We start from the raw sequence: 121,896 nt of genomic DNA, 5'->3' as shown, positions 1-121,896 counted from the left end.
TTCAGCCTTTCTTGTCTTTTTCATGTTGTTTTTGGCTTGTGATGTTCCCATCATTTTTTAGCTCAAATCCACTTTGTCTTTTCATTATCTCCTGAATTATATTGAATAACTTAGATAACTAATACCTTTTTTATTTATTTCAAATTAAAGACGGAATGGTTGAGGAAAAAGGTCCTACAACAAGACCGAATCAAAGCTATCCAAGAGACGATAGCAGGATTTCTCCGCGACTAAGTGATCAATCCAAACGGCGAGTTTCACTTCAACGGCAACGAAACTCTTATTCCAAACAACGATGATCATTTGTATCTTTTGTAGACATTGGGAGAAAAAACTCTATGTATATATGTGTTACGAATTTTGTACATATAAAACTATATATATATATATATATATATATATATATATATATATATATATATATATATAAAGCTTTTTACATATCTATTTAATTTTTGATGTGGCCTATTCATTTTATTATAGGCAAAGCTTAATTATTAAGCTAAGCCTATAATTTTCATTTATATATGCTTAATATGCGTGTAATATAAATATATTATTGTATCAGCAAAAACATGTATTGAAAAACCTATTATTATATATTATATAAAAACAATAAACAGAACCGAAGAAGTGAACCAAAAAAAAAGAAACCCTGCAACGTGGCAGCCCTGGCAGGACCGTGCTTTAGCCCCGGTTACCCGAACCGGGACTAAAGGGTGGGCCTTTAGTTCCGGAAGGGCAGCACCGACTCGGGAACCGGGGCAACAGGCCCTTCCCGACCGCTGCTAATGCCCGAACGTGTGGCAGTGCCTATTCTACGTCTGAGGCCTGAGGTGCCTCCACGTGAGGGGGAGTGTTGGAATACAAGTGAATTATCCACCTCTCCCCATCAGTTTAAGCTTTTGGGTTGAATTGGAGTGTTTGTTGGGTGCATGTGAAAATAAATTTTTCTATAGACGAGTAACTGAGAACTGGCGAACCGCGTGTTGTGTTGGGTGCCTGTGGAAATAATTTTTTCCACAGGCGGGTAACTGAGAACCGCCAGTGAAAATGTATTTCCACAGGCGGTTCAGTTATGTCAACCGCCTGTAGAGATCTTTTTATAGAAAATACGAAGTTGGTTTTTAAAAATAACAAAAAAAAAATTAAATCCTAGGCGTATTTTTTCACGTAAAATTGCGTGCTGTGCGACTGCTAGGATTTGAACCTGAGACCTCACCGTCGCTCGTAGCCTCCTCTACCACTCCACCCATCACTTGATGTCTATATTAGAGTTTAGTTCCCCACATATTATCCTAAACCGAGCATATATTGATTATTTGAGGCTCTAAACGGATTCCAATGGAAAAACTGTTAACTACAAAGTTTTATAACTTTTGAAGATCTACAACTTTTGTATTGGTAGTTTCTCCATCCGAGGTCATTTATAAAATTTAAATTTTAAATTTGAGAAATTCAAACATAGTTTTCGACGATAAGATGATTTCGAATGAAAAACTTATCAACTACAAAGTTTCATAACTTTTTGAGATCTACAACTTTCATTTTAATGATTTTTCCAAAAGAGGTCATTTGAAAAACTTAAAAAATACAATTTCAAATTATTTCTACATGCGGTTTTCTTAAGAAACCGCCTGTAGAAATATGATTTTCACTGGCGGTTTCTTAGGAGAACCGCCCTTAGAAATAGATGATTTCTACAGGCGGTTTTGTTAAGAAAACCGCATGTGAAAATTGATTTTCAAAAGCGGTTTTTTAGTCGAGCAAGCCGATTTCTTTCTACAAATATTGTTTAATTCAAACCGCTCGTAAAAATTATATTACACCCTAGCGTAGTGCTTCTTTGTACTAGTGCTCTCTCTCTCCGTGTATAAATATCACAATTCTGGTCGCTTCATACACAACAATGCAACTAAATCAAAACACAACGCCCATAGAAACTAAGCATAGAGAAATAGCGCCAACAAATTAAATGGGCCCTTTTCACATCCCCAGTACAAGTGGTCCTCGCAAGTTTTATCACCTTGTGCTCTTCCATGTGCACCCGTTCTGGATCCAACTCTTGTACTTCCTTTCCATCTCCGTCTTGGGTTTCTTGATGCTGAGAGCTCTGCCCATGAAGTCCATCTCCGTCCCTAGGCCCTCGGCTCTCGACCTAGTCTTCACGTCCGTGTCAGCGACGACAGTCTCCAGCATGGTCGCCGTCGAGATGGAATCCTTCTCCAACTCCCAGCTCCTCCTCATGACCCTCCTGATGCTCCTCGGCGGCGAGGTGTTCACAAGCATGCTTGGTCTCCACTTCACCTTCACCAAGTTCATCAAGAAGAGAGAAATACCTCATAGTAATAATAATAGTCTCCATGGTAATATCAATGGACCGGCACCGGCGGCACCTAGTAGCTTAGAGCACGGTCACCGTCGCCGTCCCATGGAGATGGAAGCCCAGGCCGCCGCCGTCCAAATGGAGCTAGCAGGGTTCAACAACGACGACCAACGTGATTTTGCATCCATAGCTAGGCTGCTAATGTTCATCGTGCTTGGCTACCTCTCGGTGGTGCACCTCGCCGGCTACACGCTCATTCTAATCTACCTCAGCGTGGTCGGCAGCGCGAGAGAAGTGCTGGTCGGCAAGAGGATCAGCCTGAGCACCTTCTCCGTCTTCACGGTCGTCTCGACGTTCGCGAACTGTGGCTTCGTGCCAACGAACGAGGGGATGGCGTCCTTCAAGTCCTTCCCGGGCATGCTCCTCCTCGTCATGCCACACATCCTCCTCGGGAACACGCTCTTCCCCGTCTTCCTCAGGCTCTCCATTACAGCGCTCGAGAGGGTCACCAGGAGGGGAGACCTCCGCGAGCTGCTGAGGGACGGAGGACCCGGCGGCGGCGGCGGCGGCGGCGGCGGACCAGCTGCTGCTGCTATAGGCTACGACCACCTGCTGCCCGGAGGCCGCACATGGTGCCTGGCTCTCACCGTGGCGGTGTTCCTGGCGGGGCAGCTGCTGCTCTACTGCGCCATGGAGTGGGGCTCCGATGGGCTTCGAGGGCTCACCGCGTTCCAGAAGCTCGTTGCCGCGCTCTTCATGTCCGTCAACTCCAGGCACTCCGGCGAGATGGTTGTCGACCTCGCCACCGTGTCGTCCGCCATCGTCGTGCTCTATGTGCTCATGATGTAAGTAATACGTACGTACATACATATCGATCGATCTATCAGAAGATCGTCGGTAGTGATACGATAGCAAGTTTTGTGCACTACATTTATTATATTACTTATTACATAATAATATGGCAGGCACTACTATGATGCTATCTAGTTCATGCGTAAGTTGTACATTGTGCTCATGGGTGGTCCACCAACACGTCCAAATATCATTTTTTACCTTATCGTTGTGCCATGCATAACACTGACACATTGATGTTTAAGCTAACAAACATAGAAACTATTATTAGTATTTTTTTTCTTCCTTTAAATAATTTTACTCGAATATGAATATATGCAGGTTCAAAATTTCAGTGAAATTTCTCCGAAATTTTGCGAATTTCGGTGGTGGCCGAAAGAAAAATCTGAAATTTCATTATATACTAATACATGTGCTATATGACTTTAGACTCATATTTTCTATTGTTTATATTGCATATTCGTATATTCAATAGATGTGTAATCATAAATCATACTGATACTTATTTAGATCTAATTTTTTTAAAAGAAAAACATATTTCATGTGCTAATTTCTAAATTTTTTTTTTGCGAAATTTCGACCAAATTTCACAAAATTCAGTAATTTCGGTGGTGGCCGAATTTTTTGCGATACAGAAATTAAAAACCTTATATGCTTATTTCCTCTGCAGGTATCTACCGCCTTACACCACATTTTTACCCATAGCGATGGAAGACCACCAGCAGCAGCAAAATGAGGCACAATCCGACGACAAGAGCAAGAGCAGCAGCAGTATTAGCATCTGGCAGAAGCTGCTCATGTCCCCGCTCTCGTGCCTAACCATCTTCATCGTCGTCATCTGCATCACCGAGCGCCGGCAGATCGCTGACGACCCAATCAACTTCAGCGTCCTCAACATCGTCGTCGAAGTCATCAGGTGTTTATATTACTCCTATGTGATCGCTGGGCTCGATCACACAATGAAGCAACTCAACATGCTGATGCATGCAGTGCGTATGGCAATGTGGGATTCAGCACCGGGTACAGCTGCAGCAGGCAGGTGACGCCCGACGGCAGCTGCAGGGACGCGTGGGTTGGCTTCTCCGGCAAGTGGAGCAGGGAAGGGAAGCTCACGCTCATGGCCGTCATGTTCTACGGCAGGCTCAAGAAGTTCAGCATGCATGGGGGTCAGGCATGGAAGCTAGGCTAAATCAAAGTACTGCTTCGACACTCGATCTGCTCGTTATTATTGTACATTTCTCTATAGATACTAGCAGCTAGATCAACCTGCTCTCCAAGACTAGTACTTGATGTTGGTGTAAGCTTGTGTTAACAGGTGTCAAGATGACGTAGCAGGAGCTGCGGGAGGATTTGAAAGGAGACGTTGGCAGGAACGGTTGGCGAGTGCAGAGTGTGGTCACCACGCGCACGTCGTCGCTCTGTGTGAGCAATTTGTTTTAGCCGACATGTATCTTGTTATTTCAAATTGTGTTGTGTAACCAGGTGTTTCCACTAATGGTATAAGTAGTCAGATGTAATAGGTGTGAGTTAGCGCCTGTGATATATTTGTAATCGTGTGAACATTCAGTTGCCAAGGTGAAAAGGGGAGCCGACACCCTGTCGCCCTCTTGTGTTCATCTGCTGTTCCTCATCCACTATTCATGCATGAATTCAATTGTTAGGCTTAGCCACCATGATAATCGTGTGTGATTGTTGATCCTCTGCTTACATTTGGTATCAGAACCAAACAAATCAGCACGAGGCGTTGCGTTGATCTACCATGGGAGATCGGGGAACCGGAGGCAATGGCGGACGGATCCATTATCCAGCACTCACCTCCACCAACTATACTAGTTGGAGCATCTGAGTCCAGGCAATTATGGAGGATCAGGGCGTATAGGAGGTGGTTGAGCTAGTGGCAGAGTCGTCGGATCAAGGCGGCGGTGGTTGCAGCGAGGAAGGCGAAGGACACAAAGGCATGGGCACATTTGTTGCAGTCCTGCCCGACGATCTGCTAATGCAGGTAGCCAGGAAGAAGACTGGGAAGAAGGTCTGGGAATCACTCAAGGCGAGGTTCGTGGGGGAGGAGCGTGTCAAGGAAGCCAGACTGCAGACGCTGAAGAGTGAATTTGATGCTCTCCACATGAAGAGGAGGAGTCAATCGATGGCTATGCAGGAAAGCTTACGAGCATGTCAGTTTGCTATGCCAATCTTGGTGGTTCATTGGATGATGCAGCATTGGTAAAGAAGTTGTTCGATACCGTTCTAGATCGCTACATCAATGTGATTACGGGGATCGAACAATTCTTTGACCTCAAGAAGATTGCCTTTGACGAGGCGTTTGGAAGGATGAAGGCATTTGAAGAACGCACCAGGCAGGGAGCTAGGAGTGCGAGATCTAACACCGATCAGGTGTTGCTGACTCAAGCTGAGTGGGAGGCGAGGCAGAAGAGATCCGCAAGTGATGGTGGTAGCAGGAGTGGTAGTGGCCGTGGAAGAGGTCTTGGACATAGTGGTGGAAGCAGTGGACGTGGCAATAACTCTGATGGTGGTAAGGAGGGCACGGGGAAGCATGACAAGAGCCACATCAAATGCTACAAGTGCAAGAACTATGGGCATTATGGCAACAGATGTCCTGGGAAGAAAGAAGAAGAGGCACATTACACCAAGAAAGTCAACCTTGAACCAACAGTGTTGCTAGCTAAAACGATGGAATCGGGATAGCAGAAGCATCTATTATCGAAACATGTTCAGTAGCAGACTCTGAATGGTATAGTATTTGAAGGAAGAGCTATGTTTGAATGAAATTCAACTTGATCCAAAACTGCACTTCACTGGTGAAGATACATCTTCTAGTGATGTTTAGGATAATGGGGCCAGCAATCATATGTCAGGTGATCAACATAAGTTCAAAGACATTGACACCACAGTTGCTGGTAAGGTATGTTTTGGTGATGGTTCAGCAGTTGAAATTCATGGTAGTGGTTCCATTTTATTTCAAGGTACTTCAGGTGATCAGTGGTTATTGTTAGATGTCTATTTCATACCAAAACTTAAGAGTAATATGATTAGCTTGGGTCAATTGATTGAAATTGGATATAGAATAGTAATGGATGATGATCTGACTGAAGTAACTAAGAAAAAGACAATGAGAACTATTATGAGCGTACAGAGGTCTGGGAATAGATTGTACAAGATTGAATTAAGAACTGTGGAACCAGTGTCTTTTCTAGCCAAAGTAGCAGATGAGTCTTGGCTTTGGCATGTCAGGCTTGGCCATGTCAACTTTCAGTCAATTAGAATGTTGGTAGAGAAAGAAATGGCAGGGGGGTACCTCTGATTCAACACCCAGATCAAATTTGTCATTCTTGTTTAGCAGCTAAGCAGACTAGAACATCATTTCCTAAATGCTCACACTGGAGGGTAGATGAGCCGCTAGAGTAGATTCATGTTGATTTATGTGGCCCTATTACACCTGAAACTATTGGTGGCAACAAATATTTCATGCTTTTGGTTGATGACTGTACTAGATGGATGTCAGTTTCCATTTTGAAAACTAAAGATCAAGCCTATTCTGCATTTGTGAAGTTTAAAGCAGAAGCAGAAAGTTCTTTGGGGTATAAGATAAAGATGGTGAGGTCTGATAGGGGTGGTGAGTTCTTAGCAGCTGCTTTTAGCGATGTCTGTGAATCTACTAGCATAAAAAGGCAATTCACTGCTCCCTACTCACCACAGTAGAATGGTGTTGTGGAAAGGAGAAACAGAACTGTCATGGAGATGGCTAGATCAATTCTGAAAAGCATGAGTGTGCCTGGGTGTTTCTGGGTAGAAGCAGTAAGGCATTCAGTACATTTACGGAATAGGTTGCCAACAAAAGCTATGGGGTTTAGAACTCCATTTGCGGGATGGTGTGGGAAAAAGCCACAACTTGGGCATTTGAGAGTATTTGGGTGCAGGGCTAATGTGAGACCAGGTGTGCCACATTTGAAAAAGCTAGATGATAGAAGTCCACCAATGGTCTATTTTGGAGTGGAGGATGGAAGTAAGGCTCATAGGCTTTATAATCCAAACACTAAGAAGATAGTTGTTAGCAGAGATGTCATCTTTGAAGAAAATGTTGCATGGAAGTGGGACTCTGAGTTTGGTGAAAAACCAGAATTCACTAAGGAGAAGACTGTGGATGTAGTAGTGCATTCATTCACTGAATATGTTGGTGGTGATGATGAAAACCAACTAGATGATCAATTACAGGATTCAGGGGGAGCTAAAAGTGCAGATGAAGGAATTGGAGCAACTGGTGAAGTGGAAGGTTCAGTTCAGCAGGATTTAGGAGCTCAGTCAGATACTATTGGCAGTACAACAATATAGGCAATTTTAGGTCTAGCTCAGTGTGAGAACATGAATCATGTTGATATGGATTTGGGTGATTCAAGTGACTATGATGAGACACCTTTGAGGTTTAGGAATCTCAATGAGGTGTATCAAGAGACTGTTGAGGTGGAATTAACCTTAGATGATGAAGTGCAAGCACTATTGGCTGTCATGGAGGAACCAAGTAGTTATCAAGATGCAACTGGTGACAGTAACTGGATGGAAGCAATGGAGAGTGAACTCCAATCCATTAACAAGAACAAGACTTGGGAGTTAGTGAAGTTACCAGCTCGTCACAAACCAATTGGACTGAAATGGGTTTTCAAATTGAAGAAAATGCAAAAGGTGAGGTGGTGAAGCATAAGGCAAGATTAGTTGCTAAGGGTTATGTGGAGAAAAAGGGAATTGATTTTGAAGACGTATTTGCACCTGTTGCAAGACTCGATACAGTGAGATTGATTTTAGCACTAGCAGCTAATTGGGGCTAGGAAGTTCACCATCTCGATGTTAAAACTGCTTTTCTCAATGGTGAACTCACTGAAGATGTCTTTGTCAACCTGAGGGGTTTGTGGTGAAAGGGAAAGAGCAGATGGTGTTGAAGCTTAGCAAAGAACTGTACGGCTTGAAACAAGCTCCGAGAGCTTGGAACATAAAACTTGATAGTAGTTTGAAGAAGCTTGGTTTGAGGAAGTGTGAACAGAACCAACACTGTATGTCAGAGGGGCAGGTCAGTCAATGTTGATGGTTGGTGTATATGTGGATGATTTGATTGTTACTGGGGGGAAGATAGGAGACATTATATTGTAGGTTTCAAGAAGTAGATGACTTTAATGTTTGACATGAGTGACTTGGGTAAACTGTCATTCTATCTGGGAATTGAAGTTTAGCAGGTGGAAGACTACATAACAATCAAACAAACTAGATATGCTAAGAAAGTGTTGAGTCAGTTTGGAATGGTTGACTATAATGCAACAAAGTGTCCAATGAGTCTAGAGACTAAACTTGATGCAGGCAAACAGGGGAAGAGAAATGATGCTACACAATACAGGAGAATTATTGGTTTCTTGAGGTACTTGCTTCATACAAGACCTGATCTCTCTTTTTTCTGTTGGATTGGCAAGTAGGTTCATGGAGAAGCCCACTGTCAAGCATCTCAATGCAGTGAAGTAGATACTCAAGTATTTGAAAGGGACTTTGAATTTTGGACTTGTGTATACTCAAGAGATGAAGCAGGAGCTGTTGGTAGGATATACTGACTATGATGTTGGAGGGGATCTTGTGGGAAAAAGAAGCACTAGTGGAGTGTCATTCTATGCCAATGATAGTCTGGTGACTTATAACTCTCACAAGGAGAAGACAGTAGCACTATCCTCATGTGAAGTTGAGTTTATGGCAGTAACAGCAGCAGCTAAGCTGGCCTTGTGGCTTAGGAACTTGTTGGGTGAGCTCACTAGAACTCATTTGAAGGCAGTGTCATTGATGGTGGATAATAACTCAGGTATTGCTCTAATGAAAAATCTAGTTTTCCGTGGTAGAAGCAAACACATTGACATCAAATTTCATTTCATTCGTGAATGTGTGGAGCGGGGACAGATTGTGGTAAAAAGGGTTGGAACTTTGGAGCAGAAGGCTGATGCTCTGACAAAGCCACTTGCAGCAATCAAACTTGCAGTGATGATTCATTTTTGTGGTGCGCGCGAGCTAGGTGAACCTCAAGCTTAAGGGGGAGATTGTTGGTGTAAGCTTGTGTTCACAGGTGTCAAGATGACATAGCAGGAGCTAATGTGGCAAGGAGAGCAGGAGGATTTGAAAGGAGATGTTGGCAAGAACGGTTGGCGGGTGTAGAGCATGGTCACCGCGCACACGTCATGACTCTACATGAGTAGTTTGTTTTAGCTGACATGTATCCTGTTGTTAATTCAAATTTGTGTTGTGTAACCAGGTTTTCAACTACTGGTATAAGTAGTCAGATCTAATAGGTGTGAGTTAGTGCCTGTGATACATTTGTAATCGTGTGAACATTCAGTTGCCAAAGTGAAAGGGGGAGGCGACACCCTGTCGCCCTCTTGTGTTCATCTGTTGTTCATCGTCCACTGTTCATGCATGAATTCAATTGTTAGGCTTAGCCACTATGATAATCATGTGTGATTGTTGATCCTCTGCTTACAGTTGAACTCGGTTGGAATCAAATCATATGACAAATCCATCTGCAAGAAGTTTGGATGTATTTTACTTACTTAACGATCACATCAATGAGTCTACATGTAATTAATGTGAACCCTAAACACAAACAAAAGTTGTTTTCCTCCTCAAACTTGCAAACCAACGCTGCTTAACTACGTGCCTAGAAAACCATCTTATCTAGGTGAGCGAACAAGCAAGAGGGAGAAGAACACCAGAGATACAGGAGGAGCTCGAGGACGATGAGAGGTCGCTCACATCTCTGTTAACTTAATTTGCCATTGATCTTGCCTCGTTCAGGGCCAGTCTTATACAACTATAGTCTCCAGCATAAACTCTTTGTGGCACGCACCATTACATGTGTCTCTCTCTCTCATGAAAACACGCTCCGACTACTAGTATGCTTGGATTATGCCTTCTTCACAGGACTAGTAAGGTAAGGTAGAAAAATGCCAAAACCTATAACTTTTGTCACAGAGATGAGACAATTCAACACTTTCTTTGATTGTGGATTCGTTCTTGCACAGTTTGGTCCAAAATTGGATAAATTTGGTTTTGATCTAAACTGCTGTAGTAATTGGTTTGATTCTTCTGTTGGTCATGCAATAGATGAAGCCGGATATTTATCCCTTTATCCAAAAAAACTCAGATCGTTTCTAGTTTACCTAAACCTGCACAAGAGCTCTCTAGTGTATCCACTAGAGATTGCAATGGAGCATTGAGGTGCATCCAGTGAGCTCCCGATCCTCTAGACAGTGCTCCAGATTCTCCGAGTGATACAACACAAAAACCACCAGAGAAAAGAAGCAATGGCCAGCAACAACTATGTGTAGTAGGGTCCACCAAATTTCTTCAGTGTGGTCAATGAAGAATCCCAATGCATCCTACCAAGGCAACCCTTGTTTTCAACGGCTAGTTGAGCTGGTTGGGGCTATATATGACTCCATAACTGGGCATTTATTAGAGGGTCTTAGAGCTTAAGGCCAGTTTTAATGGAGAGTTTCATGTCCTAGTTTTCAACACATCTGATTTTGGAAACAATACATAAGAGTTTCATGGCACTACAAACTTTTGACCCTTTTGCCACGCGTTTTTAATGCAATGACGTGATTTGGTTGCAATAGGCCGTGCTCTCACAACCGATTACATTTTTGGTTGCGATAGCTGGGCTTTTTGCCACGTAAATTGTTTTGTGGTTCTAAGTCTGAAGATCGTTGCAATAAGTCTTCTTTTTTGCCACGATTGGATGTGCGTTGTGTTGAATATTAGTGGGGTTGCAATACTTAGACCATATTGCTACGCTTTATTTGATGGTGGCGAAGGCACGGCTATGTTGCAACCTATCGCTTGCGTTGCAAATAGATTATACATATTGCAACGCTTTAGTTGATGGTGGCGAATACACGTCTATTGTGCAACGTATCTCTTGCGTTGCAAAAAAATTATACATATTAATTAGTTTCAAAAAAAAGATTATACATATTGCAACGCTGCGACTACATCGTTGCAACACGTAGGATTTGAACTTGGGACCTTCAACTTCATAGCAAACGTTTTCACCACTACACCATGCATGCATCTGTGTATATTTTTGACAAAAAGGTGTTCAAAACCTCTATAAAGCCCGTTTAGATATTGAAACCGGATCTAACTAATATCGTTTCATGATGAGAGATCGATCATGTCTTTCTAGAGCGCGTCGTCCCTGTCCTTGCGCGACTCTAGCGGCGGCGTCTCCGTCCCTGGGTGAGTGTAGCGGTGGTGTCTCCTTCCCATCGCTGGCGGCTGGCCGGCTTCCCCTGCAGGCACAGTGCTCAGGCCCCTTCTCCCTTACAGCACTCAGCCATTGTCGAAGACGTCTCTGACTTTCCTCGCTGGCCATCTTCAGTCCTTCCACGGCCAGTCGTCTGTCCATCATCGATCAACAAGAGAGGGTTCATGTATGTATATGGTTTACACATTATTGCATTGATCCATTACATGGTTGGCATAGTTTATAGCGTTGTAAGATAATATTAACCAAAGTTGAGAAGTTTAGGTTTATTTCTATATGCTAGATACCATGTATATATAGATTTTTTCTGTTTTTGTATATTTGTAGGTTAATGTGTTAATAGATTGAAATAATGCATTGCAGGTATTAAGTCGATCTTGTGATATTTTGAAGATATAATGGCCTCCGATCGTGATTGGAGTTGGATGTTGTTGCCTCGATCATCAGCTGAGTGGCAACAAGGAGTCGAGAAATTTCTTGATACTATTTTTGTTGGCAACTATGCATCAGAAACTGCATCATGTCCTTGCTCAAGGTGTCGTGAGGTCGTCTACAAAACAAGATTCCAGATACACATGGACTTGTTGACTAAAGGGTTCAATGAGGATTTTGTGAAAGAAAAGAATAATGCTACATGTCGGAATGAAGATAGTGATCTGGATGTAGTCACAGAAAATGATGCATCATCTGCCAACAATTTGTTGTCTGCCTTAATTAGGGGTGCTTCCAGTGGTAATAACAATGAAGAGCCAGATGAGAGTGCAAAGAAATTTTTTGCTTTGTTGAAAGAAGCTCAGGAAAAGTTGGCTCCAGGTTCCTCGCTCACCAAGTTATCTTTCATGGTCAGATTGTTTCAGCTTAAGTGCATGAATGGACGGAGTAACCGTTCTATAGAGCAAGCACTTGAACTAATATCAGATGCGCTCCCCCTAGGACATTGTATACCATCAACTCTAAAGAGAGGACAAAAGATGATTCATGACCTTGGCCTCACATACATTAAGATTGATGCTTGTATATGAATGACTGTGTATTATTTCGTGGAGCATTTGCTTGTATGATGCATGCGTATTTTTTTTATTCATACTATTCTCATGTGTACAACTAATTGTCCTGAACATATGTTTCAAATTTACATGTAAACAGTTGACATGGAACTTCACCAACATTGTTAGTAATGATGAAAAAAAAGAAAAATATGGAACATTGCTATGGAGAGGTAAAAAGGGTGGCGAGCGAACTTGAGTGCCACATATAGGGCTTATAATAATTATAGAGATAGAATGAGAAATAAGCCTGAAGAACTACAGCTTGTCGAGTGGCACTACTTGCAGCTGTATTTTGGATCTGATAAATTCAAGGTTTGTACAATTCCAATCTAGTTTGGAAAACCAACTCTATCAACCAAGGTTACATTGATACATACCACTTGTATTTTTGTAGAAACTTAGCAGCCAGAACTCTTCCAACCGCCAAAAGCAGAAAACCCAGCATCTGATGGGTTCTAAAAACTTCTCACAGTGTAGCTATGAGCAGGTAATATTTATCAATAGCTGACATATGTACAGGTGTCTCTTCTTTACTTGTTTTAATAGTACAGTAATCTGGTTCCTATTTTATGTTGCAATACTTATGTGTTGAATTACATTTTGACATGATAGAGAGACTTAGAGACTGGTGAAGAACCAAGTGATCTTTTACTTTGGAAGAGCACTCACACAAAAGAGGGCAGGTAGTCAAATACCATGTCAGCTGATGTATATGTGAGTATATTTGTTGCCAAGCATTTTTTAACAGTTCAAGGTTGTTTCTAATGCAATTGTAACGTGTACTATTATTTCAATCAGAATAATGCAGCCTTCAAGATCTGTGAGGTAGAGTTAGATCCTGAAAGAGAAGTCTCAACAGCTGAGGAAAACATGATTTTCCAGTCAAGCTACAGAGAAACCACACAAGTAAAAGCATCTAAACTACATGGCCATGGATACATGTCCAAGTATAGAACCCGAACAAAACTTATGAGAGAAAACCTTGAAGTGCACGCCCGTGCAGAAGCTGCGGCCAAAGAGAGGAGCCTTAAGTTTGAAGCACAGGTTGAGAACCTAAAACTACAGCTTGCTCAAGAGGCTGAAGAACGAGAACGGGAGAAGGAAGAAAATAGGAGAAAGATGCAAGAGGAATTGGAGAGTGCTAAAATAGCACTAAGAGAAGAAATGAAGCAAGAGCTTCGAAATATGCTAGCACAGCAAAAAGCAGGGGCTACAAATCAAGTAATATTTCATATACAAATTTCATCCTTTCTACTTATGAAAAAATTAAGATTATGATGCCTACTGTTTTGCCTCAAAAATATTATGTGTAGCATACTGTGGAAAACAATGACGACATACATACAACTCTCACACAAGAGGATGTTGACAATGGTGAACATGCAAATGAAGTGGACAATGCATTACAGCAGGTAATGACATTAATTATAGCACTATGGTTTCTGTTATTTTGATCAATGTACCATAAAGAGTAGATAACTATATTGAGCGATTTAATGTTTGTAGATTGAGCCAGCAAGTGTTGTCACTGTGCAAAGAGATGCAGCTGCGCCTACTATGTCCAGTAAAAAATCTAATGTCGTCCCCAGAAGTTTGTTCTCTGAAAACACTACAAATGTTGGAGTATCGAAGAAATATATCACTCAACAACAGCTGATGAGTAAAACAAGAAATCAAAAAAAATCAGGTAACAACAGTGATCATTGGTCTTGTACAACCTATTGAAGAGAAGAGTATAATCAGTTTTTACCAGCATTGAACATGATTGGTTCTCTTTTCATTGTGACTAATCATGGAATATACAATACAATTGATCTTAGGGGATTATACGCTGCTGTGAACAGATGGTTGGATGTTAGCAATTATTTTTGCAATGTTGTACCCACTGCCTAGTAACAAAAATTGATCTGAGTTCTATTCATCTTACTTGAAAAAAATAAGATTATTGTCCCTTATGCCAAACTACTGTGACAATGAAACTACTAGTGCTACTTTTGTGTTACTATGCAACCTATATGGTGTTGTTGCTACTTGTGTGGCTGCCATGTAAACATACCTGGTGTGGTTCTGATTTGATAATGCATATGCTCAAAAAATTAGGGGAGCAGCAACATGATATGAATCTTGAATCAATAATTATTTTATGTACTATTTTCATTGGATCTTTTTTTTGGTGAAATATAGGGAGCAAATAGGCTGTTAAGAAGGCATAAGTTGTTAGGCTGCTGGGACATCCAATTGGCAGAGGTAAACCTATCTTTGTTCCGTAATATTATGAGTATTCAGATTGGCCATTGTGGTTGTCAATGGTCATGCTTCAGTTGTTTTCTGCTCAAGACAGTTGTGTGAGGAAATAATTGTAGGCTTCCTATCATTAAGATAGACCACTAACTTGAATTAGCATGACCTCTTTCATTGGTTTCTTTTTCTATTCTGCTTGTGTGATGAAATCAGATGATATTAGCCTCAAACATGGGAAATCAGTGTTGTGCTATTCATTGAAATATGACTTAGAATGACTATCATTAGGTTGCTTGCTTCTTGGATGTTCAAGCTTGTTTGTGAGGTCATTACAAACTTACAATGACTACCATTATTTTCTCATTTGAATTATTTATTTACTAAATTCTTCATGCCTTTACATATTGAATAATGTTTCTAATAGCCCAATATTATTCTTGTAGTCAACAGGAGGACAATGAAACAAAGGGAGCCTCATATGCAAGCGAGGACACGGAGTAAAGACCTCATAATTAGTCTTCAGTGCTACATAGATGATAGGGTCTAGTGCTATTGCATATTCAAAAACTAGTGAAATATTTAGTGAATGTACATTGGTCTTTTATTTTACTTACTGTGTTTTGAACTCTAAGTCAATTGAATGATTGGATCTATATAATATATGTGAGTGCAATTGCTTTTGTATTGCTATATCAGTTTTGAAGTAATGATCTATTGAATTGAATGGCACATTGTACTACCAATGCAATATGAGCTACAACAACGAGCAGTCACATGAGAAATTGATCGTTGCAATAAACAATGATCTCTAGCAACAAAAGTTATTCCGTGGTAAAAGATAGTATTGCCACCGTGTAACAACCGGTGCAAGAACGTAGGATCAATAGCAATGAATGGAACTACGTGGCAAAAGATAATATTGCCACGGTGTAACAACCGTTGCAAGAAGGTATGATCAATAGCAATGAATGGAACTCTGTGGCACAAGATTGTATTACCACGGTACAACAACCGTTGTAAGAACGTAGAATCAATAGCAACGAATGACATATGTGGCAACAGAGTATTGCCACAGCAAGGTGAACGTGGCAATAGCAACCTATGCAACGAAAGCCTTGTGTGGCAATATTGACTCTTGCAACGTAGGTGTTCGTGACAAATGACTCTATTGCCACAATAACTATTGTTGCATGTACACCCTCTCGCTACGCCGACAGTCGTGGCAACTTCTTATCTTGCCACGAACACTGTCATTGCGAGACAATCCTATTACCACCCTTGGTTTTGTTGCGACAAACCCTAACACTTGCAACAATAATCTAACATTGGTGGCAATACTTTTTTGCAACGTGTTTTATTGCAACCATGCGCAACGCTCGTGATATGGTGGCAACATGTACTTTTCGCAACCAAATTGTGTCTCTTGCAACATTTTCTTGATGTTGCGCAAGGGTTGAAAGTTTGTAGTGTGGGGATGAAACTCTCTCTGCTCCTATAGAACTCTTATCATCTCTCACTTCATTAATATAGTGCCACATTAGCATATTTAATGTCCATGAAACTCTGATGAAATCATACTGTGACCGGCCTAAGGAAGCTATAGTTTAGTTGAGGCTCAACCATTTGTGTGCTCTACTAGCCACCATATGTGCTTAAGAGAAGATTAGACGGTTGCCTAAACTACTAGGATTAGTGCTTAGGCTTGTTAGAGGTTTTTTTACTGCTTGCTCTAAGTTTACACCTAGTGTTTAGTAAGAGTTGCATACCTCTTTATTACTATTGGTGCTTGTGCACACCAAGTGTTATACTCCTCGAGGGTTATATGTCTTGTGAGACCCTCCAACTGAGTTTTGATTAGGAGTGGCCGTTGGTGGTGTATGAATTATATAAGGCCCACAACATTTTGGTAGAAGCTCATCAAGTGTAGATGACCGAGTGCAATCCAGCAATGACTTTGAGGAGACCCACTTGCACATGGAGAAGGCCCATAAGCTATTCGTATACTTATCTAGAAAATAAAAAATTCGTCCTCATAAACTAGGATCTACTACTAGTTATAGATAATAGGATTACCATTAGACACGTAAGTGCAGCGGAAGCGACTCAATGTAGTCGTACGCATCGTAGCAGTGTCATGTCGTTGCTGGGTTGTCCGGCTGTCCGTCCCTCTCATGCGGTTCGTCCTTGTGCTCTAGATGTAGCACCTCCGAGGTAGCCACATGTATAGGAGAAAGCGTCATGCCTCCGGACTGCTAGGTTCGTGAGGAGAAACAGGCGTAGGCATGGGTGAGCGGTGGCGACTGCCAAAAGGCGTGAATTAACCTAGCCGTGCCCCACCCTCACTTTATATAAGCGTCCCTAATGTGCTTCCGAGTTGGAGGCCCATTAGTAACCCTAAGCCATGTCTAATTCGGGTCCAATCCAAATTAGGCTTCCAGCCCCTTAAGCATGCGACCCTATGGGTTCACACACACATAGACACGGCCTGAGTACTCCTACTTGACCATTAGTTGAAGGTGTGTCAACTCCTATGCATACGCAAAGATCATATGAGACGAATCACCACAAACCATATACTTATTATTCCCTTTCCTCACAATATTTGGTCCAACTCATAGGTGAACACTTAACCCAAGCACGGTCATGCATTTCTTGATCTAATCATTAGAGTGATCTAGTGATATCTCTCTTAATAGAGAAGGGAAAATTCTATCTTGATTGTCTATGTCTCACAACATGTTTTTTGACAAACCCGAAAACCACCTTTATAACTACTCAGTTAGGAAGTAGTATCTCATAGTCCCTAAGTAGGTCGTTTCACATCTTGAACACATGCAACAATCTTAGGTCTAAGGACATAACATACATGATGTGAATAGAGGTAATAACAACATCTCACGTTGGGTCAGTCCAGCCCCATATCATACATATGCCCACATTATTAGTTCGATGTTTCTATGTCTATGACTTGTGAAACTTAGCCATCAACTAATATATGTCCTGATCTAATATTCATGTGTGTCCTCACACGTACTCCAATCAGGGACAACTTTAGAATAACCATACAAGTAAAAGAGTTTCATAAATAATTCACATAATTATCAATCGATGCAAGTTGTCTTTAATGGATATTCAATGAACAGATAATATGTGTGCACCATTCCTAAATTGAGGTCTGCTAGCCCAAAGGTAGGGTTCTGATTGAGATTGGGTGCCAGATTCTCAAAAGGAACTAACTCAATTTGCACATCTTCTACCACTAGGGGTGCCATGTTCTGCAGATTTGGGAATGGTGGCATATCAACCTCATTTTCAGTGTTATCAATTAGGGGAGGCATTTCATTTGAGGAATCTATCAAATCATCCATAACCAACACATGTTCCAGCTGGTCTGGGATTAGAGGGGGCTCTACTAGAATCTGGGCTTGAAGGACTTCCTCTTGTGGCTCAAACTCGTTGTTCTCTATTTCCTCCTCTTGAAGGGGAATTAATTTAGGGATGTTCTCAAATGGGATGTGAGCAGCTTCACCATCCTGGGGCCATGCCTGGAGTCCTAATTGATTAAGAAGACCCTGGTTTGGAACAAACTGATGGACTGCAAGTGCTGGTGGAGGCAAAATATTGATTGGCTGACCAAAACCTTGAAACTGAAAGTTGTTAGGATTGAAATCACCATCATTAGGAGGGAAGTCTTCATCTTGAGGAGCATTGCCCAACATAGCAGCCTGGAAGATTTCACATTGAACACACCAGTTGTTTGATTCAAACTGAGTGCCCTCTGTGAAGACAAAAATCCAAGGAATGTCTTCAAGGCTGGACACTCTGACCCTGACCACAGCTCTAGACATGTGAAACATATCTTCCTACCATATTAGAAGGCGCCCAAAAGAAGAGACAACCTTTTCTAGCAAGGGCTCTGACAACAGGTCAAGATTCAGTCCCAGGAGCATTATCCAAACCTCATGAGTCATTATTGCAGTGCGATTGTTCCATGCTCTGTTATGAGGAGTAAAGAAGATAGAATCGCCATTTGCCATGAGTTGGGGACCCCCTTGAACCAACATATCCCTCTCAAAAACAGAAGCAAGACGAACATATGCTTGACCAAAAGGGCAAGGTTGGATGGAAAGAAAACCAATGTTGCGCTGGTTCAGAAAGACCTCAATCCAGTCTCTGATCATCATGAAATTAATTGGCCCCTATGGAACTGGCAAAAAGTTTGCAATGGCAAGATTGTTGTTCTGTTCTTGAACCTGTCTAGTGACCACACGGCACATCACCGGGCGCCCATTGACCTCCATCCGCTGCACCCCAGGAAGCATGAAAGGAGTTGGATCAACCAGACGAAAAGCCATTCCCGGCTGCGAATTTTCACAATCCATTATTCAAAGTTTCTATTGATCACACATCATAGTCAATCAATGAAAACAAAATAGTAAGATCCACACAATCACATTTTAATAAATGGTATTTACATCTCGCAAAAAAAAATCAACTACCAAGTTCAGAGTTTGGAGACCTATGGCGACCATGGATGAAAAAGGTCAGGATATATCCTGTACTAGCACACATCGTTTTTCACATTTGCATGCTTGAATTTGTAGTTTCGGATAAATCTTAATTTGATACCAAAATTCGAAAACGTAGATGTTATCCTAATCATTTTCTATTTTTTCTGGTTCTTATTTGAGATATTCTATTTTTGAAAAACGGTACACACTGTTTTTGGCCCACTAGAAGTCCAATTCAACTACATAAAGGTGCAATCTTAAAAACTTGTATTGTAGTTTTGGATAAATCTGAATTTGATACCAAAATTCGAAAACGTAGATGTTATCCTAATCATTTTCTATTTTTTCTCGATTTTATTTGAGATATTCTATTTTTGAAATACGGTACATACTGTTTTTGGCCCACAAAAAGTCCAACTCAACTACAGTAAGGTGCAACCTTAAAAACTTGTATTGTAGTTTCGGATAAATCTGGATTTGATACCAAAATTCTAAAACGTAGATGTTCTATTTTTAAAATACGGTACTGTTTTTGCCCCACTAGAAGTCCAACCTTAAAAACTTGTATCTTTTTCATATGATCTTGTAAGGGACATACAACTTTCTAGTTTTGAGTTTTTTTTATTTGAAATTGTTAAAATTCAAAAAAAACTTCAATCATATATTAATCATGTATAAGCGTTTTTCACCTTAAAAGCTCATATCTTTCTTATATGGTGTCAATGTAGATATTTTTTATATGAAAGTTGTAGCAGTTGTTAATTATTATGCACTTAGTTCTACGGATCAGTATTCTATATTAATCTTTTGTATACAGGACGTGTTTGACATAATTTCGCTCGATTTATTTTTTTTAAATTCTTGATATTCTGTAAGTTTGCATTCGTTTTCTATTAAGGTCCTGTTTAGTTCTCCACTCAAAAATTTTTCATCCATCACATCGAATCTTTAGACACATAAATGGAACATTAAATGTAGATAAAAAAATAAACTAATTACACAGTTTGGTTAAAAATCACAATCTTTTAAGTCTAGTTAGTACATTATTAGCCTTAAGTGCTACGGTAACCCACATGTGCTAACGATAGATTAATTATGCTTAATAGATTTGTCTTGCAGTTTCCAGACGAGCTATGTAATTTGTTTTTTTATTAGTTTATAAAAACCCTTCCCGACATCCTTCCGACATATCTGATGTGACATCAAAAGTTTTTTTATCTCTAATCTAAACAGGGCCCAAACGTAGAAGTAGAAAATGGTAGAGGGTTTTCTGACCGTTTTTTCTACTAACGATGACAGCGACACCGATTTACCAGAAAGAAAGAACATCCATGCTAACGACTTGCCGGCAGACGCCACGGCACCTTCCCTATCCAGACCATCTTTCCCTCCTTTCCCCGTGGGTGAATTTTTATTCGCACGCCCACTCTCCTTCCTTTCCGCACCACTAGGCACTAGACGCAGCAGCAGCCTTTGCTCTCCCCTCTCGCTCTCTCTCCACCTCCTCTCCCAAGTCCCAATTCCCACTACGCCGCCGCCGCCGCCGCCTCCTAGCTCCTACTTCCTCTGCGACTCTCCTCGCCCGCTTCCAGCACTTGCACATCAGGAACCTTGACCCCGAGGCGGCGTGGCTGCGCCGAGCCGCCGACTAGCTCAAGCGGCGCCCGCCAGTCACCATGTCCGTCCCCGGCGTCGTCTCCCCGGCTGCCGACCGCTTCTACTGTCCCCCAGCTCGCCGCCACCTCCTGGACAAGCAGCACAAACAACACCCGCCACTAACTGCCTCGGCGGCCGAGGGGCCGGCCAAGCCGCCAACGCCGGAGGAGCTCCGGCGAGACCCTTTCCCGTCGCCGGCTACTGCTGCGACCAACCTCGAGAGCTTCATCGCCTCCACCGCCGTCCGCGTGCCCGCGCGGTGCCCTCCCCGAGTGCGTCCGCCAGCGCGTGCTTGCCTCTCGTCATCTCGTCTTCTCCGTACGTGCTGACGGCTGACGGGTCCGGTTGGGTTGGGCTGTTCTTGTGCGCTTGCAGACGGGCACGCGGGGGTGCCGGGCAGGAGCGCCGTACTACGAGCTCGCGGATCTGTGGGAGGCGTTCGGGGAGTGGAGCGCGTACGGCGCCGGCGTGCCGCTGCTGCTCAATGGCACGGATGGCGTCGTGCAGTACTACGTGCCATTCCTCTCCGCTATCCAGCTCTATGGGTCGCGGCCGCCGCCGTCAAGCAAGAGGTGGTATACAGGCTCACAGCTGTCATTTTTTCTCTTGGAATCTGCGGGTACCTACATTGAATGGGTTGACATTGTGGACCATGACTTCCTCTTTTCTGTCAATATATACTTTGGATATGTTAGGCGAAACGTGTTTGAAGGATTATTGCCATTCTTTTGTATTTGTTCCAGAAACACTGAAATCTACTTTATCTTAAAATCAAAGAAACTAAACTGAACAGCTGCTACTGGTAAAGATTAAAGAAGATCTCGTAATGTTCCATGGTCGTATGGAACTAATGGATGCATGTTATCCTGCACATTGAAATGATTAGGCCAGTCGACGTGCTCTTCTTGAACCAGGATCTGGCTTTTTGTTCTGTAGATATTTCAATTAATTGATGAGCGTCTTGCTTAAATATCTTAGTAATCGTTGCCTTGTATCTTGCGCTGTGCTTGATGTTAAAATCATGTGGTATTACTAGCTTGGATGTTCTCTGCAGTACATTTCGGAAACAAGTCTGAATATTTTCCAAGTGGCTGTAGTTAGTCTTGCTTATGCATATGAACAACTGAACAAAGTACACTTCTTATTCTATAAGCCCTCGTACAGTTGTACTTCTACTGTGGCATGAGCTTCCTGTCTTATGGCATGCATTGGTTTGTGTGACCCAAGTCTCAAGTTAGTCAAGCTAACATTTGGTACCTTTGACTATTTTTGCCTACCATTTGGTTGAGTGCCAAAAGATGTAATGGTAGCTCTCCTCTATGGCTACCTTAGTTGTCAAAGTTCGCCAATGTTAAGGCCACTAAAATTGGCGACCTTGATTTTTATAAAATAAACTAGATCAACATAGGAGGAAGTGGGTGGCTATAAATTAAGAAATTATCACCTAAATTTGTGTCAGTGAGGACTTGAAGTTGGGTGGTCTGGGCTTTACATCCATACCCTCAACCAATTGAGCTAGGCTTAATTCCAATTTTGACTTCAGTTTTGGCATTCAAAAATTTGGATTGTCTACTTTATGACAAATTTTAGTGCAAATCAAACAGCCCATGGGCTTGCTTGTTATAATAAAGCATGGTTAACATTGAACACTCCGTTCCTGCAAATTCTGCATGCTACCATTCATTTGAGGTTGTAATTGCTGCATGGACTATCAAATCATCATTGAGCATTATAGTGACCGTTACATGTTATCAGGGCCGGTCCTGAGTATTTTTGGACCTGGAACGAACCTAAAATTTTGGACCTTTTTATATAAACATGATAATACTACTAGTACTACCTATTGGTAGTATATACACACACATATACAAAACGTTACTAGCTAATAAACCGAAAGCTATACATTCATAAGAAATAGTTTGTAACTTGTATACATATTAAATTACCTCACATTATGTTCATCCATGTCGTTGTCAACATTGTCTTCCATATGGCCTGATCTTCTGGATTAGCATTAGCTAATTCTTCCACAGCAACTATCGCCAATGCATCTGGATTTCTTTAAGTGCTTGTATTACTCTTAAAATATTAATGAAAAGCCCCTCTCTGTGATTCTACCAAATCATCTATTCGCTTTTTCTTCTTTCTTTTATCATTGCTAGAAGGATACATCTCTGTGAGAAACAATTAGTCAATTAGTAACTAAATTTCAGATTCCTACCTGGTGTCTCACTGAACTGCCAAAGCCAGCGAAGCCGAATAGAGATGATGGAAATTGGAATAGGGATTTACGGATCAGCCAATCAGGATCTAGTGACCACGTGAGGGCCCTTGCTGCCGTTGGTGCCTGCTCGCTTTTCTGCTTCTGGATCACTGATGCCCGGATGCTACCAGGCCCCAGGGGCGGACTCAGGATTGGCCAAAGACTAGGGCCATTGCATTAAACATGAGTGCTAATTGTGCTTAGCAATAGAAAAAATATGATTTGTCCACTGCAATTAAGGGCTAAGACTAGGGCCATAGCCCTAGTGGCCCTAGTGTTGGGTCCGCCACTGCCAGGCCCCTCCCCTCGTCACGCACCCACGCACAAAGGAAGGCGGAACGCGCCGCCAGGCCCCTTACAGCCTCACGCGTTGCGCTAATCACAGCCCCACGGGAAACAAGGAGTCGGCAATCTGTATCTGTATTTCCTATTACTTACTAGTACTATACATATACCTGGGGGGGCATCCGATTCTTGGACCTGGGACATCCGTCCATCCCGCCCCCCCCCCCCCCCCCCCCCCCTCAGGGCCAGGCCTGCATGTTATTTACAGCAGCATGGCAGCATGTGATACTAACATTAAACATGCAAAATATTTTTAGGGTAACTTTAGTTATACTTGTTAGGCATCTGAAGGTATCTTTTTGTTGAACAAAATGTACCTTTTCGTTAGAACGGCACCATTTCTTTCTATATATGAAGACCTAGGAATAATTCAAGCAGGAGATCTTATCCAAAGTTGTCCACTTAGCTTTAACCAACAGGTTGTGATTGAACTGATCAGATGAACGATTAATTGGCTGAACTGTTCTGATTGTGGTTCACTAGTGGTGACAGTATTCTTGAAAACCAGAGCATATCAGCATGACTATACTTGCTTGAAAAGAACATGAATCATAGTACCATTCTCCTGGCATCTCACTAACTGACTAGAGATCTGTTTCCAGCAAGTTATCTAACGGTCGAGGCATCGCTGACCAGCTCTGTAATTCCAGCTATCAACAAATCTGGTAAACCCTCAAACCAGCGCAAGGAACTGGCCATGAAAGCTGCTCCTACACCTCAAAGAATTGTGCCCCCACCCTGCAACCACAGCACCTTTTCATAAAAAGCATTTAAGTTAATCCAGACTATTCTGGAGCATGGTGAGCAATATAAATTTGCCTATGATGAATTCATTTCTTGTGCTTCTTTCTTTCAAATTTCTCCCAAAAAAACTGACAAGAATTTCACTTGCATTGTTGATTCAAAAATAGACTGTCAGAAGTGTTAGAACACAGAAAGATTGATTGTGTTACTGCACTTCTTGCTATTTTAAGTCGCTGAATCATCAGGTTTCAGCTTGGCTGATAAATCTTTTGTTGGCTTCTCGCAAAGCTGAAAGTTTGTCTTGAAGAAGTTGGACTTCCCTGAGATGTTTCAAACCTTATAAACCAAAGTTTCCCTAGAACACACTGATTCATTTTTTAGGAATAGAAGCCTCTGATTTACAATTATTTGGGATTATTATGAGAGCATTTTTTAGATAGTGGAGGTAATATATGGCTTCAGCAACAACTAGAGATGAAGAGCTACTTAAAAATGTAGGCAGTGGAGTCATGCATCCACAATTCCAACATAAACTGGTTTGTTCAGATAAAAAGAAACTAGTTAGCGGTGAACCAATAAATCAGAATGCTTGACTGTGTTTCAGCTCTCTATGAATTGGATTAGCAGAGACATCTTAGAAATAATGTGTCATTTCTTCAATAATACATGAGTACATCAGTTGTTACTATTACTATGTACTCTTCTGGTCAACTTTCCCTTAGACAATTATAATCTTCTGAAACTGTTTTTTGTTTTCAGCTGCAGATGCCTTAATGAAGACAGTGATGGTGACAGTGCTCTGGACACAAGCAGTGATGTAAGCAATGAGAGTGACAATGACAATGAAAGGTCTATTGGAACAACAACCCAGTGTTTAGCAGAAAACATTTGCACCGATCAAGAAAGTTTGTCCAGTGATGACTGTGAGTCCAGCAACCAGCAACCGTCCCCTGTTTTCCAATATGTGGAGCATGATGCACCATATGGAAGACAACCTTTAGCAGATATGGTATGTCGTCTTTTGCGGTTCTTGTGCAACCAAATGTAGTATTTGTAACCTAGCTGACAGTTGCTCTTTTATTAATGCCTACAGATTTCAGTATTTGCATGTAAGTTTCCTGATCTAAATACATACAAGAGCTGTGATCTTCTGCCATCCAGTTGGATTTCTGTAGCCTGGTACTTCCTTTAACTCCTTTAGCTATTGGTTCGTTAGTTACATAGCTGTCTTACCCGATGAAAGTTGATTGCAGGTATCCCATATACCGGATACCAACAGGACCCACTCTACAAGATCTAGATGCTTGCTTTTTAACATTCCATTCATTGTCAACAGCACCTGACGGTGAGCGTTCGTGTTTCTTCTTGGTGGAAAACAATGCAAATTAGCATACCCTGTCCTGTGCAGAATATACGTCTGTTGCATATTAAAAGCAGCAGTAAACTTGAAGAATTTCACTTGAGACATTTGCTAATTAGATGCAATTTTGGGCAGGTACGATAAGCGGGTGTCCTGAGACAAATAACTTCCATAACAATAAAATTGCTGCTGTTCCTGGGAAGATCACACTGCCTCTGATCGGCCTAGCATCTTACAAATTTAATGGTTCCCTGTGGACGTCAAATCAGCACCACGAGCAGCAGTTGACTACATCGCTTCTGAAAGCTGCTGATGACTGGCTTTGCCAGCGTCAAGTAGATCACCCAGATTACCGCTTCTTCCTAACACACTAAATTGGATCTCGATCCAAACTCTCTACCTACTGAATACCACAGCTCGATGCCCACTAGTTATTTAATGAATTTGCATTATCGTTATATATAGTACACAAGCACAAGTATCAATATGCTTTGTAATATCAATTTTGGGGCTTAGTTTATGTTAGTTCCATATTGGTATCTAGTCAGGATTAGTTGGTGATTGTTTTGGGGTTGTGCTGTAGGAACCAACTAGTCATAGATCACCTAAACTATGTTCAGTGGCAAATGTGGGTGGGTGCCTGGGTGGTGTGCAACCGAGCTAAGTAGGAGGTTGATTGGCGATATACATTTTGCATACTTCAAATGTGGTTCTAGGATATACCGATGATGGCGATAAAAATATTTGTAGGCTTCCCTCATTGTGTTTGATATATTGTAACCTATGCAGTGATGCTGCTTGATTGTTATTACATATGGATTACCCTAAGAAATATCTTCTGCTAATGCAGGTATTGCACCATGATTGGAACTTTCGGTATAGATAATGCGTATGTGTTGCTTATATATGCTTGTGATAGCATGGTTATTGGATAACCTTGTGGTGTTGTCAAATTATTGGTTACTGGATAAACTTGTGGTATTGTCAAATTATCTTGAGTTTTAGACCTCCGATTGATGTGATATTTTGGTTGGGTTATTTTAAAAAAATATCTAATTTATTCTTACCAAGTTTGAGATCAATCAGAGTTATGTTTTTTTTAATTGAGATTTAGTGTTCTGTTTAGAACATAAAATGTGGTGCAATGTTTTTGAGAGCTCATTCTCCACTCATTTTTGTTGCAATTTTTCAAGTACTGGTTTAGGCACCATGTTTGGTAACATACTAACATGACAACGCCTAAAGGGTGTTACCGATTGATACGATTGGTAGACAATGCAGCTAGTATTTTCTTTTTCTCTGCCTATTTCTTGATAACCGTTGTGTCTATTTCAATGCATAAATGAGACCATTAAGTAGGGAACCACAACCTCCTTGAAAACCTGTGCAAATCATAGCAAAAAAGTTGTCTAAATTCATCAAAAAATTCACACATGTAGATGATTTGATGATACACAATATTGTAAAAATATCTTGTCCAAACTCAACTTTGTTTGTGAGATATAAAAATAACAAATTTCAAGCCGGAAAGGTGTCCACAGGATTGCTAGAAGTTTGTTATTTTTATATCTCACAAATGAATTCGAGTTTGGATAAGATATTTTACAAGGTTGTGTATCATCATATCATCTACATGTGTAATTTTTTTGATGAATTTAGATGAATTTTTACCATGATTTGCATAAGTTTTCACAGAGGTTGTGTGGTTTGCACTAGATATATTCCCCATTAAGTTAGTGTTATATCTTGTGCTTCCTCTTGTAAAAAATAAATACTAGCCACATTTGACTAAGCATGACCTTTCATGCATATATTTGACCATTAGTTCTTCTAGAATATATTTTCGACATCCTTAAAATTTATAAGATTTCACAAGTAATTTTCAATATGACATAATATAGATGTTTACAATTAAATACTGGAGAGGGAGTATGATATTTTTTTATCTGCTAGCAAGTACTATTTTCACAAGATGGGTCATATATATTCATACTTGAGTGAATACAAACATGGATGCACTTGCAGACTTGCAGTGGCAGTCATTACTCATTAGAAGCAGGTGCAAGCACACCACTTATTTCAAGACTCTAAACAAGGATTTCCACAGGACGACAGAAGAGATACCAGCCTACCAGGCTGCAACGTCAGAGACTCCGACGCTGAACACAAGAAGCACCCACGAAAACAGACAAGGAGCTCGCGACACAAAACAACAAGGCCACACCGCAATATAGCACCACTGCTCCGGCTGGCTCGGCGACGGTTTTCTTTCCGTTTCAGGCACGGACGCCTGGAGCGTTTCCAACGCCGGCGCCGGCGGTGTTGCGCTGGCGGCTCACGTTACGTGGGCTCTCGTCGGGCGCCGTTGAATAATGGCCGCTGAACGTGGCGGGGGCCTCCGACTCCGACGCGGCGGAGACGCCAGGGTCGCCGCCACTGGCCGCGCCGCCGTCTTGAGCCATGCGGGGCGACGGCTGGTTCCCGTGGCCAGTAGCAGGGCTGGGACCGTCGTTTGTGGGCGAGGTGTACATGGCTTCAACGGCCGGGGCAGCACTGCAGGGACACGCCGGCGGCGCGTGCCGTGCTAATGTCTGTGCGGCGAGGAGGTGTGCGGCCACGAGGACGGGGAGGAGTGCTCCGGTGAGGAACGATCCTGCCATTGCTCGTCCGATGCCTGTTGTGCAAATGAGAGAGAAGTGTGATATGTGTGTGTTCAGTGCTAGGACTTGTGTGAGGTGATGGCTTAGAACGTGCACACCAAGGGCCAGTTATATAGGCAAAGGTAAGGCAGCTTTGAGCCAGCGAGTGTCACAGTGCAAGGAAGCTACTCGTAGGTGTGAATCTTGCGCCAGTGAGGTAGTGCTAGTAGGGATGAAAACGGTACGAATATTTTCCGACCGTATTCGAGACCGAATTCGTTTAGAGAGGTTTAGATCTGTCCGTATTCGAGTCCGAATTTTCAACATCCGATACCGTATCCGTATCCGAATACTTAAATCGTATATTTGTGATGTCGACATCCAATCATATCTTATCCGACATGGTTGATATTATCCGTATTCGAATCCGAATCCGACCAAAAATATGAAAACAAATATGATATCAGTGATATCCGTCCGTATCCGATCCGTTTTCATCCCTAAGTGCTAGCATATCATGAGTGTAGATGCAGTAAATTCTAGGAGTAAAGTGGACTGACGGACATCCAACTTGTGCGTTGTTTAGTTCCGAAATTTTTTTTGTTTTTTTTGGAACTGTAGCACTTTCGTTTTTATTTAACAAACATTGTCCAATTATGGAGTAACTAGACTAAAAAGATTCATCTCGCGATTTACAGGTAAACTGTACAATTAGTTTTTATTTTCGTCTATATTTAGTGCCTCATGCATGTGCCATAAGATTCGATGTGACAAGGAATCTTGAAAAGTTTTTGGTTTTTAGGGTGAACTAAACAAGGTAAACTGTGGCTAGTCTCAACGGAGTTTTCAGTTTCAACGGAAGTTTTATATGAGTTTCATTTGTATTAAATAGGTTGCCACATAGAATTTTTCGTTGATATGACGGTGTATTTAAGAAGAGAGAGAAGAAATAGGTTTCATCTAGATGAAACTCTCTTGACACAATTACCAACTCTCTATGAATCTTGGAATTAAATGCCTATAAAACTATGAAATGAAACTCTCCATTGAGAGTGGGTGTTTCATCCAAGTTTCATTTCATTTTACATGACATGGTAGTCTTGGAAACAACGCCATGAAACTCCTCACTGAGACTGGCGTTAGAGTTTTATGCACATTAAATATGTTGATGTGGCGTTGTATTAATGAAGAGAGAGATGATAAGAGTTTTATATAGGAGTAAAGAGAGTTTTATCCTTATAAAACTCCTATGCATTGTTTGTAAAATATGGATGTGTTAAAAAGTAGGGTTAAGGATATTCTATATATATTCCCGAATTACACGTCTCGCTATAGAGGCTTGATCACGCTATGTCACGAGTCCAAACAGTGCAGGTCTTGAACAGACTCGCTTGCCGATGTGGCCGTCCATGCTAGGGCCGAACTGTTACTAGGCTTAGGGGAGGCTAGAGGATGCCCTCAAAGAGTTCGACGAATTGCCTGTTGTGCCTATGCTTGGCTTGGGGAGATGAGTCTAGCGTCAGTGAGGTGATCACGATGACTGTCAATATCGTCTGTTTGCAAACTCGTAATAATGTATCAGTTTGCATGGACGCAAGATCCCCTTCACCTTCTCTCCTATTTTATTAAGAGTTTATAGTACTTCTCTCTCCCTTTACTCTTATGCGCTTTTTCATTTGCAGAAAATCTAGTGCTTCAAGTTCTCAATTGGAGGTTAGAAATGCTAATCAGTATCAGGCATGCATACCGATAATATATATCTGTAATCATTGCTAATTATTGTTTAAATTAGTTGGGACCTAAAGAAGCCAAAAGTGTTTGTCTCATCAATATTGTCACGGATGCCCCCCTAACTGGATATTACTTTTCCAAGGAAAGAGCGAACTGACGGAAACGGGTGACAAAGTTTTCACATTATTACCTGCGCCCAACTGGTCGAACAAACGCACTTTGTGGCTATGAGGTATCATGAAATAAATGCTCATACTGTAATGCGTCGTACAAATTTGGTTTTTGAGATCTATAACTATTCACAGTGTGGGTACAATTTAGATGAAAATTAGTTTCTGAATATTTGTGTAATTTAGAGTGCTTGTAACGTGTTCATGTACCAAACTATTATCTAATATAATTCATCTTTCGTCACAAAAAAAAGTATGATGAAATTATGGGAGATCAACTTTTTCCTCAAGGTTTCACAAAAGACTATGGCTTCTATGAACAAAATATGATAGATGATCTTTTATTTGTTCTTTCTTTTCGGTGAAGCAGTAATAGATGCTATCCAATATTGTATCACACTCATCACAGATATATTCCTTACACAGCTGCAAACCTGGATTTTGTTCTTTCTAGCTGATTGATTTTTCCTATTACTTTATTTATTCACTTCTTCTACATTTTAGGTGCTTAAAATTTAAGATGATTTCTTACAACACTCTTATACCACCAACTAGTACAAGTAAATTATTACTTTTATGATTTGTTATTTGTCTTTAGGTCATAACATATTAATTTTTTGTTCTTCTCCAGAATATAGAAACAAATGTAATTTATAGATGTCTTTGTGTCAACGCAAATCCATTTTGTTGGGTTTATAATTTTGCCTAATGTGTTTTTTATTCTTGAGACAAAAAATTACAAATTGTGGCTATAGAATTGCAATGAACTAAAACTATGATGTTAATATAAAATATATGTAATAATTGTCGGCTGGCCTCAAATCCACAACCCATTAATTGAAATTTCCTTTCCATTTTTTTCTAGAATTAATCTTACAACCAATGTTAAAAAATCATCTGAAACTCCACTTCTGTTTATTCTCCCTAAATTCATCTTAATTTAAAGTCAATCGTTCAATTAAAATTTTCATAATTTTTTTATCTCATACAATTTAATTTATAGTCATAAATGTCATATAACGTCATAATTTGTTTCTTTTTTGCGAAATCTAGTACAAACGTAGACACACTATTCGCACTACTCGCGGCAGGTCCGCGAGCTCTGCGCTTTGCTGCTCACCATCGTCTACCCCGCGGCACCGGGGCGGGGGGCGTCGGCGTCGGTGTCGATATCGCCGGCCGCGGCGGCATCCATGCTCCTGGGCGCGTCGGTGGCGCTCATGCTCTGCGGATCCGTCACCTTCGCCATCGGCTTCTTCCTCATGCCATGGGTCGCCGGCCTCGCGCTCCTCTTCGGCTTCGCGGCGCCGTCAACACCCTCTCCTCGGGGCTCTTCCTCTGCACCAACACCAAGCAGCCCCCGGCCGCTGCCACCGCGGCGGTCCCTTGCAAGCACCCGCGGGGACGGATCATCGGGCCCCCGACCACAACCCCAGTGATGCGCTCCGAAGCTGGGTTTTCTGGCGGCGACGTCGACTTCCTAGGGAACGCGCGAAGGAAAACAGAATCACCACGCGGGTGATTTGGCGAAGGAATTCGCTGCGCGGAGAATTGCACGCGCGGAGCAAGGTTTTGGCAAGTGAAGGATTTTGGCAAGTGCGAATAGCAAATTGTTGGAGAATGTTTTTTGTAACTTTTGCCAAATTTTGTAGTATACCAAGTGGAATAGCAAACTCTTGGAGATGCTCTTAGTACTCACCTCTATGAACACGCATACACCCTATCCTTATAAGTATGTATGAAGGATTGAGTTAAACGGCAAATCTCAAGACTGATGTGTAGATAGGCACATCGTTTGTTATTGAAAGAATAACACCATTAAAACTTAGAATGAATCCAGGAAAATGCGAGCACCAATGTTATGTCGAGAACTTGAACTTAGATGGATGTATTCCACAAGAAATCCATGTCATAATTTTATTTTATTTGATCACCCCTTTACTGATTATGAGTGTACTGATGTTTTTCTTTAGCATACTAACGTTTTTCCTTAGCAAAGCATGGACATATTTGCTACTAGTTAAAGAAGTATCCTTTGTAGGAGGAAATAGACTACACAACCATTTTTATCTATACCATCCACATCTGTCTAAGGTCTCTGTCAAAATTCAAAGGTCTTAGGGGAAACAGAAATTCCACATGTTATATGTTATGTATGGGATGCCTTTCGAATAGAACGTTGGATATTGGTGAGTATATAAGGTCTCTGTCAAAATTCAAAGGTCTTAGGGGAAACAGAAATTCCACATGTTATATGTTATGTATGGGATGCCTTTCGAATAGAACGTTGGATATTGGTGAGTATATAAGCTAAGACCTGCTCTATTTTTCTTGTGAAAATGTATATAGCCCATTCCATAGTTGGTTATGTTTTCTGTGGTGGAACCTGTTCAACTAGATTCAAATTCTAGGATTGACACAGATGCTCTATTTTTCTAGATTTATTCTAGGATTAATGGTATTGTGCTTTCAGTGGTTAACGACATTCCTATTGATATCGAGGCATATGTTGTGACTTCATCAATCCCTAAATGTGTTGCATAGTCTTTCAGAGATCCTCATAGAGATAAGATTTATCTACGTATGTTCATAGGAGTGAGTGTGAGTGTATGTATCCCTAGATGTGCCGACATAGTCTTTCGGATGTGTTCATACAGGTTGGATTAGGGGTGTACCTATTAAGCGTCTGAGTCTGTACCGGTGTAATTCGCCAAATATATATATATATATATATGTTAGGTGTATTATTTTATAGAGATGCCAACGCCAGCTGGCCACGCTAATTAACTTTTTGTTCTTTTGGAGAGCACTTCCAAATACTCACGCATATGTTCGATCAGCGCTAATGTTTTTACCAAGAATCCTAGTTCGAGATAAATAAAAGTAACTAAAAACAATTCAGTTGTACTTAACTGGGGATGCTTACTTAAAAAAATAGGAAAGATTAGCGATAAGATTCCTGGGAAAAGAACGACCCATGGTAGAAGCATATGCCTTTTTTTTAAGTAGGAATGCAGACACACATAAATATACACCCACTGACCCACATACACTTATATTGTTAAGGTTGTACATACTTTATCCTCATGAGCCCTTCAAGGGACTGAGATGACGATATGCGTTGAGATTGATAAATTCATGCTCGTTATCGATAGATATGTTGCTTACCATAATAACATAATTACCATAATCACGGGCTCTATGAGCCAAAGACTAAAATCGGCAAGGGCGAATTAATTTCAGAAGTCTAGTTTACTGATGCTTTAATTTGACGATAGCAAGGTACTTCCAATCGTTGAGGGGCAAAAGGAAGTTACGAGAGCGGACATTTCAGTCCGTTCGAATGCTTATTTTCCCACTCGTTCAAAAGAAAGTGTAGATGGAAAAAGTCTGTTCTGAAAGATGGGTAACAGAGTAGAGTGGTTACTCTGTTTTGCATGATCTCTTTACGATACAAACTATATATGTTGTGAGTTGTGACAAGTCATCACTCTTTCCGGTAGCCACAGCCCACAGGTAAGGTGAACTTTGGCAATCAAACTATCTCTTTCCGGTTTCGTCAATCCGTGCATCTATATTTAGGTCAGTCTCAATGTATGTTTTATAAAAGTGTCATATACGCCACATAAGTAAAATTGCTGACTTGACAGAGTCATTAAATGAAGAAGTTTCATCAGATGAGAGATGAGTTTCATCCCATGAAACTTCCGTGGCTCGGTTACCTAATTTATATTTTGACTGACGTTATTTCATTCGAAATCTCCCAGTCCCCGGCAGCAAACACGCCAGTCAGCAATCCCAGCCGCGTCCAAAATGGAGAATACTTCGTGCGCCGGGGCAAAGCTGCTTGCATAGGTAGCAAAGCAAACAGGCTCGCTATTACTCCTGCAGCGTGACGACACGAAGTCAATGGATTTTCAACGTTGACCCGACCGGAAACCGAACAGACTTCACATACGACGACCATGACTGACAGTGTCGATGACCGTGACCCTGGACTCGTTAGACTCAACTCAACGAACAGTTTCTGTTCGCATGACATGACAATGACATGGTAAAAATACACATAACCAGAGGATTTGACTCCCCTCTTATTGCCAACATTTGTTGGATGGACACATACGCTGACAGGCTTTGGTGCCCATGCACGTAACGTAAAAAGTACTAGTCCCGTTCTGTTGTGATGCATTGGGGGTACGGTACGGTGTTGGCACGCCACTAGACGCGCCGCTGGCCGGAGGTCCAGTCGCGGCCCGCGCGGCGGACGCCGAGGTGGAACCTGAGCATGGCCGCGACGACCGCGCCGGCCTGGTCCGGCGCGAGCAGCCCGACGACGCCACGCAGCGTGCGGTCCCTTAGCGCGTCGGCCGCGGCCAGCACCACGCGCAGCGAGCGCCCGACGGCCGCCACGGCCTCGTCGTTCCGCCGCGGGGGCTGCCTCTGCCTGCGCAGCGCGGCCAGCACCCGCGGGCCCGCCAGCGACTCCTGCACGGCCGCCACCTGCAGGTCCACCTCCCGCTCGGCGGCCGCCGTGGCGGCGCGGAGCTCCTCCAGCGCGCGCCGCTGCTCGGGTCCCAGTCCCAGTCCCAGTCCCACGCCGCCGGTCTCCACGAAGCGGAACACGAGCGCGGGCTTCCACCCCCAGGCCCACAGGAAGGTGCGCTCGAGCGGGTTGAGCCAGCGCGGGTCGAGCGCCGCCACGACGTCGCGGTCCGCCAGCCGGGACTTGTGCTCGTAGTAGGCGGCGACGTGCGCGACGGCGGCGTCCACCAGCGGCGCCAGCGCGTCGCTCCTGCGACGGGGCGGGAGCGGTAGCGGGAGCGCGAGCGCCGCCGTGAGGTCGGCCACGATCTGCTCCTCGCGGCGCACCCAGGCGTCGTAGAACGCCGCCATGTCGTCGGAGTAGGACATGCCGCCGGTGGGAGGGGGAGGGCTTGGGCGGCGGCGCTCTTTGCGGCGGCATCTTTGCGGGGTTCGAGAGCATAAATGGCGCCCGGTTTCTTTGCGTTTAAGGATCTCGATTGCGTGGTTTGCTTTCTTAGGCGCGGAGGCAAACGTCCAACGGCGAACGGAGGCCGAGAAACAACAGAAGAGACAGACGATGCGCGCCTGGTGGCGGGCGCGGAAGGAGACGGCGTCGGCCGTCGGCGCGACGCCTAGTTGACTTGGACTGTTCTCTGCGTTAAATAAATGCGCTTCATCTCTTTTCTCCTGAGTGCTGGATCACCTCTGTTCTACTAGAGGATCGATCGGGGAAACGAGGAGCATCCCGGGGACGCGACGGGGAGCCGCGAGGAGAGGTGAGAATTCCGCGGCGGCACGTCACCGAGGCAGGCAGAGGCTGACCAATTCGCAGTTGGTCGGTGCCGCGTGACATTCCGGCTCGCGGGCGCTGGGGTTGCCCGGTTGGTGTTGGTGGTTCCCCGCGTAGCAACACCTAACGGAGCCACACCTGTGGCGAGGTGGCCGACGCCCGACGGGGCTGGAGAGCCTGGAGGTAGGCATGCCGGACTTGGCTTCGCTTGCTTCCCCGCGTGCGACAGTGTGCTCAGACATGTCCTCTGTTTTTTCTCTTTTGATTTGAAAGATGTGTGGTTCCAAATCTATTTGAGTCCTTATCCAGAAAAAAAAAAATTGAAATGGCGGCTCCAGCGGCGTGAGATAAATCCCGGATCGCTCCGTTTTGACATGCAATTCGAGACGTAGACGTTAGCAACACCTAACGGAGCCACACCTGTGGCCTGTGGCGAGGTGGCCGTCTGGCCGACGCCCGACGGGGCTGGAGAGCCTGGAGTCCAAATGGCAACGGAGACCCGAAACCCGATTTTATGTGAGAAATTTCTCTACTGGGGATCGGGGATGGAAGAGATTTACTCCCCACGGAGAGACTATTGAGGAAAATTCCCTCCTCATCGGGTCTAGCGGGTTCGGGGATGTTTTCTATATCCCCGTACCCGAAACCCACGTACCCGCCCCGTTAATTAATAAATACAAATATATAGAATATGGATGCAGAGGCCCAAGATAGGTCCAACATCAGACCTAACTAGTAGCAAGTATATATTGCAACAGCTAACCATAACCCTAGGTGACCACCTCCTCCCATCCCACAACCACCCAGCTGCAGAGCTGCTCGCAGCTTGCCTCCTCCCATCTGAGAGACTGAGACCAAAATCCCACCCAGGCAGGCCGCAAGAACCAGGAAGGCACCCAACCGCCGGCCAGCTGCTTGGGCCTCTCCGCTGCTCCCTGCTCCCGTAGGCCATAGCTCCATCCCAACCCGGCCAGATCTCCCAGGCATTCTCAGCCAGGCGGCCAGCACAGCGCCTGTGGGGGTATAAACCCCTATACGCTTACGGCTAGACTTGGGCCAGAAGGCTTGGCCCATCACGAAGACAGTCCGAGGCTTTATCCAACTGCTCGGAGTTTCGCGCAAGGAAACAAGACATGGAGATCAAGCCGGATTCTAGTCGGTTAGAATAGGAATTGATATTGTGCTATCTATGGCAATTGTAACCGACTAGGATTAGTTTCTAGATCTGTAACCCTGCCCTCTGGACTATATAAGGAGAGGCAAGGAACCCCCCTAAGACAGATTATCTCAACACAATTCAATACAACTAGACGCAGGACGTAGGTATTACGCCCACACGGCGGCCGAACCTAGATAAAAACCTTGTCCGTGTCTTGCGTCACCATCAAGTTCGTAGCTTGCGCACCGTCTGCCGATAAAATACTACCGTGGGTATAACCCAGAGTAGACTGCCGACTAGCTTTCGTCGACAGCGCCGCTGCCTGCAGTTGCAGCAAGCAGCACGAGTTCACGACTGCGTCCGTGGCTCAGTACGTGGCGCGTCGACGCGTCTTCGCTCTAGATTGAGCTCGAGCTTCCAGATCTCGAGTGGTACAGGTCCCCGCTTCCTCTTCCTAAACATGGATTCGCCCAATACTTTCTCTTCCTCGCCTATGTCCATGAGCTCCGACGGCGACAACGCACGGTGAGCACTGAGGTCAACGCACGGTGACTAGTTGTATGCTATGATTATGATGTGTGTATGAACTTTAGATCACAATTGATAATTGTGTCTTAGTCATGCTTATTGTTCTATTGCCTTTATTTTGTTTAGTGTCGGGTACGGGGATCCCCGTCGGGAACCAATCCCCGCGGGGAACGGAGATGGGAGAAAAATGTCCTCCAACAGCCTTTGCGGGGACGGGGACAGGGAAATTTTCCCGCCACGGGGACGGAGATGGTGGGTCAATCCCCGATGGAGAATTCCCCATTGCCATCTTGAGCCTCGAGGTAGTAGGCATGCCGGACTTGGCTTCGCTTGCTTCCCCGCGTGCGACGGTGTGCTCAGCTCATTGTTGACACTTGCTAACACCACTTGAATACTAGGTTGTCATCCCCAGCATGGCACTAGAGTGTACTATGATATTTATACGCACACAGATAATCCGCAAGCGCACGGATACCGTTGAAGCTTTTACCCGGTTAAAGGTTTTATCGTATCCACAGGGAAACGGGAGAACTAATCTACGCTCTAACTTAACCAAGATAAGTAAATAGGTATGAATAGGAAAGATGGTAGAATCGAATAAGAACAATATTAAAGGTAAGATAACAGTGAGTGATAATATGAGAATATAGAGTAGAGCAATTCTAGTATATGGGCGATGGTAGCAGAATAGAGAGGATAACTATGGTTTCTCTACTTCAAAGGGGTATGTCTATGTCTGGGACGAACCACGTGATAAGAGTACACCACAAAGGATGCTTATCCATAGGCCGATAAACCCTACCCGTCCTGCTAACGAGAGGTGGACTACAGGGGACCAACGTAACTGTCACCTACGCGGCCTACCACACGATCCAGCTAGTCAGGGGATATCCACAAGTAATCTAGGTCTAAGCACCACACTTACACCTATACTACAACTCTAACCTATAGGGTCCTATAGATTAGAAGTACTCAAAAGAGTTGTGAACCAGAACATACATGATTAGTAATTGCATAATGAATTAGAAGTAGATTACCAGAGTCATCCCATGAGCAAGCTTGATTAGAGCTTGATCATGGCGAAGTACAACCGGAGGAAGAACCGACAGGCCGGCCTCTCCTCTAATCCTCCTTCGCTCTCCATCTCGCTACTATCTAGATCTACTCTAGTTTAGAGAAGAGAGGAGAGCTCTCATCTCTAAACCCTAGCTTTTGCTCTGTCTATGAATAATGAATAATGATCAAGGGGTGCCTCCTCCAGGGGCCAGGGGATCTGGTTTTATAGTCCCCTCAAGTGATCCTGGGCCGTCGGATCAAACCGACATTGATTGAACGGTTATTCTTGATCCTTTAGGTCGGTGGAGCATAATCCGCGAGATTGAGCGTGATTGGCCGAAAAAGGTGGGCGGGCGCCCTAAGGACTTGGGCGGGCGCCCTGTCCCTGACTCCGTTCGGTCTCCGCTTCCTTCCCGTGGCTTCTGGAGTCTTCTAGATGTAAGATAATTGCGCGGCACGTTGATATCTCTATGTAATCCCGACGTGTGGGCCTTTCTTCCTTATTTCCTGATAACCCCCTGCAGAAATAGACAAACACCAAAACTCGTGGAATTCTGTCAGATAAAACCCTAAGTCTCGATGTTGATTTTATTTGGATCCTTTTCTTTGTTTATTTGATAGTTAAATTTGATACTTAAGGACCGTCAACAAACTCCCCTAAGCTTACCTCTTGCTCGTCCCTGAGCAAGGATAGACTCAGCTATGGATCATAAGTTGTTGCAATATCTTTAAAAATTGACGGTACACATGCTTTTAAATGAGGTCTCATCTCTGAGTTAGAGTAAACTGTCAAGACTTAAAACTTACTTACTTTACCTTTCACCATGGGACTTGTAACTGTCACTTCTGTCTTGAGTGGTTAAAAGATAGAACAGTCCAGTCAAGTGCCATGTCGCTTATTCTTGATCAGCTATAGCTCTGGAGTTTTTGCAGATTTCCAAATAAAACTCAGAGATTCCTTTGTATGACTCTCTCATATCTCTCTTTTGTGGTATTTCTGGATCCTTACCAAGGCAGTGATGGTATATGCCTTCTCTCAAAATATGTGGTATTTGTGGTATAAGGGATAGTGACATTTTCTTCTCTCTCACCCTACTCTAATAAGGCTTTAATATCTGGAGCTCATAGGTGGGAGATAAAATATACATACTTACAAGACATTTATTGTATAGTCAAACCATGGATCCAAAGAAACAAATCAATAAGCCAAATCAAGATGTGCATGTGTGGCGAATGAATAGTGTATGGTGATGATGGTGATAACAATGGTGAAAGTCTAATTCTACTTTTGCTCTTTTGAGGGGATACATACCTTCCTTGCTTTTTGAAACTTTATGAGGAGAATGAGATGCTCTTCTTTTTCTTTTCTCTCAGATGGGTATCCTGTACCCCTAATTCTACTGTCGGACACTTGTCCATTTTTACCTCTCGTCTCACTCTTTTTCTTTTCTTTCGAGGTTTCGGGCACTTGCCCCTTTTTATTTCCTCGTTTATTTTTTTTTCTTTTCTTTTTTTTTCTTCTTTTTTTTCAGAGCACTCATCTCTTGAGATAATATAGCAAGTGGTAGTAGCAAGATAACTTGAGCATTTATTTCACAAGAGAAAAATACAGATGTTTTTGGCTATTCTCTCCCGAATTAGGAGTAGAATATTTTTAGGTGATTTTGGAGATGGAAATGGATGGATATATGTGGATGGTACTTCCGGAGTAGAAGTAGCATATATATGAGTGAACGTGCAAGTGAATCTTGATTTAACCACATGACAAGCTCCTAAGGGTCTACACAGCTTGACCACACTCAATGCTCATAAGCAGTAAATAATAAATGTGTGGCTCAAAGTCTAGCAAGCATGTATATATGGCTGTGGTAGGAATTTAAACTTTCATCATACAGGAACTCATCATGCAACATTTTAAAGATTTTTCAAAGATAAAATTCTCCAGAATTCTAGCATCTCTAGGAATAGATAAACATCAGCTCAACCTTCCCATATCATATCCGTTAACAACTTAGATTTCAGATCAAGTTTTCATCCCACAAGTTTAGATCTAGAGCAAGCTTTAAATTATAACGGTTATGTCTAAACTTGAGAGAGAACTTCAAATTTGCAAATTAGACAGAGCAACTATTCATCATATCCATGCTAGAGTTTTATTATTAAGATTCTGATTAGCATAGCCACTTTATTTATTTATTAAACACACTAAGCAAAAGATATATATATAAGCACAAAATCTTTATTTGGTTTTTCATAGTTTATATATTTTAATATTCTAATATAATATAAGTATAAAGATAGGTAGAAATACTTAGCGAGATAAATGGGGGTGCTCTCCCCCAAGCTGAATTTTGACGTAATTTCTCTTGATGTAGCTAGCAGGTGGCAGAAGTGTATTTGAAAGTCAGCAGCATTCTGACAGCGATTAGAATGTCCTCCGTCTGCTAGTCTTCTTGATTCTTAAATTCTGTGGAGCTCAAATAGACAACAAAGCTTGTGGAACTAATTAAGTGTTAGCATAAATATCTAGCCTTCATCACGTTGAGCTTCCTCAATAAATATTACTCCCTGTTTTTATATTTTTATTTTATAAAGTAGAAAAGAAATATTTATTTTATTTTTATGCCACCACAGTGAAGGTACTTATGGGTTTTATGCCACTCATATACTCACATGGGGCTTAGTATTTTTTAAAATTTTTATTTTCTTTTCAAGATAGCATGATTAACTAATAATCTATTTAAGGAAAGTAAATAATTAAATGAAAAAGGGAATGCAGAAAGGATAAATATGGATAACTACCAATCTTACCTTTCGGCGAGGGTTCAATGTTTTAAGTCTTCTTGTCAAGACTTCTCATCGTGTTCATTCTTCAGGTGCGTCATTTGATTCAGGTGCGGACCTTGACGTCTGCACCTTTTAATACGGTGTCACCCATGTTCTTCGTTTGCCGAGCAGTTCGAAGTGCGGTGTTAGTAGTATCTTGCTCAGTGTGTTTGTGCTCGTAGTGTACCTGCTCATAGAGACAAGGCAGAGATCAAGTGCATGGGTCCTGTTGGTGGAAAACACCAACAGAACCGAAAGTGTATTTGTTCTTCTCTAACCTTAAGCATAGTGAGCAAGACAAAGTTGATGGATGATAAGTTCATGAGTGTAGCACTTATAACATTTGTCGGATCAGATCGCTCAACCTTATGGAAAGATAATCTATCTATGTATATGTCTTTTTCTTTATATCTCTCAAAGATTGAATGTGTAACATTTTAGCTCATATGATTAGGAGTGTGAGATCATAGAGGTAGTACTAAGAACAAGGATTAAAGGACTAAACATGTTGAATCAGTTGGGTTGGTTAATCTAGAGTTTTAAATCATACATGTTTGTCTCTTTTATTTATATGAACGCCAGAACCAAGAAGAAGCTTATAAAAGTGATAGTCAAATACCTTAGGATGTTACCTTGCTTGAAAAGTGATGGTACAGTATCACCTTGTGGAAGCTTTCCTTTCTTAACGGTTGTGCATCGTGTTCGTGGCACCCTCCATGGATCATCTCTCTATGATGAATGAGCTATGTCCTTCTTGTGCAAATTGTTAAACTTCATGTGTCACTCTCTTCGTCTCTGATGTGAGTTTATCTCAGGACTTCCCAAATCGATATTGAAAGTTTTTCTGCAGGGGTTAGTCCGACAAAATATACCAATATCTACTCAAGCAGTTTTTTTTAGTTCAATAACCAAACTAGACTCCATGTCTAATCATATTAAGGAAGGCTATTTAACCTAAGCACCATGCTTAATTTAAATGCCAATGGAAGTATGGCGAGTACTTCCAAACCAACACTTGCTAGTAAATAAACAAAGGTAGCATGACAGCATTTATAGAGATCTACTCAAGTGGAGATGAAGTAGTGTGATTAGTATTTAACAAATTAAGCATGTCTCAAAGGTAGGGACAACCAGCATAGCAACATGGCAAAGGATGTTTTTATGTAAAGTACTCCCCCAAGCTTGAATTTTGCAAAATTCAAGTTTGGATGAATTTAATTCAATGTTGTATGATGATTGGTTGTACATACCTTGTGCTTGTCATTCATCCGATCTTCTTGCTCCAATCCTAGAAAGGTTAGTGACAAGAATACCCGAAGGAATATTTTTTTACAATTATCCTTATATGCTCAATACACAAGGTAATGTTGCAAATAATTAAAAGCTTATGTTACGATCTGATCAATGCTTATTTTAAGACACTAAGCTTGTCCTTGGGAAACCATCAGTTTATGTTGGCGAAGTGGTTTCCCCTCCGACGCCAACCTATATCTAGATCAACTCAACGAGATCTGCAATATTTATTATAGACATATGCATCGACAACCGCCCTTTTAAAGTTTTTATAAATAGAAAGGAAGAGGGGGTTGGAGATCTCAAGTGTGGTGATGTCGGAGAGACCAATAGATTGGGAAGATGTTGCATATGAGCATGAAGTAAACAAAGTGGCTATGAAATAAATTCCATGCTCATTAATGTTATCTTCGTCTCCAATCTGAATGTTCAGAGTTTCTCTTGGATTGGTCTCACTTATGACCTCTTCTATAGTTGGATGAATCTCATCTTCAAAGGGAGTCAAGAACTCACCATTTGAAATTGAGCCAAAGTCAGAATCCATTAAGGCTTCTTCCTTATCCATCCATTCTACACATTCTAGCCATTTAGAACTTGTGATCAAAATAGGGGAGGTGTTAGAATTTTCTATATGGCTTGGCTCTCCTTCTATGGCATTACTTGACATGCCATCCTTATGGTCTTCATGACTCCTATGGTTTGGTCGTCTTGGTGAATTGCTAGGATCATCATGAGACTGAAAAGAAGAGGGATAAGAGGGATCTCTAAGGTCAAGGATGGATTTAGAACTTGTGAACATGGAAGGGGAGTAGATAGAATTGTCTATATGGCTTAGCTCTCCTTCACTTGATATGTCATCCTCGACTTCTTCATGATAGGAACCAGGACATTCTCTAAGAGAAACATTATTGCAAGGATTTGAATTATCCCTGCTTGAAGGTCTCTTATAGAACCAGAAGTCTAAACCATCAGCATCTAAAAGATTTAAGGTCAGAATTCCTTCCTCCCTTGGAGAATTTTGGGGTATTGATGGTTTAGGATTGATAGCTAAAGTTTGGGATTGAAGGGGTTGTGATCTGGCTATCGAAACTTCTTCTTCTTGTCTAGGAACTGGTTCTTTCTCTTTCTCAGGGATATAAAAGCTAGGAGACTTTCCGCTCATTAAATCAATCAAATTCCAAGCTTCACTAGCGGATAGGTGGTGGAAAGATCCTCTAGAGGCCGCATGAAGGGTTTGCCTATTTTTCCTACTAAGGCCCTCAAAAAAGTGAATTAGAAGAACTTCTTCTAGAATAGAAAGTTTTGGGCCAGTGAGAGTAAGGTTAATAAAGCGGTCCCATGATTTGCCAAGAGATTCTTCTTCCAGTTGTCTAAAAGAAAGAATCTCACGCCGAAGTTCCACCACTTTGGAGATTGGAAAATATTTAGAAAGAAAACTACTATATAACTCCTTCCAATCTCCATGAACACTCCCTACTTTGAGTTTATACCAATGTCTAGCTTTTCCCGTTAAAGAGAAAGGAAAGAGCTTCCATTTAAGGGTCTCATCGGACATGCCTTCTATGCGAAGGAGGTCACATACTCGATAAAACTCTCTTAGGTGTGTGTATGGGTTTTCCTCACCTTCTCCTAAGAAAGGTTATTTTTGAATAAATTCTATGTATTCGGGGTCTATCTCAAAACTAGATGCTATGATAGGCTTTGAAGATTTTGGTAGTTCGAGATGTGTGCCCATAGGTCTATGAAATTCATAGATAGACATGTTTGAATTCATAATAGACCAGAGATCAAGGATTAGATAAGAAGAAAGAATAGCAGAGATGAGGCAAAGGATAAAAGGAAAATATTTTTATTTATTTTTTTTTATAAAATGATTAAACTAGTTCGTAGTCAACTCAGCAACCGTTTCCCTGGCAACGGCGCCAAAAATGCTTGTTGACACTTGCTAACACCACTTGAATACTAGGTTGTCATCCCCAGCATGGCACTAGAGTGTACTATGGTATTTATACGCACACAGATAATCCGCAAGTGCACGGATACCGTTGAAGCTTTTACCCGGTTAAAGGTTTTATCGTATCCACAGGGAAACGGGAGAACTGATCTACGCTCTAACTTAACCAAGATAAGTAAATAGGTATGAATAGGAAAGATGGTAGAATCGAATAAGAACAATATTAAAGGTAAGATAACAGTGAGTGATAATATGGGAATATAGAGTAGAGCAATTCTAGTATATGGGCGATGGTAGCAGAATAGAGAGGATAACTATGGTTTCTCTACTTCAAAGGGGTATGTCTATGTCTGGGACGAACCACGTGATAAGAGTACACCACAAAGGATGCTTATCCATAGGCCGATAAACCCTACCCGTCCTGCTAACGAGAGGTGGACTACAGGGGACCAACGTAACTGTCACCTACGCGGCCTACCACACGATCCAGCTAGTCAGGGGATATCCACAAGTAATCTAGGTCTAAGCACCACGCTTACACCTATACTACAACTCTAACCTATAGGGTCCTATAGATTAGAAGTACTCAAAAGAGTTGTGAACCAGAACATACATGATTAGTAATTGCATAATGAATTAGAAGTAGATTACCAGAGTCATCCCATGAGCAAGCTTGATTAGAGCTTGATCATGGCGAAGTACAACCGGAGGAAGAACCGACAGGCCGGCCTCTCCTCTAATCCTCCTTCGCTCTCCATCTCGCTACTATCTAGATCTACTCTAGTTTAGAGAAGAGAGGAGAGCTCTCATCTCTAAACCCTAGCTTTTGCTCTGTCTATGAATAATGAATAATGATCAAGGGGTGCCTCCTCCAGGGGCCAGGGGATCTGGTTTTATAGTCCCCTCAAGTGATCCTGGGCCGTCGGATCAAACCGACATTGATTGAACGGTTATTCTTGATCCTTTAGGTCGGTGGAGCATAATCCGCGAGATTGAGCGTGATTGGCCGAAAAAGGTGGGCGGGCGCCCTAAGGACTTGGGCGGGCGCCCTGTCCCTGACTCCGTTCGGTCTCCGCTTCCTTCCCGTGGCTTCTGGAGTCTTCTAGATGTAAGATAATTGCGCGGCACGTTGATATCTCTATGTAATCCCGACGTGTGGGCCTTTCTTCCTTATTTCCTGATAACCCCCTGCAGAAATAGACAAACACCAAAACTCGTGGAATTCTGTCAGATAAAACCCTAAGTCTCGATATTGATTTCATTTGGATCCTTTTCTTTGTTTATTTGATAGTTAAATTTGATACTTAAGGACCGTCAACACTCATGTGACATGTCCTCTGTTTTTTCTCTTTTGGGCCTTGTTTAGTTTCCAAAAAATTTTGCAAAATTTTTTAGATTTCTCGTCACATCGAATCTTTAGACACATGCATGAAGTACTAAATATAGACAAAAATAAAAATTAATTGCACAGTTTGGTCGGAATTGACGAGACAAATCTTTTGAGCCTAGTTAGTCCATGATCGGACAATATTTGTCAAATACAAACGAAAAAGCTACAGTGTCTATTTTGCAAAATATTTTGGAACTAAACAAGGCCCACATTTGAAAGATGTGTGGTTCCAAATCTATTTGAGTCTTTATCCAGAAAAAAAATATATGAAATGGCGGCTCCAGCGGCGTGAGATAAATCCCGGATCGCTCCGTTTTGACATGCAATTCGAGATGTAGGGAGGACTTCTATTCTATCTATCAAACTATAGCATTTGTACAATGTAAAAATAGCCCAAAGGTAAACAGCTGCGCACTCACTTTCTTTCACGAGGGCGGAAAAGATTCCAATAGCATTATTATCTCCCTTTTATAAGAGATATAATAAATAAAATGATTCCTGCTAAAGTATCACCGTCAACTGTGGCCTGTGGGGAAATATTTGACTTATCTTATTTCCATATACGGAATCTGGCTATGCTTAGGCCTTGTTTAGTTCTTAAAATTTTTTAGATTGGAATACTGTAGTATTTTTGTTTTTATTTAATAAATATTGTCCAATCATGTAGTAACTAGGCTTAAAAGATTCATCTTATGATTTACAGAAAAACTGTGTAATTAGTTTTTGTTTTTATGTATATTTAATGCTCCATGCATGTGCCGCAAGATTCAATGTAACGTTAAATTTTCAAAAGCTTTTGGTTTTTGGGGTGAAATAAACAAGACCTTAGTATGTTTTTTTTTGTCTCCACACCAGTACACCACTTGTCGGATTGACATCTTCTTCAGATTCCGAAAAGTTTTTATATTTTGGCTATTGTAATATTTTCATTTTATTTGGCAATTATTGTTTAATCATAGACTAATTAGGTTTAAAAGATTCGTCTCATGATTTACAGATAAATTATGCAATTAGTTTTTTTGTTTTCATCTATATTTAATGTGCTTTGCATATGTCCAAAGATTTGATGTAATGAGTGAAAAGTTTTTAGGTGATGAGCTAAACAAAGCCTCACTTGTGGTTGATAGAGAAATATTACATATAGCAAATATTTTGCTTTATCATGTACGATTAAGAGATAATATATTATCACATAATGACCAAAAGGATCTTGTATTTATGTTTTTGTATAGTTGATGTCTTTTATGAGGAACCGTCCAAATTATCCTGATTAAAATGGATTGTCATCCGACATATTAAGTGAAATAATATCATAGTCTCAATGTCTCATACAAACCAAGAAACTTAACAACATGCGTTTGTCGATTGCATAATTTGGTAATCATCACATGGATACATGAGATAGAGCTAACATTTTGTGTTTATTACAAACCTCAGGTTAAATATATACAACTCTAAATTGAGACTCTTCTCTAATCTTGATGTGACATGTTAGTTAAATGGTTATACTGCCATGTTTCACCTAAGTCAAGAACCCTTTGATACGGTCTAACACTTCTCTTAATAACTAGTGGGAATTCTTTACCTCTCTAAGCTTCCGCACTTAATTGCCTTCATTGATGGTTATGTGATTTACATTCGTAGTGTAGCTTGCTAGATTATTGATAGGATTGGAACCTAGAGCGTAAAACTCTTTTTAGTTTTTACAATAAAGATTGCAACATTTAGCAAAAATGTCGTTACACATTTAGATAGATATCTTGCATAGGTTCAGATAAGTAGGAAATAGAGCTTAAGTAGTTTTTATGTTGCTTAATTCACCTCTCCTTTTAGGCACCATGGTCCTTCAAGAACCAATCATGAAAGAAATGTTTCTAAGGGCTAAAAAATAGCAGTGAAAAAAAGGTTATTATTAAAAAAACTTGGAATGACTTAGCCCCACCTTCCTCTTTGGTAGGGCTTCTAAAGGGTCTCATGGTCTGACTTCTTATGAAGCCCTACCAGATGAGGTACAAAAAAATGGCTTCTCTCCTAAAGCCACCAAAAAGCTAGAGCCCTCTATTAACTAAGAGCCGGAGCAAAAAAATCTACTAGCTGCTTTAAAAAAACTCCCTAAAGCCATTATGGCAAACATATTTTATAAAGTGTTTCGGCAGTAATCCTCGACCACCTACTTAATTACTCACTTGCCAAATGTTAACCACTTGTGCGATTTGGGTATGATTATCAGGAGTAACACTGACAATGGGATGTTTATATTCTTGGTCAAGCAATTATCTTATTAAAGAAGGGATTATAACATAAATGACATATATGAGAATCAAGTTTTGGAGGTGATAGAAAAGAGTATAGATTTATGTCAATGGCATGTAAGGATTTTTCTCACAAAATACTCCATATGTTTTTGTTTCGAATTTGTAAAGAAAATATCTTCTAAACAGGGTATGTGATCGGTGATCTGATTTCACTATCATATCATGTCACAATTAAATTTACAAACAAGACCAATATTGACCATGATTTATAGCTTAAAAACTTAATGACATATGGACCCCACATGTCATACATACAAGTCCTAGCAAATTTTAGCATGGGTACAATCCAAACAATATTTTCATTCTAAAATTTCGGCATTGTTTTTTAGATTTTGACATGGCCCCAATTTAGCTTAGGCCAAATATTTGGCGAGGGTTTTTTCTGCATATACAACAACCAAAGACCCAAAATAGTTTTTTTATATAAAAAAAATTAAGCGACGTAGTCCGAGCCCCACGTTTCTCCTCCTCCATATTCCGTGCTCGCCTCCACCATTTTCTCCTCGGCCATCCTCCACCGCCGCCCCTCCCTCTCTTCCGGCCATCCACCTCCACCGCACCCGCACCCGATCCTTCCACCTCCTTCCCCAACAGGCTCTTTCCTCAGGAGATCTACACTACCGCATCGTTGCCACCGCCGCCGCAGCACCCGTGGCAGCCGCTTGCCATGGCGCTGCCGGCCCTCTCCGCCCCGCCGCAGGTCACGGGAAGACGGCGCTGCGGAGTGCGTGCGGTGCGCATGGGTTGCTTTGGCGACCCCGAGATGAAGCGGCGGCGGCGGGTTGCGGGCTACAAGGCGTACGCGGTGAAGGGCAAGGTGAAGGAGTCGCTCCGCCGGGGTCTCAGGTGGTTCAAGCGCAAGTGCTCCCGCATCTTGAGTTTCTGACCACCGTGCGGCGGCGGCGTGCTCTCCCACTCTTCTTGTACCGCAACAATTATGGCATGCATTCATCGGTGCATTGCCAATTTATGGGTTGATCAAGAATTCGTGTGATTGAATGGACCTCTGTACCGAGCAATCTTGTTTGTGCTTCCAAGATTTTTATTTCCAGAGGCTGCAGATTGCAACGGTTATCATCCTTGTTTCAGACTACATGCTTCCTAGTCTCCTAGAATGTGTGCCATTTCGGCCATTTAAGTTCATAATTCAAAAGCTTGTCCTCATGGAATTTGCAATCGAATCAACATTTCAAGAGATTTTCCTCAACAATACAATGCTGTCATCTTGTTTTCCCCTTGTTTTCCAGACTGTAATTAGATCTTCAAAAGAAATTTAAGATTTGAATGGATGGTCGTCACCAATCTGTAATGCTAATATTATATTGCATCGATGCTAGTTTCATGGAATGAGTTAGCCTTGTATTGAGAATTTGAGATCAAATTTTAAGCAAGGCAATGAACTACAAGTGAGCCCGTGTTAGTTTATTTGGCATCCACTCGATTAGGCTATTCAAAATACAGAGGAATAGTGGCATTAGATTCAACATTTGAAGCCACTTTCACAGATACAACATCTGAAGCACTTCATTATTTTTGAAAGTATTGAACATAGCGACGATTCGTAAGATACTGTGCATTGTAGACTTCCATGTATCGTGGCAATTTTTAGGACCCGTTTGATTCGTTAGAGCATCTCCGAAGGCCTTTCTAAATTTCACTTTAAATTATTATTTAGAGAGTCACTTGCATAAAATTGGGGGAGCCGTGGACAATATTCACATATAAGTTGCCATTTTTGACCTATGACTAAAGAAGTTATGTAAAGACGGCCTGACCAGGATTTTATCACTTACTGTACTAGTCAAAAATCCCTTTAATCCATTGAATCCCATTCAATCTTCTTAGATGGGGAATTAGGGATTAGCGAAAGAAGCCTTTTGATGCAATTTTGAACTCTACTCGGTTATAGTAGTGATTTTAATCTTAGAGTTACCTCCAAGAGACTTTGTTAAACTCACTCTAAATTATTATTTGGAGTTATTTGAATAAAAACCACTCCCTATATAGTTTTCTATATCCTGTCCCCACTCTAGAGAGCTAATCGTGCTCTCCATCTTTGTCTAGCGAGAAATCAAAAATAGTAAATAGAAATATTTAGAGATCTATTTTTAAAAAAATTTGGAGGAGTTTTTTTTTTCCAAAATCTCTATTTCTATCAATAAGAAAAAATATAAAGAGTTTCTTGAAGTTGATCTTACAACTTTTGTTGATTCCTAAGACTTTTCTCACGGGCAAAATAGTACTTTGTGTTTTGATGAAACCATGACACTAAGGGTAGCTCCAATAGTGGTTTTTGAGCTAACTCTAAGCATATTACTCTCTCCATCTAAAAGAATGCAATTAAGGGATTCATGTTAGTCAAAAACTGGTTCAAATTTTATTAAATTTATAGTAAATAGTATTATTATTTATATCTTCATATAAATTTATTACAAAAAAATACTCTGCAGTTAATCTAATGACATTCATTTTGTATCATACATATTAGTATTTTTTATTTAATTTTAGTCAAAGTTCAAATTATCTGACTCCTTAAAAAGCGAAAATTGTATTCTTTCTAGGATGGACGGCGTGTTCTATATTTTAATCAAAGAGGGTGAGTTATCTCTTGAACAAAAGCCAGTTTCATGGTCATATTCGAAGATTATCTAAGGATGTCATGTGGAGCCATTCGTGTTAGAAGTTATGTGCTAAAATCTAATACTATTGGAGAAGTATCTCATAGTTATAATAACTAGGCCATATTATTGAGAGTGCCCTAATTTCACATTTTTACTATACCTCAAGATCTGAGCCATCCATCAGTGAATAAACGAATTGTAGTACTTTCGTTTTTATTTGACAAACATTGTCTAATCATAGAGTAACTAGGCTTAAAAGATTCATCTCGTGATTTACAGATAAACTGAGTAATTAGTTTTTATTTTCATCTATATTTAATGCTCCGCCGCAAGATTCGATGTAACAGAGAATCTTGGGCCTTGTTTAGTTCCGAAAAGTGAAAAGTTTTCGGTACTGTAGCACTTTCGTTTGTTTGTGATAAATATTATCCAATCATGGACTAACTAGGATCAAAAGATTCGTCTTGTGATTTATAGCTAAACTGTGTAATTAGTTTTTGTTTTCGTCTATATTTAATGTTTCATACATGTGCCACAAGATTCGATGTGACGGGGAATCTTGAAAACTTTTTGATTTTCAAGGTGAACTAAACAAGGCCTTGAAAAGTTTTGGTTTTTTGGTGAAGGCCTAATATATCCAAAAGTAAGGGCTTGTTTAGATACACCAAAAAACCCAAAACTTTACAAGATTCCCCATCACATCGAATCTTGTGGCACATGCATGAAACATTAAACATAGATAAAAAAGATAACTAATTGCACAGTTTAACTGTAAATTACGAGACGAATTTTTTAAGCCTAGTTGCTCCATAATTTGATAATGTTTGTCAAATAAAAATGAAAGTGCTACAGTGTCAAAATCCAAAAAAAATTTGATGTGAACAAACAGTATATTGCGAGCACCGAGCAGGTCATGGATTTGGATCTGGGTCTCATCGCAAGTCGACGTTTTTTTTCCTTGATAAATGCATAGCGTATTCAGCGCGCCCACGCAGTTCCGAATGCCGACCGTTACAAGCCAGACCCCACCACCCGCACCCCATTTCGAAACTTCGCTTCGAACTGCCCACGCGCTCGGGTTCAGACTCAGAGAGAGAGAGGAAAGGAAAGCGATGGAGAACACGAGCAGCGACCGCGGCGGTTCCAAGCCCGGGATCCGGTTCGGCTTCTCCTGGGCCGACGAGGTCGAGCGTGAGGAGCGGGAGCAGCAGGAGGAGGAGCAGCGGCGGTGGGAGACGGAGAGGGAGCAGATCAAGGCGGACCCGTTCGGCGGGGCGCGGCCGCGGGAGGTGGAGCAGCGGCGGTGCGAGACGGAGAGGGAGCAGATCAAGGCGGACCCGTTCGGCGCGGCGCGGCCGCGGGAGGTGGTGCTAGCCGAGAAGGGCGTCGACTGGCGCGCGCGCGACCGCGAGCTGGATCTCCACCTCCGCACCGCCCCGCGCCCGCGCCGCAGCCGGAAGCGCGCGGCCGCTACGGGCACGAGCAAGGGGGCCGTCGCGGCGCACGGGGCGACGCCCGAGCGCGGTGCGCTGCGGGATCAGGACGCCGCGGGCGCCGGACGAACGCCGCATCCGCGGGGGCGGCGCGCGGCTGCTTCGACGCCGCCGCTGCCGCCGACGGTTAGCCACAGCGCGTGGGGCGGAAGCAAGAGGAAGTGTGCCGGGGAAGGGCCTGGGCCGTTGCGGCGAGTCCGGCAGGTGGATGATCAGAGGAGGAAGGTCTTCGGCGAGCTCAACGTTGGAGAGGGCTGCGGCTCCTCGATCCGTGCCTCCAACAACAAGAGCTGCGACTCCGGTGGAAGTCAAGCCCAGGGGATCAAATCGAGTATGCCCGTGGTTGCTGACGGTGAGAACAGATGTAGCATGGTGCCGGCGACGAAGGTAACCGCAACCGAGGTTGGTGAATCTGCTGTTGCCCAGAAGAGAAGGGGAGGGAAGAGGAGGAAGGGGAAAAGATCCAAGAAGACTACCAACCAGGAAACTCTGGTAAGCTAAGTGATCGAAACCGCGCTGATTACTGAATAATGACTACTCAACTGAACTAGATGGCGTGTAGAGTGATGTAGTTTAAACTGTTGCTGCAACATTCATCCAGCATACTAGTAGACTATATTGTGGTGTTCTTTGAACTGATTAAGGTGTCAGAAATATTTCCGTGCTGAATTCTGTGCAAATTAGATTGTGTGATGAGCTGATGAGACTGCTTTGGCGTTTCGGAAATCTTGTGTGAAAAGTTCAGTGAATGAATATGGCCTAGGTGGTAATGTTGACCCATGCCATCTGTTTTGGATTGCAAACATTTATGTGCTGAGAACTTTGAAGTGAAATTGCATTTGCCCCAACAATTTCAGATGTATTTCCAATACATATATGTTCATGTGTCGTCAATTATACCCTGAAGAATGCTACAGTTCTCCCTGTTCCATAAATAATAATGGGTAGTCCATGACAGTTCATTCTGAAAGATAGACAAAAGCATCTCAGTTCTCAATTTTGTGCTAAATTTTATTGTGTGAGATGAACTGACTGGGACTGATTAGTAAAATATTTAAGAAATATTTTCCAACACATGTGTTCTTGTGTTCATCATGAATGGCATTGTCAGTTATAACCTGAATGGTAGAGTCCTCCCTGTATCGCGGATGATAATGGGTAGTTCATTCCATCCTTATCAATTCTGAATTATGTGAACACATTATGTTCGGGATTCTATGATGATTTGATTGCGTGAGATGAACTGGCTAGACTGATTAGGAAAGTTCAGTATGAAACAGTCAACAGATGAATAGGGCCTACTTGGCAAATGGCAGTATTGACCCTTGCATTTGTTAGTTTCGATATACAAACATTAGTGTAGGTTGATCTGCTGAGAAGTTTGAGTTTTATTAAATTTCCTGCTGTTTGATAAATTCCAGAAATACTTCCCAACACATACCTGTGTTCATCATGGATCATATTTGTCAGATGTAACCTGAATGGTAGAGTTCCCCCTGTTTCACGAATGAATGAATGAATGATAATGGGTAGTCCATGCCAAGCTTGATTCTAAAGTATGCACAAAGATGAACATTAGTAGGAGCCATGAGATTAGAACATTAGGCTGTGGAACATTCCATTCTGAAGTATGTGCCAGTTTGAGAAATCCAGCCAAACAGTCAGAGAATGAGTCTACCTGTTGATATTAATCCCCGCAACTTGCTGAAAACTGTTTGGTCTATCTCAAGTGAAATCGTCTCTCTTTTTTTCACTGCAGGGTTTCATTAGCATTTCCCTGTCATGTTGTTGGTTGGATGTAATCAGAATACCACAGTTCTCCCAAATTTAACAATGATAATGGCTCCACCCTAGTTTGTAAACGGTAATCGAGAATGAGTAATTCCACCACTTAATTTCTTTTGTCTACAGTTTCTTACCTTCTCAACATACAGTCGACCATACTGACACATAGAACTTCACTGGAGCACCCCCCAGCCACTAAAAACATGGAACAGAACAAGCTGCGTCAAACTGCTACCGTAACTGTTCTGATTATGTAGTGTTCAGACGGAGCAGTTTTTGCTTTTTACTGTTGCTTCAGCACTAGGCTGTATTTGTGTTCGACTGAATTCTTTGCACAGCAGATGTAGGGGTTGGAGCTGGGAAGAACTTTTTTGTCGTTTAAAGTTGTGTTTTGTCCAGCTTGAAGCCAATGCTGCTGCACGTAGCTGTGCGGCCGGCGATGGCAACTTGTATCAAATTCATTCTTTTCTTTTCTTTCGTGGATAGGAAAAACTCCCAGACTGGCTCAGGGAGTTAAACTCTCAGCGATTGTAAATTTCTCATCCATGACGTGAATTCATAAAGCTCTTGTGTTTCTAAAAAAAAAATGGTGTACTCAGGGGTTAGCTGACAATGCCAATCCCAGAAGCCAATTTTATTTATTTATTCATTTATTGCCTTTCTCCTTTTGCAGATGTTATACAGGCTCTATTGCTGAAAGGTCTCCAAAATCCCAACTAACATTGCGTGCGGATTAGGTGCCATTCTACCGCTTATTTTTCTACATCCTGTCCATTTTACGGGCCAGCAGACAAAAATGTCACTGAAGCACACTCCCCTTATCTGAACTCAGACCTCACTCATCTCTGAACTGAACACACCCAAAACCTACTACTACTAACACTGCATCAAATCGAAAGCTACACATCACAGCAGCCATGCCCATGCTAAAGATGCACAGAGTCGCCTCCTAGAGATTGTCCAGGAAGAAGAGGTCTGACATCACCTCGTCCTGCTGCGGCTGCTGGTGGTGGCCCACCCCTCCTCCTTCCGGTTCCGGGACCCCCAACGTTTGGTCGTCGTAGTCCCACATCAGCGGGTCCCACATGTCATCGGCGGCTGAGATGTCGAGCCCCATCAAGTCCCAGTCCATGATGGCGTTGTCGTCCAGGTCCAGATCTTGGGCCACGTCGCCATAAGGCCCACCGCCGGGCCCACCGCAGCTGTCCCCGGACGGCCCACTGTCACTGTCCATGCACGAGCCATCTGGGCCCACCTCCAGCTTTGGGCTCCCGGGGCTCGCCAGTAGCGCACTCACCAACTCCTCGCTCAGAGCCAGCGTGTCCTCTTCCTCCTCCTCCTCGGGCCCATTATCGGAGGTCAGGCCGCTAGCGCTGGCCTGCGCTTGCTCCTCGCTCTGGGCGGCGGCGGCGGCGCAGTCAGACTGAGGAGGCCTCGGCGTAGTTGAGACGTTGGCGTCGTCGTCCTCCTCCTCCTCCTTGTCGTCCTTGAGCTGCTGCTGCTGCTCTGCTTCTGCGGCGACCTTGTTCTTGCCCTTGTCGTCCTTCTCCTTCGCCTTCCCCTTGGCCTTCTTCTCCTTGGCCGCCGCGGCCACGATGCCTCGGCTGGCCCGGCCGCCGCGCCGCTTGCCGCCGCCGGGAAGCTTGCTGAGGTCAATGTTGACGACGACGCCGTCGTGGAAGTCGGTCGCCCGCCTGCTCAGGTGCGAGTTCCAGTAGTTTTTGATCTCGTTGTCTGTTCGGCCGGGCAAATGTCCGGCGATCAGGGACCACCTGCGAGAAAAAAAAAAGGAAACATGAGATTCAGAGAACAGTGTGTGTAACTGTGGCCTTGTTTAGTTCACCCCGAAATCCAAAAAATTTTCAAGATTTCCCGTCACATCGAATCTTACGGCACATGCATGAAGCATTAAATATAGACGAAAACAAAAACTAATCACACAGTTTGACTGTAAATCACGAGACGAATCTTTTAAGCCTAGTTAGTATATGATTGGACAATATTTACCACAAACAAACGAAAGTGCTACAGTTCCGAAAACTTTTCAGTTTTAGGAACTAAATAAGGCCTGTGTATACATACAATGCAAAGAACAGGAGATAGATGTGCACAAGGGCTGCCGGTCATGGCTGGCTGGTCCATGCCTGGCTGCTGCTGCCTGCCATGGCCGCAAGATGTTCAGGGTTGCAGACGTACACATGTGGCAATCAATAGGCGTGCTGGTGATCCAACAACCCTAGTTGCGGCGTGTATAAATGAAATGGTCGGCCCGATTGCTGCAGCTGCATGCTATTCATTCCTGCGATCCATGCATGGACCATGCATGGGACACGAACGAGGAGGAACGCAAGTGTTTGCATGCCAATTAGCCTCTCACATTTTCATATGGTCCGTGTCAGGCGCACGTTAAGTTGCCCTCGGAGTTGAGATATATATGAGCGATATGATTGATGCAAATTTGAGGGGAAAAAACGTTAAGTGTTTGCATGCCAATTAGCCTCTCACACTTTCATATGGTCTGTGTCAGGCGCACGTTAAGTTGCCCTCGGAGTTTTTTTGTGATGTCTCAAAAAGGTAGTGAGAGGTATATTCTTGTTGCCACGGTGAGATTCCAAAGCAAGCCGCACAATGTAGTGACGGGGCGCGCGCAGGCGTGTACTGTCTGTCTGCCGACAAGTGTTGTGCGTGTGTCACGTGACGAGCACGCACACGGTGGCCGAGAGAGACACGTACTACTACGTCTATAATATGTGTCTAGTCCCACGTGAGAAACGAGCTGAGAGGTGGGTCTGACTCTCAGGCCACTACTCCGGCGTCCTATATAGTCATACAATGTGATCGCGGACCGGTGCTTGGGGTGGTGGCCACCTCGGTCCAATGCTTGGATCACCAGGAGACGGAACGAAACAGATCGAGCAATGTCCAGCAAAAACAAAAATATACGTGCAGTGCACTCCTTCATCGCGTGGGTTGATTTTGGGTGCCCTAGCTTTTAGGCCCTGTTTAGTTCCCTATCTAAAAATTTTTTATCCATCCCATCGAATCTTTGGACACATGTATGGAACATTAAATGTAGATAAAAAAATAAACTAATTACACAGTTTGGTTGAAAATCGCGAGACGAATCTTTTAAGCCTAGTTACTCCATGATTAGCCTTAAGTGCTACAGTAACCCACATGTGCTAATGACGGATTAATTATGCTTAATAGATTTGTCTTGCAGTTTCCTGACGAGCTATGTAATTTGTTTTTTTATTAGTTTCTAAAAACTCCTCCCGACATCCTTCCGACACATCTGATGTGACATCCAAAAAAATTTTATCCCCAATCTAAACAGAGCCTTAGCTATAATATTCGCAGGACTACAAAGGAATATTCTTTTCTACTCTTGACCTTTTCTGTCACCTCGTGTTTGAGTTAAAAATCAAACCACGTGGTGAGGGAGCCTCGGACCGCTTGGCAGCAAGTGGCAAAACGACTGCCCCTGCATCGGCGCATGTCTTTGTCAGCGCCAGTGCAGGTGCAGTGCCCCCCCGGCCCGTTCCATTCATTCATTTTCAATGCGTGTGTGTTGCACTGTTGTGTTGCGTTGCGTACGTTGCGTCCCCACCCGAAACCAATGCGTGACGCCGACGGCGGCGGCCGGCGGGGGCTCTCTCGTCTCGTTCGCGGCGGCACTTACACCTGCAGACACCTCACCGATGCGCGATGGAGATGGCGCGCAAGAGCCGAGGACTTCTCGTGCCCTGCCCTGCCCTGCTCCTTTTTCCATGGCGGCAGGCACTGCACTGCACTGCACGCTTCGTTTTTTTGCGTGCGCGCACGAGGGCAACGAGGGCGGATCGGATGCAGGGAAATATCGGCCACTCGCCACCTCGGCGCAAAGCGACAGATCTCTTGCATGCATGGCGCTGGCCAACAAGACACTCTCCACTTCGTTCAACCACATGACAATTGACAAGAAAAAGTGTCCCATTGACTGTAAGGTGTGATGGACCGACCGACCCGTCCATGTTCTTTTTTTTTTTTTTTGCTTGCTTGCTTGATTGATCAGGAAACCAGGAGGCGGCTATAGTATACGAAGACATGTGTTTTGACAACGTTTCTACTACTAGCCAACAAGATGGTGCACCACGACACTAATAACACATGCTGTTGTGCTGGTGCACAGCTTCTTCTTCTTCTTTTTCTTCTCCTTCTTCTTATTTTTCTTTTTAAAAAATTGACTTTAGGAAAAAAAATCCACTACGGTGTCGGTTCTGTTTCAAAGATGCTACTTGGTTCCGGAAAAACAGATATGCTTGGTTGGACCCAATGATAAACCTCACGTCTGCACTAGTTTTGAACATATCATGGCCATGCCATTGCTAAAACCGTGATCTCTTCACAGTTTTATTAGGCAGTAGTAATCTTGGTTTTGCGCACCTCTGCTTTCTAAAACTATATTTCAACCACCATTTCATTTTATTTCTTCTTTTTCTAAAACAAAGAGACTAGCTAATCAGGCTCCATCTGAATGAATGAATTTACCAACTTTGTATTCCTCTACCATTTTGTTTCCTTCTCTTTTCAGACTTTCAGTGGAAGAAGGGGGGAAGTTACTAACAGTGAACAGATCTTCTTAGGCTATTGGGACATCGTTTTCACTTTGCACAGGAAAAAGGTGAATTGGACCTAAGTAAAGCCAAATTAATCTTACTTAAAAAAAAGCCAAATTAATCGTTTCTGAATTGTTACACGCGGTGTCTTCCATCGGAAAAGATGCAAATCATGGGTGCCTACCAGTGCTCCACGCTAGAATTCAGGGGTGCTCATTAGAACAAAGTAGTTTTATACTAATTTTCTACATACGTGACGGTCCTAAATTAATCCTTAGTGCCTACTATGTCAGGTTTAGTTTTTGCAGTCTCATCTGCTAACTCTCATCGCCACGCGCAGCATATGTTTCAGGGTTTATTCAGGTTCTTGTCAGTTTTCGCAAGTTCCAGACACACGCAAGGGTGACATAGAAATCACAGAATTTTTACTAGTGCTATGTTGTGCAAGAACAAGAACCCTGAACTCTGAAGCGGCCCAGCATGTGTAAAGTTGTTCAAATGCAGGAATCAAAGAGAAAGATGGAGTCTGCACACAAGCCAAGCAGCTGAGGTTGAGGGAGAGAATGGCAGATAGATAGATATGGGTCATGGGTGGGTACCTGTTGCCAAGCGTGGCGTGGAGCTTGATGATCATCTCTTCCTCCTCCTCCGTGATGTTCCCCCTCTTGAGATCCGCCCTCAGGTAGTTGATCCATCGCAGCCTGCAGCTCTTCCCGCACCGCAGCAACCCTGCAGCAGCAGCAGACAGATTAATTGGTCAGAAATCAATCTTATGGGCAAACAAAGAACTAATAATCTGCAACTTCTCAAGAGTTTCCTTTTTAAGTTTTCCTCTGAATAATCAAGTCAATTAGGAATATGTATGTATGTTGTTGGATCCATACCAGCATTCTTGGGCAGTGATCTCCATGAGCCTTCGCCATGTTCCTTGATGTACCTCGCCAGGATCTCGTCCTCCTCCTTGGTCCACCTCCCCTTCTTCAACCCCACCTTCTCGCAGCATGGCGCTCTCCCCATCCTCCTTACTAGCAGAGGCTTCTCTGTTTGGGAGAGGAGAGGACAGGAGAGCGAGGAGGAGGAGGAGACGCAGGAAGAGAAAGAGATCACCACTGCAACTGCAAGAAATGCGGCTTCTTCCCTCTTGCGTGCCTCGCCTGCGCTGTGGAGTGGGCTGGCTGAAAAAGGGAGACCTTTGCTTGGGGTTCTGCTGATACGGACACACATATATACACACCCGGCAGAGCACACCAAGAAGATCAGATGGGTGTTCTAACAATTTGTGTGGGACGTTTCACCGGGGGCACGTAACAACTAGAGCGTGGGCACAGCTCTCCCTGCGCAGGGAATTCATGGCGCTGGGCCTGACACGTGGAAGGTCCCCCAGAAGACCCAGGGGCCCTCGCCGTTACGTGCACCCCTGGGGCTCCACGAGAGACACGCTTGTAATTGGAGTTGGAGGGGATTTTCGTATTATGCACTTTTTCATAATTTCATTCATTTTGTTTTTGGATGGTTGCTGTCTGATAATTTCCCGTCATTTTTTCTTGCCTTTGGTATTATCTAGTCGGCTATCTGAAAATAAACTCATTCATGAATCATGATTATGACCGGCCTAGCATGACATATTGTAGCATGCATAGCACGTTCGAATATCTAAGTGTAGTAAATTCACAACCTTTTCAACATTACTTACCTAAGAAACACAAGTAATCAAATAAATTGATGAATTATGTTCAAGAGAAACTTGATAGTTTAGAATTTAAAAATTTTCTAACAAGCATGTGAGTATGTTCTCGCTCATACCTTTATCATAGACCATAAGTCGTTTGGGTTTACTGATTCTAACTTTTCTTAGTACATAGCTTTTGTTATATATCTTATGTACATTATATCTAGCTAGTTACATAATAAAAAACTACGGTATCTAAAAAGTGCAGAACAACTTACAATTTAGAATGAATGACGGAGCATTTAGCAGCTAGACAACTAGCAATGAAGGAAGGTTGGTGTTTTATAAGTAGAACGATTTAGAGAAGATGTTTAAGTGTGTAAAGATACACACCTAGCTATCTTAGATATTATTTTGGAGGAGAGGCGTAGGTATTAAAAAAGACTCTATACTATGACAAAATAACGATATATACCATGGGATTTATCTTCTCATATCTCGTTCAGTAAGACAAAGAAGCAACCAAAGAACCCACATGCCCCTATGCGCGTGGAACATAAGGTTCAGCTCCTTTGGTGGGTAGATCCATGTGCGGCTCGTGTCACAGCCACACACACACGTACTAATCAATCAGTTAGACTGTATCAACAGCAGATCTTGAATTTACTGCATTACAAAATTGCCTCCGCCTCACTTGTTGGGTGCTGTTCAGCTCTCGATGGCCAAGAAGACCCCCCACGTTAGCAGCATTTTGGAGCTGTTTGTTCCCCTTTCGCTTTTTCTCTTTTGCTCCAGAAAGCCGGACAGCTTTTCACGTGATGGATGGATGGCACGCCCAGAAACAGAAGATACACGGCCTTTTTATGCCTTGTTTAGTTGCAAAAAATTTTAGAAAAACGACACAGTAGCACTTTCGTTTGTATTTGATAAATATTGTCTAACTAGGCTTAAAAGATTCGTCTCGTTAATTCCGACTAAACTGTGCAATTAGTTTTTATTTTCGTCTATATTTAATACTCCATATATGTGTCTAAAGATTCGATGTGACAAGAAATCTGAAATTTTTTGCAAAAGTTTCAAAAAAAATTTAGAAAATCGACACCGTAGCACTTTCGTTTGTATTTGATAAATATTGTCCAATCATATACTAACTAAGCTTAAAAGATTCGTCTCGTTAATTCTAACTAAACTGTGTAATTAGTTTTTATTTTCGTCTATATTTAATACTCCATACATGTGTCTAAAGATTCGATATGACGAAGAATCTAAAAAATTTTGCAAAATTTTTGAGAAACTAAACAAGGCCTAGCATGCACATGCACGGACAGGGAACAGGTACCGAGCCCGGGCACAGCAGTACATTGAAAGAAAAAAAAACAACAACGTGGTGCGATGTATATGGTGCCTGTGATTTTTGTTTTTATTTTGGAATCCCACGATGACAGTCGCCCTCGCCCTCGATGATTGCTCGTTAGGATGGGCCCTGCATGCAGTTTTCTCCGTGTGGTTCCTCTCATTCTGCATCTGCAAGCCCATGCATGCAGAGACCAGAGAGAACAGAGGTCATGTGCGGATGTGCCTCCCATGTTTCCACTTCCCACTGATTTTGTGGCATCTTTCCGTATCACCAACATATATATAATCTTGCTTTTGCTTGGTTATATATTTTTTGGTTTGATAAGGATTTGGGAGGGAGGATTTAGGCTATTGTATTGTCTCAAAGCCTTCGTATATCTGGCTTTAAGATTCTAATATGAAGATAAGTAATATATTTATGAGAACTCCCGCCTTTTTTAATATATAACATATATTATCTAAAAATTCATATCAAGCTCATGCCAAATTTTTTTCTCGAATACGTAGAAGATTTACACATTATTATAATTAGAGTAGAAGATTTTGACCATACAAACATTGCGCTTCTAGCGAGCGCTTTGGAAGTAGCCAAAAGCTGGACCATCCTAGCATACAAATTCAAATGTCAGTATTATACAAATGGTAGACAACGAGACATGGGCAATGACACAACCTAAGAAGTGGCGTTGCATCTTTGTTGTTGCCTATGCAGCCCTTTTCCCATATCCAGGAAGAGCGCGGGCTAGTGTCTCGACATTGGAAGTATTCGGCCGAGCACCGTAGAGCTTCTCATAGGCCTTCCTTGCTGACGCGTTTGGCGTTGAAAGACCCATGACCAAACCCAACCGTTGCAAGAGAGGCTCTGACCCGTCAAACGCATGCTCACATTGGAAGTATTCGGCCGAGCACCGTAGAGCTTCTCATAGGCCTTCCTTGCTGACGCGTTTGGCGTTGAAAGACCCATGACCAAACCCAACCGTTGCAAGAGAGGCTCTGACCCGTCAAACGCATGCTCCGTAATGGGAGCACCACGTGAGGGCAGGTATAATAATGAGTTTATAGCCAAGCTAATGCTGATGTGGAGAAGAAAAAAGAGGAGAGAGATGATAGCTTGACGCTCTTAGGCCAGTCTCAATGCATGTTTCATAAGAGTGTCGTGCACATTAAATAGGGTGCCACATAAGCATAATTGCTGACTTGGCAGGGCCATTAAATGAAGGAGTTTCATCAGATGAGAGAAGAGTTTCATCCCCATGAAACTCATGTGGCTCGGTTACCTAGTTTATAGTCTTGGTAACTATGCCATGAAACTATGCATTGAGACTGACCTTATGTAAGCACCAAGCTGGGTACGGATGCATAAGTAGTAGTGGGCCTAAATAGCAAGTGTTGTGAGAAGGAATAGGAAAGTGAAGATATTTTAGAGACAAGAGACAACTTATAGCCAAGCACTTAGCTCTCACTTTTATTTTTATTTGGCAATTATTGTCCAATCATAGAATAACTAGACTTAAAAGATTCATCTAGCGATTGACAGACAAACTGCCTTGTTTAGTTCCGAAAACTTTTTGATTTTCGGTACTGTAGCACTTTCGTTTTTATTTGACAAATATTGTTCAATCGTGGACTAACTAGATTCAAAAGATTTATCTCGCGATTTACAGGTAAACTGTGCAATTAATTTTTATTTTTGTTTATATTTAGTGCTTCATGCATGTGCTGCAAGATTTGATGTGACGAGGAATCTTGAAAATTTTTTGGTTTTTAAGTAAACAAAGTCTGTGTAATTAATTTATTTTTAACTATATTTAATACTCCATACATATGACATAAAATTCGATATAACACGAAATCTTAACACGGCCTACTAGACCGGCTTCCGCCGTGAGCTCGGCCAATCGGCCTAGACCAAATTAAAGCCTAGCGGGGAGCCCTCCTCGTCCTGCGTAGATGCATCATCACCCTGCAGGTACGGTTTGGATGGTCACACTTGAATTCATATCATTAAGGCCTTGTTTAGTTTCGATTTCTTTTTATTTTTAGTACCGTAGCATTTTTGTTTTTATTTAACAATTATTATCCAACCATAGACTAACTAAACTCAACAGATTCATCTCACGATTTACAGATAAATTGTGCAATTAGTTTTTATTTTCATCTATATTTAGTGCTTCATATATATGCCGTAAGATTCGATGTGACGGAAAATCTTGAAAAGTTTTTAGTTTTTTGAGAGAACTAAACAAGGCCTAACTGTTTTTTTTCTTGTCAGAAAACAAGTCTTTGTCGTCGAATTTGACGATGTGCCAAGTTATGACTAGGTACAAGATACGCCACGCGTACTTTTAACGTTCTTTCTTTTTCCCAATGAGCCCTTTATACGTACCTGAGCTCATCATTTGGCAACAGTAGCAAAAGACCCATAAAAATGCTGTGGATTATGAGACAAAAAATTGTACGTGGTAAAGTACGTTACACGAGTTCAACAAGGGATTTTTTTTTTTGCACACACACTTCTAGTTCTGGCCCAGCTCATTAAGCGAGCTCGACGAAAGATGGCGGTCCCGAGAAGATCCGAAATATTACGAATTTAATTCCCGTCTTAATGCCGGATTGCTACTTGCTGCCTCATTATATTTATACATGATTGGAGAAGGGTGGTATATATATTTCCCTACCTGTCTCCAACTCTCTTGACAGTGACCCCCTGTTTCTTCTTGGCGAGAGATAGATGGCTCTCTCTTTTAGATTAAACACTGCAGCCGCAGCCCGCAGGTGCATCATGTAGTGATGTGCTTAACCTCTGTGTTTTAGATAGAGGGTATGAGGTCTGTTCGTTGGTCTAAAAAGCTATTGTAAAAGAGAACACTGGTGATCGACTGAAAAGAAAAGAGAACAGACTCGCCGTATAATAAATTAATTACGTGCTGAATTGTTTTGGTATTTTTGCGGGGTCGGTAAAAGAGATCGTTACATGTAGCAGTTCAGCCAGAGCACGGTGGAGCACGTGGTGTGCAAACTAGTGTTTCTTCTGCATCACGAGATCCTGTTGTTTTTTAAAGGAAAAAAATACTACTATACTAGCTTGGGAAAGATAAGACAGCAGAGTACGGAGATCTTCATAGGGATTCCACCCGTATCATGGAGTCTCTTATGAAGTCTGCAGAGTGCAGACTTGTTGGCAGCATCACCGGAATATCAAAATCCCACATGTACTAACACAATCCATTTTTCTAAGCAAGCATCTGGTCACTGATCGATTTCCGCCTGCCTGCCTTGATGCGTAGTTCCATCACCTCTACGAGTCTATGCATGATGATCCTTTTTCTTCTTCAGATCTCTCAGCATTTGGACATCTCTGCAGCAGTCCTATGCTCATCTAGGGCTTAGAATCTTATTATCTTTTATATCTTACCTAAGATTAAAGAATAAAGGATTTCTTTCAATCAGTTTTTGTATTCACAATGCCCCCACCTTCATCCATGATTCGGGTCGCGTGCTTCTTATTACGTAGGGAGGAAGATTTTCCAAATCGACAGAGCATGGTCCATGGTAATCAAAATTGCTTATATTTGCTCTTCCTTGTTTATTTTAACATAGACGCCCATATTACTACTCTACAATCTATATATACTCTGTTGTGATAAACTTTAGTGACTAATTACTATATTTTTTTATTTATATCTATAGTTTTTTCCCTTTTGTATTACACCATTGTGTTTACTATAAAACCATATCTTGAGTTTTGATAGCTCCATGTTGTGTTGTGACTTCATGAATCTAGATTTTGACACTCAAAATTTGATCTTTTTAGTTGTTCCACTTTTACCGTACAAGTTTAGTCAAAACTTGAGTCCTTATTGTACCTCTTATACAAATTTCTAGTTTAAATATGGACGCTAGGACCCAAACTACACTCTTAATTGCTCTAATTGCATAAACATGTGTTTCAGCTTTACCACAATGCTCAAGATAATAAATTATAAATTTAGAAATATAGTTTTTAATAAAAAAATAGAGTTCCTATAATAAAACTTTCAATATTGAAAGGATGTTTATGTTGCCTAGAAGGGGCTCGAATAGGTGAAACCTACAAGGTAAAACACTTTTGCACACGTATAAAAGCAAACCTAGCTAGGTCGGTTTTGGTGGAGCAAAACCAAGTCCAAATATAATTAGCCCTATATATGGAGTTCTATCTCAAATCAAATTTAGTAGAGGTGTTCTGGGTGATGAGAACATGCAACCATTGGGTATGACCATGAAAATTTAAAACAAGGCCAACTCATTTCTAAATTTGTTTAGTGAAATAAATGAAAACATTCTGCTACTCAAATATTGATCACTCAATTATGTTTACAGAACAATTTAACCATTTGATGAACTTTGGAAAGACTCCTTCAATGGACTTCACAATCTATGGCGGTGTGGATGCACGATACAATCTTGAGTATAAGCCTAGCATTCGGTTTACTAGTAGCCCGGCAATCCTCTATCGCGAAGTTCATAACTCTTTCATCCGGAGTTGAGGCACATGATGAATACTTGATTGATAGTTTATATGATAATATATCTAATGGATCTGATCCCACCTCTATACCATAACGGTAAGGTCCCAAAATCATGATAACTTGTTGCTACTATTTAGCTAGGTGTTGTGCCACATTTTATCTGGCCTTGGCCATTGTAATCATCCACCTAATCCATGTTGGAGTGTGCCCCTACTAGGTGGAGCCCATTCTAATGGTGCCCTAGGATGTCCACTCCCTTGGACGCTATCACCTCACAGATCGTTGTTACCTATTATCTTGTATGGTTTTCAAGCCTGCGTAAGGTGTCAATAAAAGCCCTAGTTTGGTTTTGATAATTGAGTTACAACTAGTGGACTAATTAATGCTTTTCAATGGACATGTTTGAGTTAGTTCGACTTGAAGGAGTTGAGCAAGCCTAGGTGGAGTTGATCATGACCATGAAGCAAGACCTCAACATTGGATAAGAACAGATTGATGAAGTTGGAAGCAATGGCATGAAGGAACAGGTATATCAAAAGGGTTTTGCTTTTGTTGGTCAAGGAGCAATAGAATGCACGATATGGTTTAGGATAGGTGGCCATACTATATATTAGAATGGGAATTCTAAAGCAATTGTGATTATTTTGTGCCACTAGGTGAAGACTAACAAATGCATGTGCATTTGACCTAGTGATATGGTGAGAGCCAGTGAAAATGCTTTAAAAAAAATAACTAAGTGCTTAAAGGTGTTGGTGTTCAATGAAATAATTTTAGGAATTAGTACATTTGAATAGAGATTTGAGAGATGGGTTGATTGTAGGGTTTTATAGGTCATCAGATCATCCGATGCCTAGCCTTTGGGGGTATGAGAGCTTAGGCTTGCACCCTAGCCTCCTAGACTAATTATGAGGGTGTTGACCAGAGGTCATCAGATTTGTCTGGTGCCTTAGGGTCAACACCATTGGAGCATAGGCTCGATAGTATGGACACATGGCGTTGTTCTATGTGTGTGAGAAGTTTTAAAGGGAAGCATCAAAACTCCATTGGGGAGGACCATAGTTTTCTACTGGTGTCAAAAAGCTTTTGTGGAAGGCTTGGTGTCAAAAAGCTTTTGTGGAAGGCTTGGAGACCCATAGATTTCTCTAGTTGTGTCCCTAAGGAGTCGCTAGAGAAAGCGTTAATAGGGCACCTAGTGCATTTTGGCTCTAGGTAGCCATCAAATTTCTCTAGTGTTGGCTTCAGGAAGTGCCAAATAAAGCAATATTCTAGCAGTTAGTGATCATTTAAATATAGTCGTTGGATCTGACTATTGATCCTCGAATGGTGATTTCTCCGATGGTCACACAAACTGCCCAATAAGGGGTATAATGAGGTAGATTTCTATCTTAGGCTCTATAAGTAGAGGGTGTATCAATCATTTTAGCTATCTTGGCACCCTTGGTTAATACTTGCACATTCTTAGAGCTCAAGAACACACTCCACTCACATTGGCATACTTGAGATAGATTTAGGCACTAGTTCATTATTGTTGTTGCGGTGATTCTTATTACTCTTAGCGGTTGTGAAAGGTCCTAATATGGCTAGAGGAGGGGCAAATAGCCTATTTAAAAAACTACAAACTCACTAGAGTAAGAACGAAGTTAGTAAATAACAAAGCATACCTTTTTGCTCTAGCTCTAATTGAGGGTTGCAAGCCACCTACAAAACAATTTTAGTTGCTATAATATCTATGTTCAAATAATGACTAAGTCACTACTTACACTAGAGAGCTACCTAAAGTTTCTATACAAAAAAGTAAGCTACGCTAGTTTACGGGAATGTTAAGGAGTAAGGTGTGAACGTTAAAGAGTAAGGTGTGAACTTTTATACCACCATGTAGAGGGGATGAACTAATCACAATGATATGAAGACCAATCACCAAGAGAAATCTAATCAATCACAAGAGATGAACACAATGATTTTTCTCCCAAGGTTCACGTGCTTGTCGGCACGGTAGTCCCCATTATGTTGACCAACACTTGGTGGTTCGATAGCTAAGAGGTGTAGCATGAACCTCGTCCTCACTAGGACACCGCAAGAACCTACCCACAAGTGAGGTAGCTCAATAACATGTGCAATCCACTAGAGTTGCCTTTGGTGCTCCGCTAGGGAAGGCACAAGAACCCCTCACAATCACTAGGAGATGGCCACGAACAATCACCAACTCATGCCAAAGCTGCTCCACTACTCCAAGGTGTCTAGGTGGCGGCAACCACCAAGAGTAATAAGAAAACCACAGCTCAATCGATCCCCAAGTGCCACTAGATGCAATCACTCATGCAAATACCTTGAAATCACTCCCAATCTCACAAAGATGATGAATCAATGATGGAGATGAGTGGGAGGTGTTTTCATAGACTCATAAGGATGTCAAGTATATCAAAGTGCCAAGAGGGACACCCTTGAGCCGGCCAATAAGTATTTATAAGAACCCCCCACGAGTAGAGTCATTGGGCTTTGAAAACACCCACTGTCGAGGGTGTCGGACACACTGATGTTAGGTGTCAGACACTGCCCAGCATCCGATGCTGTCCTGACAGTGGCCCTTGATCACTGCCACATGTCCTTAGTAAAATGTGAGTGGTTGATCTCCAACGGTCACTTAAACATTAAAGTTCACAGTTAACAGGCGTCAGACGTGTCAGATGTCACGCATCAGATGCACGACCCTCACACTAAATGCTACTTAGAGAGTTTAGAAACTACTCGAGAGGCATCAGATGTGTCCGATGGTAGACCATTAGCCACAGCTAGTGTTCAACGTGCACAACACTCGAAACCCTCGCTCGCGCCCATGTTGGCGTCACTACTCACCGGATGCTAAAACAATGTTCACCCTATGTCTGATGTGAACCCATTAGATGCTCCAACGCTTTGCTTAGAAGAGTGACACTAAGTCACAATGCACTGGATGTTGGACCAGTGTCCGACGCCTCTGCTATCAGCGTCTGGTGAGTGTTTTTCTAGTGAAAACACTCCCACAACTTCTCTAAACTTTCCACCGGTATAATAGAAAATATGCATTTCATTTTCTCAAAAGCACCAAATCCAAATCCCTCTCCACCTCTTCAACCCTTGCTCAAATGTGCTAACCACCAAGGGTAACACCTTGTGCACGTGTGTTAGCATATTTTCACAAACTTTTTCAAGGATTAAGTTACACACTAGGTTCTAAATGCATGTGCAAGATTAATAACATCTAGTGGCACTCGATAGACCGCTTACCCAAAGAATTCTGCTCTTTATAGTATGGCTATCTATCCAAAATGTGATCATACTCTCTATGGTGTCTTGTTCACCAAAACTAAAACCCTAAGCAATACCTTTGCCTTGATCTCCATAGGGTTTTGTTTTCTCTTTCTTCTTTTCCAAGTTGAGCACTTGATCACCTTGTGGTCATCACCACCATCACCATGATCATCACTTGCTTAATCACTTGGCAATTTGGCATGTACCAACCTTATCTAATCTACACACACTTAGCATAGAGGTTAGTACTTTAGGTTTCATCAATTATCCAAAACCAAACTAGGGCTTTCAGGATGCTGCCACCTAGATGGCTTGGTTCTACTAAAGTTCTAAAAGTATCTCTAGATGGATATAGGGGAAGGGGCTTAATAGCCTATTAAAAATTATCTACAAATACAAAGACACTACATTATTTAATCTAAAAAGTTGCAAATTATTTGTAGATTTGTATTCAAAATACTTACAAAATCTCTTTGGTTTGAAGGACTTCAAGAATATATTGAACACTGACAAATAAAATGTGCCTAGTATTTTTTGATTGAAACTATATTTTTTCATAACTATTAAACTAAAAAAAGTTCACTCATGCACTTACTTTGAGTTAGGCCTTTTAATAACATCAATAGTTGTACAAGTGGGTAATTGAGAAGCATATGTAGGGATGCTTTATGATATTTTTTTCATAATAGCATATGTCTAGTAACTTATATGCATTTTTAGGGGGTGGTAGATACATGCAAATTAGATGTCAATTTAGGGTGTTACTTTGGATTTTGGATTGTCTTTCATAATGATGGGGTTTATGATTCAAAAGAAAATACTCCCTAGGTCCCAAAATAAATCTACATTTACAGTTGTCCTAAGTCCAAGTATTTTAAGTCTAACCAAATTTATATGAAATATTACCAATATTTATGACATAAATAGTATCACTAGATATACTATAAAATATATTTTTATAATCTACTTAATTGGTGTCATAAATGTCATTAATCTTCAATATAAGGTTAGTCAAATTCAAAATAGTTTGATTTAGGGTGATTCTGGGAGTTGATTTGAGTAGATATGATAGTTATTATCAATTATGGTTATTGTTAGAGTCCACTGAATTGATATAGACATATATAAGCTCATGTATTCTATTTTGATATTATATTATCTATCTATTTACCTAGCAAACTGTGAGAATTAATAGTAAAATTATGATGTGTCAGTTCCACTTAGTTGGTCTTGTGTACTGTATGTAGTAATTAAATATTTTCATGGGATCATATTTTCTATACTTTTGCAATGCAGATAAACATAAGGATGCCACTAGGGCACACCCATGCATGCATTAGGCCGGCCACATGACTGTCTTCCTCCTCACGCCCCCTTCTTCCTCGCACCTCACCCTTACCTACCTCACCAGTAGCCACACACTCCTCCTCATCCTGGCTCTTACTATGGTGGTCTCCTTCTTCCCCTCCCCCAATACCACCATGGTCATGGACATCCTTAGCCTAACCTGGTGAAAAGTTATTTTTTTGAGTGATAACTTAGGTGGATTAATGTGTTTATGTGAGATACATAGGAGATTAGTCTGCATGTGAATATGTGATGATAGAGGAGCTCATTGCATATGAAACATAACATAGAGTCATGTGACCAAGGTGGAGAAGATCAAGATGAGGCTTGGCTTGACGGACCAGTTGCAAGTGTGAAGGGCAAGTTAGAGGCTTTGAAGTGAGGGACCACGTGTGACGGTGAAGCTTGAGCAAGACTTGGCACAATGGCCCGAGGCAACGATGAAGAGCAAGTGAGGTCAAGATCGATGAATCAATATGGTCATATGATGATATGAAGTGGATCATATCACTTGGTGATTGGTTGGTGCATGTGTTGCATCAACATTGGAGGAGATGAAATGGAAAGCACAAGGAAAAGGTATAACCTAAGGTATTTCTATTTGACCGGTCATAGGTGTTTAGAGAAGTTTATGAGTGGATTTAGGATAGATGGCCGTACTATCAAGAGGGGCAAAATTGTCTACATATCGGTCATCTAGTGCCACTCGAGCAATCTAACTTTGCATATGTGTTAGGATCGAGTGGTGTGACCAGTTGAGAGGCTAACTTCTTTAGAAAAATGTTCGTGAAAAGCTAACACACATACACATGGTTGTGTACACTTAGTGGTGTTAGCACATTTGCAAAGGAGGTGGAGTTTGAGAGGTAGAAAGGGGTTTGGGATTCTCTCTCCCTCTCGCCGAGCTTGCGAGGCGAGATTCGGTGCTTTTGTTAAAATAGAATGCCTATTTTTCATTATGTCGGAGGAAAGTTTTGGAGAAGTCGTGAGAGTTCTCGCTAAGAAACGCTCGTTGGATGCTGAGGTCGACAGCGTTGAATGCTGGACCTACATTTGACGCATGCTGGCTGAGTGGCGCTAAACTGAGCGGTGTATCAGTGCGTTCGAGGGCTTTGCGTCGGATTCTAGCCAAGCACTGTTGAGCGTTTAGTGTAGAGTGACATCAGCAAGGAGGTAAGAGAGGGTTTCGAGCGGTGTGCGCATCGGATGCTGGCTGCGTCTAATGGCACTCTATCAGACGGGTTTGATGTGTCTCTGAGAGGTTTTCAACCTCTATGAGTAGCGTCCAACGTTGAAGCTTAACGTCCGATGTGTCTCGTGAGAGCGTCCAATGTGACTGTGCTAGGTGCCCATGCGAGTTAGCCGTTGGAGGCAATAGTTAAGTTCAAATGTGATGAGGACATCAACACCATCGATATATCCGCACCTACACCAGTTGGTTCTCTTACTCGTGCTCGTGCCCGTCAACTCAACCTTCAAACAATGGAGACACGTGCACTTTCGTGTTGCTCAGGACTAATGGACAAGATCAGCAAGGGAAGGTTCAACTGCATTCGGAATTTGAGGCAACACCAACTTCAAGGGCTAATTGCATATGGGAAGAGTGATAACTTAACAAAGGTGGTTGGAGGTCAGGTCCAAGCCTCCACAACATCCTCTATCAAGTTACCACGTCGCTTCTAAAGCAAGGAAACAAAGAGTCCAAACCCAACACGTTTTGGGAGTTGGATTCGGACTGGAAAATAACTCTAACTTGTATGGATCACCACGGCGTCATATGGACTCCAACTGGGACGTTCCTATACTTGTTGGAAAGCTCATGAAGTCTACTTTCCAATGGGTCCAACCACATATCTATGCAGCTTATGAGTCGGGCGCAGTCCTTGTTTTTGTGCCGACACCTTTTTCTGTTTTGGTGCTGCGTCACCCTATTTTGGACCAATGGCCCATGTATCAAGTTGAGTCCATTAGGGACGCGTCCTAAGGTTGGAGGACGACTCTAGCACCCCTTTGGTCGTCCTCCCCTCTATTTATTTACATCTAGAGCCACCATGAACAACTGGGTTTTGATTAGATAAAGTTTAGCCTTCGCTACTTGCTTGTAAACGCGCGTGCTGATCCAGCCGCCCGTCTTCTTGTTTTCGAAACCCCACTTCATTAGAGATTGAGTTTGAAACCTTCATTTACATCTAGTATTTGAGTACTTGTTCTACTTGTTCTTGCTGGTTCTTCGATTGCTTGCAGGACGAGTGCCCTAGTGGCCGGGTGTTGCGCTCCACAAGATCGTGACAGCCATTGGAGGCGGTGTATCGGTTGCTAAGGCGCGGCCTTAGAAGGCTGTAGTCGGGCCGTGAACGTCATCTCCATTCACTAATCGAGTTATCCAGCGCCTCTCATCGAAAGATCAGGCGAAAACCCTAGTGGGTTCACATCAGTTGGTAATCAGAGCAAGGTTTATCGGTGAGAGATTTCCAAATCTTCGTGTTTGTTTTTCCTATAGTCCAAAAAAAAGCCAAAAAAATATAGCAGATTTGTTTTCCATAATCCTATAAATCCTTTGTGCCGTGGCTAGTACTACATAGTTAGGGCTGGTTGAATGAGTGTTTGCTTCGGTCGTGTCCAGTGCTGGTTTTAGTTTAGTCCTTTAGAGTTTTGAGTTCTTGTCACCATCTAGTCACAACTGCGTCCAATCTATTGTGGGTTGGAATTTGAGTAGATCTTGATAATAGGTGCAGCCACTTGTTGGTCTATTCTGCGTTTCTATCAACGTGATCCAAAAGGAAAGATAGCACTTCATACTTGTGCTAGATATATTGAATTTTGAGGTTCAGCCTTACTCTAGTGAGAGGGTGAGAGTGGTGAAGTGATATTTTGTACTATTTTGTTTATATAATCAGGTTTTGAGGTTCCCCAAAAAAAAGAAAAGAGAAAGAAAAAAAAAGAAAGAAAAAAAAAGAAAAAAAAAATCAAAAAAAGGGGATTGTTGTTCCTTTTGTTTCCAGTAGGGCTGCTCATTTTGTTTCTAGTGGTGTGCTGTGTTTTCCCTTTGTGTCCAGGCTCGCGTCTCTAGCACGGTCTAGGCTAGGACCAGCACAGTACCACCGTTGAGCGTTTATTCAGCTCGCTTTTATAACTAACGTGGTGCTAGTTCGTTCCTTGTTTCAGCCCACCTATAGCTCCACATACTCTACAGCTTGACAGGTCTTGTGCTGCAGCACCGATACACTTCGTCCATTGCTGTACACTTGTTGGCAGACGACCCCTCCTGTCAAGCAAGGTAAGAATTGGTAAGAACTTGTGTTACAGGTTGAGGGTGAGAGACTTGCTGTAGCTACATCCTAGTAGTTGTAGGGCTTTTATTTCTTCACTTGCCTTTTTGTTGTCTTTGTCTTTGAACCATGCCAGGGGCAGATGATGGTAACGAAACACCACTTACACCTCGCACTAAGGGCATCATACAACATTTTGAAAGGAAAGTGAAGCTGCACACAGAGGGACTTGATAACGACTTGCAGGTGACGAATGAAAAGCTGGGGCAGTTGGAGGCTACGCAGATTGCCACAAACAACAAGCTCACAAGTTTGGAGGAATCCGTTGCTAGTGTGGACAAAAGCCTTGCTGCTCTCCTAAGGCGATTTGATGCTTTCCACACCGAAGATAAAGAGAAGCATAAAGAAGAAAAGGAGGGAGATCGAGAGCACGGTAGTCATGAAGATGACTACACTGGTGATACTGAACATGATGATCAAGACACTCGTGATCGACGTCGCCTTCGTCACAACCGTAGAGGTATGGGTGGCAACCGCCGACGCGAGGTACACAATAATGATGATGCTTTCAGTAAGATTAAATTTAAAATACCTCCTTTTGATGGTAAATATGACCCTGATGCATACATTACTTGGGAGATTGCTGTTGACCAAAAGTTTACATGTCATGAATTCCCCGAGGATACACGTGTTAGGGCTGCTACTAGTGAGTTCACCGATTTTGCTTCCGTTTGGTGGATAGAACATGGCAAGAAAAATCCTAATAACATACCTAGAACTTGGAATGCGTTGAAACAAGTCATGAGGGCTAGATTTGTTCCTTCTTACTATGCACGTGACATGATTAATAAGTTGCAGCAATTGAGACAAGGTGCTAAAAGTGTAGAAGAATATTATCAAGAATTACAAATGGGTATGCTGCGATGTAATTTAGAGGAGGAAGAAGAACCTGCTATGGCTAGATTTTTGGGCGGGTTAAATCATGAAATCCAGGACATTCTTGATTATAAAGATTATACTAACGTAACCCGTTTGTTTCATCTTGCTTGTAAAGCTGAAAGGGAAGTGCAGGGACGACGTTCTAGTGCCAAATCTAGCAATTCTGCAGGGAAATCCTGGCAACAACGCACATCTGCTACATTGTCGGGTGGTGTACCTCTTCCATCAAGCCGATCAATAGCTCCACCACCTTCCTACAGCGACAAACCACATGATTCTTCCACAAATACAGCAACTAAATCAGCCCAGAGACCAATCGCTAGTGCCTCCTCGGTTAATTCCACGGGAAAAACAAGAGATGTTCAGTGTCATCGATGCAAGGGCTATGGGCACGTACAGCGAGATTGTCCAAACAAGCGTGTTTTGGTGGTTAACGCTGATGGTGGGTATTCCTCTGCTAGTGATTTTGATGACGATACACGTGCTTTGCTTGCTGCTGATGATACAGGTAGGGATGAAGCAATAGAAGAGCAGATAGGTGCAGAGAATGTAGAGCATTATGAGAGTCTTATTGTGCAGCGTGTGCTTAGTGCTCAAGCGGAGAAGGTAGAGCAGAATCAGCGGCATACATTGTTCCAAACAAAGTATGTTATTAAAGAGCGTTCTTGTCGTTTGATTATTGATGGAGGTAGCTGCAACAACTTGGCTAGCAGCGACATGGTGGAGAAGCTTGCACTTACCACCAAACCACATCCACATCCATATCACATTTGGTGGCTGAATAACAGTGGTAAGGCCAAGGTAACAAAACTGGTGCGAATTAATTTTACTATTGGTTCATACCATGATGTTGTTGAATGTGATGTTGTACCTATGGAAGCTTGTAATATTCTGCTAGGTAGACCATGGCAATTTGATAAGGAATGTATACATCATGGTAGATCAAATCAGTATTCGTTTATGCACCATGATATGAAAATTGTTTTGCTATCTATGTCTCCCGAAGCTATCGTACGTGATGAAGTTGCTAAAATTACCAAGGCTAAAATTAAGAACAATGCAGATACCAATGGAAATAACAAAGATGAGATAAGATTAAATGGACATTGCATGCTTGCTACTAAATTTGATGTTAATGAACTAATTGCTTCCACATCTATTGCTTATGCTTTGGTATGTAAGGGTGTTTTGATTTCAATTGAAGATATGCTGCATTCTTTGCCCCCTGCTGTTCATAACATTTTGCATGAGTATGCTGATGTTTTTCCAAGTGAGATACCGGCAGGGCTGCCACCTATACGTGGGATTGAGCACCAAATTGATCTTATTCCTGGTGCATCTTTGCCAAACCGCGTGCCATACAGGACAAAATCAGAGGAAACAAAAGAGATCCAGCGGCAAGTGCAAGAACTCCTCGACAAAGGTTATGGAATTGAGGTTGATCAAGCCAAGGTAGAAGCTATACAGGGATGGCCTGTACCAAAGACAATCACCCAGGTGCGGAGCTTCTTAGGACTTGCTGAGTTTTATCGCTGTTTTGTGAAGGATTTCAGCACCATTGCTGCACCATTGAATGAGCTTACAAAGAAGGGAATGACTTTTGTTTGGAGCAAAGTACAAGAGAATTCCTTCAACATGTTGAGAGATAAGTTAACACATGCACCTCTCCTACAGCTTCCTGATTTTAATAAGACTTTTGAGCTTGAGTGTGATGCTAGTGGGATTGGTTTGGGAGGTGTTTTGCTACAAGAGGGTAAACCTGTTGCATATTTTAGTGAGAAATTGAGTGGTCCTGTTCTGAACTATTCAACTTATGATAAAGAATTGTATGCTCTTGTCCGAACTTTAGAAACATGGCAACATTATTTGTGGCCCAAAGAGTTTGTTATTCATTCTGATCATGAATCTTTAAAACATATTCGTAGACAAGGAAAACTAAATCGCAGACATGCTAAGTGGGTAGAATTTATTGAATCCTTTCCTTATGTTATTAAGCACAAGAAAGGGAAGGAGAATATCATTGCTGATGCTTTGTCAAGGAGATATACTTTGCTAAATCAACTTGATTACAAGATTTTTGGATTAGAAACGATCAAAGACCAATATGTTCATGATGCTGATTTTAATGAAGTGTTGCTGCGTTGTAAAGATGGAAAAGGATGGAACAAATTCATCGTTAGTGATGGGTTTGTGTTTAGAGCTAACAAGCTATGCATTCCAGCTAGCTCTGTTCGTTTGTTGTTGTTACAGGAAGCTCATGGAGGAGGTTTGATGGGACATTTTGGAGCAAAGAAGACGGAGGACATACTTGCTGGTCATTTCTTTTGGCCAAGGATGAGGAGAGATGTGGAGAGATTTGTTGCTCGCTGCACAACCTATCAAAAGGCTAAGTCACGCTTAAATCCACATGGTGAGGAACATGAGCTTGAGTCGAGGACGACTCAAATGCAAGAAAGGGAGGATGATGAGGACATCAACACCATCGATATATCCGCACCTACACCAGTTGGTTCTCTTACTCGTGCTCGTGCCCGTCAACTCAACCTTCAAACAATGGAGACACGTGCACTTTCGTGTTGCTCAGGACTAATGGACAAGATCAGCAAGGGAAGGTTCAACTGCATTCGGAATTTGAGGAAACACCAACTTCAAGGGCTGATTGCATATGGGAAGAGTGATAACTTAACAAAGGTGGTTGGAGGTCAGGTCCAAGCCTCCACAACATCCTCTATCAAGTTACCACGTCGCTTCTAAAGCAAGGAAACAAAGAGTCCAAACCCAACACGTTTTGGGAGTCGGACTGGAAAATAACTCTAACTTGTATGGATCACCACGACGTCATATGGACTCCAACTGGGACATTCCTATACTTGTTGGAAAGCTCATGAAGTCTACTTTCCAATGGGTCCAACCACATATCTATGCAGCTTATGAGTCGGGCGCAGTCCTTGTTTTCGTGCCGACACCTTTTTCTGTTTTGGTGCTGCGTCACCCTATTTTGGACCAATGGCCCATGTATCAAGTTGAGTCCATTAGGGACGCATCCTAGGGTTGGAGGACGACTCTAGCACCCCTTTGGTCGTCCTCCCCTCTATTTATTTACATCTAGAGCCACCATGAACAACTGGGTTTTGATTAGATAAAGTTTAGCCTTCGCTACTTGCTTGTAAACGCGCGTGCTGATCCAGCCGCCCGTCTTCTTGTTTTCGAAACCCCACTTCATTAGAGATTGAGTTTGAAACCTTCATTTACATCTAGTATTTGAGTACTTGTTCTACTTGTTCTTGCTGGTTATTCGATTGCTTGCAGGACGAGTGCCCTAGTGGGCGGGTGTTGCGCTCCACAAGATCGTGACAGCCATTGGAGGCGGTGTATCGGTTGCTAAGGCGCGGCCTTAGAAGGCTGTAGTCGGGCCGTGAACGTCATCTCCATTCACTAATCGAGTTATCCAGCGCCTCTCATCGAAAGATCAGGCGAAAACCCTAGTGGGTTCACATCAAAATGGCTAGCGACATGTGACTGCACTGTGAGCGTCTGACACTGGGGGCACGTTTGATGCCTTGGCATCAGAGAGTCCGATGCCCCTGAGTTTTGGTTTAGCCCTTGGGGCTACAAATAGAAGAGTGTCTTGACCATGGCTGAGGATGAGCACCTTGGGGGACTTTGTGTCCTTGCTTGAGAGTGCTTGGGAGCCCTCTAACTCACTTATACTTGCTAGATTGCAAATCAATAGCGAGTGAGCGATTCTAATACGATTGCATTGAAATATTGCATCAAGTGGCACTAGGTGTTCATGTTGTAAGCCGGGTGCTTGTTACTCTTGGAGGTTTCCACCCCCTAGATGGCTAGGTGGCTTGTGACTCTATCAAAGCATGCAAGAAGATTGTGTGGTGCTCTAGAGAAGAGATTGTGAGGGGTACGATGCTCACTCTATGGGGATTATGAAGAGGAATTCTAGTAGAGCGAGACACGAAGGGCGATAAGTGGTTTGGCCGGGTCAAGTGCTAGAGCTTGTAGTAAGTACTCAACGTGGGAGAGTGTGACTTGCGGGTCACCACTAGCAAGAGGACCGGTGGCATCCTTGGAGCTTGTCTCAACGAGGACTTAGCTTGGTGGCATCTAAGTGAACCTTGGTAAAAAAAATCAACATGTCAACATTGTCTACACTTCTCGGTGGTTTACATTCGCCATATATAAGCTTGTATTTACATTCTATATACTTATACTTATATAGTTGCTCTTGTAACTAGTTTAGCTTGTGTAACTTGCTAGTTACCTTCTCGCTTGTGTAGCTAGAAATAGTTCCCTTGCATGGCTAATTTGGTTTTGCAACCTTGTTAGTCACTTTGATTAGTTTGTGTAGCTAAGAGCAACTCCAACAGTTTGCTAAAACTCACTTGGCAAATCTATAGTTGAAAGGTCCTTGTTTGGTTTTGGTAATTGAGTGACAACTTAGGTGGACTAATAGTGTTTATATGAGACACACAGGAGATTAGTCCACAGGTGATGATGTGATGATGGAGGAGCTCATTGCACATGAGACATGACGTGGAGTCATGTGACCAAGGTGGAGAAGATCAAGATGAGGCTTGGCTCGATGGACCGGTTGCAAGAGTGAAGGGCAAGTCGGAGGCTTTGAAGCGAGAGACCGCGTGTAATGGTGAAGCTTGAGCAAAACTTTGCGCCGATGGACCGAGGCAACGGTGAAGAGCAAGTGAGGTCAAGATCGATGAACCAATACGGTCACGTGATGATATGAAGTGGATCATATCATTTGGTGATTGGTTGGTGCATGTGTTGCATCAACATTGGAGGAGATGAAATGGAAAGCGCAAGGCAAAGGTATAACCTAGGGGTATTTCCATTTCACCGGTCATAGGTGTGTAGAGAAGTTTATGACTGGATTTAGGATAGATGGCCGTACTATCAAGAGGGGCAAACTTGTTTGCATATCGGTCATCTAGTGTCACTTGAGCGATCTAACTTTGCATAGTGTTAGGATCGAGTGGTGTGGCAAGTTGAGAGGCTAACTCCTTTGGGAAAATATTTGTGAAAATGCTAACACACTTGCACATGGTGGTGTACACTTGGTGGTGTTGGCACATTTACAAAGGAGAAGGTATCGGAGTTGATTTTGATCAACTTGGAGAAGAGAGAGAAGTCTTTTGATGCTCTCCGGACATTAGGATGGCTTTTAGATTGGAATATTGCTTTGATCCATTTTGATTTGGATTGAGTATTCATATAGATTGGATAGCACTCTATGTAAGCTTTCCAAAATGTCCAAGATCATCGAATCCGGAGTTCGGAGCTAGAAGTTAGCAACCTAACAAGTTGGAACGCTGTGAGTCCGGTGCGCACAGGACGAGTCCGGTGTGCACAGGATGCTGTGAGTCCGGTGCCCCTGCAAGTTTGCGTTGCTCTCTGCGTATGCGTCCAGTGCGCACAGGACGCGTCCGGTGTGAAGCAGCAGAGCGTCCGGTGCTACTGTTCCAGGCGCGCGTGTGTGTTAGCCGTTGGCAGCAACAGTCGAGTTCAAACGGCTAGTGACACGTGGCTTTTTTTGGAGCACCAAACGCACTGTTCCTGCGTCCGGTGGCTCCCTACAGTGAGTCCGGTGCCCTCGACTTTTGTCTAGTGAAGGGGCAACGGCTAGTATAGCCCTTGGGGCTATAAATAGAAGTGGTGGCCGGCCTTGGCTGGGGCTGAGCACCCTTGGGACTTAGTGTCCATGCTTGGAGAGTGCTAGGAAAGCCTCTAACTCACTTGTGCTTGTAAGAGTGTGAATCAATAGCGAGTGAGTGATTCTAGTGCGTTACATTGAGAGATTGCATCGAGTGGCACTAGGTGTTCGTGTTGCAAGCCGATGGTGCTTGTTACTCTTGGAGGTTGCCACCTCCTAGACAACTTGGTGGCTTGTGACTCCGTCGAAGCACACAAGGAGATTGTGCGGTGCTCTGGAGAAGAGATTGTGAGGGGTACGGTGCTCACCCTGCGGGGATCGCGAAGAGCAACTCTAGTGGATTGCTTGTGGCTTTGAGGATCCCCATCTTGAGAGTGGATGTGCGGCACCTGCTGAGGGTTTGGCTTTGGAATGCCAATTAGCTCGTGATCCATCAAGTGGGTGTATCGCCACAACGAGGACGTAGCTTGGTGGCAACCAAGTGAACCTCGGTAAAAATCACCGTGTCAACATTGTCTACTCTTCTCGGTGGTTTGCATTCGCTATACACGAGCTTGTATTTACATTCTTTCTATACTTGTGCTTGTGTAGTTGCTTTTGTAATTAGTTAAGCTTGTGTAGCTTGCTAGTTACCTTCTTGCTTGTGTAGCTAAAAGTAGTTTCCTTGCATGGCTAATTCAGTTTGTGTAACCTTGTTAGTCACATTGCTTAGTTTGTGTAGCTAAGTAAGTTGCGCTCTCTAATTTGGCATTAGTTGCCTTGTTATTGAGCTTGCTAGTGAGCTTAGACTTTGTACGCTTTGCCTCACTAGTTTGTGTAGGAGCTCCCCCGGTTTGCAAAGTACTAGTTGCATAGGTTTGTCTGACCTTGCTTCTAGAATTGGTTAGGTGAGCTCTTGCTAAGGTAGCACCTTGTTTTCTTATTTAGGATCTTTTACAAGGTGCTAGAGAACTTAGATAGAGGGGTGTAGTCTTGGCTAGGTCGATAGATTTAATTCCGCATTTGTTTCGGTTAGCCGGTGCGATATTTTTTAGAAAGGACTATTCACCCCCCTCTAGTCCGCCATCTCGACCCTTCAATAGTTTTGCCAAGTCTCAAAACCAAATGCCAAGTGAAAAAAGAGGTCTTGTCCAACAATTTGCTATTTAGGCTTGGCAAAAGAACTTAGCATACTAGGATTTTTGCCAAAATCACAAAATTGAGCCTCCAACAAGTTGGCAAAACTAGTTGGCAAATTGGGATACACGTGATGCCAAGCGATGGAGGACTTGGCATATTTAACAAGTGAAGGGGGAATTTTGCCAAGCTCACAAAATTGCCAAGTAGTTTTGCTAACTTGTTGGAGGCTGTTTTTTGTGGTTTTGGCAAAAATCCTAGGATGCCAAGTACTTTTAGCAAACTGTTGGAGTTGCTATAAGTAATTTGCGCTCTCTAATTTGGCATTAGTTGCCTTGTTATGGAGCATTGCTAATGAGCTTAGGAGTTTTGTGCTTTTGCTTACTAGTTGTGTAGGAACTCCCCTGGTGGGCTAAGTACTAGTGACATAGGTTTGTGTGACCTTGCTCCTAGAATTGGTTAGGTGAGCTCTTCCTAAGATGCCATCTTATTTGCTCATTTAGGATCTTTTACAAGGTGCTAGAGAACTTAGATAGAGGGATGTAGTCTTAGCTAGACCGATAGTTTGAATTTCGCATTAGTTTCAGTTAGCCGACGTGATAAGTTTTAGAAAGGACTATTCACCCTCCTCTAGTCCGCCATCTCGACCCTTCACCTGGTTTGGCCGCTTCCACTGCCGCTAGAACCTTAAAGTCGCGCTCGCACCACCCGACTACCTGGCTGACCTGCCTCCCTAAAAATTCCTTTTAGGGCCACTGAAGATGGAGATCTTACCTCACTAAAACCCTAACAACGACGATCTCTGTCTCTGATATCGGTGAGCTCCTCGCTGGAACCCTAGTAGTTTTCTTCTTCTTCTTGGACTCTAGTGGAGGCACAGGTGCAGGCTTTGTGTGGGCACGGGCGTGACCGCCTGGAAGGAGTTTGCTAGAGTTGGCAGCCATAGATATGAGAAAGAGAGAGATAGAGAGAGAGAGAGAGTGGGGAACGAAGGAAGAGGAAGAGGACGTGGCTAGGCGCTGAGCGTGCGGGCATGGTTGTGCGTTAGACGCAACTTTTGCCTCAACAAAGGCCTTGTTGAGTTGGCAAAATTTTTGAATTTTTGGTACTGAGCACTTTCGTTTATATTTATTAATTATTGTCCAATTATAGACTAACTAGGCTCAAAAGATCTGTCTCGTAAATTATAGGCAAACTATGTAATTAATTTTTGTTTTTGTTTATTTTTAATACTTCATATATACGCTGTAAGATTTGATATGACGGAGAATTTTGAAATTTTTTAAAAACTAAATTATGAAATTGTGACAGGACTGTTTGCAGATCACTTGCTCATAAAGTCGGGGAGAAGGAGCGAGAGGACGTGACATCCATTCATGCCAGGCCATGACCGTTGTCATATGCGCCATCCATCCATTCTATTGCACCACGTGCTTGTCCTCTTGTTCTTGATTTCTTGTCCAACTTGATCCAGGGGCATGTGATGATGGAGGACATTCCTGCATGCCTACCTCTGTCTGCGTGGTCTCTCATGCATATATGTACACTAAAACTCAAAAAAATTTCAAGATTTTATTCATCACATATCAAATCTTTAGACACATGCATAAAGTATTAAATATAGACGAAAATAAAAACTACTTGCACAGTTTAGTCAAAATTTACGAGATAAATATTTTGAGCCTGCTTAGTTTATGGTTGGATAATAATTACTACAAACAAATAAAAATACTACAATATCGTAAAATTTTTACGTCGGAAAACATGGCCTAATTAGGTAATTTGTTGAACTCGAGCTGGCCGTCGCCCAGGCCGGGCACAGACACTGCGCGCAGCATGCAGGGCTGTGACTTCGTCACGCGTCATGGGCATGCATGAACGCGACCTGCCGCTGCCGGCGCTTATTATGTTTTTTTTTAAAAAAAAACTGCTGTGCCAAAGCACGACGTGTCGACGTTGACCTCCTTCAGTTTTTGTCTGCACAGGGGCCCGCCGGTAAGTAACTGCGTGAGCGTGACGGATCGGAGAGGGGCCATCGTACCATATGTAACGCGTGGACGATCTTGACCATGCAACCTGATGCATCTCGCACGCGCGTGCCATGAGTTGAGCCCTTGGCCCTTGCTGTGTGTGGGTGGGGACTGGGGTCGCCATTCTGCCACGTCTGATCTTTTTTAATTACACAGTACAACGCAGATATCTCTATAGAAAAATAGAATAGCAAAATATAGAGTATCAGAACTGATTTAGTTAGGTTTCTTGTGCTAAACCTATTCATTTGGGTTTAAGTTTTCGACTTAACATGGATATTCGCATTTTTCTGGATTTTATTTTAGGATTTGCCAGTCCAACTCCGTTCTCCAGATGTGTTTATATGGGTATGGTGTGCATACAGGTTAGTGTACGCTCGTGTATATGAGCATATGCATGTCTCGCAAAAAAAACCGTATATATGATGGTGAGAGGACACGTAGATCTGGGTGATCATATTTTTCAAGCAATATATCATATATGGCTAGACATTTGACATGGCGTGATTTTGGACAAGTCGACACTAACCGTGACTGCTCAAGTCGATCGCAGCAGCTAAACGAATTCCGTAGGGATAGGATTATTATGTTTCGATTGCATGCGTCGTTGCCTCGTTGGCTAGCTCGGTGAGGTGTATATAGCGCTTTTGTTTGTTGTTCGATAAAGGCTATTGAAAGGTACTCATCCAAACCATCCAACGCCCGGGGCACCTGTGGATCGGAGCCGGAACTTCAAAGTCGCTTTTTGTTGGATGACAAACTTTCAAAGACGAAATTGTCAGGCCACCACGCGCTAACATTTAACAGTATTTTCTCATAACAAATCAACTAACAATATTTTTTGTCATGATTTTTTAGCCAAGCGAATATGCATTATGTTGGGTACAACATGGCTCACGGGACGAGGTCGTGGCGCCCTGGCACAGGAGTTAACTCAGGTGGTGTCGGTTGAACTTATCAGTATTTATGAAAAAGTGTTTTTGTCCTTCAACAAATTAGTATCAGCATTAACATCAACATCAGCATCAGCGTCAATCGAAAAATCAACCACCAATGGCGGACCTAAGATTTTATCATAGGGTATGCCGCTCAAAAAAATTACGCAATTCGGTAAAACCACTTCCAATTCAGTAAAACTACTACCAATTCGGTTAAAAGCATGTGCATTAAATAACACAATAAGCCTTAAATTGAAAGATTAGCTAAAAACTATAACAAATTATGATATAAAAAAAGAAATATAAATAATTCGAAATAATAGCCATAAAAGAGACTTACACAAGATGAGATGAAAAGATAGCAAAAGAAAGGATGAAATATGTTATTCATAGTTATAATATCTAGAGGGGATAAAAAATAAAAAAATAAAAATAAAGACACATAGGGTGTTATGGGATACAACAGGAGGGGATAAAAAGAATAGAAAAAACTAATTTAAAACTTACAAAAGAAAATAGAAAATTAAAATATCATTGCACGTAGCTATTGATAAGTGATATAAAACATAGCTGAAGTTATATTACTCTTATTTATCATTTTATTTCATGACGTGTCTCATAGAAAACAACAACTTAGGATAAATAAAATTAGAAAGTAAAGGACAATACATGTTATATTAGTTATTAATATATCGAGGGGATAAAAGACTAGAAATTAAAAACTATTTACAGGTGAGGTTTTACAAGACATAAGAAGATGGAATAATTATAAAAATTAAAGAAATAAACATATTAGGTTTGAACCTGCAACCTCTTGGTTAAAGACCAAAAGGCATACCACTAGGCTAAAGGCATATCAATATTTATAGTTGCAAATATGTATTTCTAGTTACAATAGACTGTTAATTAAGCAGAAGGCTAACCAACAGGGTATGCAGTGGCCCACTTGGCATACCCCGTGGGTCTGCCCCGAACAGAGCCTTAGTTCTAGAGAGACATAATTGGCGTTCTAGTTTGTAAACTGGAGTACTAGACTAGATACTCCTAGTCACCAAGCTTGGACGAAATTCTAGCAGTGGCCAATGAAACTTGATCACCGCAAATATAGCACTAGTTCAGAAACGGTTTTGTCGACGCTAGGGATTTTTTCCCATTGGCTATTTATAATGAACAGGTATTAGTAGAAATATAACTATGGATCCATGGCTATAAACTGTCGGCTGCAAGATTTCATAAGGTTATTATTGCTAGTATAAATCCTGTAATTTACATTGGTGGTTGTCAAGCCTCCTGTCCTATGTAAATAGATGATTTATACTGGTGACTATCTTAAAAAACACCTCAGTTAGCTATGTCAAGCCTCTAAGTTAAAGTTTTCGCCTGGTTGTACTTCAAGAATCGTCTAAGCACAAGAGTGTACCTTTTTGCCAAGCATTTCGTCGACAGTGAGCTATGCGAGCACTGTTCGACCCAAGCTGAAAACAAGCAACATGTCTTCTTCGGTTGCTAGGACAGCGCTACAATCTGGAACACCATTTGCATACCTCAAGTAATGCAACTCTCCGATGAAGAAACTTGGACTGCGACCACCCCTGCAGGACTATCCATGCCACTTTGGCCTTTTGTCTTCTTAACCATCCTCAGGCGCACTTGGGAAGCTCGCAATGGTCACGTTTTTCGTAATGAAACCTTCTGTGCTCGGGTTGTATTGACACGGGTCTGTGATGACCTTGTAACTTAGCACAAGCGCCTACCCCCTAACCTAGTAGACAGCCTGATAGGCTAGAATTTGTACATCCGAGGCTGTATCTCAAACTTGTCGCCACGCTCCGGTTCCCTGGGGCGTGTGCTTTTGGAATGAGAAGGTGGGGAAACTCTCCCCCCGTTTATGTTTTAAAAAAAAACACCGGTTACACAGATGGTTTTCTTAACATGCCATCAACATAAAATAATTTGAAATGATTTTTTTTGAATTTTTAAAATGACGTAAGATGAGAAAATGATATAAATCAAAGTTGTAGTACTCAAAAGTTTTGTAACTTTATAGTTGACTATTTTTTATTTGAAATCATTTAGGACATGAAAATTCTATTTTAAGATCAATGATTTTAATATTAATGTTTCTATTTACAATGATGACAACCTTAATCCAACCGTTAGTGTAAACATTTACATAAGCAGTTAGCAAAACTGATGCTAATGAAATATCATCATTTTCACTGGCCTTTCATACTGACATTTTAAAAATGTACTATGAATATAAATATTTTCTGTACTAGTGGGTCGAACTATTGCATAGTGTGGGCTCTATAAAATCTTTACTGGCCATGGTAACATGGTTGGCCGCAGCCCACGTTAGCCTGAATAAAGCTCCACCATCCCTGGATACTAGAATATGTGGATCTTTCCTTAGTTAGTTGGTTGTGTATCTCTTGTTAGACGAAGGTCGGTACGTATTATCTATATCTTTGCAATTTTCATCTTTCAATTAACAAAATTTCCAAACCGTGCGCCGCTTAAAATGTGTGCGGTCGTCCACGTTTTCAAAGCTGTTTTTGGGCCCACTAGTTAAGAATCAAGGGAACTCAAGCAAAACTTGGTGCTGTAATTTTGGTTAAATAATCTGATCCACCACCACCAGCTCATCACAGCCAAACATCTCTATACCAAGCGATGTATCCACCAGTGGGAGAGGCTTGCACCCACTTTCTAGCAACCCACCGCCTGGTCCGCTTCCCGGCCCGTCAGCGGCCTCCCGTGCGCGCGCCTGTCCTAGTAGGCTGCGGCCCAGCTCAGCCGCGGCAGCGCCACCAACCAGCGCCCCGCTCCTTTGCACCTACCCGCGTGGGGCCTACCTGACAGCCGCAAGGGCTTCGTCTCCAACTGAACCCGCGCAGGAGTCGGACGAAGGCGCCATCGTCGATCCTCCTGACCCCCGCGCACTTCGAGGATGGCCGCGGCCTATAAAGGGACTAGCCCTGTGCAGCGCTCCACCTTCGAAACCCTATCCGCCCCTAGCTCTAGCGCTCCGAAGCTCCCGCACGCAGCTGCCATCGCCGCCGCCCCCGGAAAAGGTCGTCCCGCCGCCGTCGATCTCTTCCCCCTGCAACGTATCCCTCGGCGAGACCTACACGATGGCCATCGCGCGAAGGCTATGAACCCGCTGGTATCTTTCCCCTCCCCCTGCTCTCTCCCTCTCTGTTCCGTACGCGCGCTCGCCGAAGCTAGCGCCCCAGCCCGACACGCCTCACCGCGTCCTTCGTCGTCTAGCATACCCCATTCGAGTCCGCGCTGTCGATATGTACGTACCGGTGCCAACCCCGTGCCCGGCAGCGGCCTGGATCGCCAGCGCCGGCGTCTTACGGCAAAGATCCGTCGTACTCCATCCTGCGCCGCCGCGCTGACAGCCGACGCCACCCGGGTCAACCGCGCCGAGCGATCCGTTGCCGTGGGATCCTTCTCCAACGGTCCAGATCTGATTGGCTTTTGCCAGTCAACCGGTACAGTCAGCGTGGCTGCCTCGTCGGCGCCATGAACGCAGCTCTAGCATTTTTTAGGAAAACCCCTGTTCTTTTGGCTAATCAACCTACAGTCTTGTGCAGTTCAAAAATAATTAGATTTAGGTTTGTTTTTTTAGCAGTTTACACCCTGAGCTTCTGGTTTTGTATCCGCGATCCAAATCCCTTCAAATTTTAGTTTTTACAATAATGATTTAAAATATGAAATAGTTCCAGCAATTCAACGTTTTGCCCCTGCTAGCTAGTTTAGCTCTAGTTTTCACGCTTTAGTTCATTCTTATTGCATTAGCTTCGTAACAACATAAGCTACATGTCAACACTGATATATACCATGCCATATGTTTATGAATTTAATGATTAACTACTTGAGTGCCTGAACGTTGCTACGAATATACAAAACATCTCACTACACATAACTGCACAAGTAAAATATATGTAAAATACCATTTTGTCACAAATAATTAACATTAAAACACATAATTCAAACTATTTTTTGAAATAAAGAATATCAATACGATATTATTGATTTTACTTGGACATAAGAAAATAGTTATAGTTATTATTATTATAATGATTATACAAAGCATATCAATGTAAAGAACATTTTTTTTTCTTGAATAAGCTTATACTTATCGTCTTAGAGTGCAAGATCCCTAAATGCATTTGGAAATATGGTCTTGCAGTTAAGAGATCTAGCATGAGACACGACAACTATGAAGTCAACATGTGAATTGTTTAGAGAGCTATGTTCTGTCTATAGCTCTCTAAACAATTCACATGTTGACTTCATAGCTCACCACATAAGGCTATAGCTCTCTAAACAATTCATATGTTGACTTCATAATTATCGTATCTCATGTCAGATGGCATAACTGCAGGACCTTGTTTCCAAATGTGTTTAGGGAGCTTGCATTGCAAGACGATAAGTCTTTAAGAAAAAAATGTTTTTATTACATTCATATGCTAGGTCTTATCACTGTAATAACTATAACTATGTTCTTTATGTCTAGGCGAAATCAATAACATTGTACTGATTTTTTTTATTTTAAAGAAATTAGTTTCAATTATGTGTTTTAATGTTAATTATTTATGACATCATGTTAATTATGTGTCTGATCCTCCATTGGTTCTTCTAGCTGGAGGTTTCAATCTGTTAAGAAGCAATCCATAGCCTCAGGAGGTTGACCAATATGATTAGAGGATCTCATCCACAAGGATTAGTGGCTTGTATTAATCCTAGTCTTAGAATCTAATCCAACGATCAAATGTAAATCTCTCTGTGACACAACCATAATTTACATAAGGCCTACTCCTCCTCTTTTGGAACCGACATAACGGGAGTATATCCGTTGGCGGCCGTGTATCCATGTCCCCCAAATGGGCGTCTCGCAACTCCTGTTGCGTCAGTTCACCATGTATAAATTATGAAGATCATCAATGAAAACATACAGTTCGATTCATTCTTTCTCTCGATTACCACTGCTTACAAACACATTTTCAGCACTGCTCGAGATCGAGAGGAACAAGACTCCCATCAAGAAGGTGAGATGGATTCCAACAACTCACCGTCGATCATGACTGCCATCGTCCTCGGTGTCCCGCTTACCCATCATGCTCCACTCCTCATTGACTCCACATGCATGGTGGAAAGCCGTGCCCAACACCACCGCATCTTTGGTCATCGTCGTCGTGGCTACCACAGTCATCGTCACAACCACCATGGCTGGGGCATCCCTCGTCCTCACAGTCACACCTAGCGCCACATCGCTTCTAAGGTCGCTCAGGCTTCCACGGCAGCTCCAGCACCACTAGCGCCGATCACGCCTCCACCACCAACACCGTCGGTCGTGCCTGCAAGTCCCCTTCACCTTCCATCGCCGACTCCAGGGTCCTTCACCCTAGCGGTCGGACCAAGGGACAGCCCTGCATCGTACGCGTTCCACCAGGATGGCCAGATCATGGCAAACTCCAACATCACCGACTCCAGCGTTGTCGCCGCTCCAGCAGCCTTCCTAGTAGCAACTCCAGTAGGCCTGGCACCAGCAACACCCCCATCAATTGGGAGCACCGTGTTCACCGCCGGACCACGACTGAAGTCCTAGACTACAGCCCTGGCCTTCGTCCCAGTTCCTGGACTGCAACCTTCTAGAGTCTCTCCAATGGCGTGCTCCCCAACCGCTTCAATAGCGAGGCTGGTTCCTCTGACGAAGGGGGCTACTTGCCCAACTAAACGGCAAAACAGCATTGGATGAAGGCAGAGGCAGCAAGGCAGTAATGCGAACGGCGGCGCTCAGTGGATGGATATATTCAGAACCACCCACGCTAGTACTTTATCCATTCCCTTGCCTAAATCACGAGTTGAACAATACTGAATGTCGACATCGTGTCCTCATGCTGCCTCCAATGTGTTATTTGTTTATTAGTATATTCTAATTTGTGATTTGTGACTATGTTTACTACTAGTGACTATAGTTAGTACTATTAGCAGCCATTTCACTTCAAATCCTTGAGGGTTTTCATGTAATTAGCGCTGCACATTGTGTTAGGACTTGGTTAATGTTCAAAGTATTTGTTCGTGTGACAAATCCAATAGCATTTGTTCTAGTTACTGTTAGATAATTAGGCAATTTCCATATTATTTTAATTCCATATGATGATGACATATAGAAGATTATTAATCATAGAAATTATAATATCAAACATGTTTATAGCAATTTGAAACATGTGATCAATTAGCATGTGAAGCATATCATTATTAAAAACATGAAAGTATAATATATAAAACATAACAACAAGGCAACACATATATCTCATAACAGCGATAAACATGAGACAACATGTGAAACGAGAAAACAAAACTACTGAAACAGATAGGCAACCGTATATGAAACGACTTGACAGAACTATTGAAACATGCAGACAAATTATATATCTTATAGCAGTAACAAACACAAGATAGATAGCGAAACAACATGAAAGAACTACTGAAACATATAGGATCTGGAAGATGAAACACAACAGGAAGATAAACAGATCATACCCTCCCATGTGCTCTGAGGATCCCGATCCTTGTCCTACTTGCATGACTTAGAGGATGAAGATGATCTCTCCACCGGGAAAGAGAAATTTGCCCGCGTCCATTTGAGGAAGATGATGATGGCGCTCGAAGATGACCACGAACAGCAGCGACGGTTTAGGCAGTCCCCAAAAACCTAATTGCCGATCCCTCGTGCAAGGTCTCAAACAGCAAGGGCTTCGGAGGCACCTACCCTCTCGCTCCTCCATGTGTGCGGAGTTACGAGATGGGAATTCCTTCTTTGCAACGAAACTGTGTTTTGAGTGTTCTCTCTTGTTGTACCAAAGAGATGAGAGTCTCCTATTTATCCTTGTGGTTGGAGAGGAGAGAAGGGACTCCCTATTGGTGGCTGAGGAGACGGGCATGTGAAGGGTTTTCACGCGGAGTTGAAACTCCCACAGTTATCTATTGAAACACCCACAGATAGTGAGTTGAAACTCCCACATAACTGAGTTGAAACTCCCATACCGCCAGCCTACCTACCACTCCAACTCTTAGACTTCCAATTTGGTACAATATATATTGTCCATAATTACACACCATAGAGTTGATTGATTGATTAAATCTAAAGGGTCTAGTCCAAATCTTTCAAATCAAAATTACTCGCTAGAAGTTTCTTTACTTCATCAATCACATTGAGATTTGATCCAAAGATCAATATGTCATCAACATAAAGGCACAACAATAATAGCCTCACCCCCACCGTATCGAAAATATACACATGTGTCAGCTTCATTCACAACAAAGCCAACAACAAGGAGAGTATTATCAAACTTTTTATGCCATTGCTTAGGTACTTATTTTAGGCCATACAATGATTTTAACAACCTACACACCTTGTTCTCTTGACCATCCGCAATGAATCCTTGTGGCTGATCCATATAGATCTCCTCATCTAACTCTCCATTAAGTAAAGTTGTCTTAACATCTATTTGATGAATGATAAGACCATAAGAGGCTGCCACAGCTATTAATGTGCGAATTGTAGTCAATCAAGCCACTGGTGAATAGGTGTCAAAGAAATCTTCACCCTCCTTTTGGGTATATCCTTTGGCCATAAGCCTAGCCTTGTACCTCTCAATTGTACCATCAGGACTAAGCTTTTTCTCAAAGATCCACTTGCATCCTATAGGTTGACAACCATAAGGACGGTCAACGACCTCCCAAGTTTCATTAGACATAATAGAACCCATCTCACTTCTTACTGCTTCCTTCCATAAGTCAACATCAGATGATGAATATGCCTCTCTAATGGTGGTTGGTGTGTCTTCCACAAGGTACATTATAAAGTCATCACCAAAGGATTTTGTAATCCTCTGTCTCTTGCTCTTTCGAGTGACTATAGTGTCATCCTCCTCAGGGATGTGCATGTGAGTCTCCTCAGCATGATATATAGGAATAGACAATTCTTGCTCATGGGATATTGTAGTCTCATGACTTGTTTTACTAGGTGTATTTTTATGGAAAACTCATTCTAAAAAAATGTAGCATCTCTTGACTCCATGATAGTATCAACATACATATCAAGCACATCAGATTTTATAATTAAGAACCTATATCCAGTGCTATGGAAAGAATAGCCTAGGAAAACACAATCAACAGTTTTAGGCCCAAGTTTACGCTTTTTGTTGATTGGCACATTCACCTTAGCCAAGCAAACCCATATGCGCAAATATGAGAGATTTAATCTTCTCTTTTCCCATTCCTCAAATGGTGTAGTCTCTTTGTTCTTTGCTAGAACTCTGTTCAGCACATGACACACTGTCAAATTGTCTCATCCCACCATTCCTTGGATAATCCCGCTGTACTCAATCAAATTAGTTAGAGTGTGGTTTTTCCTTTTAGCAATCCCATTGGATTGTGGTGAGAATGGAGGTGTTCTGTCATGAACAATTCCATGTTCCATACAGAACTCATCGAAAACATTAGAGAAATATTCTCCACCTCGATTAGACCTTAACCGTTTTATTTTCCTCTCAAGATGGTTCTCAACTTCAACTTTATAGGTCTTAAAATAATTAAATGCTTCATCTTTTGTTTTCAAGAGATACACATAGCAAAAACTTGTGGAGTCATCCATAGAAGTGAGAAAATAACTTTTACCACCTTTTGTCAAAATTATATTCATCTCACACAGATTAGAATGAACAAGTTCTAGAGGTGCCAAATTCCTTGCTCAGTAGCCTTGTGAGGCTTGTGGGGTTGTTTTGATTCAACACACACTGTAATACCCGATTTTAAGGACAAAACCAGATATGCACCATATGTGAGTCTTAGAGGTCAAATCTCACATATAGCTACAAATAAGGGGTAATATCAAAAGACAATGCATAAATATATAACATACATAATAAATCAGAGATAACCTTAGGCAGCATTTAACGAAAGATAACTCCAACTTCGGCTATTAACTTCACTCTACAGGATCCAAACTGACTGGTTGATCACAAGCCTAACACTCCTCCTGAAGTATGGGGAAATAGCAAGAGTGAGCACATATCGTACTCAACAATAGGGATGAAAATGGTACAGATATTTTCCAACCGTATTCGAGACCGAATTCGTTTAGAGGGGTTCAAATCTATCCGTATCCGAGTCCGAATGTTCAATATTCGATACCATATCCATATCCGAATACTTAAATCGTATATTTATGATGTCGACATTCAATCATATCTTATCCGACATTGTTGACATTATCCGTATTCGAATCCGAATCCGAATCCGACCAAAAATATGAAAACAAATATGATATCAGTGTTATCGGTCCATATTCGATCCGTTTTCATCCCTACTCAACAAGTATAACCAGGGGTTCATGAGGCTCAATAAGTTGACACTGGTTTGACTGCATTTAGGTTTTATATGTATGTAGCATGTTTATATTTAGATAGTAAATATGAATTTAGCATAGCAAATCCCATAACCACATGATCAATGTATACGAGAATTAAGAATAACACATATAAACAACATAATAAACCATCATTTATCATCATTAATCATGTTCATCAGTGTCCATCTATTCCGTCAGTTTTCTGGGCTGCCCATATCCGTGGGCACGGCTAGTATACCAGATTAACACTCTGTAGAGGTTGTACCTTTACCCATGAGTCATGATTTACCCTTTAGCCCGAGGTCGCGAGTCTCTTAACCCCCTTCCTAGGGAGGTCGGCAGGGATCACTATGAAGCCTTTCAATAGTTCATCTAATAAGTTAGGACCGCAATGTTTCCTGGGCATGTAGATATAGATCCCCCTTCCAAATGGCATAATGACGCACAGTCTATACACATAAGGACAGAGGCCGCACTATACCCAAAACGGCAAGCCCCTCTGGCGCCCTTTTAGGTAACCTCTAACAAGCTAGATAAGGTCTTCATACTGAGCTAAAGTCAGAGCCATATAGCCCTCATGGTTGTACGAGTTGTCCTAGCTTTTGCCAAGGGATAAGTTCTTATGGAGGGTCAAGATCAATCTAGCAAAATCTAGAGTTCTTTCCACCCTTTATATTCAAGTTGCTAGAAAGCTCATTTTATTGTTTATTGCATATCCAAATATTCATGTTACAAGATTATGGATTATAATCAAGCACTAGCAAGAACTACCCAAATGCATATCCAAATAGGTATCAAGGATTTCAAGATAACAATCATCTAGAATTTTACTAGGGTTGTCAAGGTGGACACATGCATATGATATTTGTATTAAAAGTGTGTAGGAAACAAGGATAGTCCCAAGTTATACTTGCCTTAATCCAATTACTCCTACTGATCTTGCTAGTTGTATTTGGGATTGGGCAGTCGAATGCCATCTTGCGCACATGTGAGCATCGGGTGTGGATGAGTAGGTGTTGTCGACACCATGGCATGCACTGGTGGCATTGTGGACACAGAGGTGGAACCCGGTGCAACCGTCCTCGGTGATGTAGGTCTAGCTAGAGAAGATGTTGGTGGAAGCTCGATCATCTTGGTGGGCTAGAGCTGGAGTGTGCTGTGCACCGCTAGTGGTGCCAGATGCCCGGATGGAGGAGGCGTGGACATGCGGGTTGATGACCGCACATGATGTCATGGCTAGCATGAACTAGTGGGGATCAGGATCATGTCATCCAGGCACGGTTGATGGTGGAGAGTCCCGATCATCTGCATCGCTGTTTCTACGTAAAAGGGAAGCCTGTCTCATCGAAGTACACATGACGAGAGATTAGAACACGTTTGGACAATGAATCATAGCATTTGTAGCCACATTAGTCATGGAAGTTGCCAAGGAAGATACAAATGGATAGAGCGTGGGGCAAGCTTGTGTTTTTGCAGTGGTAGCAGTGTTTGGGTAGCATATGTAGCTGAAGACATGAAGATGTGTATAGTCTAGTGTAGTGCCAAATAGGAGTTCATAGGGTGTGGTGTTGGCACGAGGGTGGCATGGGCAGTGATTGAGCAAGTATGTGGACGTCGCAAGCACATCTGGCTAGAACATTAGCAGAGCTGATGCCTAAAATAGAAGGGCTCGAAGGCCATCATTCAGGTTGCATAGAACACGTTCAACACGACCATTTTGCTGAGATATATATGGACACATGAGGTGAAGAACAATGCCATTCTTGGCAAAGTGGGAGGTCGAGTTATCGAATTCTTTGTCGTTGTCAGTTTGGAGACACATAACAGGGACCTAAATTTGTGTGCTCACAAATGCATGAAAAGAAATAACTGTAGGGAGAACATCTAGTTTGTGTCACAATAGGAACATCCAGGCATAATGTGAGCAATCATCCAAAATGACAAGGTAATACTGATAACCAAAATTTCTTAAAATGCGAGATGTCCAAACATCATAATGCAAAAGTTGGAATGGAAATGTGGTAACATTATTGGAGTAACTAAATGGCAGTCGTACATGTTTGCCTTGGTGGCATGCATGGCAAGTATGGCGACTATATTTGGTGCAGGAAAATCCTATGGAGCACAACAAGTGCTGGAGCATGGCCTGGCCAGGGTGGCTAAGACATGTATGTCAGAGAACGTTGTCATGCGAAGCAAGAAGAGCTGTTGTAGAACGTGTTGAGATAGCTGAAGGAGTTGCCTGTGAACCTTGAAGAGAATAGAGCTCGCCTGACGAATCACATCAAAGGAGCACCGTCTTGGTATGGAGACCCTTTATGGAAAAACCCCATGGGTCAAACTCAATAGAAACTAAATTATCTCGAGTTAGAGCATGCACTAAAATTAGGTTCTTAACAAGTTGAGGTGCGATTAAAACATTGTGAAGTTGTAAAGGTGAAGAGGAGGTGGGAATGGAGGCAAGGAGCTAGGCATTGCCAATAATGATGTGACGATGAACATGAGTAGAAGGGGAGGAATTGAGTATACCAGAGCCGTACGCCATGTGTGACGTGGTGTCGATGTCAAGGAACCAGTCAGAGCTGTCGCCTCTCGTGTTGTTGATGGATAGGCCATTGAGCATGGAGTAGAGGCCGACTTGCAGGGAGCCCTGGTGACCAGCATGGAGGGCTTGATCTAGTGGTGCCAAGAAAGCCACCACAACGTGCGGGAGGTTGATGCCGGGAGATCAGAGGATGCTGGGACAGTAGGTGTTCATGGGCCACACCTAGACGACGCCATGCCATAGTGGGTATACCAAGGCCAATAGTGGCGGTGGCACACCAGGGTTAGGTGCAGACTGACCACCACCAGAGGAACCGCCCTGGCCATTGGAATTGTTCTGCTGGTTGCTCCTGTCATTGGTCTTAGGCTTCTTGTGGCGATCATTGGAACCATGGGTGGGTGCCTGCGATGGAGGTGATGGGGTTGCCACAGGCTAGTTCATGAGAGTGGTGGTGGCGGCTTTGAGGAGCGCCATTTGCACCTCCATCTAATGCAATAGTTGAATGGAATGTTCCTCCTATGATAAGTAAGATTTGACATAGAGAAATGTCGATGGTGGGGACTTAGTGGAGAGGACAATGATGGACTGGCTGAACTTGTTCAGGCCTTGCAGGGTGTTGATGATGAGCACTGGGTCAAAGATGGTGGCGCCGTAGTCCTAGAGTTCATTGGCGAGGCGCTTCAGGTGATCGCAGTACTCAACGATGGTCATATCACCCTCGAACATGCTATGGAATTCTTGTTGGGCATAGATGGTATGTTGAAGATTGTGGTCAAGGAATTAGCCCATGATCACCATCCATGCAGAGTAGGCAGTGGTGTTCGACCAGCTGATGTCATTACAGATCACCTTGGAGATGGTGGAGTAGAGTCTGTTAGACTGTAGGAGGATCATTCTAAGGTAGATTAGCGGGGTACAACCTTTACTATTTTAGATAAACAAGTGTACTAGTACAAGATCTAGGAGATCCAGAGTAAGGGAGGAGGTAGTGAGGTGCAAACCATCGGAGGCGGTGTAGCAATGTTGGATCCGGAGGCAGCCATGTCTTCGGTAGGAGATCTATGCTAGGACAGCAATGGTCGATGGAGAATGGGTGACACAATGATGTGTGACGGTGAAGAATGGTGGTGCAGTGCAGTGACGGTGAAGAATGGTTGTGCCCCTCTCGAGATTGGATTAGGGTTTTGTTGGTGGGGAGTGGCGGCTCACGGTGAACCTCATACTGAGAGCCTGCTGGCCCCCACCACTTTATATAGCACAGTGTGATAGGGGCCCTCTAGCCATAGATGGGTTGGGCGCCCCCAATTAGGGCGCGAGTCAAGGCCTGATGAGGCCTTTGGGCCTAATCAGTGGGAGATCACGGTAACATTCTCCCCCTTGATCTCAACTTTTACTTTAACCTTTAAACTTTAACTTAAACACTTTTCTCTTTACTCATTCCAACATAGATGAATGCATAGAGCATGTTTCATTGTCACAATCATTCACCAATAGATTTGATAGCTACAATACATGTCTCTGATCTGAAACTATTAATTTGACTTTGGGCCCTTTAATTGTCCAGGAATCATAAGCTTTCACTTAAACCCATGCTGGCTACGTGTTCTCTGAACATGTTGGGTGGTAAGCCTTTTGTAAGCAGATCCACGAGCATCTTTTCAGTTGTTATATGCTCAAGACTTATTATTTGATCTTAGACTTTATCCTTCACAACATAGTACTTTATGTCAATGTGTTTGGTAGCACCACTTGACCTATTGTTGTGAACATACTGTACTACTAGATCATTGTCGCAGTATTACTTTAGTGGTTTATCTATGTTGCCGACCACCTTTAAACCGGGTATGAACTTCTTTAACCAGTTCACCTACCTTGTTGCCTCATATCATGCTACAAACTTGGCATACATTATGGACGATGTAGTGACAGTTTGTTTTGAGCTTTTCCATGAAATACCTCCCCATGTGAGAGTGAATACATATCTAGACATAGATTTTCTATCATCTCCCACATAATTAGAATCTGAGTACCCTACTATGTGCAAGGATTCTAATCTTCTATACGTTAGCATGAGGCCTTTTGTGCCTTGCAAATAACACAAGACTTTCTTTACCAATTTCTAGTGTTCTTGTCCTGGATTGCTTTGTAATCTATGAAGTAGCCCAGTAACAAATGCTAGGTTAGGGCATGTACACATTTGAGCATACTATAAGCTTCTCACAAGAGAAGCATATGGAACCACTTTCATTTGATCGAGCTTGTATTGGTTCCTGGGGCATTGAAAATCCCCATATTTGTCGCCCTTGACAATGGGTGCAGGTGGTGCACTACATTTGTGCATATTTTCTTTAGAACCATTTCTATGTATGTCTTTTGTGACTGTCCTATACCACTTTTTCTCTATCTTAGTGAATTTCTATGCCCAAAACAAATGAAGCTTCACCAAGATCTTTCATGTCATTGAGGACAAGAATTTCTTTGTCTCCAGTAGTAGACTAATATCACTACTAGCAAGTAAGATATCATCCACATACAGGATTAGGAAGATGTACTTTCCATTCTTAAACTTTGTGTACACACATTGTCCTCATTTTCTTTAAACCCAAAATTCTTTATTGTTGACATCCCATCTGTTCTTTACCTTCCATGACAAAACCTTTCGGTTGTGCCATGTAAACATTTTCCTCCAGATCCCCATTTAGGAATGTCATCTTTACATCCATCTGATGTAACTCTAAATCATAATGCACCACTAAAGCCATTATGATTCTGAAAGAATCTTTGCATGAGACTAGAGAAAATGTCTCATTATAATCAATCCCTTCGGTTTGGGTGAAACCTTTTGCCACAAGTCATGCTTTATACCTTTCAATATTCCCTTGGGAGTCATATTTAGTTTTGTAGACCCATTTACAGCCTACTGTCCATGGGATCCTGAGGGATAGGTTCGTCATGTTCATCCATTATTGCCGTAGGAGAACTAAAAACAGGTGTTGGCACTACAGTGATAGACACCGTTGGTGCAACAAGAACAGGTAGTTCAAAAAATGAGTCCTGAATCATCAGAGTGGGTACACATACCTACTTACCCTCAAGATCAATTTATCGAGCTACAATGCTCCCCTGATCATTTCATTCTCTAATAAAATTGCATGTCTTGTTTCTACAAACTTTGTGTATCTATCTGGGAAGTAGAAATGATAACCTTTTGACTTTTTAAGGTAACAATGAAATGGCCACTTACTGTTTTGGGATCTAGTTTCCCAATATTTAGGTTAACTGCCCCAAACACGTAAGTGGTTTAGTGAGAGTACTCTGCATGTCCACAACTCATACGGTGTTTTGGACACTGACTTACTTGGTACTCTATTGAGAATATAAATGGTGGTTTTAAAGACTCCATCCATAATCTCAATGGTAAGATGGAGTAACTCATCATGCTATACACCATATCCATCAAGGTATGGTTGCATCTTTCAGCTACTCCATTCTGTTGAGATTCGCCTAGTGTGGAATACTGGACTACCATACTATTTTCCTCTAAGAACCTTGCAAAGGTCCAGGAACTTGGCCATATGGGGTGTGCCGATCGTAGTACTCCCCCCTCGCAGTCGGATCGGAATATCTTTATCTTTAAAATTGTTCTGATTTTCAACTTCAACCTCAAATATTTTAAATTTATCCAATGCTTCTATTCTTTCTTTAATTGGATAAACATAGCCATAGCAGGAGTAATCATCTATGGATGTTATGAATGAATCATAGTCATCTACACTTTTCACAGGAAAATGACCACAAATGTCTATGTGAATTATCTGTAGTATTGTTGTGCTTCATTTAGCATCATTGTTAATTTTCTTTGTGTACTTTCCTTTAATGCATTCTGCATTGTTCTAAATCTAAGAACTCTAATGGAGTAAGATTATCATTTTTAACTAGTCTCTCTATTCTCCCCCTCAAAATATGGTCTAAACGACAGTGCCATAATTTCGACGATGCATCTTTCTCTTTCTTTTTCTATTTGCATCCACAGATGAAAGTACGTTACCATTCACATCACATATAGAATTAACATTTTCACAAAGTGGTAACAAATAAAGATCCTGCTTTAGAAAGGAAAGACCAACACTGTCATTATTACATTCTATTACACACTTGCCATTTCCAAAATGGCAGTCAAATCCATCATTGTCCAAAGAATCAAGTTTTTTTTGTAATGAAGGAACATAAAGAACATGTGTAAGCAAAAAGATAAAACTATTAGCAAGTTCTAAAGAAACATCACCAATAGCTTTGACGTCTGCCTAGACTCTATTTGCAAATTTAACGTGTCTTTATTTTCTTTGCATAGTCCTTATCGAACGGAATCCCTGTAAAGAATTTGCAACATGAACAGTTGCCCCTGAGTTAATCCACCAAGTAGATTTTTAATACTGTACATATAGAGATTCATTTACAAATGTAATAATGTTCTCCCCATTCTTTGCCATTATCATCTTTAAGAAATCAGGGCATTGTTTCTTATAATGCCCCTCCTTGCAGTGGTGACACTAATATTTGTTCACTAGAGGTTGAGGCTCTTTTTGTTGAGGCTGCTGATGCATAGGTGCTTTGCCCTTTGCCTTTGCAGGAGAGCTAACATTGGTACTGACATTCTTTTGTTGTCTCTAACATAGTTGAGAGTGCCACCATTGGTTGCCTTATCTTCTCTTCCTCTTGAACACACATAGCCATACAACGCTCTAGATTCCATTTCTTGGGCTGGATGTTGTTGTTGACAACAAAGGTGTCAAACTCCTTTAGAAACGAAGCAAAAATTACATGGACAAGGAACTCTTCCTTGAGACCCAAGTCCATTAGTTTAATCTTGTTGTTTAAGTGATTCATCTTTGATATGTGTTCTTTTATGCCATTGCCATTTCTAGATCCATAGTACTTTTCTGTCACTAGCTACTTGATCAGCTCAATGATATATGTCTTTGAAGAGCCATGAAACTGACTCTTCTTTCAAGATTGTTGACGGTCGATAATGTCAACTTTTATTAGAACTTTAAACTCGAAGGAGAACATGAATACACACTAGTATAGGGCTTAAGCAAACAATTTTCACGAGTTTTGCATATTCTGTATTTTCCAGGGTGAATTTGAGGAAAGCTAAAAAGAGGATTCTAGTGCAAAATAAACACAAAACTTATCCGCCACTACAATATCACAATCGTCATGTGGGAAGGATCTAGAAGACACCGGAAGCAACCGGGGGTCCAGCGGCCACTAGGTGGGGCCGGCCGGCCCACCCTAGCGCTGGCCGGTGCCCCTCTAGGGTTTCTGGTTGCTGCTTTCCGGGAGCTTCGTCCACTGCCTCTTTTGATGCATCTTGGCCCTTGGTTAAGTCGGTTTGATCCTACGACGCACGTTGATCCCATCGAGCTATAAATAGAGGGGCAGACCCCTCCTCCCTGGAGGCATTCTACACCCCGGTGCTTCATATTCTCTACATAATTAGGGTTAGGGTCCATCTAGTTGACCTAGTTCTAGTTCATCTAGATGTAGCAATTAGGAGAGACTAGTTCTTCTAGATCTAGTCTTGTTTAGAGATTAGAGAGATTGAGTAGAGGAGTAGAGATTCTAGAGGAGTCTCGGCCTGTCGGTGCTTCTTCATGGTTGTATTCATCTGGATCCAGTTCCCTCGCCCGGAGCTGCGTTCTGAGGTACTTTTGCACTTACCATTGTGATTTAAGTAAGCAACTTGTTCTTATTCGTTCTTTGGTTCACAACTCATATTAAGTGCTTTGGTCTTGGTCATTACTTGGTTGAAGTAGTATTTCATAGTGTAGGCGTGGTGCCTAGGCTAGGTTTACTTGTGTATGTCCCCTGATCAGCCGGACAGTGGTAGTTCGTGTAGGTGACTTTATAGCTGCGTTGATTCCTCTGTAGTCCACTTCCTGTTGATAGGACTGATAGGCTTATAGGTGCCTGGTAGGAGATTACTCTGTTTCTTCTCCTATTCGAGTTACTTGCCCGATAAGACGATATTATACAAAGTTTATCGGAGTCAAAACCAGAGTGCATTAGCTATTTCCTTTTTCTTGAAATGATCTAGCCTAGTTGTAGGGTTAAGTCTATATACTTTGTCATCATCACAACTGTTCCCTGTGGATACGATATTTAAAACCTCTGGGTTAATTGTGACACTCGTATGATATCTGTGCGCTTGCAGATAATCCTACTGTCGGCGTCTGGACTCATGGTCTAGACACAAACGAGTATAAGTATGCATGACTACCTAAACCCGGATGGTGATGCAAGTGAAACACAAATAATTTATACTGGTTCGGGCTAAGGATGCCCTACGTCCAGTGAGATCGAGGGTCTGTATTGCCTTGCACCCAAAGGTGCTTGTAGTAGGGGTGTACAAGGAGGTTGCGAGAGAGGGCTAAGTCCCAGATCTCGGCTTTGTGTGGTGGACAGAGCGCTGGTTGCTACTCTGTGAGTGAACTAGCTTGGAGCTGTGGTGTGTGTGTGTGACGTGGTTGAACTTGTTGGTGAACTTTGCCTTGGCTGTGAGCCCTGGCTCCCCTTTTATAGCCCCAAGGGGAGGCAGGTATTTACATGAGGGATTGGAGATTTCCTCTGCTGAGTGGTGGAGCAACAGTCCCAACCCTGTAGAAGCTTTCCCATCCCGTCCTTGAGGCATGGCTGACAGCATGGTTGCTCCTGTGGGGGGTTACCGAGCCCTGTTGGAGTCGTGGGGGTCGGATCGGCGATACTGCAGCCTGTCATGTTAACAGTGAGAGAAGGCAGCAAATAGTGACACTGATTAACCTCTCCCATTCCCCTTTTACCGTGAGGCGGTACACCACAGTGAAAGAGGTAAGGTTATATAGTGGAAGAGGTAAGGCTGCAGTGACCAGGGTGGTTGGAATAGTCACCACCATGCCCTGCTGCAGTATGGGAGTCACTGCGCCTGTCACGTCGCGGGTACGGGCGCCGTGCGTTGGAAGCCTTGCTCTGGTAGGGCGAAGCGGCGTTGGTGCCCGAGCCCTGAAGGGGTCGGGCGAGACGGAACTTACGCCCAAGGTCAGGGGGGTCGGGCGAGGCGGCGTGTGCGTCTGAGCCCTAGAGGGGTCAGGCGAGACGGAACTTGCGCCCGAGGCCATGGGGTCGGACGAGCCGTGATTTGGGTCTGAGATCGAGGAGTCAGATGAGCTGGGGCCCGCGCCCCAGTGATTGTGGGTGGTTTGCTTTGTCTTTTGCGATTTTTGCCGCTCTGATTTGGGTATCCCTTTTTATGGTACCCAACAGTCGCCCCCGAGCCTTTGAAGGGGTGAGCTCACCTCTTCAAAGGTTCTTTTCTAAGGGACCATTGTTTGACCGGGAGCTTTTTTACTTTTCTCCGGAGGGTGCGCGCGAGCGCACCCGAGCCTTTTGGAGGAATGGTGTTATTCCTTCAAAGGCTTTTACCCCTGAGTGATGTAGTCGGGAGTATTTGAGGGATAGGTTGCGTGTTCTTTACACGTAGTGCCTGTTCCCATGGTGCGAGGAAGCCCCCGAGCCCTTTCCCCACAAGGGTCGATCAGGTTCTTTCTCATCTTACAATTACGTCCCTCATTCTTCCTTCGGTCGCGCTGTACTACCCTCGATGGGCAAGTATCGACGTTCCTCGGGAGCTGCAAGCGGGTAAGTCCAATTGGATGTCCGAGTCCCATTCGATAGGGGTCGGCTAGTGGCCTTATGGGCACATCTCAAAAATACCCGAGGGCAGTCACGGTGGATGTCGGAACCGTTCGCTAGGTTCCGAGGGCTCAGTGTCTCCCTCGATGGGATCCCACTCGCGTGACACCCACATGGGTCTTGGATACGACTGGCAAAGATGCGCCGACTCTTTGAGGGGTTCAGACCATGGCCTCTATTGTGCCCATCTTCAGTCATCCCTCACTCGGTCATCCTGAGGCGACTGTTCGAACCCGCTTTGCAGGTCAGTCTTCGCAACCTCTGGAATGTAGGTGGCTGTGGCCTAGGGATTTCTTACCTCAAAAGGTTTTTCAGATTTGTTTGTAGTATTGGGGTCGGGCGAGACGGAATCTGCGCCCGACGGAAACCGCCTTGCAATTTTTTGCTCGGGGTCGGCAAGGGATCGGGCGAGACGGAATCTGCGCCCGACGGAAACCGCCTTGCGACCTTGGTCAGCAGGGGGTCGAGCGCCGCTTGCCCTGGAAGGAACCGCCCTGACATATCTTTTCAGGGCGCTCCTTTTGAGGCGCGGCACATGGGGAGTGTAAATGGCCGTGCCGTTGTGCCCTGACCGGACGGGACGTTTCACTTGCGAAATTAATGCGCGCGTGCGGCGGGCGTGAGAATCGGAGGGAGTGGGCGCTTTGATTTTTTCACCTGGTGATGGAGCGGGCGACGGTTGCTCTTCTTTCCCCCTTGGTCTTCTGCGCAGGTGGCGTGACCGTGGTGCGCTCCTTCTATAAAAGCAGCCGCGGGGGGTTGGTTTCTTTCCTCCTGCTCTTGCGCAAAAAAAGCCCCTCCCTCCTGTTCTCCCTCTTGCCGTCATCTTCTCCACTTCCGCCCCGCAAAACGCCTCGCTCCGCTCAAAGCCATGGCCGGCGATGATGTGTGGCCGCCCAGCAATGTTACCAGGTCCGCGCTGGAGGCGCGCGTAAAGGCCGGGATCCTCCGCCCCATCACGGACGCGAGGCAGCCGGAGTGGATCGTTCCCTCGGCGAACGACAGGTAGCCGAACCCGCCTCAGGGCTATGTGGTCTGCTTCCTGTCGTTCTTAGACCGGGGGTTCGGGACTCCGTCCAGCCGCCTGATCCGGGCGATTCTCCATTATTATGAGGTGGAGCTGCACAACCTTAACCCGAACTCGGTGATGCAGGCGGCCGTATTCGCCACGGTGTGCGAGGGGTTCCTGGGGGTTCCTCTGAAAGCCCTAGTTTGGTTTTGGATAATTGATGAAACCCTAGTACTAACCTCTATGCTAAGTGTGTGTAGACTTAATGAGGTTGGTACATGCCAAGTGATGGAGCAAGTGATGATCATGGTGATGAAGGTGATGACCACAAGATGATCAAGTGCTCAACTTGGAAAAGAAGAAAGAGAAAAACAAAACCCTATGGAGATCAAGGCAAAGGTATTGCTTAGGGTTTTGGTTTTGGTGATCAAGACACCATAGAGGGTGTGATCACATTTAGGATAGATAGCCGTACTATAAAGAGGGGAATTCTTTGGCTAAGCGGTTATCAAGTGCCACTAGGTGTCATTGTTCATGTGCATGCATTTAGAACCTAGTGAGCTAACTTAACTCCTTCGAAGAAAATGATTGTGAAAATGCTAACACACGTGCACTTGTTAGTTTACACGTTTGGCGCTTTTCGAAAAAATGAAGTGCATTTTTCTATTGCACCGGTGGGAATTTTGGAGAAGTCACGGGAGTGTTTCTCGCCGAGAAACACTCACCGGACGCTGGCTCAGAGGCACCGGACGCTGTGTCTGAGCGTCCGGTGTGCAGGCTGCCTGGCCCAGCTAGGGTAAGGCACCGGACGATAGGCACCGAACGCTGGCCTGTGCGTCCGGTGGTCCGTGTCCGGTGTGAGGTCCGTTTTGCAGACCTCTCTGGGTGTGAGTCCGGTGAGCACCGGACGCTCAGGGTGCGTCCGGTGGCTTGCGTCCGGTGACCCTGCAATTTTGCGGAGCTCTCTGCGCACGGGTCTGGTGTGCACCGGACGCGTCCGGTGCTAACTTGCTCAAGCGTCCGGTGGTCTGCAGGTTACCGTTAGACTCTGACACGCGGCTGGCGTTGGAGCACCGGACGCTGGTGTTGAGCGTCCGGTGCCCCTTTAAGAGTGTCCGGTGACCCCGTATTTCGCCCAGTGAAAGAGCCAACGGCTCTATTTGTTTGAGGGGCTATAAATACGTGTTTGGCCGGCTTAGGGCTCACCCTCTTGGCATTCTTGACTACTAGACATCCTTGTGAGCCTAAGCAAACACCTCCCACTCATCTCCTTCATAGATTAAACATCTTTGTGAGATTGGGAGTGATTCCAAGTGCATTTGCTTGAGTGATTGAATCTAGTGGCACTTGGGGATGGATTTGGCTGCGGTTTTCTTGTTACTCTTGGTGGTTGCCGCCACCTAGACGGCTTGGAGCAGCGGAGGAGGATAGGCACGAGTTGGTGATTGTTCGTGGCCATCTCCCGGTGATTGTGAGGGGTCTTGTACCTTCCCCGGCGGAGAGCCGAAAGGTAACTCTAGTGGATTGCTCGTGTCATTGAGCTACCTCACTTGTGGGTAGGTTTTTGTGGTGTCCTAGTGAGGACGAGGTTCGTGCTACACCTCTTAGCCACCGAACCACCAAGTGTTGGTCGACACAACGGGGACGTAGCGTGCCGGCAAGCACGTGAACCTCGGGAGAAAAATTGGTGTCTCTATTGTGTTTGATTGGCATTCTCCCGGTGCTTGATTGTTTATATTGGTGATTGGTTCATCCCCTACACGGCGGTATAAATATCTCATCTTATCTTTACTTACCGCAAACTAGTGTAATTAGTTTAGTTGCTTACTTTGACTTGTGTAGCTTAGTTCTCTAGTGTAACTTGTAGAGACTTAGTTCTTGTGTGCATAGAGATCATAGCAACTAGAATTGTTGGGTAGGTGGCTTGCAAACACCCCTTTAGAGCTAGAGCAAAAAGCTTCGCTTTGTTATTAACTAACCTTTTGTTCTAGTGAGTTTGTAGAATTTTTAAATAGGCTATTCACCCCCCTCTAGCCATATTAGGACCTTTCATCCTCCCCACTGGAACCTCTGGCTTCACCTCTTCAAGGCGGATATGTCCGCCCGCTACGAGGGAGGGGAGAAAATTCCCCTTCGGGTTGGTGGTTGCACGCTGCAGCTCCGCCAGCAGCGAGCCAGCCAGTATATCTAGAGCGCCATGCCCTCATCGAACCGGGGATGGCAGAGTGGGTGGTTCTACATACGCAACGACGGCGGGCTGCTCCCGGAGTACACCGGGAGGATGGTGACTGAGTGCCCCCAGAAGTGGGTGTGGGGCGCCCCTGCGGATGAGCAGAAGAGGCTCGCCTCAGTCCTTGCGGGGCTCGAGAAGCTGCGCGGTGCTGGAGTCACCGCGGCTACGGTGGCGACGGCGTTCCACAAGAGGAGATTGCTCCCGCTGGCGCAGCAGCGGGCGTTCATGTTCGAGATGACTCGGGATGTCCCCTGGGTCGGGACGAAGATGCTGGCCAAGCCGGTGTCGGCGTCTGACATAGCTGCTCGGGTCTTGAAGACCACGCACTCGGATCTGAAGAACTCCCGGGTGTTGCGATGCGCCCTGAAAAGGGCTACATTTCTCTGGTAAGACGCTATTTTGGTTTTTGATTTTTGCGCTTGTTTTTCCTTTTCTCTCTGCCTTAATCTCTTATTCTGCTTGTCTTGCAGGGGATGGGGATCGTCACGGATTCCCTGCCCCCTATCCCTGAGGACAAGGAGATCCGGGCCAAGAATCGGGCTCGGAACGAAGAGCAGAAAATATTAACGAGGACAAAAAGGCGAAGACTGCGAGGAAGGCGCAGCCCGAGAAATCTCTGCCAAGAACCACCGTGAAGCCGAGAATGCGGGGGTCGCCCTGCCCGACTCTCCCGAGACTTCGGTCTCGGAGATAGAGGGTGGGGGAGACAACGCACACTGGCTTGACGAGCTGGCGGAGGAGAACGACGTGATCCCCCCTGTCGGTGGGGGGATCGAGATCCCAGAGGGGTCGAAGGCCCAAGGGGGGTCAGAGGCCCCCGAGGGGTCCCAAGCACCGGGGGGCGGCTAGACCGTCCCCCACATTGTTGTAGACGACAAGGACGGCGCCCCTCAAGAGGGCTCAGCCCCCGTGGGTCCCCAGGAGGGGGAGAAGGCGTCAGAGGGCGGATCCCAGGTGCTCCCACAACCGGTAGCGCCAGAGGGCCTGGCCGAACCCAGCCCGGCGTCCGGGGCAGAGGCAGGCGGCTCGGTGGAGGCATCACAGGCCGAGACCACCATTGAGGCCCCTGCGCCATCCGCTGGCGAGATGGGGGTCCGGCCAACGGCCCCTGGCGCTTCGGGAGGCTCCCAAGGAGCTCCAAGCTCCCAGAAGAAGACTGCCCCCCGGGCGAGGTGCGTATAGGATTTCTGATCTTTTCGTTGATTTTTTGTTTTTCTCTTTCTTCGGACTTGTGTTATCTTTTCAGCCGGAAGCAAAAGGCGGCGCCAGTGGTGCTGGCCCCCCTGAAGGTCGTGAAGAGGGGGGGCGCAGTCGACCCTTGGGTCGGCGAGGCCCAAGTCGCCGCCCCCCTCAGCCGCGAAGAGGGGGAGCCCCGTCGGGAAGGAGAGGGGCAGGAGATGGGGACGCCGAGGCCCCAAGGGCAGGAAGATACGGTCCTCGTCCCCTGGGCTATGCCTCCTCCGGGGGATGCCGATCTAAGAGGCGCGGCTCGGCCCGTGCAGATCGAGGGGGGCCGGGCCATCATGGCGTCTAATGTGGCGTCCCTCAGGGGTCCTCACGGGAAGGGCCCCGCCCGACCTGAGGCTCCCGCGGCAGGAGGAGAAGGCGACGCCCCGTGGGGCAAGAGCCCCGTGTTCTGGCCCAACCTCGACGACGCAGAGGGAGGGGCCAGATTCATTCTGGATGACCCATCGGAGGCTTACCTCTAGCAGGGTCTGGACGCGTGCGGGCGTGCCAGCGTCGAGGCCATCAACCGAGCTTCTGATCTCGTGAGCCGAGACATGTATAAGTTGGCCCAGGTGAGGCTTCTTTCCATGTCGTGAGGCGTTTTTTGTTTTATTTTACAGTACTGACTCCCTGTGCAACTTCTGATTTTGCAGGCGCTCAAGGCTACGTCCCTAGAGAAGTCAGTTTTCCTCCGTAGGGAAAGCGACGCCTAGGCGACCTGCGAGCATGAAAGGGCTGCTAGGGAGGCGGCTGAGGGGTAGCTCGCGAAGGAATGCGAGATCTCTGTCGAGCTTCGGCAGAAATGCGTGGCCCTCACGACTAAGGCACGGGAGGCCCGGGAAAGGGTCGCCCCCCTGGAGAATAGGGTCGGCGACCTTACCCAGGAATCCGAAGAGTAGAGGGCGGCTTCTGAGGGGTACAAGGGCGAGGTCACTCAGCTAGAGGCTCTGCTTGCCGAGAAGGACCTTGCCCTAAACCAAGCCTAGGCCGACCTCTCCGCAGCTCAGAGCGAGGTGGTCCGTTGGCACCGGAGCTCGGCGGAGAATGAGAAGCGGGCCGTGGGTAAGAATCATGTCCTTTCCCTTAGCTCTTTTTATATTTGAATTGATTTTCCTGACTTTTATGTCTTTTCTGTTCTGTTTTTCAACAGAGTCAGAGAAGATAATGGCCGAGGCTACCTCTGCCGCCGATGCCTTGCAGAGGTCCTTTGACGCCGAGGTCGCGGACCGCTCAACTCTGGAAGCTGTGGTCACCTCGGTGTGCGAGGGGCTCGGGGTGTCAGCGTCGAGGTCGTCGCTGCGGAGTTGAGTCGAAGCTCTCTACTCCCGGGCCGGGGAGAAGATGAGGGAGGCGCTCCACGCCGGGGTAAAGAAAGCCCTGGCGGTGGTGAGTTCTCACTACGTCGGCATTGACCAGCCGGCGGTTTGTGAGGGCTACATCCTCCCTGACGATGAGGTGGAGGCCCAGGAGGAGCTGCAGAGACTTGAGGATGCCGCGGATGCCCCGGGAGATGCCTTGGCCGCCTTCTTTGACGCCGAGGTGGAGCTTCCTCCCCTCGGCGCTCAGGGGCCTGGTGAGTAAGGATCGCAGCGGGTCGGTTTCGGGTCGGATATCCGCGGGTTTCGGTTCTCGTGGGTTCGGTTTTGGGGATGATTTTTCACCCACGGTTTTCGGGTTCGGAGCCCCGAAACCTATCGGGTTCGGTTTCGGGTTTGGTTTTCCACCCGTGGATATCCAATGGATATCCGAAATAAGTCATTAGAATTAATTTTCATATTTTATAATATAATAATAATAACTTTTTACTTAGATTATGAAATTTATTTTAAGCTAACTCATGAAAATATTTATGTTTCATTGCCTCTTGTTTATACATGTAAATATGTGTATATATATATCATGTATATATTTATAGAAAGTCCTTATTGCTATTATTATGTTGACATAGAAAGCGGGTTTCGGGTATCCATTTGGGTTTCGGGTATCCGCGGGTTTGGTTTTGGGGATGAGTTATCACCCGAATCGGTGTTCGGTTCGGTTTCGGGTTTTGATTTCGGGTTTTGGGTTCGGGTGCACATAGACTTCACCCGATCCGAACCCGCCCCGTTGCCATCCTTACTGGTGAGGCAGGGCAATGAGGCTCTTAAGTTAGTTTTTTCTCTTTTTGTAAACGACAAAGGCCAGTGGGCCTTGTATTGTGTATATTCAAAACATGAATGTTAAATATGAATTTTTATATGATTGTTCCTTTCTAAGATTTGCTTTATATTTTTTTTTGTTGTCACTTTTTCCCTATGCCGTCCCGACCTCGGCAGCGCGGGGTCGGGTGAGTTGTTTAGGTTCTGCACTAATTAGAGTGTCCGAGCCTAAGTCCTTTTCCTTTTCCTTAGTAATTTTCACAAGTCCAGATCCGCCCCCCAATCCTAGGGGTGAGTAGAGGTCGTCCTTGCCCGTGGGCGCGGGTCTTTGCTCGGGCTCATGCCTTAAGGTTTAGGGGATAGATCTGCAGTTTCTTAAATCCTTTTAGGAAATAGAAGAAAGACCCTGGGTCGGGGTACTTTGACTTGTGCGAGAAAAAAGGAAAGAATTCAGAGTTGCCACAGGGGGTTCCCCTCGTGTAGCCCCCGAGGGAGGCTCGGACTCTACAAGGTAGGTCCGAGGCTCACTTTCTAAAAAGAAACGACCATATAATTAAACTTTCATTTATTCTTTCGGGGTAATGAACAAATGGATATCTTTACAAAATTCTAAGGGTAGAAGCGACGTAGCTGTTCTATGTTCCACGTGTTCTTGAAGACCTCTTCCGCCTCGTTGGTGAGCTTGTAAGTGTCGGGTCGGAGAACTTCGGCGATGACGAAGGGTCCTTCCCAGGGGGGTGTGAACTTGTGACGACCCTTGTTGCTCTGCCTGAGCCTCAGGACCAAGTCACCGACTTGAAAGGCTCGGCCTCGGACTCGTCGAGCATGGTATCAGCGGAGGGCCTGCTGGTACTTGGCAGAGTGTAGGAGGGCTACGTCTCTGGCTTCATCCAGCTGATCCAGCGCGTCTTCTTGGAACATCTTACAACTATTTTCGTCGTAGGCTTGTATCCTTGGAGATCCGTACTCAATGTCTGTGGGGAGGACGGCTTCCGACCCATAGACCATGAAGAACGGGGTGAAGCCTGTGGCTCAGCTTCGGGAAGTCCTTAGACTCCAGATCACGGCCGGAAGCTCTTTGAGCCACCTTTTTCCGAACTTGTTCAACCGGTTGAAGATTCTGGGCTTCAGACCCTAGAGGATCATGTCATTGGCACGTTCCACCTGACCGTTGGTCTTTGGGTGAGCGACTGCTCCCCAGTCCACACGTATGTGGTGCCTGTCGCAGAATTCCAGAAACTTCCGCCCGGTGAACTGTGTGCCGTTGTCGGTGATTATGGAGTTGGGTACTCCAAATCGGTGGATGATATCCGTGAAGAACAGCACTGCTTGTTCGGCCTTTATCCTGGTGATGGGTCGGACCTCAATCCACTTGGAGAACTTGTCGATTGCGACAAGCAAGTGGGTGAAGCCCCCGGGCGCCTTTTGCAGAGGCCCGACGAGGTCGAGGCCCCAGACAGCAAAGGGCCAGGTGATGGGGATCGTCTGCAGAGCCTGAGCGGGGAGATGAATCTGCCGAGCGTAAAACTGGCATCCTTCATAGGTCCGCACGATCTCCGTGGCGTCTACCACGGCGGTGGGCCAGTAGAAGCCTTGCCTGAAGGCATTTCCTACCAGCGTTCGAGGCGCGACGTGGTGGTTGCAAGCCCCCGAGTGTATGTCCTCTAGGAGCTTGATTCCCTCCTGACGAATGTCTTAGCGCGACGAGCCACACGCCATGCCTCAGCCTGGTCAGAAGGCAAGGTGACGTCGACGAGGCGTTGTAGCAAGGGGTAACGCCAATCTGGCGAGTCGTCAGGTGCAGGGGGTTCGGACTCGATGTCCATGGCCTCCTGTTCCTGAGCGGTGGAGGCCTCGGGGTCGGGGCCTGGGACATCGAGCCGTTTGATCCCAAGCTCGATCGCGATGTGGAGACCATTGACGAGGGCCTCGTACTCCGCCGCGTTGTTTGAGGCGGGGAAGTGGAGTCGGATTGCGTATCGCATCCTTACCCCGAGGGGTGAGATGAAGACGAGGCCAGCGCCGGCCCCGGTTTTCATCAAAGACCCGTCGAAGTACAAGGTCCAACATTCATGCTGGATCTATGGTGGAGGGAGTTGGGTCCCCATCCATTCTGCTACAAAATCCACTAGGACTTGGGATTTTATAGCTTTCCGAGGCTCATAGGTGATCCCGTCACCCATACTCTCTATAGCCCACTTGGTAATTTTGCCATTAGCCTCATGGTTCTGAATCACTTTCCCCAGAGGGAAAGATGACACTACTGAGACCGGATGAGACTCAAAGTAATGGCGGAGTTTGCGTCGGGCTAAGACTACCGCGTAGAGTAGTTTTTGGATTTGGGGGTATCGGGTCTTTGTGTCGGACAACACTTTACTGATGAAGTACACCGGTCTTTGGACCGGCAAGGCGTGCCCTTCTTCCTTTCTTTCAACCACGATGGCTGCGCTGGCCACCTGATCAGTGGCTGCGACATAGAGAAGCAATGGTTCCCCCTCGGCGGGGGGTACCAAGATGGGAGGATTAGTGAGCAGGGCCTTGAGCTTGTCAAGGGCTTCCTGGGCCTCGGGGGTCTAGGAAAAGTGCTCGGATTTTCTAAGTAACCTATACAAAGGCAGTCCTTTCTCCCCAAGACGGGAGATGAAACGACTAAGGGAGGCTAGGCATCCCATGACTCTTTGTACTCCCTTTAGGTTACGGATCGGGCCCATGTTTGCGATGGCCGAGATCTTCTCAGGGTTGGCCTCGATCCCCCGCTCAGACACAATGAACCCGAGGAGCATGCCTCAGGGGACCCCGAAAATGCATTTTTAAGGGTTGAGTTTGATCCCTTTTGCCCTGAGGCATCAGAATGTTTCTTCCAGGTCGGCCACCAGACCGCTTGCCTTCCTGGATTTGACAACGATGTCGTCTACGTAAGCCTCTACCGTTTTGCCTATGAGGTCCCCAAAGACCTGGAGCATGCGCTGGTATGTAGCCCCCGCGTTCTTAAGGCCAAAAGGCATGGTTACGTAGCAATACATTCCGAAAGGGGTGACGAAAGAAGTCGCGACCTGGTCGGACTCTTTCATCTTGATTTGGTTGTAGCCGGAATAAGCATCAAGAAAAGATAAAATTTCACATCCCGCAGTGGAGTCAACTATTTGATCTATATGAGGTAATGGAAAGGGGTTCTTAGGACATGCTTTATTTAAACTAGTAGTCTACACACATCCTCCACTTCCTATTTTTCTTTTTGACCAGTATAGGGTTAGCTAACCACTCGGGATGGATTACCTCCTTGATGAATCCGGCCGCCAGCAGCTTGTGGATCTCCTCCCCGATGGCCCGGCGCTTCTCCTCGTCGAATCGGCACAGGCGCTGCTTCACGGGCTTGGAGCCGACTCGGATGTCCAAGGAGTGCTCGGTGACTTCCCTTGGTATGCCAGGCATGTCCGAGGGACTCCACGCAAATATGTCTGCATATGCGCGGAGAAAGTCGACGAGCACCACTTCCTATTTGGGGTCGAGGCTGGAGCTGATCCTCAACGCCCTGCCCTCAGAGGTCCCGGGGTCGAGGAAGACAAGCTTGGTCTCCTCCGCTGGCTCGAAGCTCCCGGCGTGACGCTTGGGGTCGGGGATGTCCTGGTCGCCGTCGCCGAGGCCGGTGAGGATAGCCAGAGACTCAGCCAGAGCCTTGGCCTGCTCAATGCACTCGATGTCGCACTGATAGGCGTGCTGACTGGTCGTGCTCACGATGATGATGCCTTTTTGGTCCTGGCATCTTGAGCTTGAGGTAGGTGTAGTTGGGGACGACCATGAACTTGGCGTAACATGGTCGTCCTAGGATCGCTGGTAGGTTCCTAGGAACCCGACCACGTCGAAAGTGAGAACCTCCCGTCTGAAGTTATTGAGGGTCCTAAAGCAGACGGGCAAATCAATCTGCTCGAGGGGGTGGGCACGATGTCCAGGCACCACTCCATGGAATGGTGATGTGTCGTTCCTCAGCCGAGACCTGCTGATCCCCATGAGGGCCAGAGTCTCGTCATAAAGGATGTTGAGGTCGCTGCCTCTGTCCATCAGCACCTTGGTGAGACGGGTCTCGGCGATGATGGGGTCGACGATCAGAGGATAGCTCCCGGGATTGGGGATCCGGTCCGGGTGATCCTGTCGATCGAATGTGATTGCGCTCTCAGACCACTTGAGGTACGAGGGCGCAGCTGTGTTGACTGCGCAAACTTCTCAGAGTTTGCGCTTCCTCTGACTCGCGGTGAGGCGAGCTGCACGTCCCCCAAAGATCAAGAGGCAGTTCTTGACCTTGGGGAAGCCTTCCCCCTGAGGGTCGTCGTCCTTGGGGGGCTCTTCAGCGCCCTCCTTGGCTATGATGTCGGTGTAATACCGACGCAGGACAGTGCACTCCTCAAGGGTGTGCTTGGTTGGTGCCCTATGATAGGGGCACGGCTTCTTCAACATCTCGTCGAAGAGACCGGGGCCAGCAGGAGCCCGTTTGGGGTTCTTGCGATCTGCCGCGGCGACTAGGTTGTCGTCCGACTGACCCTGCTTCCCCTTGCGACCCTTCTTCTTCTTCTTGGGGTCGCGTGAGCCCAAAGCCTCGGTGGCCTCGTCCTTCTGTTTCCCCTTGGCCGTGCCGTCGGAGAAAATAGCACCAACTGCCTCTTCGCCTGAGGCAAAGTTGGTGGCGATGTCGAGCAACTGGCTGGTGCTCGTGGGGGTCTTGCGACCGAGCTCGTGTACCAGTTCCTTGCAGGTGGTACTAGAGATGAAGGCTCCGATGACGTCGGAGTCCGTGATGTTCGGGAGCTCGGTGCACTGCTTGGAGAATCACCTGTGAAGTCTCGGAGGAACTCATCGAGCTTCTGTCGGCAGCTCCTGAGGTCCCAGGAGTTCCCAGGGCGCACATATGTGCCCTGGAAGTTCCCGACGAAGATCTTGACCAGGTCGGCCCAGTCGTGGATCATGCGCTCAGGGAGATGCTTGAGCCATGCTCTAGCCGTATCGGTCAGGTGCAGTGGGAGGTTGCGGATGATGAGCAGGTCATCGTCCGCTCCACCTAGCTAACACGCTAGGCGGTAATCCGCCAGCCAGAGCTCAGGGTTGGTTTCCCCTGAGTACTTGGTGAGGTTGGCGGGCTGTCGGAATCGCGTCGGGAACTTGGCCCTGCGTATGGCCTCGCTGAAGACGCGGGGGCCCGGAGGCTCTAGCGACGTGCTGCGGTCGTGGTCGGGGTCGTACCTTCTGCCTCGGCGCGTGTTGGGTATTTTAAACGCAAACAGAAAAATCCGCAAGCGCACGGATACCGCTGTAGCCTTCACCCGGGAGTATTCCAGAGTATCGATTTTCCACAGGGAACGTGAGTGTACTAATTAAGATTCAAGATCGCCCAAGGATAACTATATAATTATTTTTGGTGGGAAGAGAGGAAGTTTCTTGAGAGTTCACTAGTTGATCTAAGAATCAAGAATTAGTTCAAGATTATTTATATCGGGACATCAGAGCACTAACCACAGAAAGAGATGAGAAGGGGGCTAGGAAGGTCTGACTACGGTCCTACAAACACCGATCCGAACGAGGTGGAATACGTCGACCGTTAGGGCTGTCACTACCCTAAGGCTACCACAACAATCCGCAGGATTGGGTGCAATTCCAGGTAATTGCAAGACTAAACACCACGTCTAATCTATTAATTACTACTCTAATGTTGCAAAGATTAGAGCACTTGATGCAAGCGGAAATCCAATAAATAACTTGATTGTAAATAAAAGTAATTAAAGAACTCAAGATTATGAATTGAAGAACCTGGAGAACGATGAAGAACGAACCAGTTGCTGCAAAAGTACAATGTTGAGGAAGATCCGACAGATCCGGCTCCTCCTCCTCCGCTCTCCTCTTCTCTCTCCCTATTTTCTAGATTACAACTAGAACTAGAACTAGAGGAACTAGAACTAGATGAACTAGAACTAGATCTAGATGAACTAGAGGTAGAACTAGAAGAACTAGAGGGATCCTCTCTACTTGGATGAAGAATTGAAACCCTAACTTTGATTCTATAGAAGAGGTATGCCTCCAGGGGCTGGTGGGGGTCTGCTTATATAGTCCAGGAAGAGTAGCCCCCAAGAAATCTAGGAAGAGTAGCTCCCAAGAAATCTAGAAAGAGTAGCTCCCAAGGAATTTCCACGTTATTCTCCACCATCCGATCAAACCGACCTTAATCGCGTGATTTTCCTCGATCCTTAGAGTCGGTGGAGCACGATCCGCGAAGTTGACTCTAATTGGGCACTGTAGCAGGGCGGGCGCCCTGTCCCTGAGCCCGTTCAGCCTCCGCTTCCTTCCCGTGGCTTCTGGAGTCTTCTAGATGGTAGAAAATTGTGCGGCACGTTAATATCTCTATGTAAACCCGACGTGTGGGCCTTTCTTCCTTATTTCCTGATAACCCCCTGCAGAAACAGACAAACACCAAAACTCGTGGAATTCTGTCAGATAAAACCCTAAGTCTAGGTGTTGGTTGCATATAAGTCCTTTTCTATGATTAATTGATGGTTAAATGTGAGCACTAAGGACCATCAACAAGCTCCCCCAAGCTTAACCTTTGCTCGTCCCTAAGCAAAGCTAAAATCAGCAAGAAAATAGGGGTTACTTTAATGCCTTTTACTACAGGGTTTTTAAGGTCTTAAGTGATTGAAAAACAGAACGATCAAGTCAAGCACTATGTCTCAAGTTCTTTTGTCTTACCTTTGTTCTGGAGTTGTTTGTATGTTTCCAAAATAAAACTGAGGTATTTGCCTTCTTCTCGAAAGGTATATAAGTAGAGCTTTAAAAGTTTTAGCATACTTTGCATTTTGCTATGTCAATGCTCGGAGCAAGGGAGACAAATGTCATACTCTTAGATCAAGACCTTTGACCTTTTTGCAAAGTTTGTCATCTCTTACTGGCATATTGCTTATTAGAGGGACCATGGGCTATCATTTTTTTTCTTTTTTTAGTCTCTCTTTTTTTTTCAAATGGGCACCAAGTACCCATAATTCTACTATCGGACACGTGTCCATTTTTTTCCACTCAGGTAGGTATCTTTGTACCCCTAATTCTACTTTGGACACTTGTCCATTTTTTCTTCTCGTCTCACTCTTTCTTTTGAATCAAATTTTTGCATAGTCCCATGCCTCTAACGCAATAATACTTCGGAAGAGTGAATCTTTTATATTTTTAAAACAAAAAGATCTTGATCTTTGGAGCATGATAATTCTCTCAACCAAAACTACAAGAATTAACAAGGGCTTGAACAAAGCAAGTGCCCACAGTTTTAATATTTATATCTATTAAGACTCTAGGTATTATGATCTCATTTTTTTTATGAATTTTTAGATTTTCAAAAGATAAAATCTCTAGAACTCTAGCAAAACTTGGAACAAGTTAAATAGTAGCTCAGACCTTCTCATATCATGTTTGTCAATTACCTAGACTTGGATCAAACTTTCTTTTTATTTTATTTAAAACTTAGGATTATACAAAACTATTATATATTACTCAAAAGAAAAACTTTGTTTGGTTTCATGATTATGCATTTTTATTTATTTATTTATTTATTTCCGAATACTAGAAAATAAAACCAAGAAAGAAAAGTAATACTTATCTAGATACATGTGGGGGTGCCTCCCCCAAGCTGGATGTTGACATAGTCGTTCACTCTTGTGGCATGCATGTTCGGTCTCACTCTTCTTAAGCCTCAAAATCCTGCACAACCGAAATAGACAACAGAACTTGTGGAGCATGTTAAGGGTTAGGTAATTGTCTAGAGCGTATGAGAGCTTAATGTGAAAATTCTATGAACTCAATCACATCAAGTTCCTCTACTAGGTTGTTTTGTGGCTCGAGATAAATTTTCAAGCATTGACCATTTACCTTAAAAGTGTTACCTATGTCGTCTTGGATGGTAATGGCTCCATGTGTTGAAGTGTCAATAACCTTATATGGTCCATCCCACTTACTTCGTAGCTTACCATGCCCAAAAAGCTTAACTCTTGAATTGAATAGTAGAATCTTATCTCCAGGCTTTAACTCCTTGTGCTTGATTCTCTTATCATGCCATCGTTTTGTTCTCTCTTTATAGATCCTTGAATTGTGGTAGGCTTTCTCTCTCCATTCTTCTAGCTCAGATAGTTGCATCAGACGATTCTTGCTAGCGAGGTGGAGATCCATGTTCCATTTCTTGAGTGCCCAGTGAGCCTTAAACTCTACTTCCACAGGCAAATGACAAGTTTTTCCATATACAAGTTGATAAGGTGACATGCCTATGGGTGTTTTGAATGCAGTTCTATATACCCAAAGTGCATCAGGAAGTTTGTCCTTCCACCCCTTACCCATCTCACACTACAAGGTTTCACCCCTGATGCAACGGGCTAAAAGTGTTGTAATATGCCAAGAATGGTTGCAATACATAAAATTGCAACACAAAAAATTCATTGGTAGGTGTTGCCATAGTAACCGTGGTCTAAAGTTTGCACCACCACTAATTTTGGTGTTGCAATAGTTTTTCCCCTATTGCAATACTAGGGAGTGTTGGTTCAACACTATCTAGTGTTGCAACCCATAGTATAAGCAACCACCCTGGGTGTTGCAAGCATAACTATTGCAACATACCTGCCATTGCTAGAGATACTTGTTGCCACATACCTGAAGAGTAGCAATAGGTGCACTAGCAACAACAAGGGGTGTTGCAATAGTACTTATTGCTACGCATCAATAGCATTGCAATAGATGGACCATCTATTGCCACACTATCTATGTGGTTGCTATAGGTAGAACCCTCCTATTGCCATGACAAATATTTGGTTGCTACAGGTGACCTCTCTATTGCCACACTATCACTATGGTTGCTATAGGTGGAACCCTTTGTTGCCATGATAAATATTTGGTTGCTAGAGATGGTCTCTCTATTGCCACAATTAATATTTGGTTGCGATACTTGGACCCTCTATTGCCACGCTTAGTATTGTGTTGCTAGAGTTTGGAGACTATTGCTGCACCCACTATTTCGTTGGTACACTGTTTGTTGCTATAGCATATATTGCAATACCAAATGTTTATGCCGATATTCCATATTGCAACCATGAAACAAAATATACATAAACTTTTAGAACAATAATTTATGGTCAATAAAGCATTTAGACAAACACTAATGCATAATATGCTTTGTTTGTACAAATCATCTCATATTTGGCTTAGACACATGCACAACTCACACATAAGATATCAAACACACTTCATATCAAAATCTAATAAGCCATGTCTAGCAGTGCAAAGAAGGTTGGCTTGATGTTGACCATCATATCACTCGTGTGCTCCACTTAACCTCCAGCTTCCTCCTAAAAAGTATCGTTGACATTGGTATATGCATTAGTTAAACAAAAATTGTCAATATCCTCACAAAAAAACTAAAATTGCAATATAATATTTTGGCAATAACGGAATGGACTCAATGAAGTATGCAATTTGAAATCATAAATTAAAGACTACTAGGTTTGCAAATTTGCAAAGTCAATCATAGTAAAATTATCCATGACCATGACTTAACTTTGGAGAAGGGGAGAATGAACCCATTGACTGAGAATGACTTTATTGGAGGGGAAGAAGCAAAAGCAACACAAGAAAACTAGATCATGTGTACTGAAATGAATTGTAGGTGATGCTATGGTTTTGGAAGGATCACAGATCGGCGTATAACTCAGAGATGAATCTATGGCTACTAACAACCAAATGTTAATTCAGAGCAGAGCTTGTGACTCATCCAAATTATATTCAGTGTGTGGGGGGTAGAGATTCAGATTAGCAGCACATTCTGCACTGATTGATATTACCAATGAAGCTACACAGCAACAGAATACCCACTTTGACTGATCCTAGCAACACCAAGATGAAAAACAAACCCAAAGAACAACAAGAAGCAATTGCAGATCAAGCCCTCACCACTCAAGGACACACTGGTGGTGGAACTCTTGCCTGCAGCTGGTCACCTGGCAAAGGCAGGAAGAGGGTCAAGAAGCGGAAGCCGCTTCCACTAACAATACCTACAACAAAAATATCAAAATAAATAAATAAATTAGCTTTCAGTAGAAATTATCGTTCTACATGGTCTGAACAAAACCCGATTAGGCCACAAAGATTCATATTAGGCTGCCACCAAACCACACCTCTTATACATAGCCACTAGATGACTAGATTCATTGTCCAATAATGATTATCCATTTTTAATTTGCTAAATAACAAACTAAAGTTATGTCAGACCTCAGTTCTTAGTACTCAGTATAAAATTAAATATGCAGTTGCAACCACATACTTTTACTATCCATCAATCTCTCCAATTCTAAATGGGGACATGAAAAATAGGTGACAAGAAGCATATAACTGTGTACTTGCTATATTCATATTTCAGACTTTCAGAATTAATAATCTAAGTGCTAGAGCTAACAACCTAAGTGCGTAATACAATAATACACACCAACACACACCTAACATGAATAAAGTGATTTAACAAATGCATCATCTAGCAGTCTGGCACTATCAGACAAAGCAATCTGAAACATTTAACTCTGTTATTTACAAGAGCACACATTATTTATTTTTGGAGAACAAAGCACATATTGATTTCTATAGAGGAGGATGGAGCAGGATTGCTAGACTCAGTTGAGTTGTCAGTTTCTATTGATGTCAAGGTGTCAAGTTCTCAATTGAGTTCTTAGTTTCTGACACTCAGCCACACTCACATGTCAGGTCATCACAGCAAGATTGTAACAAATTTATATCACAAGTCACAAGAAAAAGCATAAGGCAAAGATCAGCCAACACCACCTGTTAGCCATGCAAAACTAAAATTCAGCAACTCGGTCTGTAACTGTGAGTGACTTCTCATCATTCTACAA

General features: G+C 43.6%; 8 protein-coding genes, 1 long non-coding RNA gene and 1 pseudogene across 13 annotated transcripts in view; 7 read left to right on the top strand and 3 right to left on the bottom strand.

Moving 5' to 3' along the window:
• Positions 1,922–4,794, top strand: LOC8078183 (cation transporter HKT8). Its single transcript, XM_002457691.2, has 4 exons — positions 1,922–3,171; positions 3,849–4,094; positions 4,169–4,373; positions 4,494–4,794. The coding sequence occupies exons 1-3, from the start codon at positions 1,976–1,978 to the stop codon at positions 4,365–4,367; spliced, it is 1,641 nt and encodes a 546-aa protein (XP_002457736.2). The 5' UTR covers positions 1,922–1,975; the 3' UTR covers positions 4,368–4,373; positions 4,494–4,794.
• On the top strand, positions 5,136–5,881 carry LOC110433638. Its single transcript, XM_021456140.1, has 2 exons — positions 5,136–5,349; positions 5,427–5,881. The coding sequence occupies exons 1-2, from the start codon at positions 5,136–5,138 to the stop codon at positions 5,879–5,881; spliced, it is 669 nt and encodes a 222-aa protein (XP_021311815.1).
• LOC8078182 lies at positions 20,689–26,650 on the top strand. 2 transcript variants are annotated; one of them, XM_021455209.1, is made up of 6 exons: positions 20,689–21,212; positions 21,316–21,512; positions 25,058–25,301; positions 25,386–25,471; positions 25,546–25,637; positions 25,788–26,650. In XM_021455209.1, the coding sequence occupies exons 1-6, from the start codon at positions 20,961–20,963 to the stop codon at positions 26,024–26,026; spliced, it is 1,110 nt and encodes a 369-aa protein (XP_021310884.1). In that variant the 5' UTR covers positions 20,689–20,960; the 3' UTR covers positions 26,027–26,650. The 2 variants fall into 2 exon arrangements, with proteins under 2 accessions (XP_021310884.1, XP_021310883.1); XM_021455208.1 differs by having other exon boundaries at positions 20,691–21,212; positions 25,052–25,301.
• LOC8060332 lies at positions 28,323–31,714 on the top strand (annotated as a pseudogene).
• LOC8078181 (protein DOG1-like 4) lies at positions 33,823–35,382 on the bottom strand. The gene has a single exon (XM_002455477.2). The coding sequence runs from the start codon at positions 35,101–35,103 to the stop codon at positions 34,411–34,413; it is 693 nt and encodes a 230-aa protein (XP_002455522.2). The 5' UTR covers positions 35,104–35,382; the 3' UTR covers positions 33,823–34,410.
• Positions 37,159–49,342, top strand: LOC8078180. Its single transcript, XM_002457688.2, has 3 exons — positions 37,159–37,190; positions 37,320–37,445; positions 48,466–49,342. Exons 1-3 carry the CDS (start codon positions 37,159–37,161, stop codon positions 48,911–48,913), a joined length of 606 nt encoding a protein of 201 aa, XP_002457733.2. The 3' UTR covers positions 48,914–49,342.
• On the top strand, positions 51,629–52,944 carry LOC110433975. The gene has a single exon (XM_021457275.1). It carries the CDS (start codon positions 51,650–51,652, stop codon positions 52,640–52,642), a length of 993 nt encoding a protein of 330 aa, XP_021312950.1. The 5' UTR covers positions 51,629–51,649; the 3' UTR covers positions 52,643–52,944.
• LOC8060330 (myb-related protein P) lies at positions 54,519–59,710 on the bottom strand. Its single transcript, XM_002455476.2, has 3 exons — positions 59,409–59,710; positions 59,124–59,253; positions 54,519–55,698 (listed from the first exon to the last, which is right to left on the bottom strand). The coding sequence occupies exons 1-3, from the start codon at positions 59,539–59,541 to the stop codon at positions 54,876–54,878; spliced, it is 1,086 nt and encodes a 361-aa protein (XP_002455521.1). The 5' UTR covers positions 59,542–59,710; the 3' UTR covers positions 54,519–54,875.
• LOC110433528 lies at positions 87,537–89,518 on the top strand. The gene is made up of 2 exons (XR_002450974.1): positions 87,537–87,836; positions 89,325–89,518. It is a non-coding gene; the product is annotated as an uncharacterized LOC110433528 (long non-coding RNA).
• LOC110434195 overlaps positions 120,077–121,896 on the bottom strand; it is a 4,292-nt gene continuing 2,472 nt past the window's right edge. For 2 of the 4 annotated variants that reach the window (XR_002451673.1, XM_021457994.1), the window contains exons 4-5: positions 120,944–121,044; positions 120,077–120,342 (exon numbers count right to left, since the gene is read on the bottom strand). Coding sequence is in view for 2 of the 4 variants with exons in the window: in XM_021457994.1 (XP_021313669.1) it covers positions 120,947–121,044 (98 nt within the window). In the remaining 2 variants the exon portion in view is untranslated. Of the gene's footprint in view, positions 120,343–120,943 lie in introns of all 4 variants that reach the window. The other 2 variants (XM_021457993.1, XR_002451674.1) reach the window with 2 other exon arrangements.

The sequence above is a fragment of the Sorghum bicolor genome, chromosome 3 (assembly GCF_000003195.3).
Source record: "Sorghum bicolor cultivar BTx623 chromosome 3, Sorghum_bicolor_NCBIv3, whole genome shotgun sequence".
Lineage (NCBI taxonomy): Eukaryota > Viridiplantae > Streptophyta > Magnoliopsida > Poales > Poaceae > Sorghum > Sorghum bicolor.
Note: the sequence above shows the minus strand (reverse complement) of the source record. Positions and strands in the feature narration are given on the sequence as shown.

Bases quoted from the DNA above. Each gene is read 5' to 3' on its own strand.
- LOC110433638 (XM_021456140.1), top strand. From the start codon at position 5,136: ATGGGCACATTTGTTGCAGTCCTGCCCGACGATCTGCTAATGCAGGTA. The intron at 5,350-5,426 runs GTCAGTTTGCTA...ATACCGTTCTAG, and splicing joins GCAGGAAAGCTTACGAGCAT to ATCGCTACATCAATGTGATT.
- LOC8078180 (XM_002457688.2), top strand. From the start codon at position 37,159: ATGTCCATGAGCTCCGACGGCGACAACGCACG. The intron at 37,191-37,319 runs GTGAGCACTGAG...TATTTTGTTTAG, and splicing joins TCCGACGGCGACAACGCACG to TGTCGGGTACGGGGATCCCC. The intron at 37,446-48,465 runs GTGGGTCAATCC...AAAAAAATTAAG, and splicing joins CCGCCACGGGGACGGAGATG to CGACGTAGTCCGAGCCCCAC.
- LOC8078182 (XM_021455208.1), top strand. From the start codon at position 20,961: ATGTCCGTCCCCGGCGTCGTCTCCCCGGCTGCCGACCGCTTCTACTGT. The intron at 21,213-21,315 runs GTGCGTCCGCCA...GTGCGCTTGCAG, and splicing joins CCGCGCGGTGCCCTCCCCGA to ACGGGCACGCGGGGGTGCCG. The intron at 21,513-25,051 runs GTGGTATACAGG...TTTTGTTTTCAG, and splicing joins CCGCCGCCGTCAAGCAAGAG to CTGCAGATGCCTTAATGAAG.
- LOC110433975 (XM_021457275.1), top strand. From the start codon at position 51,650: ATGCCGACCGTTACAAGCCAGACCCCACCACCCGCACCCCATTTCGAA.
- LOC8078181 (XM_002455477.2), bottom strand. From the start codon at position 35,103: ATGTCCTACTCCGACGACATGGCGGCGTTCTACGACGCCTGGGTGCGC.
- LOC8078183 (XM_002457691.2), top strand. From the start codon at position 1,976: ATGGGCCCTTTTCACATCCCCAGTACAAGTGGTCCTCGCAAGTTTTAT. The intron at 3,172-3,848 runs GTAAGTAATACG...TTTCCTCTGCAG, and splicing joins GTGCTCTATGTGCTCATGAT to GTATCTACCGCCTTACACCA. The intron at 4,095-4,168 runs GTGTTTATATTA...TGATGCATGCAG, and splicing joins ATCGTCGTCGAAGTCATCAG to TGCGTATGGCAATGTGGGAT.
- LOC8060330 (XM_002455476.2), bottom strand. From the start codon at position 59,541: ATGGGGAGAGCGCCATGCTGCGAGAAGGTGGGGTTGAAGAAGGGGAGG. The intron at 59,254-59,408 runs GTATGGATCCAA...CTGCTGCTGCAG, and splicing joins ATCACTGCCCAAGAATGCTG to GGTTGCTGCGGTGCGGGAAG. The intron at 55,699-59,123 runs GTACCCACCCAT...TTTTTCTCGCAG, and splicing joins CACGCCACGCTTGGCAACAG to GTGGTCCCTGATCGCCGGAC.